This window comes from Rhinopithecus roxellana, chromosome 7 (assembly GCF_007565055.1).
Source record: "Rhinopithecus roxellana isolate Shanxi Qingling chromosome 7, ASM756505v1, whole genome shotgun sequence".
Lineage (NCBI taxonomy): Eukaryota > Metazoa > Chordata > Mammalia > Primates > Cercopithecidae > Rhinopithecus > Rhinopithecus roxellana.
In genome coordinates, this window is record NC_044555.1 from 60,502,306 (window position 1) to 60,646,484 (window position 144,179).

The 144,179-nt window shown below is 42.2% G+C and overlaps 4 protein-coding genes, 1 long non-coding RNA gene and 1 other non-coding gene across 14 annotated transcripts; 4 read left to right on the plus strand and 2 right to left on the minus strand.

Moving 5' to 3' along the window:
• The first annotated feature begins 6,322 nt into the window (after positions 1-6,322).
• Positions 6,323-15,475, plus strand: TRO (trophinin). 2 transcript variants are annotated; one of them, XM_030933607.1, is made up of 12 exons: positions 6,323-6,407; positions 6,706-7,896; positions 8,578-8,682; positions 8,797-8,860; positions 9,116-9,195; positions 9,719-9,810; positions 10,473-10,552; positions 10,646-10,688; positions 11,105-11,167; positions 11,726-11,840; positions 12,662-15,075; positions 15,248-15,475. In XM_030933607.1, exons 1-11 carry the CDS (start codon positions 6,363-6,365, stop codon positions 15,062-15,064), a joined length of 4,281 nt encoding a protein of 1,426 aa, XP_030789467.1. In that variant the 5' UTR covers positions 6,323-6,362; the 3' UTR covers positions 15,065-15,075; positions 15,248-15,475. The 2 variants fall into 2 exon arrangements, with proteins under 2 accessions (XP_030789467.1, XP_030789468.1); XM_030933608.1 differs by lacking the exon at positions 15,248-15,475 and having other exon boundaries at positions 12,662-12,769; positions 14,785-14,956.
• LOC115898912 lies at positions 11,363-11,491 on the plus strand. Its single transcript, XR_004058563.1, has one exon. It is a non-coding gene; the product is annotated as a small nucleolar RNA SNORA11 (small nucleolar RNA).
• PFKFB1 (6-phosphofructo-2-kinase/fructose-2,6-biphosphatase 1) lies at positions 12,122-86,976 on the minus strand. 6 transcript variants are annotated; one of them, XR_004058297.1, is made up of 15 exons: positions 82,379-82,733; positions 51,090-51,215; positions 48,724-48,889; positions 47,870-47,936; positions 46,910-46,984; positions 46,366-46,422; positions 44,147-44,268; positions 39,849-40,056; positions 36,981-37,127; positions 33,368-33,472; positions 21,981-22,110; positions 18,991-19,053; positions 17,867-17,931; positions 17,121-17,508; positions 12,122-12,211 (listed from the first exon to the last, which is right to left on the minus strand). XR_004058297.1 is itself a non-coding variant. In XM_030933612.1 (14 exons), exons 1-14 carry the CDS (start codon positions 86,919-86,921, stop codon positions 17,449-17,451), a joined length of 1,419 nt encoding a protein of 472 aa, XP_030789472.1. In that variant the 5' UTR covers positions 86,922-86,976; the 3' UTR covers positions 16,655-17,448. The 6 variants fall into 6 exon arrangements, 4 of the variants coding, with proteins under 4 accessions (XP_030789472.1, XP_030789471.1, XP_030789469.1 ...); XR_004058296.1 differs by lacking the exon at positions 12,122-12,211 and adding an exon at positions 15,467-15,626; XM_030933612.1 differs by lacking the exons at positions 12,122-12,211; positions 82,379-82,733 and adding an exon at positions 86,894-86,976 and having other exon boundaries at positions 16,655-17,508.
• On the plus strand, positions 84,991-87,061 carry LOC115898609. The gene is made up of 4 exons (XR_004058298.1): positions 84,991-85,246; positions 85,534-85,654; positions 86,461-86,596; positions 86,960-87,061. It is a non-coding gene; the product is annotated as an uncharacterized LOC115898609 (long non-coding RNA).
• A 1,473-nt stretch (positions 87,062-88,534) lies between these two features.
• Positions 88,535-96,094, plus strand: APEX2 (apurinic/apyrimidinic endodeoxyribonuclease 2). 3 transcript variants are annotated; one of them, XM_010356918.2, is made up of 6 exons: positions 88,535-89,068; positions 90,036-90,119; positions 90,739-90,919; positions 91,448-91,594; positions 92,143-92,212; positions 94,835-96,094. In XM_010356918.2, exons 1-6 carry the CDS (start codon positions 88,912-88,914, stop codon positions 95,750-95,752), a joined length of 1,557 nt encoding a protein of 518 aa, XP_010355220.1. In that variant the 5' UTR covers positions 88,535-88,911; the 3' UTR covers positions 95,753-96,094. The 3 variants fall into 3 exon arrangements, with proteins under 3 accessions (XP_010355220.1, XP_030789771.1, XP_030789770.1); XM_030933910.1 differs by having other exon boundaries at positions 89,020-89,137; positions 94,835-96,093; XM_030933911.1 differs by lacking the exon at positions 90,739-90,919 and having other exon boundaries at positions 88,864-89,068; positions 94,835-96,093.
• Positions 96,095-97,363: 1,269 nt separating this feature from the next.
• Positions 97,364-116,703, minus strand: ALAS2 (5'-aminolevulinate synthase 2). The gene is given in 11 exon segments (XM_010356917.2): positions 97,364-97,651; positions 101,788-101,950; positions 103,038-103,306; positions 103,867-104,031; positions 106,322-106,501; positions 109,156-109,340; positions 109,880-110,102; positions 113,531-113,653; positions 114,719-114,914; positions 116,646-116,666; positions 116,668-116,703. Coding segments are annotated over 11 exon segments (1,725 nt in total). The 3' UTR covers positions 97,364-97,487.
• Positions 116,704-144,179: the final 27,476 nt, after the last annotated feature.

A 144,179-nucleotide genomic window follows, 5' to 3' on the forward strand; every position in this document is an offset into this window, starting at 1 on the left:
TAGCTGCTTTAAAGTTATGTCTCATAATTCCAGCACTTGAGTCTCTTTTGTTTTGTCATATATTGATTTTCTTTTTCCTTGAGAATGGGGCACATTTTCTGGTTCTTTGACATGGAGTAATTTTCTGTCATATCCTGGACATTGCAAATGTTATTTTGTGTAGCCTCTGGGTTGTTATAATCTTCTGAAAAATGTTGATGCTTTTCTTTTAGCAGGAAATCCACCCAATTAGATTCTTGCCATCAGTTCTGTCTTGCCTTTTCTGGGTTATAGTTAAAATCTCAGTGTAGTTCTCAAAGCCAGTTTGGTGATATATACATATATATACACACATATGCATGTATGAGGCTGAGACTTAAGTAGGTGATTTAATTCTCTGCTCAGTTCCCTAAGCCTTTAAAATACTTGTTTGGTTAATTCTTGAACATGCATGGTTTAATGGTTGGGGTGAGAATTGTGTGGTTTCATACACATATATGGGAATGTTTTATCTATCTCTTTTCCTTCTGAGATTTCTTGTTCATACTACATCCTACCCAAGTTCTTTTTTGTGCTTCCTTTGACCAGAAAGATGGCAGAGAATCCCTCACAGTTTTAGTCATATGCTCTGCTCCAGTCTGTGAGTGGGATACACTCATGGCAAGGCTGAGAGGAAAAAAAATAACCCTGGACAACTTACCCTTATGCAGGTCGCTTCTCTATGTTTTAACTCTCTTCCACAATCTGTCTGGTTTTAGTTACTTTGCAGAGTGCTTAGGCAAGTTTTCTTTTCTTTAAAAAATTTTGACCAGAGTTTATAAGTATAATTAATGAATGTGGTGGTGCCTGTAGGGGGTTTATACTGCCATAGCAGAGTGGGAACTTCTAAGAGCACTGTATTTTAAATTTCACTCTATTTCTCACTTCTTTATTTAACATTATGTTGATAACTATCCATGTCGTTATATGCAGATTTAATTGATTCTCTTTTCCCATTGCATGAGATCATTGTATGAGATCAGACATAAGGAGAGGCTTGGAGAGAGCAGGCGCCTTCTGGATTCAAGAAGACGAGGTGAGCTGAGGTGCCTGGCTTTAGTGAAGACCCTGTGGGGGCTTCCCGGCTGCGGTTCCAACGTGCCTGACTCCACACGCCCCTAAGGTTTGAAGAAAACCTGTTGGGGGTACGGGATCTAACTGCATCAAAGTCGCCTTTAGCGGTGCCTGGACCCAGTTCGCATAGAAGAAAGTAGGAGGCAGAATCCCCTTTGGGCCACAGAAAGGAAAGATCTGGACTCGGTTCGGGCCGTGGAAGGGAGGGATGCAGACCTAGTTGGGACCGCAGAAAGGAAGGATCTTAAAGGTCATTATATATTATAATAATTATATATGTTCCGTTTGTCTATATCTCTGTTTTGGTACCAGTACCATGCTGTTTTGGTTACTGTAGCCTTGTAGTATAGTTTGAAGTCAGGTAGTGTGACGCCTCCAGCTTTGTCCTTTTGACTTAGGATTGTCTTGGCAATGCGGGCTCTTTTTTGGTTCCATATGAACTTTAAAGCAGTTTTTTTCCAATTCTGTGAAGAAACTCATTGGTAGCTTGATGGGGATGGCATTGAATCTATAAATAACCTTGGGCAGTATGGCCATTTTCACAGTCCTCAGAAATAATACCACACATCTACAGCCATCTGATATTTGACAAACCTGAGAGAAACAAGAAATGGGGAAAGGATTCCCTATTGAATAAATGGTGCTGGGAAAATTGGCTAGCCATAAGTAGAAAGCTGAAACTGGATCCTTTCCTTACCCCTTATACGAAGATTAATTCAAGATGGATTAGAGACTTAAATGTTAGACCTAATACCATAAAAACCCTAGAAGAAAATCTAGGTAGTACCATTCAGGACATAGGCATGGGCAAGGACTTCATGTCTAAAACACCAAAAGCAACGGCAGCAAAAGCCAAAATTGACAAATGGGATCTAATTAAACTAAAGAGCTTCTGCACAGCAAAAGAAACTACCATCAGAGTAACAGGCAACCTACAGAATGGGAGAACATTTTTGCAATCTACTCATCTGACAAAGGGCTAATATCCGGAATCTACAAAGAACTCAAACAAATATACAAGAAAAAAACAAACAACCCCATCAAAAAGTGGGCAAAGGATATGAACAGACATTTCTCAAAAGAAGACATTCATACAGCCAACAGACACATGAAAAGATGCTCATCATCACTCGCCATCAGAGAAATGCAAATCAAAACCACAATGAGATACCATCTCACACCAGTTAGAATGGCAATCATTAAAAAATCAGGAAACAACAGTTGTTGGAGAGGATGTGGAGAAATAGGAACACTTTTACACTGTTGGTGGGATTGTAAACTAGTTCAACCATTATGGAAAACAGTATGGCAATTCCTCAAGGATCTAGAACTAGATGTACCATATGACCCAGCCATCCCACTACTGGGTATATACCCAAAGGATTATAAATTATTCTACTACAAAGACACATGCACACGTATGTTTATTGCGGCACTATTCACAATAGCAAAGACTTGGAATCAACCCAAATGTCCATCTGTGACAGACTGGATTAAGAAAATGTGGCACATATACACCATGGAATACTATGCAGCCATAAAAAAGGATGAGTTTGTGTCCTTTGTAGGGACATGGATGCAGCTGGAAACCATCATTCTTAGCAAACTGTCACAAGAAGAGAAAAGCAAACACCGCGTGTTCTCACTCATAGGTGGGAACTGAACAATGAGATCACTTGGACTCAGGAAGGGGAACATCACACACTGGGGCCTATCATGGGGAGGGGGGAGGGGGGGAAGGATTGCATTGGGGAGTTATACACGATATAAATGATGAATTGATGGGTGCTGACGAGTTGATGGGTGCAACACACCAACATGGCACAAATATACATATGTAACAAACCTGCACGTTATGCACATGTACCCTAGAACTTAAAGTATAATTAAAAAAAAATAATAATTATATATGTATTATATATAAATATACAGACATATTTACATATATTATATTATGTATTATATTATATTATTTATAATATATTACACATCTTACACTATATAGAATATATATATCTCACACTATATAGAATATATATTATATATCTCATACTATATATAATATAGTATATATATTATATATCTCATACTATATATAATATAGTATATATTATATACATAATATACTATATATAGTATATACTATATATATTATACATAGTATAGTATATATTATATGTACTTATATATGTAATACACATAATATACTATAATATAATCTTTTGCTTTTCTGTGGTATTAATTGTAATGTCTCCTCTTTCATTTCTGATTTTGAGTCTTCTCTTGTTTTTTCTTAGTTGATCTAGCTAAAGGCTTGTCAATGTTACTTATCTTTTCATAAAACCAACTCTTGGTTTCACTGATTTTTTTTCCTATTGTTTCTCTAAACTCTATTTCATTTACTTCTGCTCTGATCTTTATTATTTCCTTTATTCTACTAATTTTGAGCTTATTTGTTCTTCTTTTTCCAGTTCCTTGAGGTGTGATGCTAGATTGTTTGGGATCTTTTTTCTTTTTGATGTATGTATTTATTGCTGTAAACTTCCTTCTTAGAAGTGCTTTTGCTGCATTACATAAATTTTAGTATGTTGTGTATAGATTTTCACTTGTCTCAAGATATTTTAAAATTTCCCTTTAATTTCTTCCTTGACATATTGGTTATTCTGGAGTATGTTGTTTAATTTCCATATATTTATGAAAGTTCCACAATTCTTATCATTAATGATTTCTAGTTCCATAACACTGTGCATGTATTACTTGATGTGATTTCAATATTCTTAAATTTGTTAAGACTTGTTTTTGGCCTAACTTATGATCTATCCTGGAGAATTTTCTATCTGTGCTTGATAATAATGTATAATCTATTGGATAAAATATTCTGTAGGTCCTTTTTGTCTAAAGTGTAGTTCAAGTTCAATGTTTCCCTATCGATTTTCTGTCTGGCTGATCTGTGAATTGTTGAAAATGGGGTCTCGAAGTCTCCTACCATTATTGTATTGCAGTCTACTTCTCCCTTCAGATCTATTAATATTTGTTTTATATATTTAGGTGCTTCTATGTTGGGTGCATATATTTATAATTCTTAGATATTCATGATGAATTGATCTCATTATCATTATATAATGACCTTTAAGATCTTTTATGATTTTTGACTTTAAGCCTATTTTATTTGACATAAGTATGGTTATCCTTGCTCTCTTTTGAATGACTGAATGAATAAATAAATGTCACGAATTGTTTTCTGCATGGGGAAACAGTGCACCATGTCACAAGAGACAGTCTAAGTACAAGTTGATATTTTTAAAGCATCAATATAGTCATTGTGAGATCAATAAAAACTTTTCATGGATTTTTATACATTACTGTTTTTATTCTGAATTGCATATGATGTACAGGCACCCTATCTTTTAGTGTTTAGAGCCTCTAAATGTTTTAATCTGGTAATACTTGAAAGACACAAATGAACATGACCTAGTCCCCTGCTCCAGAGCAGCTCTAGCAAAGAGAGACATAGACACAAGGTATAACAACACTATGTAAATAGTGTTGGGATAGAGGGTCTGTAGGAAGAGCTGGTGTGGGAGTTCCGAGAAGCACATTCCTCCTAGGGGAAACAGGAGAATCAAATAGGAACAGAGATAGAGTGGGGAACAGAGAAGTCAAATGGAGAAGAAGAGGGAGTGATAACTGAATAGGGGTCTTAAGCAGAAAAAGGGAGCTACATTGAGGAAAATGGAAAGCTGAAAGTAGGTATGAAGGGGAGGAGACTGACGGGCAGGAACGGAGACCCCCTCTGGAGGCGGAAAGAGGCAGGACCACTTCCGGCCAGGGAGGGGGATAGGCTCAGACATAAGGAGAGGCTTGGAGAGAGCAGACGCCTTCTGGATTCAAGAAGACGAGGTGAGCTGAGGTGCCTGGCTTTAGTGAAGACCCTGTGGGGGTTTCCCGGCTGCGGTTTCGACGTGCCTGACTCCACACGCCCCTAAGGTTTTAAGAAAACCTGTTGGGGGTTCGGGACCTAACCGCATCAAAGTCGCCTTTAGCGGTGCCTGGACCCAGTTCGCATAGAAGAAAGTAGGAGGCAGAATCCCCTTTGGGCCACAGAAAGGAAAGATCTGGACTCGGTTCGGGCCGTGGAAGGGAGGGATGCAGACCTAGTTGGGACCGCAGAAAGGAAGGATCGAGAAATTCTTCAGACGGTAGCAAGAGGGGAGGAGGATACGCACAGTTCCGGAGGGAGATAGGAGATGGCAGGACTCCGTTTAGGCTGGAGAAAGGGGGCAGGACCCTGTTTGGGCCACAGAATGGAGGGATCGGGACCCAGAGAAAGGAGTGGGCAGCATCCCTTTTGAGCAACGGAAAGGACCAGACTCAGACTGGAGAAAGAAGGGGATATGACCCGGTTGGTTCCAATTTGAAAGGGAAGAGACAGGACCTGGTAGGGTTTGAGAACAGGAATACACAGAAGGTTCACACAGTTGGATTTGGGGGTGGGGTATTCATGTTGCAGAAAGGGCGGAGTTGCACACTTGCGGACGTGGAAAGAGAAGGGAGTGGCGTTGGTTGGGGAAGGGGTGGTGCAGAGACGTACCGCAGAGCGGAGGGAGGGGGCTTATTAAAGGAAGGGAAGGTGCAGAGAAATGCTGCAGAGCGGAGGGAGGGGTGTGTATTGGAAAGGGGCGTTGTGTGGCAGTACAGCAGAGGAGAGATGGGTTGTGTTGGGGTAGGTGCGGTGCGGAGTGGTACTGCGGAGCGGGAGGGAGGGGGCTGGTGTTGGGGGAATGGTTGGATCGAGATGTGATGCAGTTAGAAGAGTGAGTCAGGGGTGGCGCCAAGATGTTCTGTTGCTCTGAGAGCGGGGGGCAGATGTGGGATTGAGCTGGTTAGAAACTGTCCGGTTTACCAAGGCGCATGCGCGCGGAGGGCCTTGAAGAACCGGTTCTTTTGGGAGAGCGGTGGGCCTAAGATAGGGGGTGAGGGTGCCTCTAGTCGGTGCGCGTGCGCACTATCGAGTTGCGGAGGGGGCGTGTAAAGGGGCGGGGTCGCAGAACTGACCCTCTTGGAGGCAAAACGAGCTGGGCCTTGGAAACCAGATGGCCTGGGTTTTTTAGGCATGAAAACCCAGGAGTTGATGGGATTAGGGCCCAAGGTTACATGAGACTCTCCTAAGTAAGGATAGGTGAGATGTCTGATGAATCTCCCCCTCCCTCTCATTTTCTAATTCAGGCCCATTCCCTTCAGACTCAGCTGTTACTCGGCCTCCCAGAAAGATGGATAGGAGAAATGACTACGGATATAGGGTGCCTCCATTTCAGGTGAGGCCTCTCTGCATTCTCTCTAGGCCATCTGCCCCGTCCTGAGTTCACTTACTGCTCTTCAGACCCCTTCCACCGTGTAGTTTCATAATTCCCTGCCTAACTCATCTCAGTCCTCCCTTACATGGTGAAGGGGAGGAGAGGAAAACCTGCCTGACTCTATTCCTTCCTTGCTCCCTACCGCTTCCCTCACCCCATTTCAATTAACCACTGCTCAGAGGAAGGGAAGGCCTTTGTGGAAAGGGGTGGGCTTTAGGGAGGCCATATGGCCCAGAGGATCATAATTCTAAGTGTGTAGGGCCCTCTGCCTCCCCCTGGGAGCCTGGGGCTTCCCTTCCCTCCAGATATACAGACTGAGACTACAGAAGAGGACAGTGTCTTGCTGATGCATACCCTGTTGGCGGCAACCAAGGACTCCCTGGCCATGGACCCACCAGTTGTCAACCGGCCTAAGAAAAGCAAGACCAAGAAGGCCCCTATAAAGGCTATTACTAAGGCTGCACCTGCTGCCCCTCCAGTCCCAACTGCCAGTGAGATTGCCACCAACAAGCCCAAAATAACTTTGCAGGCTTTAAACCTGCCAGTCATTACCCAGATCAGTCAGGCTTCACCTACCACTGAGGTAACCAATACTCAGGTTTCTTCAGTCACTGTTCAGCCTAAGAAAGCCAACAAGATGAAGAGAGTTACTGCCAAGGCAGCCCAAGGCTCCCAATCCCCAACTGGCCGTGAGGGTGGCGCTACACAGCTCAAGTCACCCTTGGAGGTCCTAAACCTACCAGTCATCTCACAGAATATTCACGCTCCAATTGCCAATGAGTCAGCCAGTTCCCAGACCTTGATAACCTCTATCAAGCCTAAGAAAGCTTCCAAGGCTAAGAAGGCTGCGAATAAGGCCATAGCTAGTGCCACCGAGGTCTCACTGGCTCCAACTGCCACCCATACAGCTACCACCCAAGGCCAAATTACCAATGAGACAGCCAGTATCCACACCACAGCAGCCTGCATCCGAACCAAGAAAGCCTCCAAAGCCAGGAAGACAATTGCTAAGGTCATAAATACTGACACTGAGCATATAGAGGCTGCAAATGTCACTGAGACAGCTACCAGGCAGATTGAGGCCTCAGTAGTAGCTATCAGGCCCAAAAAATCCAAGGGCAAGAAGGCTGCCAGTAGGGGCCCAAATTCTGTCTCTGAGATTTCTGAGGCCCTACTTGCCACTCAAATGGTCACAAACCAGGCCCTGGCAGCCACCCTGCGGGTCAAGAGAGGGTCTAGGGCTTGGAAGGCTTCCACTAAGGCTCGGGCAACTGAAAGCCAGACTCCAAATCCTGACCAAGGGACCCAGGCCAAGATGGCTTCTGCTCAGACCAACGTAAGTGCCCTTGAGACTCAGGTTGCTGCTGCTGTCCAGGCCCTGGCAGATGACTATCTGGCTCAGTTGAGTCTCGAGCCCACAACCAGGACCCGGGGCAAGAGAAACCGAAAGGTGAGATCTCTGACATTACCATCCTTAACTTTGTGCTTCTTTTCCATTTTTACCTGTCTAGTTTGTTCATTTCTTCTATAAAAGTTTTACTTTGAGCTAGTCCCTGTGTTCAGATAGGCTGTGGAAGATGCTGAGAAGAAGGTGACATAGTTTCTGCCCCCTAGTAGTTCACAGATTGGTGAGGAAATAAGACATCCGTACACTCAGCTACAACCTGTATGTAATTCTACTTGTATTTAAATAATAGTTACCATGTGCCAGGCTTTGTGTTGGGGACATTTACACAAGGTATGTCTGAATGTCTTGAAAGTAACTCTTACCAACAAGGGATCATAGGTCCCAGTTTTACACATAAGAAAACTGAGTCCCAGAGAAATGAAGTGACTTGTCCAAGAGATACCAGCCAGCATAATCGGTGGTAGCCAAGGAAGAGAAAGACCCTTAGGCTCTTATCTTGAGTTGTTCCTAGCCTGACAGAGGAATGAAACTCCTTCCTCGAAGACAGTGAAAGATAAGCTCAGGACTCAGGGTGGCCAATGGCAAGGTCAGGATCAGGTTCCACTACAGCAAGGCTGAGGGAGGGGGTTAGAGGGACTTTCTGTCTGGAGCAGGCAAGGTGAGGAGCCAGAGGCATCTCTTTCACCTGGTGACTCTGGACCTTCCTTCTTTCTGATGATGAAGTCCAAGCATCTGAATGGGGATGAGAGAAGTGGCAATAATTACAGGCGGATCCCATGGGGTCGGAGGCCTGCGCCACCGCGAGATGTGGCCATTTTACAAGAAAGGGTAAGAATCCAATGCTGTCTAGTCTCTTCTCTTCTTCACCTGCCCTCTGCTCTGCCACCTCCCGAGTTTTCTGCAAGCATGTTAAGATCTCTCCATCTATTCCTCCCCTCCCAGGCTAATAAGTTGGTGAAATACCTGTTGGTTAAGGACCAGACAAAGATCCCCATCAAGCGCTCAGGTAGTGTCCTACCAACTCTCCTCCTTGAGCTCTCCTCTCCACTCCCCTCTCCTCCCATAGTCTGGTAGTAGCACTTTATGGCCTCTTTGTTCTCTCATATCTCCACACCTGCCCTCCTCACACTCTGCCATGGCTGGCATCTCCCATTAACTCACTTCAGGTCTCTGGTTGCACTGACCCAACAGGACTGGCAAAAGGGCCGCTGCTCTGTGGCCCCTGCTAAGTTCAGCTACTCTCACCTCTCCTTTTCTACAGACATGCTGAGGGATGTCATCCAAGAATACGATGAATATTTCCCAGAAATCATTGAACGAGCAAGCTACGCTCTGGAGAAGGTGAAGGGGCAGTGCTGGCGGATGGGTGCAATGGGGAAGCTTTGAATTGAGCAAAGATATACATGTCTCTTTTGGAGAGAATCACAGAGACATGCTAATCCAGCCCCATTACTGTGTGATTGGGCAGACAGTGGCCTAGGGAGAGGTGTAGACTTGCCATGGGTCACACAGCATGTCAGTGATAAAAGCATGGCAAGGACACAAGCCACTCAACTTAGTCCCAGCTTCTATCCATGGTTTGACACATTCTGCATGTATTTCAGATCTCACCTCTCCCTTGTATCCCCATTCTCTGTCTCCCTAGATTCCTGCTCATCACAAAGATGATGTTGATGACAATAGTACATTTGTTGTGTGTTCACTGCGTGCCAGGCACTTAGCTGTGTGCTTTATGTGCATTATCTCACTGATTTCTTACACATGCAAACCCCCTAAGTACACTGGGAGTTTCAGGATGCCCAGAAAGTTCACTGATACCCAAGCTGAATTTTGTGATCTCACAGGCTATTCTTTTACTTGGCAGATGTTTCGAGTCAATCTGAAAGAAATTGATAAGCAAAGTAGCTTGTATATTCTCATCAGCACTCGGGAATCCTCTGCAGGCATACTGGGAACGTAAGCTGGGAAAGGGCTGGAGTGGGAAGGGAGCTTTTGCTTTTATCTGTGCTGCTACCCCTTCTTTGTCTTAATTCCCCCATCCTCTTAGGGAGTCAGGAAAAACAGAGTCTCAAAAGCCCTGCTCACAGGAGTGGCACCTGATTATGACTGATGGGTGTAGGAGCCTAGGGTGGGACATTCCTGCTGTCAGGTTTGCTGTCTCTGTAGAAGCTTCTCAGGAAAGCAGGCCTGTCGTTGCTTGCCTCTTCCGACTGAGTGCCTGGCCTGGCTTTGGCAGAGTGGTTCTCAAGGAGGGCTTCCTGGTGTGGGTGGATCAGGATGCATGAAGCGCAGGAGTGTCAGTGGGGCTGAAGGTTCTGGGAGAGAAAGAAGGGATTCACATGGACTGAGTGCTTGTGTTGTACCAGGTTGACAGCCATTCTTCCGTCTTCTTGGCAACCTGAGGAAGGGAGAATATGATTTTCCCATTTTACTGAATAATAGACCAAGGCTTGCAAGTCTAAGTGCCTTGCCCAGGGTGGCATAGAGCTGGAAGCAGAGACTGGGCAGAATTCTGTATCTGAGGCATCTGGGAGAGGCTAGCCTAGTAAGCTGACTGGTGTGTCTTTTGTGAATGGCTGCTGAACATAAACCTTCTTTCTGTCCTGTTATTCCCTTAGGACCAAGGACACACCCAAGCTGGGTCTCCTCATGGTGATTCTGAGTGTCATTTTTATGAATGGCAACAAGGCCAGTGAGGGTGAGTGGCTGGGCATGCAGCTGAATGGGCGGCCATGGTCTGGATTCCATGTGTTCAATTTCTGTCCCTGTCTCCTCTTGCCTCCCCTCGCAGCTGTCATCTGGGAGGTGCTGCGCAAGTTGGGGCTGCACCCTGGGTATGATTGGGCTTCTCAGCGCTTGCTGTCCGTGTTGTCCTTTGACAAGAGAGGACGGTCCTAGGATTGCATCAGTCTGGTGGTCTGGTGGAGCGGGTGGGGTGCTGGACTGGGTAGAGGGCCCAGGGTTCTGACCTGGGTGGATGATGGGCAAATGGTCCTGAACTCTCTGCTCGCTCTCTCCTCTATGTCCTCTGTCTGTTCTAAGCTGAGATGTTAGACAGACCTTCAGGGATTCCTGACAAAGAGGCATCTGGTCTTAACTGCTTGCTTCTAGTGGCCATGTGCTCACTACTTTTTTCGCTTCATTGAGACTGCCCTATGTGCTAGAGAGGTCTCTTCCATGTTGGGAAATGCCTCTGCCCTCATCTGGGCAGTTCTGATCTGTGTTCATGGGTTATTTTTCCCATTGTCAGGGTGAGGCATTCACTCTTTGGGGAAGTGAGGAAGCTCATCACAGACGAGTTTGTGAAGCAGAAGTAAGTGGTGTTTGGGGCTTTATCTGGCCCTGAAGTGTTCTGGGTATACTGATCTTATTCAGAAAGTGCTTAGTGCCTTTCTTACACTAGCTTTAGAGGGATGGGCATCTTGTGTTCTAGAACTGATACTGTCTAAAATTCCCACGGGCAGACCTTTCCAGGACTGGGCCAGACTCAACACAAGGCCCTTGCAGTGGGGTGCGCTCAGAGCAGAGGGCCTTAAGAATGGCTCCTCTGTTTACAACACACCCAACAGGAATTTGGGCTTACTCCTCACAGGTGGCATGATACTTTGGCCTTCCTGTGACATCATGCCCTATACATGTCTCCCCTGGAGAAGCCCAAGGGACTGCTTTGTACAGGGCCAGTGGGAAATGGCTCAGTATTGGAGGCCAAGACCATGAACCGTGTTTGGTAGTGAGTCTGGGGCTGGAGGGTCTTAGAAATCCTTCTCCAGGGGCTGTTTGTATTTCTTTGGAGGAGGTGGCCACCTGGTGTCTAGTGCTTAAGACAGCAGGCTTGCTTGGTTAGAAACAAGTTTCATTTCCTTTTTCCAAGGTACCTGGAGTACAAGAGGGTCCCTAACAGCAGACCACCTGAATATGAGTTCTTCTGGGGCTTGCGCTCCTACCATGAGACTAGCAAGATGAAAGTCCTCAAGTTTGCATGCAAGGTAATAGGAGAGCTGCCCGAGCTTGGCATATTAAGGCAATGGGATACCCTTGGCTGGGGCAGGCAATGCACAGGGATGGGCAGGTACAGAGCAGCCTGGAGCTCATATATAAACATGTGGAACCTCCTTTATGTCCTAGGGTGCTGCTAGATATCTAGTTTACATCATCTCATTGATTCTTCATACTTTGTATTAATCCGCATGGGCTGCCATAACAAAATACCATAGACTGGGTGGATTAAAAAACAAATTTATTTTCTCATAGTTCTTGAGGGTGAGAATCCCAGGTTAGGGTCCACTAGGGTCAGTTCCTGGTGAAGGCTCTCTTCTTGGCTTGCAGATGGCTGCCTTCTTGCTGTGTCCTCACATGGCTTTGTGTGTGAGAGAGAAGAGAGCAAGCTTTCTGATGTCACTTCTTATAAGGACACTAATCCTATTGATCAGGACCCCACCCTTATGGCCTCATTTAACCTTAATTACTTCCATAAAGGCCCTATCTCCAAATACAATCACACTGGGTGTTAGGGATTCAACGTACAAATTTGGGGACAGGCACAACACTTCAGTTCATAACATATATACTCTTTTATTTCCTGTAATTATAAATGAAGACACTTAGGCTAAGTGAGGTTAAGTAACTTGTCCAAGGTCATATAGCATGTAAATCGTCAGAGCTGAAACGATTTCAGAACTGACCCATGACAGAGCCCCAGTAACTAAGAATTTTTAAAAAGTATTGCTACTAGTTCAATACAAAGCCCATAGATTAATATATGATTACTAGGGTTAATTTCTTATTATGATTATCATCCCCATTTCAGGTGCAGAAAAAAGACCCCAAGGACTGGGCTGTGCAGTACCGCGAGGCAGTGGAGATGGAAGTCCAAGCTGCAGCTGTGGCTGTGGCTGAGGCTGAAGCCAGGGCTGAGGCAAGAGCCCAAATGGGGATTGGAGAGGAAGCTGTGGCTGGGCCCTGGAATTGGGATGACATGGATATCGACTGCCTAACAAGGGAAGAGTTTGGCGACGATGCTCAGGCCTGGAGCAGATTTTCATTTGAAATTGAGGCCAGAGCCCAAGAAAATGCAGATGCCAGCACCAACATCAACTTCAGCAGAGGAGCTGGTACCAGGGCTGGCTTCAGCGATGGTGCTAGTATTAGCTTCAATGGTGCACCCAGCTCCAGTGGTGGACCTGGCATTACCTTTGGTGGTGCACCCAGCTCCAGTGCCAGCTTCGGCAATACAGCCAGCATTAGCTTTGGTGGCACACTGAGCACTAGCTCCAGCTTCAGCAGTGCAGCCCGCATTAGCTTTGGTGGTGCACCCAGCACCAGCACTAGTTTCAGCAGTGAAGCCAGCATTAGCTTTGGTGGCACGCCTTGTACCAGTGCCAGCTTTAGTGGTGGAGTCAGCTCTAGTTTTAGTGGCCCACTCAACAGTGCCACTTTCAGTGGTGCAGCCAGCTCTGGCTTTGGAGGCACACTCAGCACCACGGCTGGCTTTAGTGGTGTACTCAGCACCAGCACCAGCTTTGGCAGTGCACCCACAACGAACACAGTCTTCAGTAGTGCGCTTAGCACCAGCACTGGCTTTGGAGGCACACTCAGCACCAGTGTCTGCTTTGGTGGCTCTCCCAGCTCCAGTGGTAGCTTTGGTGGTACACTCAGTACCAGTATCTGCTTTGGTGGCTCTCCCTGCACCAGCACTGGCTTTGGAGGCACACTCAGCACCAGTGTCTCCTTTGGTGGCTCTTCCAGCACCAGTGCCAATTGTGGTGGTACACTAAGTACCAGCATCTGCTTTGATGGCTCTCCCAGCACCGGTGCTGGCTTTGGTGGTGCTCTCAACACCAGTGCCAGCTTTGGCGGTGCGCTCAACACCAGTGCTGGTTTTGGTGGTGCTATGAGCACCAGCACCAACTTTGGTGGTACACTAAGCACCAGTGTCTGCTTTGGTGGCTCTCCTGGCACCAGTGTCAGCTTTGGCGGTGCACTCAACACCAGTGCTGGTTTTGGTGGTGCTGTCAGCACCAGCACTGACTTTGGTGGTACACTAAGCACCAGTGTCTGTTTTGGTGGCTCTCCCAGCACCAGTGCTGGCTTTGGTGGTGCACTCAACACCAATGCCAGCTTTGGCTGTGCCATCAGCACCAGTGCCGGCTTCAGTGGTGCTGTTGGCACCAGTGCTGGCTTCAGTGGTGTACCCAACACCAACCCTGGCTTTGGCGGTGCATTTAACACCAATGCTGGCTTCGGTGGGGCACTTAGTACCACTACTGAGTTCGGTGGTACTCCCAGCAACAGCATTGGCTTTGGTGCTGCTCCCAGCACCAGTGTCAGCTTTGGTGGTGCTCATAGCACCAGCCTCTGTTTTGGTGGAGCTCCCAGCACCAGCCTCTGCTTTGGCAGTGCATCTAATACTAACCTATGCTTTGGTGGCCCTCCTAGCACCAGTGCCTGCTTTAGTGGTGCTACCAGCCCTAGTTTTGGTGATGGACCCAGCACCAGTACCGGTTTCAGCTTTGGCAACGGGTTAAGCACCAGTGCTGGATTTGGTGGTGGACTGAACACCAGTGCTGGCTTTGGTGGTGGCCTAGGCACCAGTGCTGGCTTCAGTGGTGGTCTAAGCACCAGTTCTGGCTTTGATGGTGGGCTAGGTACCAGCGCTGGCTTCAGTGGAGGACCAGGCACCAGCACTGGCTTTGGTGGTGGACTGGGCACCAGCGCTGGCTTCAGTGGCGGACTGGGCACCGGTGCTGGCTTTGGTGGTGGACTGGTCACTAGTGATGGCTTTGGTGGTGGACTGGGCACCAATGCTAGTTTCAGCAGCACACTTGGCACCGGTGCTGGCTTTAGCGGTGGCCTCAGCACCAGCGATGGCTTTGGCAGTAGGCCTAATGCCAGCTTCGACAGAGGACTGAGTACCATCATTGGCTTTGGCAGTGGTTCCAACACCAGCACTGGCTTTACTGGCGAACCCAGCACCAGCACGGGCTTCAATAGTGGACCCAGTTCTATTGTTGGCTTTAGTGATGGACCAAGCACTGGTGTTGGCTTCTGCAGTGGACCAAGCATCAGTGGCTTCAGCGGTGGACCGAGCACAGGAGCTGGCTTCGGCGGTGGACCAAACACTGGTGCTGGCTTTGGTGGTGGACTGAGCACCAGTGCTGGCTTCAGCAGTGGAGCCACCAGTCTTGGTGCCTGTGGCTTCTCCTATGGCTAGTGAGGTTTCAGGTAACTGCAATATTTCCATAGCCAGGACCCACAGGGATGGGTATAAGAGCTGGGAGATGTTATAAGAAACACTAAGGCAGGAGAGCGGGGTGGAAAGGTGAGGGCAATGAAGGAATTATGAGAAGACAGTGCATTTGGTGCTAAAATGTGTTCCTATTTGTTTTGTTTTCAGATTTATTCCCCATGTTTACAGATACCGCTAATAAATTGCAGCAGTCCTTCCCATGGAGCCAAAGTACATCCTTGGAATCTTTGTCCACACAGCAGTCAAAGCAGCTACGGCCAATCAGCTGAGGGTGTCATGTGATGGAAAAATCTGTTTGCTGTTCCTGCTTTATTGTTTGCTTTCTGTGTGCTGTCATATTTTGGTATCAGAGTTACATTAAATTTGCAAAATGAATTGGAGTTTTTTCTGTCTTTTAATGTGCTTAGGTGGTTGTGGAGTGGCATCTTGGGTTCACAGAAGAGCTGGAGATCAGCATAGCTCTTTGGAGAAAATGGGGCTCCAGCTTTTGGCTCAAAGGCAAATATGACTTCATCAGGATAGAGGCCTGGGGAAAGCATGGCAGGCAAGAGGATAACAGCTTGAGGAAAGATATGAAGAGGGAAAGCCTGGAGCAGAAGGCAAAAGGAGAGGCTTCTGGACAGTAAGTACAGATTCATTTTGAATCACTGGTGTAAGAATGGAGGGAAGGGCAGAGGTCACTAGGGGTGGACATAAGAACAAAGGAGGGTTTAATTGGGATAGGAGAGGAAAACTTGGGCATATTGTATAGACTGTGGGGCAAAAGCTAATAGGGACAGGAGATCAATATGGAAGAGTCAGAAATTGACTGAAGTAGCCCATCCTTGAGAAGGTGGGATGGAATAGGGTACCAGAGAAAATGACCCTGACTTTGAACAGACTTAAGGGTGGCTGTAGATGCAGATAAATATAGATCTGCTTCAAGCAGGGATCGGCAACTTCTGTAGTAGACAACAACAACAAAAAACGGAGAGGTGGATTATACAGGGTTTAGGTCTTGCTGGGTGGTTGTGATGGAAGAACAAGGGAACAAAGGCAGCAAGTGTATGAGTCTGTCTCTTTACCACTGGGTCACTGGTACCTGGCTTATGGTAGCTGCATGGAGAGTGGCTGAAGAGATGGCCCATAGTATCCAACATAGTTAGGGAGAGAACACTAAGGATAGATTGGGGGACAATAGAGCATTCAAAGGACTCTGCTCTTGATGCTGTACAGCAACAAATATTGTTCATTCAAAAAATACTACAGGGCTGGGCACAGTGGCTCATGTCTGTAATCCCAGCACTTTGGGAGAGGCCAAGATGGGAGGATCACTTGAGCCCAGGAGTTCAAGACCAGCTTGGATAACATAGTGAGACCTCGTCTCTACAAAATAATTGAAAATTAGCCGGGTATGGTGCTGTGCACTTGTGGTCCCAGCTACTTGTGACAGAGGCTGGGGTGGGAGGATCGCATAAGCCCAGGAGTTCGGGGCTGCAGTGAGCTGAGATTGCACCGCTGCACTTCAGCCTGGGTGACAGAGTGAGACCCTGTCTCAAAAAAAAAAAAAAAAAAAAAAAAAAAAAAGAAGGAAATACTACATATATGCCTACTGTATGGAGGCATACTGTTAGGGATTCAGTGGATGATATAGAGTTGTAAGGACTGGGGTAGTGGGTGGGCAGTGGTCAGACAGTTGGATGCTTGCATTTAAGAAATCAGACCAGGGAGATGATACCAAAATCCATGGAGTAGGTAGTTGAAGGAGAGAAGATGAGTTGAGAGGGTCAGGGGACTGTGAGGCCAGAGTATTGGTTGGATCATTCACATAAACAGTGAAATCACTCAGGATGGCAGCAAGAGTTGGAGAAGAAAGGAGCACTTGGCTCAAGTGCCAGATTCTTCTCTGAGTGTAAGGATGAAAGTGTCATGCCCACAGCCACCTTGCTGGAACAAGGCCCACAGGAACTCACAGGCATCTATCTTCTCCCCCATCTTTGGAGGTGCTACTGTAGAACTTTTCCCTCCAGGAAGTCCTTACCTGTTCCATGCCCTCATAGCAGCAGAGCTGGGTCAGGATTAGGATCAGTACCTTGAGAAAAATTGGATAAGCCTCTCCATGACCTCCTCCTCTCCTCTTGTAGGCAGTAAGTCTTTATTCGTCAGACAATAGGAATTAAGAAAGAAAGTTTCATCCAGAGCTAGATAGCTCCTTAGTTGTGGCCAGTAAGTGAGGCTTGTTTGGGAGTTGCGGAGGACTTCTTCACTGGCAGTGGAGTACCTCAGTGAGGCCGAGGCAGAGTAGGAGAAGAGCAAGGATAGCATTTCCTAAAGGTGGAAGGCGATGAGGACACTTTCTTGGAAAGGGCTCAGTAGTGGGCAGGGACAGTATCCAGGGCTTCCTCAGGTTCCCGGGTGATGTCCACATTCTGAGGAGAGAGCGCAGGATCAATAGGAAGTAGACAGCAGTGCAGGGCCCCAACCTCCCCGCTGCCTCTTGTCCTCATTGCCAGGCTCCCCTCTTCCAGCCAGGCTCGGATCCTGACCCTTAGGTAGGCCTGGGGGAATCTCAGACTGAGGCCTTTTTGGCAGGAATTGCCCCAGCCCTGCATCTCCATGGTGCCTGGAGTCTGGGCTGTGGTTTCCACATTTCTGGGTGCTGGTTGCTCCCTCTGTTGGTGCAAAACACACAGGCTTCGTGGGGCTGGGGCATCCTTTCTGTGGATAAGTTGCTTTCACCATGTGCTGTGTCCACAGCCAGCTTGGGCCATGGAGTCCCCCACCTACCTCAGGCTTCTCCCGGTGTGTGTTCACGGCTTCCACATTCAGGTAGATGGACTCCACTTTGCAGCCTTGGAAAAGAACAATCCATCTGTCCATAAGCCCCCAAGGTAGGCACAGGTCTTCCCTGAGGTATCACCTCCCCCGCATCACCAGCCACACCCCCAGCTTCATACTGTGTACAGATCATGACTCGCCTGTACAGAGAATTTAGACAGCTGTGTGGGGAAGACACCAGGCCTAAGAGGCTGTCAACAGGGCATCCTGTCACCTCTGCCCCTAACAGTCTTAGTTCTCTGAGCTTCAGTTGCTCATTTGTAAATGGGGATGGAGATGAGAGATGAACTCTGGCAGCCCACAGCTCTCGAGGTCTGCAGGACATCAGTCTCATCTATGTAATATTGATGTAGCTCTGCGGATCCTCCAAGCTGTGTTAGGTGGTGAAGAGGTGGAAGAGTCCTGGGGCCACTGCCTTGGGCGATCAGTGCAAGGCAAAGTTTATCTGGAGGACAGTGTGGTTGTGGCAACACCGGGAGTATGGAAGGTCACGAGGGAGTTCTAGGGAACCTGAAGACGGAGGAGGGTGCATCATTGGGGCTTGGGGCTGACAGAGGGGGCCTAATGCCTGTGGAAGCTCCCTTAGCCTCATCCCTGTGGACTGTACCTTACTCCAGGCTTCAGTAGGTCATCTGCCCTATTCGTACCCCAGAATAGATTTGATTCTGTCCTTCCCCTGTTCATGAACCTTTCATAGCTAATGTATCAAGAAAGAGCCTAAATTGCCCAGGCTGGTCTTTGTGCTCTTTCTCTAATATGGCCCTAACCTACAATTTTCCTCTGGTCCCTTTGGGGAATCCCCCTTCCACAGTTTGGTGCTCTGTGCTGGGCGCTCTGGCAGAGACACAGAAAGTCAGCGCCATCCCCAGATTTAGAAGCCATCCTACTCTTTCCCTGTTATCCTACTACCATCAGTCCCACCCCACCACCCACCCAGGGAACCTCCTGCAGGACACCCACCCAGGAAACCTCCTGCAGGACTCTTCTGGGCAAATGGTAGGCAAATGGTAGGCACTAGGGCCATGCTCATAGCCTCTAAATGCCTGTCCTTGAATCAGGGTGGGAGTACTTACCATAAGCCACAGGAGTGAGTTTGAGCACTGTGTGCAGAGGGCACTTGAGATATGGAAGCTCATCTAGAAAGGAATAGGAAGCAGCCCTCAGAGGCAGGGTGCTGGCCAGGACACAGCCTCCCCAGGCCCCCAGGCTTGCTGGATGCTCCCCGTTCCATGTCCCCTTGCTGTGGTGGGGCCTCACCAGGGGCCCACTCCCCCCAACCCTGCAGGGGCAGTGTTCAGAGCAGCTGGGAAGAGATGAGGAGAGCAGGGAGGCAGGAATGCCCTGGAAAATGGTGGTGGACTGGACTGCGTGTCCTGCAGGAGGGTCAGGCCGGCCACCCTGGAGACGGCTACCACCTCACTCACAGGGCCAACAGGAGACCCAGGCAGGCTTCTCTCCCGCCCCAAGGCTGGGGCCTTCCACAGACCCCACACTACAAAGGCCCACAGTTCACGTCAGCAAGTGTTTTCTGAGGCCCTGCTGTGGCAGTGGACAGCACCCACAGCCTCCTCCCACCCTGGCCTGCTCCCTCTGATCACTCCTGCCCCAGGCCTGGCGATGGACGAGCATTTGTCCATCACTTGTATCCAGTTATTGACATTATGCATAAAGTTGTTCTGAATATTCATGTGCAATTTCTTGTCTGGGCCTATGATTCCATTTCTCAGGCAAGCCCGAGAGTTGGGGGCAGTAAGCCCATTTCATGGTCTCAGCCAACTGAGGCTCTGAGAGGGAAAATGCTCTCTGCAAGTCACACAGCCAGGAAACAGCAGAGCAAGGACTTGAACCTGGGACCCTGTGACACCAGAATTCATGCACTGGCCCCTGCTGTCAACTGCCCCGGCCATCCAGGGGCTCGCAGTGTCCTGGGGGTGATACACCCACCTGCTAGGCAATCTCTCCTGATACCCACTTTCTTGCCCACCTGCACATAACACTCCCCATTTCCCTTCATTTTGCAGGATCACCACCCCTCATGGCTTCCCCGAAAAGCAGGTTCCACCCTAGGTTTCTGAGGCCTGCCACTGCCCTCCCAGCCTCCTGAGACATTAGGTTGGCTGTTTTTCTTCCTGGGCATCCATCCATTTCCTTCCTGGGCTGCTCCTCCTTGTTTTTGTCATCATCAGGCCCTGGGCCAAGGGTGTTTTGCCCACTACCTCATGACACCCTTAAAGATAGACTGAGGTACTACTGTATACCCTCCTTGTACACTTTAGGAAACAGACTCAGAGAAGGGAAATGACTTGCCTGAGATCTCTGACCCAGCTCTGCCACTGCCTCCACTAGTGACCTTGGCCCAGCCTCTGCTCTCTCTGGTCCTCAGTGTTCCCATTTCACAGGACAGGATTGGACTAGATGTACTCTGAGGGTGCCCAAGCCCTGAGGCTCTGTGGGTCTGTATTCTCAGTCACATAATCTCTCTGGGCCTTGTTCCAGCATTCACCTGAGTAATGGGGTTGTGGGGGTGGTGAGAACATCTGTCCAGTGCTGCCCTGTCTGGCTCCCAGGACAGGTAGCCTGTGTGTAAAAAGCACTCCACACATATCTGAAAGGGGAAGTCCTCTGGCATGTACCTGGGATCAGTGTCTATCCCTGACACTCTGAGCCCCATGACCTTGTGCCAGTCACTTCACCTCTCTGGGTCTCCATTTCCTCATCTGGACAATGGGAGTTACAGCACCTGCCTCATGGTCTCAAAACATTGCCTCGAAAAGTAGAGATGTGAACACAGAGAAATCTACCAGTGCAAGGACCCGCACCGCACATCCTATCACCTATTTCCAGTGAGGAAACTGAGGACTGGGCAGAGGAAATTCCTTATTTAATGTCAAGTTCTCAAGTGCCCTGGGTTCCAATTCTGGATGACTCCATATTACAGTGTTCTTTATTTTCAAACCAGCATTGTAGAAAAGATCCAAGACTGTAAAACATTGTAGACATTGAATATAATTTTGCATTGTTCTGAGACACCTTAAAAATATCCTGGAAATGCTAACATTTCAGCATCCACATTGGAAATGGAATCTCATGCCTGAAAGTGATATAACAGTTTTTTTTGCCAGGCCAGCTGCCCCAGTTTGCAGTTCAGCCTATGTAGTCAGTGTGTAAATACTGTATAAACGCAATGCCTACATATTTTTTTAAAATAAACTATCATTTGCAAAACAATTTAAAATGAAAACATCACTATCTTGAGGAAATTGCCCCTATAGCAAGGACAGAAACTTATGATCAGGATCATGAAGCTATGAAAGGCCCCACTATCACCTGATGGTAGCATGCTTCAGAGAAATACTAGCTCATCTTTTCCAGATTGAGGCAGACTGTTAACATTGGCTTTGAAAATGTTAGCTAACGGCCGGGCGCGGTGGCTCAAGCCTGTAATCCCAGCACTTTGGGAGGCCGAGACGGGCGGATCACGAGGTCAGGAGATGGAGACCATCCCGGCTAACACGGTGAAACCCCGTCTCTACTAAAAACTACAAAAAACTAGCCGGGCGAGGTGGCGGGCGCCTGTAGTCCCAGCTACTCGGGAGGCTGAGGCAGGAGAATGGCGTGAACCCGGGAGGCGGAGCTTGCAGTGAGCTGAGATCCGGCCACTGCACTCCAGCCTGGGTGACAGAGCGAGACTCCATCTCAAAAAAAAAAAAAAAAAAAAAAAAAAAAAAAAAAAAAAAAAATTAGCTAAGAACAATACTATACTAATAATAGCAGTTAACATATAGCCCATACAGTGTGTCATGATCTGTTCTAAATTTTTTACTTGTGTTACTTAAAATTCATTGTTATTCTCTCCATTTTACACATGAGGACACTGAGGCCAGAGAGGTTAAAGTAATTTGTGAAAGGTAGTACAGCTAGTATGTAAAAGAGAAAGAATCTGAACCTAGGCATCCTTGTTCTAAATACTCTTCTCTTAACTACTAAGATACAGATATCTAATTGCTGGTGTCAGTGTCTCAAATACCATCAAACGTCCCCAAAACAGAGATAAGGGTAGTACCTGAACTTTTATCCAGGAAATAGGCCAGGAGGCACCGCATGACGGCCTGGTGGCAGATCACCAGTACATTCTCCTGTCGTTCTAGCTCCATTATCACTGGCTCCAGACGCTGAACCAGATCCTCATAGGACTAAACGTAAGAGAGATACTCAAGTGAGAAAGGGAGATGAGGCACATTTGCCCAGAGGGGAAGAACTCTAAACTAGGAATCAAGAACATTTGGTTCCAGTGCCAATTCAATTGTTGACCCAGCAGTATGACCTTAGGCAACTCACTTCCTTCTTAGGGTCTTAGTTTCACTATCTGCTAAATGGGGGCTATCAATATAGTGGACTAAATAAGTGTATCAATACAGTGGACTAAATAACAATAACAACAATAAAACTCCCCACTGCAAATTGTCTTCTTAAGTGCACTGCTGACCTGTCACAAAAATAAAGAAAATGTTATAAATATAGGGCCCCAAAATGAAGAAAAACTGAAAAAAAAAAAGTGATGTGGATGTAGAAGCCACAGCTGCCCTGGGGGCATTTGCCAATCATAGTAACTAAGAGTTTTGAGTTTTAAAAACCTTATAGAAGTAGAAGATAAGGCCTTGGGTGTGCACAAGGTGGGGAGTTGAGACTGATACTCTCACGTAAATCTGAGACCCTCAAAGGCCAAATCTTTACACTCTCAGCAAAAGTGCAAACTAGAAAAAGTTTCTTAACAAGCAAAAAGAAACAACAAGAAAATGTGTCTGTCTCTCCTTGGCTCTCAGAGGAAATAAGTGAAAATCCTCCTGTAAGAATTTATAACCACCAGACTTCCCTCAGGTGAGCTGGTGATTCAGAGCTACACTACCCATGTGATTTGAATAATATTATGCTGAGAGTTTAATAAAAAGTGATACCAAGTCGTTAGCTCCCAGGACTGCTTAGAAGAAGCAAACGGAAATCTGTCTGGATTCTCTCAACTCAGGCTGTGTGAGATTCCCATAGATAAATTCTTGCCAAGCTGGAGCTCATATAACACACAAGGAAATAAGCTACCATGAGTGAGAATAAGCAGAAACAAGAAGAGAACCCTAAAAACTTAAGATAAGGGATGTCACAATATAAAATAAATATGTTCAAAACTTTTAAAGAAATAAAAAGTGGAATAAAAAATGTAAGGAAGAAACAAGATGCCATCAAAAATGTGATGTAGATTTGAAAAAGAACTAAATAGAATTGCAGATATAAAAAAATAGTCATTAAAATTGAAAACTCAGTGGATGGGGTAAGGAGCATATTAGATACTACTTAAGAAATAGTGACTGGAAGATAAAGCTGAAGAAATTACTCAGGATGCAGCAAAAGATACAAAGAGATAGAAAATAGGAAGGAAAAGTTGGGAGACATGAAGAATAGAGGCAGGAGTAAAGTAACATACATCCAATTGTATTTCCAGAGGAAGATAATAGAATGTGAGAGATGAATTTTTAAAGATAAAATGTCTGAGAGTTTTTCAGACTTGATGAAAAATCCCAAGCCTCAGATTCAGGAAGTCTCACTAATCCCAAGCAATATATTAATAAATGAAAAGAAATTAACATCTAGACATATTAGAAGGAAACTTTAAAGCAACAATGATACAAAAACCTTAAAAGTAGCCAGAGAGAAAAGAAAACTAGACTGACAGCAGATTTCCTAGCCACAGTAGAAGCCAGAAGACAGTGAGGGTAATACTTTCAAAGTGCTGAGAGAAAACAACTGTCAGCCTAGAGTTTTTACCCAGCCAAGCATCACTAGGATTGAGGACCCCCTCCTACCAAGACATTTTTAAACAAAAAGAAGGGTGTGTTTACTCACTAAAAAAGCTTCTAAAGAAAGATGGAAGGCCGGGCACAGTGGCTCACGCCTGTAATCCTAGCACTTTGGGAGGCTGAGGTGGGTGGATCATGAGGTCAGGAGATCGAGAACATCCTGGCTAACACAGTGATACCCCGTCTCTACTAAAAATACAAAAAAATTAGCCAGGTGTGGTGGCAGGTGCCTGTAGTCGCAGCTACTTGGAAGGCAGAGGCAGGAGAATGGCGTGAACCTGGGAGGCGGAGCTTGCAGCGAGCCGAGATCGTGCCACTGCACTCCAGCCTGGGCGAAAGTGCAAGACTCTCATCTCAAAAAAAATATATAAAATAAAATAAATATAGTCATGCTGCTATAGAGACACATGCACACATATGTTTATTGTGGCACTATTCACATAGCAAAGACTTGGAATCAACCCAAATGTCCATCAGTGACAGACTGGATTAAGAAAATGTGGCACATATACATCATGGAATACTATGCAGCCATAAAAAAGGATGAGTTTGCGTCCTTTGTAGGGACATGGATGCAGCTGGAAACCATCATTCTCAGCAAACCATCGCAAGAACAGAAAACCAAATAACGCATGTTCTCACTCATAGGTGGGAATTGAATAATGAGATCACTTGGACACAGGAAGGAGAACATCACACACTGGGTCCTATTGTGGGGATGGGGGAAGGGGGAGGGATAGCATTAGGAGATATACCTAATGTAAATGACGAGTTAATGGATGCAGCACACCAACATGGCACATGTATACATATGTAACAAACCTGCATGTTGTGCACATGTACCCTGGAACTTAAAGTATAATAAAAAAAGGAAATTATTATGTCAAAGAGACATCTGCACTCCCATGTTTATTGCACTATTTATAATAGCCAAGACATGGAATCAACCTTAGGTGTCCAACAACAGAAGACTAGATAAAGCAAATTTGGTATATACACTCAATGGAATGTTACTGAGCCATAAAAGAGAAATGAAATCCTGTCGTTCTCAGCACCACGAATGGAACTGGAAGACATTATGTTAAGTGAAATAAGACAGGAACAGGAAGTTAAACACCACATGTTCTCATTCATATATGGAAGCTAAAAAAAAGTTGATCTCATAGAGGTAAAAAGTAGACCAGAGGATACTGGAGGCTGAGATGGGTAAGGGTTGGGGGGAGAAAAGAGATTTGTTAAAGGGTATACAATTAGAACTAGACAGGAAGAATATAATATGGTGTTCTATAGCACTGTAGGGTGACTATAGTTTATATTATAAGTTTCAAATAGTTAGAAGGAGGATATTGAATGTTCCCAACACAAAGAAATGATAAATGTTTGAGATCATGGATATGCTAATTACCCTGATGTGATTACTATACACTATATGTATCAAAACATCACTATGTACCTCCATAAACATGTAGGATTGTTATGTGTCAATTTTTTTAAGTAAATTAAATTAAAATTTTAAATGGGAGGGATATTAAACTAATAAATTAGAAAAATTACCAAAAAAAAGAAAGTGCAAGACTCCATCTCAAAAATAAAATAAAATAAAATAAATGAATAAATAAATAAAAATAAAAATAAAAAAGAAAGATGGAAAATGAACTCAGAGGGAAGATTTGAGGTGCAAGGGGCAAGAATGATCAGAGGAATTGGTAAACATGTGGTTAAATCTAAATAAACATTGACTGCATACAATAATAACAACAACAGTAATAATTCACTTGGGGGTTAAGACCAAGTTTGACCTAAAATACAAACAACATGTAAATTAGGAGACACAGTGGCCAGAGTTTTAAAGTTCTTCTGTTGTTTAGGTAGAGGGTGGAGATATTGATTTTAGATTTTGTTAATAATGAATATTAAAATGTTAAGGATTCGAGTTGGTTGCATAATAGCACTCAGCAAAGAATTATTATGAGTAATTTTGAAATACATTTTGACCTTATATCCTTATTGAGATATTGACTAAAAATTGAAAGAATCACGATGAAAAATGTTTTAAATGTTAAGGGTAATCTCTAAATGAATGGAAACAAATTATATAACTTAAATATGGATATAAAAACGTTATCAATCCTAAAGAGGGCAGGAAAAGAGAAAAAACTAAGCAGAGAACTCAAGACAAGATAATAGTAATAAACTAAAAAAGTTAGTAATTACAATGAAAGTGAATATACCAAACTTACCATTGAAAAGACATATATTTTCAGTTTGGATTAAAAACAACGAAACCCAACTGTAAGCTGTTTATAAGAGACACAAAACAAAGATACACAGGGAAGTTGAAAGTAAATGAATAGCTAAAAGTGAACTAGGTAAGCAGTCACCAGAAGTCACTGAATCTTGTACAGCTATATTAATGTCAGATAAAATACGTTTTTAGGCAAAAAGGATTATCGGGAAGAAAGAGGTTTGGTCCTATGTAATGATAAAATGTCCAATTCAGGGGGGCGGAGCAAGATGGCCGAATAGGAACAACTCCAGTCTCCAACTCCCAGCGCGAGCGACACAGAAGACCGGTGATTTCTGCATTTTCAACTGAGGTACTGGGGTCATCTCACTAGGGAGTGCCGGACAATCGGTGCTGGTCAGCTGCTGCAGCCTGACCAGCGAGAGCTGAAGCAGGGCGAGGCATCGCCTCACCTGGAAGCGCAAGGGGGAAGGGGATCCGTTTTCCTAGCCAGGGGAACTGAGACACACAACACCTGGAAAATCGGGTAACTCCCACCCCAATACTGCGCTGTAAGCATACAGGCATTCCAGGAGAATATATCCCACACCTGGCCGGGAGGGTCCCACGCCCACGAAGCCTCCCTCACTGCTAACACAGCAGTCTGCCGCGATCTATCCGCAAGGCAGCAGCGAGGCTGGGGGAGGGGCGCCCGCCATTGCTGAGGCTTAAGTAGGTAAACAAAGCCGCTGGGAAGCTCGAACTGGGTGGAGCTCACAGCAGCTCAAGGAAGCCTGCCTGTCTCTGTAGTCTCCACCTCTGGGGACAGCGCACAGCTGAAGACCAACAGGGGAAGTAGCGGGAGCCGGTGCAGACGCGAACGACTCTGTCTGACAGCTTTGGGGAGAGCCGCGGATCTCCCAACGCGGAGGTTGAGATCTGAGAACGGACAGACTGCCTGCTCAGGTGTGTCCCTGACCCCTGAGTAGCCTAGCTGGGAGAAATCCCCCACTAGGGGCAGTCTGACACCCCACACCTCACAGGGTGGAGTACACCCCTGAGAGGACACTTCCAAAGGAAGAATCAGACAGGTACACTCGCTGTTCAGCAATATTCTATCTTCGGCAACCTCTGCTGCTGATACCCAGGCAAACAGGGTCTGGAGTGGACCTCAAGCAATCTCCAACAGACCAACAGAGAGTCCTTCTGACTGTCAGAAGGAAAACTATCAAACAGGAAGGACACCTATACCAAAACCCCATCAGTTCGTCACCACCATCAAAGACCAGAGACAGATAAAACCACAAAGATGGGGAAGAAGCAGGGCAGAAAAGCTGGAAATTCAAAAAATAAGAGCGCATCTCCCCCTGCAAAGGAGCGCAGCCCATCACCAGCAACGGATCAAAGCTGGTCAGAGAATGACTTGGACGAGAGGAGAGAAGAAGGCTTCAGTCCATCAAACTTATCAGAGCTAAAGGAGGAATTACGTACCCAGCGCAAAGAAACTAAAAATCTTGAAAAAAGAGTGGAAGAATTGACAGCTAGACTCATTAATGCAGAGAAGATCATAAACGAAATGACAGAGATGAAAACCATGACACGAGAAATACGTGACAAATGCACAAGCTTCAGTAACCGACTCGATCAACTGGAAGAAAGAGTATCAGCGATTGAAGATCAAATGAATGAAATGAAGCGAGAAGAGAAACCAAAAGAAAAAAGAAGAAAAAGAAATGAGCAAAGCCTGCAAGAAGTATGGGATTACGTAAAAAGACCAAATCTACGTCTGATTGGGGTGCCTGAAAGTGAGGGGGAAAATGGAACCAAGTTGGAAAACACTCTTCAGGATATCATCCAGGAGAACTTCCCCAACCTAGTAGGGCAGGCCAACATTCAAATTCAGGAAATACAGAGAACGCCACAAAGATACTCCTCCAGAAGAGCAACTCCAAGACACATAATTGCCAGATTCACCAAAGTTGAAATGAAGGAAAAAATCTTAAGGGCAGCCAGAGAGAAAGGTCGGGTCACCCACAAAGGGAAGCCCATCAGACTAACAGCAGATCTCTCGGCAGAAACTCTACAAGCCAGAAGAGAGTGGGGGCCAATATTCAACGTTCTTAAAGAAAAGAATTTTCAACCCAGAATTTCATATCCAGCCAAACTAAGTTTCATAAGTGAAGGAGAAATAAAATCCTTTACAGATAAGCAAATGCTTAGAGATTTTGTCACCACCAGGCCTGCCTTACAAGAGACCCTGAAGGAAGCCCTAAACATGGAAAGGAACAACCGGTACCAGCCATCGCAAAAACTTGGCAAAATGTAAAGACCATCGAGGCTAGGAAGAAACTGCATCAACTAACGAGCAAAATAACCAGTTAATATCATAATGGCAGGATCAAGTTCACACATAACAATATTAACCTTAAATGTTAATGGACTAAATGCTCCAATTAAAAGACACAGACTGGCAAACTGGATAAAGAGTCAAGACCCATCAGTCTGCTGTATTCAGGAGACCCATCTCACATGCAGAGACATACATAGGCTCAAAATAAAGGGATGGAGGAAGATCTACCAAGCAAATGGAGAACAAAAAAAAGCAGGGGTTGCAATCCTAGTCTCTGATAAAACAGACTTTAAACCATCAAAGATCAAAAGAGACAAAGAAGGCCATTACATAATGGTAAAGGGATCAATTCAACAGGAAGAGCTAACTCTCCTAAATATATATGCACCCAATACAGGAGCACCCAGATTCATAAAGCAAGTCCTTAGAGACTTACAAAGAGACTTAGACTCCCATACAATAATAATGGGGGACTTCAACACTCCGCTGTCAACATTAGACAGATCAACGAGACAGAAAGTTAACAAGGATATCCAGGAATTGAACTCATCTCTGCACCAAGCGGACCTAATAGACATCTATAGAACTCTCCACCCCAAATCAACAGAATATACATTCTTCTCAGCACCACATCGCACTTATTCCAAAATTGACCACATAATTGGAAGTAAAGTACTCCTCAGCAAATGTAAAAGAACAGAAATTATAACAAACTGTCTCTCAGACCACAGTGCAATCAAACTAGAACTCAGGACTAAGAAACTCAATCAAAACCGCTCAACTACATGGAAACTGAACAACCTGCTCCTGAATGACTACTGGGTACATAATGAAATGAAAGCGGAAATAAAGATGTTCTTTGAAACCAATGAGAACAAAGATACAACATACCAGAATCTCTGGGACACATTTAAAGCAGTGTGTAGAGGGAAATGTATAGCACTAAATGCCCACAAGAGAAAGCAGGAAAGATCTAAAATTGACACTCTAACATCACAATTAAAAGAACTAGAGAGGCAAGAGCAATCACATTCAAAAGCTAGCAGAAGGCAAGAAATAACTAAGATCAGAGCAGAACTGAAGGAGATAGAGACACAAAAAACCCTCCAAAAAATCAATGAATCCAGGAGTTGGTTTTTTGAAAAGATCAACAAAATTGACAGACCGCTAGCAAGGCTAATAAAGAAAAAAAGAGAGAGGAATCAAATAGATGCAATAAAAAATGATAAAGGGGATATCACCACTGACCCCACAGAAATACAAACTACCATCAGAGAATACTATAAACGCCTCTACGCAAATCAACTAGAAAATCTAGAAGAAATGGATAATTTCCTGGACACTTACACTCTCCCAAGGCTAAACCAGGAAGAAGTTGAATCCCTGAATAGACCAATAGCAGGCTCTGAAATTGAGGCAACAATTAATAGCCTACCCACCAAAAAAAGTCCAGGACCAGATGGATTCACAGCTGAATTCTACCAGAGGTACAAGGAGGAGCTGGTACCATTCCTTCTGAAACTATTCCAATCAATAGAAAAAGAGGGAATCCTCCCTAACTCATTTTATGAGGCCAACATCATCCTGATACCAAAGCCTGGCAGAGACACAACAAAAAAAGAGAATTTTAGACCAATATCCCTGATGAACATTGATGCAAAAATCCTCAATAAAATACTGGCAAACCGGATTCAGCAGCACATCAAAAAGCTTATCCACCATGATCAAGTGGGCTTCATCCCTGGGATGCAAGGCTGGTTCAACATTCGCAAATCAATAAACGTAATCCAGCATATAAACAGAACCAAAGACAAGAACCACATGATTGTCTCAATAGATGCAGAAAAGGCTTTTGACAAAATTCAACAGCCCTTCATGCTAAAAACGCTCAATAAATTCGGTATTGATGGAACGTACCTCAAAATAATAAGAGCTATTTATGACAAACCCACAGCTAATATCATACTGAATGGGCAAAAACTGGAAAAATTCCCTTTGAAAAGTGGCACAAGACAGGGATGCCCTCTCTCACCACTCCTATTCAACATAGTGTTGGAAGTTCTGGCTAGGGCAATCAGGCAAGAGAAAGAAATCAAGGGTATCCAGTTAGGAAAAGAAGAAGTCAAATTGTCCCTGTTTGCAGATGACATGATTGTATATTTAAAAACCCCATCGTCTCAGCCCAAAATCTCCTTAAGCTGATAAGCAACTTCAGCAAAGTCTCAGGATACAAAATTAATGTGCAAAAATCACAAGCATTCTTATACACCAGCAACAGACAAGCAGAGAGCCAAATCAGGAATGAACTTCCATTCACAATTGCTTCAAAGAGAATAAAATACCTAGGAATCCAGCTTACAAGGGATGTAAAGGACCTCTTCAAGGAGAACTACAAACCACTGCTCAGTGAAATCAAAGAGGACACAAACAAATGGAAGAACATACCATGCTCATGGATAGGAAGAATCAATATCGTGAAAATGGCCATACTGCCCAAGGTTATTTATAGATTCAATGCCATCCCCATCAAGCTACCAATGACTTTCTTCACAGAATTGGAAAAAACTGCTTTAAAGTTCATATGGAACCAAAAAAGAGCCCGCATTGCCAAGACAATCCTAAGTCAAAAGGACAAAGCTGGAGGCGTCACGCTACCTGACTTCAAACTATACTACAAGGCTACAGTAACCAAAACAGCATGGTACTGGTACCAAAACAGAGCTATAGACCAATGGAACAGAACAGAGTCCTCAGAAATAATACCGCACATCTACAGCCATCTGATCTTTGACAAACCTGAGAGAAACAAGAAATGGGGAAAGGATTCCCTATTTAATAAATGGTGCTGGGAAAATTGGCTAGCCATAAGTAGAAAGCTGAAACTGGATCCTTTCCTTACCCCTTATACGAAGATTAATTCAAGATGGATTAGAGACTTAAATGTTAGACCTAATACCATAAAAACCCTAGAAGAAAATCTAGGTAGTAGCATTCAGGACATAGGCATGGGCAAGGACTTCATGTCTAAAACACCAAAAGCAACGGCAGCAAAAGCCAAAATTGACAAATGGGATCTAATTAAACTAAAGAGCTTTTGCACAGCAAAAGAAACTACCATCAGAGTGAACAGGCAACCTACAGAATGGGAGAAAATTTTTGCAACCTACTCATCTGACAAAGGGCTAATATCCAGAATCTACAAAGAACTCAAACAAATATATGAGAAAAAAACAAACAACCCCATCAAAAAGTGGGGAAAGGATATGAACAGACATTTCTCAAAAGAAGATATTCATACAGCCAACAGACACATGAAAAAATGCTCATCATCACTGGCCATCAGAGAAATGCAAATCAAAACCACAATGAGATACCATCTCACACCAGTTAGAATGGCAATCATTAAGAAGTCAGGAAACAACAGGTGTTGGAGAGGATGTGGAGAAATAGGAACACTTTTACACTGTTGGTGGCATTGTAAACTAGTTCAACCATTATGGAAAACAGTATGGCAATTCCTCAAGGATCTAGAACTAGATGTACCATATGACCCAGCCATCCCACTACTGGGTATATACCCAAAGGATTATAAATTATTCTACTACAAAGACACATGTACACGTATGTTTATTGCGGCACTATTCACAATAGCAAAGACTTGGAATCAACCCAAATGTCCATCTGTGACAGACTGGATTAAGAAAATGTGGCACATATACACCATGGAATACTATGCAGCCATAAAAAAGGATGAGTTCGTGTCCTTTGTAGGGACATGGATGCAGCTGGAAACCATCATTCTTAGCAAACTATCACAAGAAGAGAAAACCAAACACCGCATGTTCTCACTCATAGGTGGGAACTGAACAATGAGATCACTTGGACTCGGGAAGGGGAACATCACACACTGGGGTCTATCATGGGGAGGGGGGAGGGGGGAGGAGGGAGGGATTGCATTGGGGAGTTATACATGATATAAATGATGAATTGATGGGTGCTGACGAGTTGATGGGTGCAGCACACCAACATGGCATAAGTTTACATATGTAACAAACCTGCACGTTATGCACATGTACCCTAGAACTTAAAGTATAATAAAAAAAAAAAAAAAAAAAAAAAAAAAGAAATTAGGATTGTGGTTTCCTTGGGAGATGAAGGAAAGGGTAGTGACCAGGAAGAATAATAAAGATGAGGTTCTGATGTAAAAAAAAAAAAAAAAAAAAAAAAAAAAAAAAAAAAAAAAAAAAAAAAAAAAAAATTTCCAATTCATTGAGAAAATATAATTGCTTTAATATTGTATACCTCTAATAACACAGCCTCTAAATACCTAAATGAAAATGAGGGCAAATTAAGATGAATTTTATAATGTCATCTCTGAGGGTGAAGAGAAAAAATGTGAAAGTGTTGTATAACTGAATAGAATATCTGTTGTTTTATCTTCCCAGATGTCCTTCTTTTGTAATAACTGTTACCAGCAATTTATATTAAAGTGTGACTAATAAATGCTCTAAAATGTGGAACTGGCTAAGTGGAGGCTTGATCAAATGCAATGAGCATTCATCTCATATGGGGATAGGGAACTGATGGTCTGGTTCATGTAGTGGCAAATAAGTTGATTAAATTATTAGCCATTGTCCCTTGGGACAATGCCAACTGCCCAGAGAGGCTGGAGCTTTAGGCAACTTGGCAACAAAATATCAGGAAATCAGAGTATGTTGAACTATTTAAAGTATCTTCATGAAGGGATACCAGAGACAAGGTCCAGGATAAAGTGAGCACTTCTGAAGTAGAAAGACAATAAGCAAGAAAATTATGTAGCTTTTAAAAGAAAGGGATGGATCTGTTGCCTATAGCCAAGAATCTAAAACAACCAAGGGCCAGATAATCATGTGCCTTGTGGGATGGCAGCTGCTGCAAGATATGCTTACTCTGTTTCTAAAGCTGTCTAGACAACTGTGGAATCCTGGCAGTTGCATTGAAGACACTGGGGAGTAGTCCTAGGCATTAGGCCACCCCCCAAGCCTTACCTCTCCCTTGGGATAGCGGTAGCGATATTTATCTTGGTCTCGCAGTGCAAATTCTTCAGGGTAATGTTCCTGGATTTCTTCATAGGTCATCTCCTCACAGACACCCTGAGAAAAAGTATTTGGGGGCAAAAGTATTCACAAGATGAAATTCCACAGAGTCTTTGCCATAATTCTTCGATGACTGTGGAACAGTAGCACATGAGCACCTGGGTCTCTGTGAACACAGCTCTGGGTCTGTGCCTGTTATCTATAAGTGTGTATGTGTGTGTGTGTGTGTGTGTGTGTATAAGGTGTGCGGCTGTGTGGATGTGACAGTGAGTGTGTGTGGATAGATGTGTTCAGGCTGAGTGTATGATGTTTTTCTATGATTGTACAGATAGGTCTGCAGGTGTACATTATACATATAAGTATGTATTTTTATAAAAATATGGGCATAAGAATTTGTGGCTGTGCTTACAAGTCTGTGTGGAGCATGCTTATGATATGTACTTGTGGTATGTTTAAGGACTTATGCCTCATGTTTGTATATTTGTCTCAGCATATGTTGTGTGCTTGTGTGTGTGTGTGTGTGTACAGGGTGTCTAAGCATTGGAGAATGTGTCCATGTGGTCTTTCCATGCAGGTCTCAGTGTGTCTGTGGCATGTGTGTCTGTTAATGTATATGTCCTTCATTATGTCTCTGGTGTATATGTGAGAGTATCTGTGTGCCTGTGTCTGAAGACCTCTACTTTGGGAACTCTGGCAGATAAACAGGCATCCACAGACATCTCAGACAGGAAAAATTAATAAATTCCTAATGGTTTCAGAGTGGATTTGGGGGAGATACACTCTCCTCATTCAAAAAAGGAATTGAGTGCTCAGAAAATGAGTTCCTAAGGTGCTTATGAGAGATTCCAAGTCTACTGAGAAACTCCCAGAGGTGAGGTGACTACTGCTGGTGGTGGAAAGTTATGTTGGGTTTCTAAGGTTTCCTTTTGGGTATGTGGATTCCAATTAAATCTCCCTGTAGGGGGCCAGCGGCCTCTGGTTGTTGTCTACTGGGCCCATCTACCATGCCCCCATCAGGGGTGAGGAAGTGAACCCCTACCCCAACCCACAAACATCTCTGCAGTGTGAAACTTCTCCAACCCACACTGCCCATGGAAGAAAGTGCACCTTACTGGGTACATGAGGTCCTTCCAGATTGGCTTCAACTTTTTATTCTGAGGAGTACTAGGAGCCTGTTGCTTATAGAAATGGTCATTGACTCATTATTGAGTCAAATTGCTTAACCTCTCCAAATTTTACTTTCCTTGTCTGCAAAATGTGGAGAATTAGAACTACTCCATAGAAGTGTTTTGAATACTGGAAAAATGTAAGTAAAATATATTAGTACAGAATATGCAAAGGACATTTTAAAGACCCAATCATTAGAATCAAGTATTAATATTTTATTAATCATGGAAAATAAACCAGAAACTTAAATTCTTGCTTTATCATCATCCTAAATTCTTGCTTCTTCCTCACTCACCCCTCATAGCCAATTTCTGAGATTCCACCTCCTAAATCTCTCTCAAATCGATTCCTTTTTTCTTCCCTCTCCATTTGTACTACTACAACCTTAGCATTTCAACACATCCAATCAACCTCTTTGTTTATGAAGTTCCCTATCCCTGTCTCTCTGCCTGGAATGTCATTCTTGATCCTTTCTATTTGGTTCACTGTTACTCAAACCTGAGGCTTCAGCTATGTATCACTTCTTCCAGGTAGATCTTGGCTGAGTTAGGTGTCCTGCCCCAACTTCTATGTACCCATAGTCTTGCCTATCAGAGCCTGTATCACACATGCTGTTCTCTATTTCTCTGTTTATTCCTCTGTCTACCCTATTTAGCCTGAAAATTCAGTGAAGACAGGAATGAATTAGATCAATTTCCACCTCCAGCATCACTCCAAAACCTGAAACGAGGGATTCAATAAATGTTTACACCACATGTGGACCAGAAATAAGAAGCCACCAAACTTATGATGAAGAAATCTCATATTTGCTTGCATATATTTTATAGCAAATGTATGTGGTATACAGAACAATGCTGTATAGCCCTTTCCTAACTATGTGTATTTCTGTACCTCTATATGTATATACACATATGTATGAATGTACACACACATACATGTCTGTTTCTATAGAGGCATATCTAGCAGGCAAGTAAGTAAGTTAACCTACCCAAACACAAGTTATTTACACAAGTGGTGAAGCTTTTATGTTGATGCCTAACAATCATAACCTGTGCGCTGCTGCCCAGTGCCATTGTACCTACAGTGCAGGTGAACAATGGAGAGGAAACAGCTCCTTTCTCAAAGAGCTCATGGAAGAACCTGACCCTGAAGAGAGATTGCTATACCACCAAGGTTGGGTCCTTCATGTCTCCCTCTTCCGCATCCCTTACAGCCAGTGCACCATCAAGCCCTGCTGATTCCACCTTAATTTTTTTTTTTTTTTTGAGACAGGGCCTTGCTTGTCACTCAGGCTGGAGTGCAGTGGCATGATCACAGCTCACTGCAGCCTCAACCTCCCAGGCTCAAACAATCCTCCTATCTCAGCCACCTGAGTAGCTGAGGTCACAGGCATGCACCACCACACCCAGCCAATTTTCAAATTGTTTGTAGAGATGGGGTTTTACTATGTTGCTCAGGCTGGTCTCCAACTCCAGGGCTCAAGTGATCCTCCCACCTAGGCCTCCCAAAGTGCTGGGATTACAGGCATGAGCCACTGCACCTGACCTGATTCCACCTTTGAAACATTCCCAAAGTCCTTCTTCATTCCATCTCCAATGCCACTACTCTGGTCCAACATGCCCCCACCTCTTACCAGACTAATGCAGTCAACTTCTTACTGGTCTACATGTTCATTCTGGCCTTCTTCCCACCAAGTTTCCACACATGCCCAGAGTGGGCTTTCTTTAAAAATGTGCATCACAGTCAGACTACTCCTACTTGATGTGGACCCCATCAATGGCATCTCATTGTTGTTAGGGCAGCATTTGAATCCCTCAACATGAACTATAAAGCCTGGTGGCCTGGCTTCCTTTCAAGCCTCATCTCCCTTTTCTCCAGATCTCACTATTGCTGTCCCAGCCTCTGTGCTATTCTTTCCTTCAGTTCCCTGAACTTGCCATGCTCTCTTCTTATCTCTGGGTCTTCACATGAGCTATTTTCTGTCTCTGAATTAAATTTATTTCCCCATTCCCCAGACCATTTCGCCTCCTTCTTATGTCACCTCTAGTTCCTCCAGGAAGCTTTTCTTGTAAATCCCCCACCACCAAGTTGAGTCAGGAGCACCCTCACCCTCTGATCCTCCATAATCCCTTCTACTTCTCCTCTCATAGCCCTTTGTCACACTGAGATGTAATGTCCTATTTACTGTCTGTCTTTAGGATAAGGGCAGAGACTTTGTCTATTCTGGCCTTCACTGGATCCCCAAGACATAGAATAATGTCTGGCACATGGCTAATTGTCAAAAAAGTTTGTTGAATTAATTAGGCTCCCCATAGGGGCTGGAGCAGAGGCAACCCAAGGGATAATCCCAGACTCAAGTCACCCCCTCCACACAGGAGATTCACCCCATGCATCTCACCGCATCAATCTCATTCAGGGCCTTCCACTGCTCATAGGGGACACCCAGGGCCTCAGCTGTCTGGATGGTCCTCTTCATGTGACTGGTCCACACCTTCAGGGAGCTGATGCCCTGGGACTGAATGAAGTTGGCCAGGGCATAGGCATACTAGTGCGTGGGGATGCAGAGGAGGAGAGAAGGGGAAAAGGAGAGGTGAGAGAGAGCAGGGTGGCCATAAGAACAAGCTCAGATCTGCCACAAATTAAGTGGTGATGAACAAGCAGAGCAAAGAGTTTAAATGTTCCAAATTTATAAAAAGCCATACTCTTTCCCATGTGATGGCAGGCCAAAGGAATAGAAAATAGCATGAGTGAGAGAGAGAGAGAGAGAGAGAGAGAGAGAGAGAGAGAGAGAGAGAGAGAGAGAGAGTTCATGTGTGCATGCGCACTCATTGATGATTGCTCACCAAAGCCCCTACTTGGTTATTCATTCATTCAAACAGGCCCACCTCTAATATTTGTGGAGCCTGGGACAAGAGTACCAATGGAGGCACTCCATGCACAGTCTATCTCTCCATTTCTGGCTCCATCCTGCACTTCTATGTGCCTTTAGTATATGCTTGTGGATAACCAAGTAACACGACTGAGTTCTGTCCACATTTCCACCTCCACTAATCCCCATGCTCCACAAACAGCAACCCCTTGGTCGTGTTATATGGCCTGACCTCAGGTGGACAGACTCTGGGATAGGCCCACGTAGGCACTGAAAGCAGACTCTAGACAACAAAGGCAAAGAATTCTAGGGTTGGGGGTACCAGAGTATGGACTGGAAGTAGGGGTTGTGGGATTTGGGAGACATTACTTTTTGACACTGTGAACACTTACCGCTTAAGCAGGGTTCCTGGTACCCAGGTTCTAAGGACATTCACACATGTATTGAGTGTTCATGGCCCTGTGCTGGGTGCTGGGGTGTTCTTGTTCTCAAGACATGGCCAGTCCAGTGAGGGAAACACTGGCAGCACTGAGGGGAACCATAAAGGGCTGTGGGAGCCCAGAGGAGCTAGTGATTTCTTCCTCTGAGTATAGGTGTGTTGTTAACCGCTGATGGCATGTGTCAGGAACATCTGCATAGGTGCATAGGTCCAGGCACACATTTTTATATGCGGATATAGGCGTTTCATACATACATTTCATTATGGAAATGAGTCAGGAGTCAGCATGCTCTGGTGGAAGGAGCCCTTGACAGGGAGGTAGGAGCTGTAGGTTAAACTCCCTCAGCACCCTTACATGGTCCCTTGTGCTGTCGGACACATCCCTGCCCCTCCCTGGCCTCATATCCAAAGAGCACTGGCTCACCTGGCCTGCTGTCTAGGGGCCACACTTCAGATAGTGGATGGGGAGTACCCAGACCACAGCCTGGTACACAGTGGGTGCTGCACAAGTGAGAGCTACCTCAACAGGGAGGTGCTTTGTAAACTGGGCCTGGTGCTCTGTGAGAAGCGTGAAGGTGGCATCAGCTGTGTGCATGCACACACACACAGGTTTGTGTGCAGGGAGGCATGCCCTGTGGAGACAGCCACGTGTTCAACTGGGCTCCGAGCTGTGTGGGCAGGGCCAGGCTGGCTCCACCCAAGATGGCCCTGGCTGCAGGGGCTGCAATGGGCCGGGGTCACACCTCCAGCAGCCTCTGACTCTGCTCTGAGGAGTGGGACATGAGGGAGTCACAGGTTAGAGTCTAACTTGAGGGGAGGCTGTCAGTCTGGAGGTAACAGAAAGGGAGACACTAGGGCGTGGCCATCCAGGGTAGTCCCTTGCCTGGGGCACCCCCCCATCTCCAGTGGGGGAGCTGAGGGCAGGTCAGTAGGCCCCGCTTTCAGTCCTGGCTCTGTCTCATCCTGGCCACCTGCCCTGGGGCTGCTCTCTGCTTCCTCATCCATAAACTGGTGGTAGGAATACCCACCCCACAGACCTGTGGTGAAGATGAAATGAGCCACACATGCAGAAGCAGATGGCACCGTGACTGTGCATAGGTGTCCAATAAATGACAATCATGACAACAATTGTCCATCCTGCACTTCATTTCCCACCTGTTCCATCCCCAAGCAGTCCTGCCAGCAGGAACAATACCTGTGCTAACAAGCCCAGGTGCAGGACCAAATGCTGTGGAAATGGATCCCTGTATTTAGCCAGCAACCAGAACATGCAGGTCACTGTGCTGGGCTGGGGAGAAGATACTCAGGCCAGGAGAGCCACACATGGGCCAGAACTGGGAGAGCTGGAGCCCAGGGCATGGCAACCTGCCTGGGAGGGAGGAGAGGAAAGGGAGGGCTTTCTGGAGCAGGTGCTGGGCCTTGGAAGGGAGTGGGGAGGGCAGGAAGGACACTGTCATGGGTGGGGGGGACAGGGGCTACCAGTGTGACACCTGTGTTGGGGTGAGGTGGGGAAGGCAGAATTGGGGAGAAGAGTGGTTCAAGGATGGGTCTCTCAGGGCAGCTGTCTGTGCCACTGATGGTCACCCACTGACAGAGGAGACAGAAGAGGGTAGAGTAGGTGGGGGAGCTGCACCAGCAAAGGCACAACGTTGTGAGAAAGATGATGGAACCAGTCAGGAAGGGCAAAGGGAGTCACTGTCATGGAGCAGCTGGCTTTGGGCAGGCCTTGGGTGCCAAGGTCAAGCTCTTAGACCTGCAGAACAGGTGGCATAGGGAACCATTTGGCGGCTGGGAAGAGACTGAGTGGCTGATGGATGGAAGAGTAGGAGTGATGGAATCTGCTTCTACCCCATCCCTGGATCATCCCACCTCAGGACCCAGAATGTGGCCACCACTACACCTCCAGCCCACCTAGGACAGCCCAGCCAACCCATCTGGGTGTGTGTGGTCCACCCTACCTGCTTGCCACGAACTGAGAGGCCAGAGTCACCTCCGATGCGGCCTCTGAGGTTGAGATCACTCTCACCATGCCGGCATAGGTAGATGGAGCGAGGTGTGACGTGGATATTCATGAGGTAGTAGACTGTGCGGCTCTGGATGTGACCCTGCACTCGGTTCACCATGTAGCGTGTGCCCACGTCGAAGATCTTGATGTAGGACAGGTGGCTGGGCCAGACCCAAGCAGGAGCAAGGGAAGCTCAGGGGCTAATGGTGGTAGGGTTGACTCCGAAAGAAACCCTGAACCACACACCCTTTCAAACCTCTTCCACAACCCAGCTGTCACCTAATGTGATGCCATGCCTTGCCCTGTACCGAGTACCTGTCCTAGAGACTTGGTTATTGGCCACCCAAAGGAGCTCATTATATGCTATTTCCCCCTGTCTCCTTCCTTCAGCCTCAGCTTGAGCCAAACTGCCTTTTCACTCATACTATTACAGGCAGCTGGGTTCTCTCTTCTGGGGTTCACATCCATAACATAGTCAGAGAGTAGCAGTAATCCTTTGTATCCCTGGCTAACTCCAATGTCTTACTGGCAGCTCCTGACTTGTTCACTCCCCTACCCTTTCTGATCCTGAGTTGAGCTCTTCACCTCTCTCTCTCTCTCTCTCTCTCTCTCTTTTTTAGCCTTTGCTACATATTGTCCTTTATACTCAACACACAACTACCAGATTGCGTCTGTGTGCATATGTGTGTCTGTGCATGCGTGTGTCTCTCTCCTCACTTAGAAGGGGGGTTGGCCTGGGTTATTTTCCTATTTGCTATGCAGTCAACAAACATACTCCAAACATACTCCTGTGTTCTAGGCATTGTGCTTGGCATGGAGACCCAGTGTCTGTGCTTTGGGAGCTCTCTGGCCAGTCAGGAACAAATACTTGGAAACACATAATCAGTGCTCAACATTCATTCCATAAACAGTCACTCCCTCTAAGGTGTGCCAAATAGTGGGGCATGGGGATACAGAGGTGGTCCACAACATCATTGGGGAACTTGTGGTCCTTGTCCCAAGTTCCTTACTGTATCCTCAATTCTGTGCTTTGTCATGAACTAATACCTACACACTGAATGATATTCAAACTGTTCAACCACCTGTTTGTGTAGAAGCTGGAGGGTGGAGTGTAGGCACTGACTAATCAGAAGACTAGAAACATGGAGCAAGACTTCTGAGGCCTACGCTGTACCAGGCATTAATTCGTTTAGTTGTTGGCCTGTACAGAGTTTGGAGAAATCCCTGAGAAGAGGAGTGGAAGGCTGGGGCAATGGGGTGACACCAGCAGCCCTGGTTGCATGGTAACAAAACCAAGTGAATAGAAAGAGCTGCACTGCACTAACCTGAGGCAGGTAAGGTTGCCGACAGGTTTGGTTTCAGAAAGCCTTTCCCTAGATCTTCCTAGAGAAGTCCTTTATGGCTGCACCACACTCATCATGCCCACCTGTGCCCAATGGCTTCCACAGGGCACTTGTATTTGTTGAACATTTTCTGTGCATCTGGCAGGGAGTGGGAACTTTTAAGCGCATGAATCCTCATAATATTACTACAGAGCAGAGATTATCACCTCTGTTTTAAAGGTGAAGAAACTGAGGCATAGAGAAAGTGATTTTCCCAAGGCCACCTTCTCGGGAAGAAGAACCCCAGAATACTCCCCCCTCCAGTAATTTCTTCTAGAACCCTCAGAGCCTAGGGGTAGAAAATATCTGATGTAAACTTGTTGCCTGGCTACTGTCTGTTCCTAACACTAGGTCCGTTGAGGCTCTAGGAGCTTCCAAATTCCTCAGCTTAGTCTGATTTTCTGGTTTTGCCTTCTCAACTGGGCCCAGTTGGCCTCACTTTATGGTCCCATGCCCATACCCATATCTTCTCTGTTTCATTCTTGTCTTCATACCTTTGCTATTACACTCGGAATATTTTCTATATTTCTCTACTCTTGTTCAGATTTAACTAGGCACTTACAAAGTGCTATTCTCTTTGCCTGATTTCCAAAGTTGAGCTGCTATGCATTCATACCTCAAGAACCAGCATATTCACTCTTTAGGAAGCCTTTTTTGAGACCAGGATCATGTGAAGTCATTTAGAGGTATTCCACACCAAAAATAGTAGAGTAGCTAATGCCTCCTCCATCCAAATTTTTAATTTTATTTTAAAAATTTAAAAAATGTTTTAAATTTTTATTTAAAATAAAAATTATAAACTATAGAATATGGGGAGATTCTTTCAAGTTCTGGTTTTATATTTTTCCACTTTGACTACCTTGATGCTGTTTTTGAAATATCCAATATTATAAAAGCCTTTAAGCCAGCTGGGTGTGGTGGCTCATGCCTATAATCCCAGCACTTTGGGAGGCCAAGGCAGGCAGATCATTTGAGGTCAGGAGTTAGTGACCAGCTTGGCCAACATGGTGAAACCCTGTCTCTAATAAAAATATAAACATTAGCTGGGTGCAGTGGCAGGCACCTGTAATCCCAGCTACTCAGGAGGCTGAGACAGGAGAATTGCTTGAACCCAGGAGGCAGAGGTTGCAGTGAGCCAAGATCATGTAACTGCACCCCAGCCTGGGTGACAGAACAGGACTCTGTCTCAAAAATAAAATAAAATAAAATAAAATAAATAAACAAATAAATAAATATTTTTAAGATAGTTATTTTTCTTAGTTTGGTAGCCCCTATCTTGCTGGTACCCTATGTGTAGTCTGCTTATTGGGTAATCAAGCTCTTTTAGATCTTCTTCCTCCAAGTTGGACTGGGTCCCATGTTCCTACAGCCCACTTGGTTTACTGTCACCAGAGTTGTGACCAACTGTGTACTCATTGTCGTCTCCAACTAACCGGACATTCTGTCAAATCAGGGACAGCCCTTTCCTCTTTTGATTCCATGTTCAGGGCTGGGACCTGATGCATAGACTGTAAATGTCTGTTGATAGAAAAATGATGACATAAAGCTGACCTTCTAGATTTGTCTTCTTCTGCCCAAACTAATTCATCAAACAGCAACCTAGCAATCGCAGGGTCTGGGCCCACGGCTGGGGCTTTGTCAATGCCATTCTTTCACTTACACCCTCCACTCCGGCCTTCAGGCTCCTTTCACCATATGCTGCTGTTAGCCCATGTCATTCCTTTGTGATAATTTTCAAAAGCCGTACTTTCCTCAGGGTCACACAGCCCTACTTCAGCACACATCTTGGTGAGAGAAGCAAGTGTACCCTTGACCAGGGTGCCTGTACAATGAACAATCTGCACAACTGGGATATGGGTTCGAACAGATATTGTGCTACTGATTCGTTCATTGTGTAGCCCAAGGTAAGCCTTTGACTTGATCTGGGTCTCAGTTTCTCCATCTAAAGGGTGGGGAAATAACAGTGCTGATCTCTTGGTACTTCAATTGGACAAGGCCACTCTTTAGATTTCTTAGAGTCGTGATGACCATTTGAAGCCTCTTTATACTTCTCACTTGGGGTCTCTTCTCATCACAAGACATTTTCAAAGAGAGTAGGGTTCTGGGAACATTCTACATCTAAAACTCACATCTGCTCTCTCCTCTCTTTAGTTGGTATTATGACAGAGCATTTCTTTTTTTTTTTTTTTTTTTTTCCTTAATGGGTATTCTCATATGTCAAAGCACTATAGAAGCTACCTGAGGATAGAACCCACCTCTTTTGCCCCTATTTATACCCCCTACATATACCATAGCCCAAAGGGTCCAAATACTTGTTGATTGATGAGACATGGGAATGTTGTGAAAAGAGACATGACTAGGAGACAGAACATGTAATTAGAATCCTAGCTCTAACCCTTGTGATGGGAGCTTGGGAAAGTAATTTCAGTTCTCTAAGACTCAATTTCTTTTTCTTGAAATTTTATGATCATAAGACTTATCTCAGCCTCCTTTACAGGAGTCCTAAGGGATTAAATGTAAGAAAGAAGGTAAACATGTTTGGAAACTGAGGTGCCATTCATGTGTGAAGAACACTTTTGTAATAATAATCGCAACACCCACGAGAGGGGGGCATTTGTTCTGTTCAGGAGGGGGTCCTGAATTGTTCATATTGCTCAGGAAAACACTATTTTAATCATCTTAGGAACACCTTACACATCAAGGAATCAGAGCTGAAAGGATCCTTGAAGAAAAATCATCAAGTTCAGTTTCCTGATGTTACAGATAGAGAAGCTGAGGCTCAGAAAGGGGGGATATTCCCTCCAGGTTCTACAGGATATCAAAACTGGGCAAAAGATCTAGACTTTGACTTTGGGGTGCTGGCTCTTACCTGTCCAGTTCCTCATCCAAGGGTTGGTAGTTGACCTCATAGCACTCAATTCTCTTTAGAAAGTCTTCCAGAACCTTTTCACGGTCACAGTCTACATAATCAGGGCTGCCAAGTTTCACTTGCTGGGATCAGGAAGAACAGAGGTATCAAGGGAGACATTGGGAGACAGAGTCTCTGATGGTTTTCTTTGGAAGGTTCTTAGAGACCACTGAGTACAAGATGCCTCATTATAAAGATGAGGAAATTGAGACCTGGAGAACACATCTTGCCTAAGTTTACAAAAATCGGCCAATTGAAAAGAAGCTGATTGTGTGACTCCTCATTCCTAATCTCAAAGAAGGCCTGTTACATTATACTCAGTCGCAGAGCATACACTGCTTATAAAAGAAGAACATTTATAAGAGGACCAGAAATTGTGATGTGAGAAATGGCTGAAGAAGTGGAACTAGAGATCTTGTCCAGGGGTCATTATGGCTTACATGTATCAAGTGTTTACCGGGAGATTATGACGTGCTGTCTTTGGATTTCTAAAGACTGGCCTCTCCTAATTCACCAATACCCACTGTCTCCTCCCACAGTCCTCATCTCAGGTACTGGCACTATCACCTACCCCGTCATCTGCTCCTAAATGGAACCTGGGAGTCATCCTAGATATCTGTCTTTCTATCATCCCTCACCTCTTAGCAGGTACCAAATCCTCTCCACTCTATCATCTCCTCTAATTATCCATTCATTCTTGCTTGTGCTCACTATAGCTTTGTGCCCAATTACTTTGTCTATATTTTTACTTCTAATGTATTCACCATACTGGCAGCCAGAAGGGTGTTTCTAATATGAATATCTGGCCAAAGTATTCTCCTGCTTAAAGCCCTTATACATTTTGTCATAATTTTTAGAAAAAAGGTGTGAATTATTTTAGCAGGCGGCTCATGGCTTGTCATGATTGGGCCCCAAATTATTTCTTCAACCTTATCTCCCATGGCTCCCCTATTCCTCCACACATTTGGCTTTAACCAATTTAAGCTACTTATAGTTCTCCGGAGATGCCATACTTAGTATATGCTTATATCCTTATTTTCCATTCTTCACCCACCAAATTCCTATGTGTTCTTCAAGGTCATTGGAAACTGAAGTGTCATTCATGTGTGAAGAACACTTTTGTAATAACAATCACATATATCCTTATTCGTTTTAATTTTACCTCCATTAGGAAGGCTTCCCTGATTTCTGCCCTCATGCAAAGTTAGGCCCTCAGCACTGGCTTCCCAAAGCTTCTTCTGTTCCCTCATATCACCTCAGTTCTCAGAGTTCTGTATATATACTTGCCAGTCTTCCTCACTAGAATATATGCTCAAGGGAAGGACTCTCCACTATCCATATATATGTCTCTAATGCCCAGAATGGCCAAGCCCAGGTATATAGTCAATTTCTGTTGAATTGATAGATAGATAGATGGGAGGATGAAGAGGGAAGGGAGGAAATGAACATGCTGTATGTCCCAAAAAATTACCAATTAATAAAAATTACAAGGAGGCAGATTCCAGCTCGACTGGACCGCATTCGTTGAAAGCAATGGACCCCTTATCATTGCAGGTATAAAAAGAAAATCTAGATATACATTTAGGTAAGACTTCAAGTATCTGATGGAGGGTAGAAGAAAATTACCCTTAAGGTCTCTTCTGTTCTTGAGCTCCAGTAATTTGATGAAGTGGGGAACAACAAAACATGGTAAATGACCTAGTTCTAGACCACATGCCTAGAATCTAAGAGCAGTGGTAGTTCTGGTATGAATTTTGGGGTAGAATAAAAAATGTAGGCTTTTGAGGCAGACAGTCAAGCCTGAGGTCCAGTCCCACTTCTATCCCTTTCTGTCTGTATGAATCTTTGACAATTCATTTATCCTTTTGGAACCTCAGTTTCCTCTCTCTAACATGGAAATAATCTCTAATATGCAGTTTTGTTGTGAAAATTAATGACAGTCAAGTCTGGTGTCTGGAGCATATAAAGGGCACTATATATGTTGGCTTCATTAAAATTAATAGAGTCATTGTAGGCCAGGATGGTTAGGGAATGCTTCCTACGAAAACTAGGAGGAGAAGATCAGGGAGGAATACTTTCTTTAATCTCATGGAGTTACCTTAAGCATAATCTCGCCTCTGCCTTAGGCATGATCTAAGCCTAAGGCAGAGCAAAGTGGAAAAGTAACTGGTGGTCCTTACCCTGATGTTTTCTGCAATTACGCCAGGGTCATTACAAATGGACTCAATGAAAAACACCTATAAAAGAAACAGAAAAGAGACTTCCAGCAGCAAATTATGTTTGATAGGAGCTGAACATAGCTTTACTCCTTTTCAATGGTTCTAAATCATCTCCAGGGGCATCTCTGACAACATAATGCTCTCATACAGTGGTACTTTCAGGCTTCTGAGTTTCATGAGGCAGATTGGCTCTAAATTGAATGACCCCAGATTGTTGTTTTATATCTTTACTGGGTTTAGGTCTTATATAAGCTTTCTGTAGTGACTCTCTCTACTCTTTCCCCATAGCCAGCCTGTCTATAGTCATCTTCCATTGCCTAATTGGCACCCCTCCTTTCTTGTTCTGCTCTGCTGCTTCTGACTATATCCTGGAAAGTTAGAGAACCAAATGAAAATGTTGAGCTTATGGTTGTGGATTTGGCTGCTCTGAGTCCCCTGGTTTGCCTTTCTTTGGGGTTTGTGCTGGAGAAATAGGCTCTAAATAAGAGTTGGAGTGTTACCATACCTTGTAACCATGTTCTTTTGCAAACTGCAGGATCAGTGACCGTCGTTCTCTGGTAGTGTTGGTGGCATCAAAAACCTAGAGGCAGGTAACGAGATTGGATTACTCTGAATCTTGTGCTAACAGAACACCTACTCTTTGCCCATCCCTGTGTTAAGTGGAGGGCTTCCATATAGAGGTAAAACTTGAACAAGGTCTTGAAGGATAGGAAGGATTCATGATTGGCTTATGAGAATTTCACAAGCACATATTGGGCCCTTGCAGTCTGTCCAGAAATGTATGCTACCCTGTGAGTGTAATAAGGCAAGAGGAAATTGTGGGTGTTTATTAGGGTCATTTTATAAGTGAGGTAACTGAGGCGTAGAAGAACTTGCCTTGACCAAAGTCACCAAGAGTTGCTGACAGAGCAGAGCTAGAACTGGTTCTCTCAATTCCTAGCTGAAGTTTCTTCCTTCCTTATCACTTTAGAAGTCCTCAAGAACAGGAAACAATTCCCTAGCCTCAGTACCTGAGATTGGACCATTTGCATATTTGAGAATCTCCTCCCCTTTCAGAATTTGCAAATCCTAGCTAAACTATTGACTAGATATTTAGGTAAGTCTCTAGAACTCAAAACTGTTTGTACTGCAGTTTTAAATTCTAATATAGTCCTGCTGAATTATTGGGGGTGGACTGGTAGTGCACAGTGGTTAAGAGTGGGGATTCTGAAGCTACAAAACTTGGATTCCATTTCTGGCCCTGCCAGGTATACGCTGTACCACCTTGGGAAATTATTTAATGTCTCTGTGAACCATTCTTCTGGGCTCTGAAATGGGGCATAATAACAATACCTACCTCAAGGCGGGAGCATAAAATGAAATTATTAATATGTGCAAATACTCAGAACAACAGTAAATGTTCAGTACATATTAGCTAATTCCCTTCCCAGTAGATACCCAAGGAAAAAATAACAAATTTCTTTACCGCGACATGACCTTCTTCACGGCTGAGATAGTTGTGAACATCCTTCAGGGCTGCTAGGGCGCACTGCCTGAAATAGACCAGGAAAGAAAAAGAGACAACCCTTATCTCATTGTCTGCAGTATCTTCTGTATCATCTCTCATGTCTTAGACTAACTTATGTGCCCTGTGCTTTAGGCACCGTGCTAAGCACAGAGGGGTCAAACAGTTGAAACTGGCTGTATGTGCACAGCTTACACAGCTCAGGGGCAGGTATAAAGTGACACAATCAGGAAAAGCTGAGCAATGACAGAAGCCATAATATTAAGGCTTCCAACCCTTGAGCTAATGGAACTCAAGCTGAACTGTTTTATGAACCCAGGTAGAACACGTGGTCTGTGAAATAAAAGGCATTCCTGGCATGGGTAACACACAGGGATGACAGTGTGTTTATGCTTTCAGCAAAAATCTCTTTAGTGATTACTCACTGCTGGGTTCTATATTGAGGACATAAGGCCCAGGCTCTATTCTGCCTTTACTCAGAGTCTTGTAGTGTAGAGAGACCTTGAGGTTGAACTGATGAGACTACAGAAATTAGAGTAGGCCAAGCTATTGAGATTCTTGCCTCAAATGCTAAGCTGAGAAGCTTCTACTCTCTCCTGTCAGAAGTAGAAGATCAATAAAGGTTTTTGATAAGTGGATGGTTATGACCAGAAACTGGCTTTGGGCAGGATAATGGAAGGGCTGTTCCAACTACTGTTTGAGAGTCTAGAGGGCCTCCTTTCTGGTCCAGATTATTCTGCCCTACTCCCCCAGTATCTGAACAAGGGCCTTTCAGCCACGAGACAGCACAGGTTGCTAAAATATTGGGTACTTACTTCCTGATTTGCAGGGCCTCCATGTTGTCTGGAAGAAAGAATTCATAGTTCTTGTAGCTCACTGCCTCTCGTCGATACTGGCCTAAATTAAACACTGAAAGCAGGGAGCGCCAGTGAAGAGGTTGGGAAGATCCCAGTGGCCAAAAAATGTCCTTGCTGGGAGGGACTTCAGAGGTGGAAGAAGGTATAATTTGTAGCTATAAAATTGCTTTTAAAACTTCAAATTATGGCTACCAGTTTATTTATTCCTCACAACAACCCTGCAAAGTAGAGATCACTATTACCATTTTATAAATGAGGAAACTGAAAGTTCGGAGACAGGAAAAACTTGCACAATTATTTCCTATCTGTGGATATCTGAGATTCAAACCCAGGTCTATTTGGCAACATAGCTGGTGGTCTTTCCATTATTCTACTTTATCATAAACACCAATCCTTAAAATGCCCTACTCCGGTGGAAAGATGAAGAAATGGAGATCTAGGGAGTAAAATTAATCAACAAGGGTCAAACAGTGAGTGAGCTGGTGACAGATATAGACTAGACCTCCTGACTTCTAGTCCAAAGTTGTTTTATTTTTCTATATTATGATGAAGATTCTAAATCTAAATCTCTAGGCCATACTTTCCCACTTACAATGATGAAAAACTAGAGAGGAGGGAAGGAAAGGAGGAGAAAGAAGATAAGCAGCCAAAGAGTTAATATTTCATTCATTCACGTAACAAATACTTTTTGATTCCTACTCTGTGAAGCAGGATATGAGCTCTGGGTCTCAGGGATTAGCCCGATCTTCATGATGGGGCCCTTAAGGCACTCACAGTCCAACAGGTAAGACAGTGAGTAAACCAGAAATGGAAAGCTCCCACAGAGTTTGTTAAATGCTCTGACAAAGACAATATGAAGCCATGGAAGAGAGTGAGAGGGAAGGAAAGACTAATTGTACTTGGAATGATCTGAGAAGGTTTCACCATTTGAACAAGGCTTTTTAGGGTAGGCGCCTTTTACAGGCAGATATGGGCAGTGGGAGTCAGGAACAAAGGCATCCAGGTAGAGGAACAGCTTGAGCAAGAGTATGGCATTGGCAGAAGGAAGAGCACGTTTGGAGGATGGTGAGTCATCCACTATGGATTTAAACCTGCAGGCCAAGGGGACCTTTGTAGGTCACAGGCATGTTCAGCTTTGTGCTTTGAAATATGACTCTGGAGGCCTTTGAGAGAATTGAGTGGAGTGAAGAAGATAGAAAGCAGGAGAATCAGAAACCCTGAACCCATGATGGGGCCGTTAAGGCAGAAACCAATCTGCCAGTGTCCCATGTACCTCTACACTCAGCAAATTTTCCTGAGAGCTTGCAGTCCTCCATGAGAGCTGTTCCTTCTCTCCTTCCCTTCTGCCAATGTCTTACTCCTCCCACAAGACTCAGCTCAAACATATCCTATGTAGGAAGCTTTCCTTGCCTTCCAGTTGTCAAATCCCTTTGTGATTTCATGCAGCATCCTGCTCCTGTTCTAGAATTCCTAGATGATATGAGGTATTCTTATATATCCCAGCTAGACTTAGAACTCCTCAAGGATAGGGTGAGTCTCATCCAGTTTTGTATCCTCATCGCCTAGCAGGAGTTTGGGCACATGGAAAACCATTGGGAAACTCTTCACCAGTGAATTAGATAAAGAGAACATAGATGAATGGAAATAAGAAATGGGAAAAAGAAACAAATTGGAGAGAGAAAGGAAGAGGGGGAGAGATAGAAGGAAGCAGGGCAGAGAGACAGCATGTTGAGATTAACAAGAGAAAGAAGGAGACAAAAAGAATGGAGAAAAGGAGACTATAGGGCTAATGTGGGATTCTTTTCTCTTCCAATCAGTAGAACCATGCATTAGACTTGGCACAGTATCAGGCTTAGAATCAAATAGACCTGGATTCATATCCTGGTTCTGTCACTTACTGGCCATATGCCTTTAGACAAGGCACTTCACCCCTTGGGCCTCAATTTCCTCAACTATGAAATGGTGAAGAAGTGGTAATGCTAATAAAAGTAGTAATATTGGTATGGCAATAATAGTAATGGCAATAAAAATAGAATGTTACTCACAGGGTTGTTTCGAGGTCATGGAACTTCTTGAGAGAAGACATTTAATCTTAACACTAGTTTTCCTATGCTTAGCACCTAGAGTGGTGTTGGGTACAAAGTATGTGCTCAAGAAGTTATAAACTGTATAAGAATGTAGTAATAGTGATAGCAGTAGTCCTAATGCTGATAATAATAATGATGGGGCATTTCTGGTATTGAGGACTTTGGCCTTCTACCTAAGTAAGGTTTTCAGCCAGTGGCTTTTATGGGGTTGTTGAACAAAGACTTTCAGAGACATACCTTTAGTTGGTGTTCCTATCCAGTTGAGATATCGTGTGAGCTTCGTGGAGATATAAGTCTTGCCTCGAGCTGGTAAACCCACCATGATCACCATCGTGGGGGAATTGGTAAACTGGGGTATGGATGCTGAAAGACAAACAGACCCTCAAAAGCTTATCATCAGATTCATATGCTCTTCTGGTATTAGTTCAGAAATGTAGAGTTGTAAAGAACACGTCTCCCACCATTACAATAAGAACAAAAGCTGGGAAAGTGAAAATTAAGAACTTCTCTCAGACTCATCAGAAAACTGAGGTTGCAGTACCACAAACCTGTAGAAACAACCATCTTCAAGGGAGCCACAGGACCAGGCATTTGCTTACCTGGTGCAGATACCAGTGAACAACATACAAACTCATAAGAAGATTCAGCTAAAAATTATGATGAATTGCCAGAGGCTGGTTATGGGCTAGTGTGAGAATGTGAAGCCTGTAGGGGCTGCAGACATAGGCAGTTTTGCACCCCTTTGCAGAGTTTTCCTCCAGGAACTCCCCCAGAAGCTGACAAGAAAGACTGAGAAGAATCCCGAGAAAGATATTCTGTAGTTCTGGCTTGGGGAGAACAGTACAATAGCTGTTGCTGAAATTCTGCAGAGACTATTTTCCCTATATTCTCTATGGAGCAAAAGCCTTACTATTCGGGAACAGGCAACAAAAACTAGCTTGAAAGTACTGGGAGAAACTCACTGCAGCTGGCAGAGCAGACTGACCAACATCACTGAAACTCTGCCCATACCAATCTACCTTATCTTCCCAAAGGGAAAAAAGTCTTAGTCCTCAGAAGAAAGGGCAACAGAAACTGAGGTGCACTGGTGAAAACTCAGTACAGCTGGGGTAGAAAATTGAAAAAAAAAAAAAAAGGTCTAACCCAGGAGGGGCAGGAAAATGTGCTAGGCCCACCTGGGTTAGAACACAGGAGGAGAGGCAGGAACACTTGTGAAGGACACACCTCCAACACTCAGGGTAAGCCTGCCTAAGACTGAGACTTAATGAGAACAGCATAGAATGTCCCAGGTCCCCATTCCCCCACTACCAGGCTAAAAAGCGTCAGTAAAAATAACAGTGGAATACATCTAAACGAGATTTAAGGCATATATTATCTCCAGGGTGTAGCACAAAGGGAAGAATCAAGGCAAGGAATAAAAACAATGTCTGAAGAGAAAAGCAATCATTAGGACCAAAATAAGTTATGACACAGATGTTGGAAATATCAGACAAGCAATCTGTTTATTTACTTGGATTATTTTGCTTTCTTCTTTGTACATTACAGATTCAGGGGTTATATGTGCAGGTTTGTTACCTGGGTATATTGTGTAATGGTGGGGTTTGGGCTTCTAGTGACCCCATTACCCAAATAGCGAACACAGTACCCAATAGGTAGTTTTTCAACTCTTGCTCCCCCCTGCCCATTCCCCCTTTTGGAATTCCCTTTGTCTACTGTTTCCATCTTTATCAGATAGGAAACTTAAAATAGCTATGATTAGTATGTTAAAGGCTCTATTGGGAAAGTTTATCATGCAAGATCAGATAGGCAATTTCGGCAGTGGGGTGAAAAATATAAGAAAGAATCAAATATAAATGGGAGAGAAAAAAACACAGTAACAGATCTGAAGACTATCCTTGTTGTGCTCATCAATAGACTCTGCACAGCTGAGTCATCAGTGAACTTGAAGACAGGTCAATAGAGATCACACAAACTGAAATGCAAAGAGAGAAAAAGAGCAAAAAAAAAAAAAAAAGAAAACAGAGCAAAACATCCAAGAACTGTGGGACAATATCAAACAGTATAACATATATGTATTTGGAACACAAGAAGAGGAAGAAAGAATAAGGCAGAAGAAATATGTGAAGACAATAATGGCCAAAATTTTCCAAATTAATGACTGACACCAAACCACAGATTCAAGAAGCTCAGAGAACACCAACCAGGGTAAATACCAAAACCAAACCAAAACCCACACCCAGATATATCAAATTCAAATTACAGAAAATCAAGACAAAAATAAAATCTTGAAGACTGCCAGGAAGAAGGCGGTAGGTGGGGAACATCTTACCCACAGAAGAACAAAGAGAAGAATTATACCAGACTTCTTGTCAGAAATCACATAAGCAAAAAGACAGTGGAATGAAACCTTTAAAGTGTTGAAAGAAAAAAATGCCAATCCAGAATTCCAAGTTCTGCAAAAATGTCCTTCAAAAATTAAGATAAAATGCTTTTTCAGACAAAAACTGAGGAAACTCAGCATCAGCAGACCTGTCTTACAGGCTAAATATTAAAGGAAATTCTTCAGACAGAGGGATATGATACAGATCAGAAAACTGGGTGTACATAATTAAAGGAAAAGTGTTGCAAAAGTAATAAATGAAGACAAATATAACTATCATATTCTTAATTATTCTAAAATATAACTGATTGTTTAAAGCAATAATAGTACCAATGTATTGTATGTTTATAGCATTTGTAAAAAAATAATGGAATACAACAATGACACAAACAATGGAAGGAAGGAATTGGGGATAGTCTTGTACTACACATGAAGCAGTATAGTATTATTTAAAGGTGAACCAAATTATATAAAAATGTACATTACAAACTTTCTGGAAACCACTAAAAAGGTTTCCTTAAAAGATATCTAAATAATAGATAAATACATGAGACAAAATGGGATCATACAAAATAACCAAATAAAATAATGAAAGGCAGAAAAAAGACGGAAAAAGGAAATAAAAGCCAAATACAGTAAATAGAAAACATCAAGAACAAATATAATGAAAACAGAAAGATGGTAGATTTTAATCTAACTATATTGATAATCACTTTAAATGTGAATCAACTAAATATTCCAACTGAAGAAGAAAGTGGTCAGATTAGATTAAAAAGTAGGATCCAACTACATGCTGTTTACAAAACATATATAGTTGGGTCCAATTCTCAGACCTTTTATCTCTCACTAACTCAAATATAAAATTCGGATAGAATGCATGAACAACTATATGAAAATTGAAAGGTAAATCTAAGTAGGTAGATCAGAGAAGACACCAGAGTTTGAAGTACCAACTAAACAACTGCAAATTCAGCATTACTTTTCTCGCCGTTCAGTATCCTGAGCCTGAATTCAACATGGTATGCAATTCAAAACGAGCATTGTCTAGCAGACAGAGATGCAGGAGAAGTCTTGGAGTTTGGGCTCAAGGAATGTAACAGAGAACTAAAATTCAGAGAGAGTGGGGGAAATCCCTTGGGTTTTTATTTACTTCTTCTTTGGTTCCACAGTGGAGGCAGTAAAAGCAAAGGTGGCTCAGAAGCAATAGTGGCCCAGAATGGGAGCCTCCAGGAATCAAAACTGTGTGGGATAAGTTCCTTCCTCTAGGTGAAGCCACGATGTCAAGAAGACATCTTTATACTAGTTTTTCCTCTTCCTCTCCCTCTCCCTCTCTCGTTCTCACTCTCTACTCCTGCTACTTATTTCTGGAAATGCTACAACTACCACAGTGGGTAGTTTTTGAAGAGAAAACAGAAAATGAGAGCCCAGGGAACTGGAAAGTACTGAAAAGATAAAGGAAAGGGAAGAGTTTTGAAAAAGCAACAGTGTAAAGTTGATTTGAACCCCTGGGCTTACCTCTGACTTGTGACTGCTTTGATCTTCATTAGCATACCAAAGATTTGGAAACAACTAGAAAGGACACCTCCACCAAAGTCTCAGACTGACCACTAGATGGTACAAACACAGGACAGACCTATATGGTACTGCAAAAGGCTTGAAAACTGAATTGATGTTGGAACCAAAATATACAAAAGGCTAAAACAAAAATATAGACTTTCTCCACAGGATATAAACAAGATAGAGAATCTCAAGACAATACTCACAATGTCCAGGATGCAAACTACAATCAATCAGCATGCAAATAACCATAAACATTTCAATTAACATGGAAAAAGACAACAGACATGAATGATAAGACATTAAATTATCTTAAATTAGCTATTATAAAAATGTTTGAATGAACAATAACAAGCGATTTTGGAACACATATTTAAAACAGAAGCACTCAGTGAAGAAACAGAGGATATAAATAAGAATCACATGGATATTTTGAACTAAAAACATAATAGCTGAAATAAAAACTCAGGAATGAAAGAGTAGATAGAAATTTCATAGGTATTACAATGACAAGAGTATATAATAGCAATTCTAAACACATAAATTTGACAACATAGATGAAACAAATTTCTCAAAAAGCACAAACTGGCAAAACTTATCCAAAATGTAACAAATAATCTAAATAATCTAAATCCTTCTATAAATATTACTGAAATTGAATTTGCAATTAAAAATCTTCCCCCAAAATACCCAGGTCCAGACAGTCTCAATGGCAAATTTTACCATTCATTTAAAGAAGAAATAGCATCAATTCTATACAATCTCTCTATGAAGTTAGAAGACGAAAATACATATCAACTTACTCTGTGAGGCCAGCATTTCCCTGATATAAAAACCAGAAAAATAAGTGATATAAAAAAAGAAACTACAAATCAATATCCCTCATGAACATAAGAATCGTAAAAAAATGCAAATGAAATTTGGCTATATACAAAATAGATAATTAATATACCACAAGAAAGCATGGTTTATCCCAGGAATACAAGGCTGGTTCAACATATGAAAATCAATCAAAGCAATCCATTCTAAAGATGTAAAACTCCATGGTATGGTTTGAATGCATCCTCCAAAGTTCATGTGTTGGAACTTAATCTCCAGTGCAACAGCATTGAGAGGTGGGAACTTTAAGAGGTGATTAGGTCATGAGGGCTCTACCTCTAAGGCCTCTGCCCTCATGAATGAATTAATGGCATTATTGATGGAATGGTTTAGTTAACTCAGAAAATAGATCCTGATAAAAGGATAAGTTTGGCTCCCACACTCGCATGCACAGGCACGCACATAAGCACACTCTCTCTTGCCCTTTCACCTTCCACCATGGGATGATGCAGCAAGAAGGCCCTCACCAGATGTGGCCACGTGATCTTGGACTTCCCAGCCTCCAGAACTGTAAGAAATAAATCTCTATTCTTTATAAATTAGCCAGTCTGTGGTATTCTGTTTTAGCAGCACAAAATAGATTAAGATGCCCCAAATTATATCAGCAGATGAAAAAAAACTTTTTACAAAATACAATATCCATTCGTAATGAAACTCTCAGCAATTTGGAATAGAAGGGAGCTTCCTTACCCAGATAAAGAATATTTACAAAAAATCTACAGCTAATATCATACTTTATGTTGACAGACTAAATGCTTTCTCTCTAATATCAGGAACAAGGCAAGGATGTCCACTCTCACCACTCCTATTCAACATAGTACTGAAACTTCTAGTCAATATTATAAGGCAAGAAGGAAATATAAGGCATGCAAATTGTAAAGGAAGAAATAAATCTGTCCCTGTTCATCCACAATATGATTGGGTAGAAAATCCCAGGAAATCTATATTTTAATTTCTGTTTTATTTTTTGAGACACAGTCTTGCTCTGTCACCCAGGCTGGAGTGCAGTGCCATGATCATGGCTCACTGCAACCTCAGCTTCCCAGGTTCAAGGGCTTCTCATGCCTCAGCCTCCATAGTAGCTGGGATTACAGGCATGTGCCACCACACCTGGCTAATTTTTGTATTTTTAGTAGTGATGGGGTTTCACCATGTTGGCCAGGCTGGTCTCGAACTCTTGGCCTCAAGTGATCTGCCCACCTCAGCCTCCGAAAGTGCTGAGATTATAGGCATGAGCCACTGTGCCTGGCCCAAAATCTATTTTTAACTGATCTTTAACAAAGCATACAACAACATAAAGTAGAGAAATGATGCCCTATTCGATAAATGATGCTGGGATAATTGGCAAGCCACCATATAGAAGAATAAAACTGGACCCTCATCTCTCACTTTATACAAAAATCAACTCAAGATGGATCAAAGACTTATATCTCAGACTTGAAATCATAAAAATTTTACAAGATAACATTGGGAAAACTCTTCTAGACATAGGCTTAGGCAAAGAATTCATGACTAAGAACCCAAAAGCAAATGCAACAAAAACCCTCCTAGTACTAATAAGCGAGTTTATCAAGTTCACAGGGTACAATGTCAACACATAAAAGTCAATCATAATACTATATACAATCAATAAACAATTCAAAATCAAATTTTAAAAAATGTTTACAATAGTTCTAATAAGATAAAATCATTAGGTATGACACCAACAAAACATGTATAAAAGATCTGTATGCTGGAAATTACAAAATGCTGTTAAAAAAAATCACTAAATGCTTCTGTGCAGCAGAAGAAATAATCAGCAGCGTAAACAGACAACCAACAGAGTGGGAGAAAATATTCACAAACTATGCATTTGATAAAGGACTAACATCCAGAATATACAAGAAACTCAAACAACTCAGCAAGAAAAAAACAAATAATTCCATCGAAAAGTGGGCAAAGGACATGAATATAGAATTCTCAAAAGAAGATATATAAACAGCCAACAAACACATGAAAAAATGCTCAACATCACTAACTTTCAGGGAAATGAGAATTAAAGCCACAATGAGATACCACCTTACTCCTGCAAGAATGGCCATAATTTTAAAATAAAAGAAAAAATCTTGGAATGGATGTGGTGAAAAGAGAACACTTTTATAGTGCCGGTAGGAATGTAAACTAGTACAACCACTGTGGAAAACAGTATGGAGATTCCTTAAAGAACTAAAAGTAGAACTACCATTTGATCCAGCAATCCCACTACCAGGTATCTACCCAGAGGAAAGGAAGTCATTACATGAAAAAGACACATGCACACGCATGTTTATAGCAGCACACTTCACAATTGCAAATATATGGAACCAACCTAAATGCCCATCATCCAACGAGTGGATAAAGAAAATGTATCCATTTTCTTTATATCATTTTCTTTATATCATATTCCATGATATATATACCATGGAATGCTACTCAGCCATAAAACAGAATGAAATAATGGCCTTTGCAGCAACTTGGATGGACATAGAGGCCATTATTTTAAGTGAAGTCACTTAGGAATGAAAAATCAAATATCGTTATGTTCTCACTTATAAGTGGAGCTAAGTTATGAAGATGCAAAGGAGTAAGAATGTTATAGTGGACTCTGGGGACTTGGGGGAAAGGATGGAAGTGGGGTGAGTGATAAAAGACTACATATTGGAGCCAGTGTACACTGCTCAGGTGACAGATGCACCAAAATCTCGGAAACCATGACTAAAGAACTTACCCATGTAACCAAAAACCATCTGCACCCTAAAAACTATTGAAAATAAATAAATAAACAAAACAATGTTGGTGGAAAGAACTTTACTACATTATTTTGAGACTTATTATAAAGCCGCAATATTCAGGACAGTGTGGTATTGGAAAAAGGATAGCTATCTAGATCAGTGAGACAGAATAAACAGCCCAGAAATAGACCCACTCAAATTTTGGACAAGGTCAACTAATTTTGGACAAAGGTACAACAACAAATGGTGCTAGAACGACTGGAAGTCCATTGCAGAAAATGAACTTGAATACTTAAACCTTATGCAAAAAGTAATCCAAAGTGGATCATAGGTCTAAATATAAAATGTAAAATGATAAAACTTCTTAAAAAAAGACATGAGAGAGAATGTGTGAAATATTGGATATGCCAATTAGTTTTTAGTTACATTACAAAAAACATTATCCATACAAGAAAGAAAATAGATAAATTGAAACTATAATAATTTAAACATTTTTATTTATGAAAATTTTAAAAATAAAAATTGTTAAATATTTACATATTAAATTTTTTTATCTGTGAAAGACACAAAAGAATGAAAAGACATGGCACAGGTTGAAAGAATATGCTTGTACATTATATATGTGGTATATCCCAAATACATAAATAACACTTAAAACTGAACAATAAAAGATAAAATTTAATTTTAAAAAGTAGCAAAGCATCTGAACAAACATTTCACCAACCCAAACGTACAGATGGCAAAGAAGTATATTAAAAGATAATATCAATCATTAGGAAAATGAAAATTAAATGTGTAATGAGAAGCACTTCAAGATATAGCTATTAAAGTGGCTAGAATTAAATACACATATAAATTTACAAGACAATATGAAATGCTGGCAAGGATGTATTACAAAAGCAACTCTCACTCATTGCTAGTGGAAATGCAAAATGGTTCAGGCATTTTGGAAAACAGTTTGGCAGTTACTTTTAAAATTTAACATATACTTGACATATGACCCAGCATTTTCACTCACAGATACCTTTGGAAGGGAATTGAAAAATCAAGTTTACACAAAAATGTATATGAGAATATTTATAGAGCCTTACTAAAAATCACTAAAACCTGGAAACAACCAAGATGCTCTTCAGCTGGTGAATGGATAAACAAATTGTGGTACAATCATAGACTAGAATACCATTTGGCAATTAAGATAACTGTTGATATTCATACAGCTAGGATGAATCTTCAATGCATTATGCTAAGAGAAAGAAGCCATATCGAAAAGCTGACAAGTGATACTGTTCCATTTATATGACATCTTAGACAAGGCAAAATTATATGAACAGAGAACAGGTCAGTAGTTGCCAGGGGTTGGGGGACGTCTGAGGGGTTGACTATAATGGGCTGTACGAGAGAAATTTTAGGGTGATGGAATTGTTCTATATGGTACTATGGAAGAGGATATCTGACTTTATACATTTGTCAAAACTCACAAAACTGAATTTTATTGCATTCAAGGTTTTAGAAATCAACCGAAATGTCTGAGCAACTCAATATTGAATGCAGTTTGCAACAAATGGTTCTAACTGTATTACAAGTGTATATATCATAACCTCACTACATGCAGTGGAGAAAGAAAACCTGAAATGAATAACCATGAAAATAGTGTTTTGCCGAATATTTAAAGACTAACGACAGAAAGTAATTGTGTGTAGACACTGTACTCTGATTGGTACAATTGTTTCTCCCAGGGGTATGAGTTAACAATTCTGAAACTACCAGTGTAGTAGGGTTGAATAAATAAATAAACAAACAAACAAACAAATAAATAAATAAATAACTTGTAGATAATGAGAGTCAGGTATTTCACAGTCTAAGAAAGAAGCTCATAATAAACAAGGGAGAAGGTCTAGAACGATGCCTTATAGTGCAATTTAGGGTCAGAAATGGTATTAACTCATGCTTATTTTAACATATCTATAAATAGACACTAAAATACAGATGGGTTAGCATGCACACAAATATTTCTTAGCTCTGTCTGCTGAGAGGGCTAGAATTAATGACACCCTAAAAGTGACAAAAGCATCCAGATCTTGGTTTCCAAATACCAATTTTCAATTACAGGAACCATAGTTTATTGGAGAAGAGGCTGGTGTATCTTGTAAAAAAGCAACGAAGTGCTAGAAAAATAAGGAGGATAAGAGTATATCAAAGGGACACAGGAAGGGAAAAGACAGGGATGAGTAAGTGGAGCATAGAGGATTCTTAGGGCGGTGAAACTACTTTAATACTGCATGCATGTCATTATAAATTTGCTCAAGCCTATAGAATGTGCAACTCCAAGAGTGAATCCTAAACTATGGACTCCGGGTGATAGCAATGTGTCAATGTAGGTTCATCATTTGTAACAAATACCCCTGTGGCAGCGGATATTGATAATGGGAGAGGCTATGCATGCGGAGGGGAGGAAGGGAGTATATGGGAAATCTTGGTACCTTTTGCTCAATTTTGCTGCAAACCTAAAACTGCTGTAAAATATAAAGTCTATTAAAAACAGAACAGAACACGGGAGCCAATATGAAAGAGTTCCTAATGGGTGAAGCTGGGACAAGGTGACCAACAAAATAAATAAGCAGAGTATTATATTATAACCCAAATAAGTAAATATTTATGAGTACCTACTTACATACATACATTGTTCAATAAATAAGTAGGGGAGAAAGGAAAAATCTTTATAGAGGGATTCCAAAAAATAAATGTAGAATAAATAAGGAAACTAGAAAATCATCATTAGAACACTACTGTAATAATTGCTGCAGGTACGATCCACTGATTAATGCTAAAATTAGTGAGTGAAACTTTAAGGAGAATCTCAAGAGTTGCATAGGCTCAAATAATTTTACCCAAATTATTACAGTGTTTTAAATAAACTTCCACAAATTAGTTGATACTTCTCCTTCTAGGGGGTGGCATTTAATTTCTCTCCCCTTGAGTGTGGGCTGGACATAATGATTCACTTCCAAAGAATACAGTATGGAAAAGAAACATAGTAACCTGGCAGACTATAACTAATCTAAGAGTTCAAGGTCAATATCATCAGCAATAAGTCATGTTGATATCATCTTCCCTCTGATGTGATGTGATGAGAAAGACACCTCACCTCTATGGTATTCTCCTTAAAACCCACAGCCACAGTCTAAACATGAGAAAATATCAGAAAACCTCAAATTGAGGGTCATTTCACAAAACACTTGACCAAAATTGTCAAAGTTATGAAAAACAAGGAAAGACTGAAAAGCTGTCACAGATTGGATGATTCTAAGGAAATAAGACAAATAATCCCAATGTGGTATGCTGGATTGGATCCTGGAACATAAAAAGGACATTAGTGAAAAAACTGAAGAAGCCTGAATAAATTATGTAGTTTAGTTAATAGTAATTTACCCATGTTAATTTGTTAGTTTTGACAAATACACCATGTTTATGTAAAGTGATAACATTGGTGGAAGCTGAATGAAAGGTATACAGGAATTCTACAGTTGTTCTGTAAATCTAAAATTATTTCAAAATAAAAAGCTAAAAAATAAAAAAGCTTACTGCCAGGACAGACTTAGGTAGCGGCCATTCACTTCCTGAATGCTTTCCCTTCTTATTTAGTCACTTCACGTGGATAAAACTCTTATTTGTCCTATCACCTAATCTCGTTTTTAGAAAAGGATCTTATGACAGCTGGTCACATTTCCTCAAGCTCTTCTGTAAACTTTCAGGTAATTTTAAGTAGTACAGTATCCTACTCAAGTTGTATATGGTAGAATATAGAAGAGAGATTTCTATTTCTGGTGATATTTTGGGCTATATTTATAAAGAGTCCTTCCAAATACAAAACACCTAAAAATACTGAATTTAAAACAAATAAAGCATGGCTGAAGTGGTGTGAAAGCACCAGAAATCCTCAGAGGCCAGGAATGAGAAAATAATTACTGTTCTAAAGAGATAAATAACAACTAAAATCCATGTTTACCCTGGTAGCCTGGAGCAGTGTTTCACAAACATGAAATCAATTCAGTGGGTGCAATAGGCAGCAAATAATATCACCCTTAATGATCCACACCTCTTGTTATTCATGACATTGTGTAGTCACTTACTGTTGAGTGTTGGCTGAATCTAGTGACTTGCTTTTAACACATAAAATAAGGCAAAAGTGATGGGATATCACTCCTGAGATTTTATCACGAAAAGACTGGCCATCCATTTTGTTGGTCCTCTTTGGCTCTCTCATTGACTTCCTCTGTTGGAAGCCAGCTGTCATGGTGTGAGCTTCCCTAGGGAGAGACCCACACAGCAAGAAGTTGAGGATTGTCTCTGGTCAACAGTTAGTGAGAAACTAAGGACCTCATTCCGATATGCTACGAGGAACTGAATCTTGCCAACAACCTTGGGAGTAAGTTGGAAGTGGTAGTAGAACCTTGAGATGACCAAAGCTTCAGCCAATACCCTGACTGTAGCCTTATTAGAGATCCTGAACCAGAGGACCCAGCTGAGCTGTGCACTGATCTCTGACTCACAGAAACAGAGAAAATAGATGTTTGCTGTTTTAAGGCACTAAGTTTTGGGGTTAATTTATTATACAATAGTTGACAAAATAATACGGTGGATCATAAAAAGCATATTTTTTGATTTAATATATATATGTGTATATATATATATGAACACAATCACACAAATGTGTGTGTTTATTGAGTGGCAAAGTAAGAAACAATGTTTCTTCTCTGGGCCATTGTCAAAGGATTGACACATTTCTGGCTTAAAACTTGGGCTTTAAGAGATAGCACGTATAGAGGATAGTAAACAAAACTCTTTGGGCTCAAAGTAGGAAGTTGGATCTGAGAGCCTGCCTAAAGTCTGGAGCCGATAATGGTGACATAATCAGTGGGTAAAGAAGAAGCACCTGAGACTGTCTCAACCTTGGCTTTGTGGAGGGAAATAAAAGAGTGAATAGTTACTGAGATTTCCTAGCCCAATCCTGCATTTATGTGGGTTTGGGGCTGAGATGTACATTACCTGTGTAGAAGAAAAAAAAAAAAAAACCCAACACACACACACACACACACACACACACACACACACACACACGAGAAAAACCTGTATGAATAAGAATCCACAGAAACAAACCAAAGAATCAGAATTGCAAAAACTATAATTGGAATTATCTGATTTATACTGTGAAATAAGCATTGGTTGTATGTTTAAAGAAATGAAGAAGGTATAAAAAGTATGTCAACGAAATGTGAGACTATCAAAGAAAGACCACATGAATTTTTAAAAGAATCAAATACAGCTTCTAGAAATTAGAAATGAGAGTATTAAAATTAAAAACTCAATGTATGAGGGTTAAACAGCAAACTAAACAGAGGTGATGAGATAATTAATGAACTGGAAAATAAATCTGAAGAAACTACATAGAAAGTACTATAGGAATAACAAGATATGGAAATATAAAATAGAGATTAAAACACATGGCTAGAATGATAAAGTCTACCATGGGTTTAATTACAGTTCCAGAAATAAAAGAATTGATGAAAGATAACAGTCCTCAAGTTAGGGAAGCCCAACTTTAAACAAAAATAAAAACAAGCAACATTTAGAAAAATCATCATAAAATTTCAGAACACTAAAGCCAAATAGATCTTAAAAGCAATTAAAGATAAAAGACAGTTTACCTAACGAGTAACAATGAGATTCCCAGTTGACTTCTCAACAGCAATAATGAAAACCACAGATAGTGAAATAACATTACTGAAGTTCTATGAGAATATAACTTTTAACCCAGAATTGTATACTCAGAAATAAGTCTCTTCAAGAATGAGGATGCCATAAACACATTTTCATGTAAACAACTCTGAGAGAATTTACTACCGAAAGACCTTCAATAAGGGTTCTGTGGAATGTACCTCAGACAGAAGAAAAACAGTACCAAAAGAAAGGACTAAGAAACAAGAAGAAATGGTGAGCAAGTAAAATGGTAAACATGTGGGTCAAACTAAGCCAACATTGACTTGAGAAACAACAATAAAAATGTCTATTTCATGGGTTTATAAAACAACTAAGTAAGGAACTTCTAGTTTCAGTTCCAAGAGGTTGGGAGTTCTTGCTCTCATCTTTACAATAAGAAAAATTTGGTCACACTGAAAATCAATGACTTTTCTGGGACCCATTAGAGAACTGAGGCCATAGAGAAAACTACTACCTTGAAATCTGAAGAGTCAGGCACTTTCAGAGAGAGAGAAAGCATCTGAAATTTTCTTATCTCGTGTGGAAAGCACTGGATGCCGGAAGCTAGTTAATACTTAAATACTACAAACAACTTTACACTTGTAAATTTATCTATTTAGAATATATGGATCAATTCCTTGAAAACCACAGCCTCTCACAAGTCAGCCAAAAATAAAACAGACACTCGAATAGTCCTATAAACATTAAAATAATTTAGTTCAACATAAAATCTCCAGAAATAGAAATCTCCAGGCCCAAATGTGTTTACTTCAAAAGTCTATAACACTTTTAAAGAAGAATTAATGCAAATTGTAAACAATATTTTCAAGGAAATAAGAGGAGAAGGGAATATTTTCAACCAATTTTATGAGGCCAGAATTACCCTGATACCAAAAACCGACAAATGGAGTACCAAAAATCCAAAAACTCTATAGTTCACTCTCTCATAAACTTAGATGCAAAAATCTTCAACAAAATATTGGCAGACAGAATCCAACATTACATGAAAATAATTACAGTCAGTCCTCTGTATCTGTGGGTTCCATATCTGCAGATTCAACCAACTGCAGATAGAAAATACTTTAAAAAACAATAAAAATAACAAGAACACTACAAATAAAAAGCAATACAGTATAACAACCATTTACATAGCATTTACATTGTATTAGGTATCATAATTAATCTACAGATGATTTAAAGTATATGAGAGGATATGTGTAGGTTATATGCAAACACTAGGCCATTTTATAAAAGGGACTTAAGCATTCATGGATTTTGGTATCTGAAGGGGTTCCCAGAACCAATCCTCTGCAGATACTGAGGGATGACTGTATATGCAATGATGAAGTGGGATTTAGTACAGGTATGCAAGACTAGAATAAAATTCAAAAAATCTATTAATGTAATCCACCCTATCAACAAACTAAAGAAAAAAAATCAATACACACTGACAAAGCACATCATAAAACCCATTAATGATAAAAACTTTCAGCAAGTTAGGAATAGAGATGAATTACCTAAACTTGATAGGCAATCCTTTCTTTCAATAATTTTAATGAGTTTAAGCACTCAGCAATTCGTCAATTGGGAAGCACAATACACAAGTTCAGGGCTCAGCGGATCAAGGGAAAACTTTTATAAGGTGTTCTCAGAAGAGAGATGAAATAAATATTTGATTGCTTAAAGTAGAAAGTCCATAGTTAGAGGTTAGTTGGTGGTTTCTGAATAGTTAAGCTTAAGATTTTATATTTTTATTTTTTATTTTAAGTTCAGGGGTACATGTGCAAGTTTTTTACTGAGATAAATTAATGTCACAAGAGTTTGTTATACAGATTATTTTGTCACCCAGGTGTACCTACTACCTATTAACTAGCACCCATTAGTTATTCTTCCTGATCCTCTCCCTTCTCCCACTCTCCACCCTCAGGTAGGTCTCAAGTGTGTGTTGTTCCCCTCTATGTCCATGTGTTCTCATCATTTAGCTCCCACTTACAAGGGAGAACATGCAGTATTTGGTTTCCTGTTCCTGTTTTCGGTTGCTAAGGATAATGGCCTCCAGCTCCATCCATGTCCCTGCAAAGGACATAATCTCATTCTTTTTTATGGCTGCATAGTATTCCATGGTATATACATACTACATTTTCTTTATCCAGTCTGTCATTGATAGACATTTAGGTTGATTCCATGTCTTTGGTATTGTGATGTGATATGTCTGCATGTGTCTTTATAATAGAACGATTTATATTCCCTTGGGTATATACCTGGTAATGGGATTGCTGGGTTGAATGGTACTTCTGTTTTTAGCTCTTTGATGAATCACTACACTGCTTTCCACATGGTTGAGCTAATTTACATTCCCACCAGCAGTGTATAAACATTCACTTTCTTCTGCAATCTCGCCAGCATCTGTTATTTTTTGACTTTTTTATGATAGCCATTCTGACTGGTGTGAAATGGTATCTCACTGTGGCTTTGATTTGCATTTCCCTAATCATAAGTGATGCTGAGCATTTTTTCATATGCTTGTTGGCTGTATGTATGTCTTCTTTTGAAAAGCGCCTGTTCATGTCCTTTGCCCACTTTTTAATAGGGTTGTTTTTTTTTTTTTTCTTGTAAATTTGTTTAAGTTCAACTTGATAAGAAACTTCTACAAAGCAAACAAAATCTATCACCAACATTATACTTAAAAGTGAAAGACTAAATGCTTTCCCCCTAACATCAGGACTAATGTAAGGATTTCCACCTTCTCCACTCTTTTGACATAGTACGAGAAGTTCTAACCACTGCAATAAGGCAATAAAAGGAAATAAAAGGCATACAGTTTGGAAAATAATTTTTAAAAATTCCCTATTTGAAATGTCATGATTGTCTACATAGAAATATCCTCCTAAACTACAGAAATTCCTCGAACTAACAAGTGAGTTCATCAGGGCTGCAAGATACAAGATCAACACACAAAAACAATCTTGAGACCTTCATTTCTGGCATGAGAGTATGAGGAACTCTGAAGACCCTTTCTCTAATAAAACAAGCTCAGCTGGCAAAAATTACAACACTACAATCTTTTAAAATCTCTGGAAATTGTCTTAAATGGAATACAGCACATGAAGATATTTTTATTCACGAAAATCTACTGAAATTTGGTAAGAACACAGTCTTTGACACATGTGCCATGCTACTGTTCCCAACCTTACTACTGTCCCCTCACTACTGGCTCCAAGCTTAGCTTGATAGAAGCTCCACTTAAGGTGTGTGTAGCCAAGATGAAGCTCCTTTTCTTCTTGGAGAGAATGTCCCATCAGTACTTTGGCATCTTACTGGAAGGAGCAGAGAGCTAGCATTTAGCATTCCCTTCCACTCAAAATTGCAGAGGCCTGGCAAGTGTGGTTAAGAGGTTGGAGGTTCCCTTCCTCCTCCCAGTTTTTACTCATAGAATAGAGGCTATATCCCAGGTGCAATAGGCTAAGAATACTGGGGTCCTGATTACCCTCATTCCATCTTGCTCATAGGGTAGGTTCCACACCAGGACAGGCAAACTAAGACCAGAAGCTGCTGCCTCGCCCAGCACCCAGAACAGTGCTCAGACAGTATGCCCATGGAGAGAGGAAATTCGTAAGAGGAGAGAGCTCTGAAACTCTTCCCCCAAAACTAACTTTATTTTTAACATTGTATAAAGAAGCTCAAGCCCAAGGATGTTCTCAAAAACTACAAGTTCACTTAACTAAGAACAACATAGGCCAGCTCGTTTATCAGAGAGAACAAGAGAGAGAGGGACAGGTAAGAAGAGCCCTTCTGGGGTATGAAGAATCTTGAAAGACTTACTTCTCAAACTACTCCTGCAAGAGTTTAATTAGATAAAGCATGCTGGGCAATGCATGCTTCAGGACACTGTCAAACAAACAAACAAACAAAAAACAAAAACAAAATAGAGCGTTCAGCTAGTAATTAGTAGAGCCTAGAGTGTAATACCCCCATGTGGGCTGACAGCTTAATAGAGAGACTGGGAAAAAAGTCAAAGAAAGACCAAATTACCTGCAAGTCAAAAGCTATGCACTCCAAGAAGCAACACTTAAGAGTTCACACTGCAGGGAAACATACTTTAAAAATAGCCTAACCAAGTCACAAAGCAAAGAGTTATACAGAAATAAGGAAATGATACCAGAAGGTAATTCAAACTGACAGGAACAAATGAAAATAATAGAAAATAATGTATGTAATTTTCCCAGCTTCTTTAAAACATAAAATTATATAAAATAATAATTATAATGATGCATTGTTTAGTTTTTAGCATATACAGATATAATATATATGTATATAATATAGCTCAAAAAGGAAGGTGGAAGAGAAATATATAGGAGTGAAATTTTTATATCTCACTGGAATTAAATTAGTACAAATCTGAAGCACACCGATGTATGATGTATGTGAAAAGCCCTAGAACAACCACGAAGAAAATACCTCAAAAATGTATAACAAAAATGATCAAATGAATTAAAATGTTAAACTAGAACAATTAATTTAATGCAAAAGAAAGCAGTAAAGGAGGAATAGAGGGAAAAAGACATGAGCTCTAAGGAAAAATAAAACTGCATATTTAAACCAACTATACCAATAATGATTTTAAATCAGAACAGATTAATCAACCCAATCAAAAGGTAGAGAATATCTAACTGAATACAAACGAGGAAGATCCAACTGCATGCTGCCTACAGAAGACACATTTTAGATTGAAAGATACAAGGCAGGCCTGGTGGCTCACGCCTATAATCCGATCACTTTGGGAAACCAAAGTGGGAGGATCCCTTGAGCTCAGAAGTTTGAGACCAGCTTGGGCAACATAGTGAGACTCCATCTCTATTCTAAAAAAGAAAGAAGAAAAAAGAGAAGGAAGCAAATAGATTAAAAGTAAAAGAATGTAAGTAATACATCATGCAAACAGCAACCACAATAAATTTGGAGTGACCATACTAATATGAGACAAAATGGATATTAAAAAACATTACTAGAGATATATAGGCACATTTAATGACAAAAGGGTCAACCAATAATGAATATATCACAATTATAAACATATATGCCTAAACAACAGAGCTGCCAAATACATGATGCAAAACTGGCAGAATTGAAGGGAGAAATAGACAATCCACTGACAAGCTGGAAACTTCAAGACCACTCTTTCAATAATGGATAGAACAACTACATAGAAGATCAACAACAGGGAAATAGAGGACTTCAACACAAAGTAGTAATAACGAACATCTGTAAAACACTCCATCCCCAAACAGCAGACTATACATTTTTCCAAAGTGTACATCAAACATTCTCCAAGACAGACAATATTCTAGGCCATAAAACAAGCTTCAATAAATTTGGAAGAATGGAAATCATGTAAGGCATGTTCTCCATCATAATGGAGTAAAATTAGAAACTAATAACAGAGACAACTTTGGGAAATTCACAAATATGGGAACCTAAAGGAAACAGAAGAAAGGATATAATAAGGATTAGAGGTGAAAATAATAAAACAGAGAATAGGAAAATATTAGAAAAATATCACCAAAATCAAAAGTTGGTTATTTGAAAAAATTAATAAACTTGACAAACCTTTAGTGAGACTAACCAAGAAAAAAACGAGAAAACTCAAATTAATAAATTCAGGAAAAAAAGAGGAGACATTACTACTGACTTTATGAAAATAAAAAGAATTATAAGGGAATATTATGAACAATCATAAACTGTATGCCAACACAATAAATGCCTTGGGTGAAATAGACAAATTATTAGAATGATACAAACTCTCAAAACTGACTAAAAAAGAAATGAAATCTAAATAGATCTATAACAAGGGATTGAATAAGTAATGAAAAACCTTGCCACAAAGAAAAGTCCAGGATTAGATGGTTTCACTGGTGAATTCTAGCAAACATTTAAAGAATAATACAATTCTTCAAAAGCTCTTTCAAAAAGTAGAAGAGGAAGAAGCACTTCCCAACTCATTCCATGAGGCCAGTATTTCTGTGCTACCAAAGTTAGGCACATATATTAGAAGAAAAGAAAATTATAGACCAATAGCTGTTATGAATATGGATGTAAAAATCCCCATAAAATACTAGCAAACTGAACCCAGGAATGTATAAAAGGATTTATATGTATATATTAGATATATGTATATATTATAATACTTTATACATCACAATCAAGTTAGATTTATTATAGGAATGCAAGCTTGATTAACCTTTGAAAATCAATGCAATAGACCACATCAATAGAATTAAGGACAAAAACCATATGATCATCATAATAGGCACAGATAAAGCATTTGGGAAATTAAATATCCCTTCATGATAAAACCAACAACAAACTAAGACTAGAAGGAAAGGTCCTAAACCTAATAAAAGACACCAATGAAAAACCCACAGCGACTATCACACTTAATGATGAAAGACTGAATGTTTCCCCCACGCCCCCTGCCAAAATCAGTAACAAGAGAAGGATGTCTGTTTTCATCTCATCTTTTCAACATTCTAGTAGAGGTTATAACCAAGGTAATTAGGTAAGAAAAAGAAAATAAAAGGCATCCGGATTGGAAAGGAAGAGATGAAATTATTTCTATTTGTAGATAACATAATCTTGTATATAGAAAATCCCAAGGAATGCACTAAAAAACACTATTGGACCTAATAAATGAGTCCAGCAATGTTGCAGAATATAAGATCAATATACAAAAATCAATTACATTTATATAAAGTAGCCATGAGCAAACAAAATGAAATTAAGTAAAGCAATTCTATTTATAATAGCATCAAAACAGTAAAATGCTTAAAAGAATACTTTAAAAAATGTAAAACACTCTGAAAACTACAAAACAATGCTTAAAATAAAGACCTAAGTAAATGCAACAATATCTCATGTTCAGGGACCTAAAACTTACTATTGTTAAGATGGTAATATTCCCTAACTAATCTATAGATTAAATGCAGCCTCTGTCAAAGTGTCAGCTTCATTCTTTGCAGAAATTAATAAATTGATCTTAAAATTTATATGGAAATGCAGAGGACCTAGAATAGCCAAAACAATCTTGAAAACAATCTGAAAAAGAAAAAAATAGAAGACATGCTTCCCAATTTCAAGATTTACTAAAAACTACAGTAATCAAGAATGTGTGGTACTGGTACAAGGACAGAGATACATAAACACCAATGGATTAGAACTGAGAGCCCAGAAGTAAACCCTTCAACTTATTATAGTCACCTGATTTTCATCAAGGGTGCCAAGACAATTAAGTAGGGGAAAAAAGAGTCTACAAAAAATGCTGCTAGGACAACTGGATATCTACATGCAAAAGAATGAAGCTGGATACGCATCTCACACCACATGCAAATATTAACACAGAATAAATTTAAAAACTTAAATGTAAGAACTAAGACTATAAAACTCTTAGAAAAAAGCCTAGGCGGCAAGATGGCCGAATAAGAACAGCTCCAGTCTCCAACTCCCAGGGCGAGCGACACAGAAGACCGGTGATTTCTGCATCTTCAACTGAGGTAGTGGGGTCATCTCACTAGGGAGTGTCGGACAATCGGTGCTGGTCAACTACTGCAGCCTGACCAGCGAGAGCTGAAGCAGGACAGACTGCCTGCTCAAGTGGGTCCCTGAACCCTGAGTAGCCTCACTGGGAGACATACCCCACTAGGGGCAGTCTGACACCCCACACCTAACAGGGTGGAGTACACCCCTGAGAGGAAGCTTCCAAAGTAAGAATCAGACAGGTACACTCGCTGTTCAGCAATATTCTATCTTCCGCAACCTCTGCTGCTGATACCCAGGCAAACAGGGTCTGGAGTGGACCTCAACCAATCTCCAACAGACCTATAGCTGAGGGTCCTGACTGGCAGAAGGAAAACTATCAAACAGGAAGGACACCTATACCAAAACCCCATTAGTATGTCACCATCATCAAAGACCAGAGACAGATAAAACCACAAAGATGGGGAAAAAGCAGGGCAGAAAAGCGGGAAATTCAAAAAATAAGAGCGCATCTCCCCCTGCAAAGGAGCACAGCCCATCGCCAGCAACGGATCGAAGCTGGTCAGAGAATGACTTTGACGAGATGAGAGAAGAATGCTTCAGTCCATCAAACTTCTCAGAGCTAAAGGAGGAATTACGTACCCAGCGCAAAGAAACTAAAAATCTTGAAAAAAGAGTGGAAGAATTGACAGCTAGACTAATTAATGCAGAGAAGGTCATCAACGAAATGACAGAGATGAAAACCATGACACGAGAAATACGTGACAAATGCACAAGCTTCAGTAACCGACTCGATCAACTGTAAGAAAGAGTATCAGCGATTGAGGATCAAATGAATGAAATGAAGCGAGAAGAGAAACCAAAAGAAAAAAGAAGGAAAAGAAATGAACAAAGCCTACAAGAAGTATGGGATTATGTAAAAAGACCAAATCTACGTCTGATTGGGGTGCCTGAAAGTGAGGGGGAAAATGGAACCAAGTTGGAAAACACTCTTCAGGATATCATCCAGGAGAACTTCCCCAACCTAGTAGGGCAGGCCAACATTCAAATTCAGGAAATACAGAGAACACCACAAAGATACTCCTCCAGAAGAGCAACTCCAAGACACATAATTGCCAGATTCACCAAAGTTGAAATGAAGGAAAAAATCTGAAAGGCAGCCAGAGAGAAAGGTCGGGTTACCCACAAAGGGAAGCCCATCAGACTAACAGCAGATCTCTCGGCAGAAACTCTACAAGCCAGAAGAGAGTGGGGGCCAATATTCAACGTTCTTAAAGAAAAGAATTTTCAACCCAGAATTTCATATCCAGCCAAACTAAGTTTCATCAGTGAAGGAGAAACAAAATCCTTTACAGATAAGCAAATGCTTAGAGATTTTGTCACCACCAGGCCTGCCTTACAAGAGACCCTGAAGGAAGCCCTAAACATGGAAAGGAACAACCGGTACCAGCCATTGCAAAAACATGCCAAAATGTAAAGCCCATCGAGGCTAGGAAGAAACTGCATCAACTAACGAGCAAAATAACCAGTTAATATCATAATGGCAGGAACAAGTTCACACATAACAATATTAACCTTAAATGTTAATGGACTAAATGCTCCAATTAAAAGACACAGACTGGCAAACTGGATAAAGAGTCAAGACCCATCAGTCTGCTGTATTCAGGAGACCCATCTCACATGCAGAGACATACATAGGCTCAAAATAAAGGGATGGAGGAAGATCTACCAAGCAAATGGAGAACAAAAAAAAGCAGGGGTTGCAATCCTAGTCTCTGATAAAACAGACTTTAAACCATCAAAGATCAAAAGAGACAAAGAAGGCCATTACATAATGGTAAAGGGATCAATTCAACAGGAAGAGCTAACTATCCTAAATATATATGCACCCAATACAGGAGCAACCAGATTCATCAAGCAAGTCCTTAGAGACTTACAAAGAGACTTAGACTCCCACACAATAATAATGGGAGACTTCAACACTCCACTGTCAACATTAGACAGATCAACGAGACAGAAAGTTAACAAGCATATCCAGGAATTGAACTCATCTCTGCACCAAGCAGACCTAATAGACATCTATAGAACTCTCCACCCCAAATCAACAGAATATACATTCTTCTCAGCACCACATCGCACTTATTCCAAAATTGACCACATAATTGGAAGTAAAGCACTCCTCAGCAAATGTAAAAGAACAGAAATTATAACAAACTGTCTCTCAGACCACAGTGCAATCAAACTAGAACTCAGGACTAAGAAACTCAATCAAAACCGCTCAACTACATGGAAACTGAACAACCTGCTCCTGAATGACTACTGGGTACATAATGAAATGAAGGCAGAAATAAAGATGTTCTTTGAAACCAATGAGAACAAAGATACACCATACCAGAATCTCTGGGACACATTTAAAGCAGCGTGTAGAGAGAAATTTATAGCACTAAATGCCCACAAGAGAAAGCAGGAAAGATCTAAAATTGACACTCTAACATCACAATTAAAAGAACTAGAGAGGCAAGAGCAAACACATTCAAAAGCTAGCAGAAGGCAAGAAATAACTAAGATCAGAGCAGAACTGAAGGAGATAGAGACACAAAAAACCCTCCAAAAAATCAATGAATCCAGGAGTTGGTTTTTTGAAAAGATCAACAAAAATGACAGACCGCTAGCAAGACTAATAAAGAAGAAAACAGAGAGGAATCAAATAGATGCAATAAAAAATGATAAAGGGGATATCACCATCGACCCCACAGAAATACAAACTACCATCAGAGAATACTATAAACACCTCTACGCAAATCAACTAGAAAATCTAGAAGAAATGGATAATTTCCTGGACACTTACACTCTGCCAAGACTAAACCAGGAAGAAGTTGAATCCCTGAATAGACCAATAGCAGGCTCTGAAATTGAGGCAACAATTAATAGCCTACCCACCAAAAAAGTCCAGGACCAGATGGATTCACAGCTGAATTCTACCAGAGGTACAAGGAGGAGCTGGTACCATTCCTTCTGAAACTATTCCAATCAATAGAAAAAGAGGGAATCCTCCCTAACTCATTTGATGAGGCCAACATCATCCTGATACCAAAGCCTGGCAGAGACACAACAAAAAAAGAGAATTTTAGACCAATATCCCTGATGAACATCGATGCAAAAATCCTCAATAAAATACTGGCAAACCGGATTCAGCAGCACATCAAAAAACTTATCCACCATGATCAAGTGGGCTTCATCCCTGGGATGCAAGGCTGGTTCAACATTCGCAAATCAATAAACATAATCCAGCATATAAACAGAACCAAAGTCAAGAACCACATGATTATCTCAATAGATGCAGAAAAGGCTTTTGACAAAATTCAACAGCCCTTCATGCTAAAAACGCTCAATAAATTCGGTATTGATGGAACGTACCTCAAAATAATAAGAACTATTTATGACAAACCCACAGCTAATATCATACTGAATGGGCAAAAACTGGAAAAATTCCCTTTGAAAACTGGTACAAGACAGGGATGCCCTCTCTCACCACTCCTATTCAACATAGTGTTGGAAGTTCTGGCTAGGGCAATCAGGCAAGAGAAAGAAATCAAGGGTATTCAGTTAGGAAAAGAAGAAGTCAAATTGTCCCTGTTTGCAGATGACATGATTGTATATTTAGAAAACCCCATTGTCTCAGCCCAAAATCTCCTTAAGCTGATAAGCAACTTCAGCAAAGTCTCAGGATACAAAATTAATGTGCAAAAATCACAAGCATTCTTATACACCAGTAACAGACAAGCAGAGATCCAAGTCAGGAATGAACTTCCATTCACAATTGCTTCAAAGAGAATAAAATACCTAGGAATCCAACTTACAAGGGATGTCAAGGACCTCTTCAAGGAGAACTACAAACCACTGCTCAGTGAAATGAAGGAGGACACAAACAAATGGAAGAACATACCATGCTCATGGATAGGAAGAATCAATATCGTGAAAATGGACATACTGCCCAAGGTTATTTATAGATTCAATGCCATCCCCATCAAGCTACCAATGAGTTTCTTCACAGAATTGGAAAAAACTGCTTTAAAGTTCATATGGAACCAAAAAAGAGCCCGCATTGCCAAGACAATCCTAAGTCAAAAGGACAAAGCTGGAGGCGTCACGCTACCTGACTTCAAACTATACTACAAGGCTACAGTAACCAAAACAGCATGGTACTGGTACCAAAACAGAGCTATAGACCAATGGAACAGAACAGAGTCCTCAGAAATAATACCACACATCTACAGCCCTCTGATCTTTGACAAACCTGAGAGAAACAAGAAATGGGGAAAGGATTCCCTATTTAATAAATGGTGCTGGGAAAATTGGCTAGCCATAAGTAGAAAGTTGAAACTGGATCCTTTCCTTACCCCTTATACGAAGATTAATTCAAGATGGATTAGAGACTTAAATGTTAGACCTAATACCATAAAAACCCTAGAAGAAAATCTAGGTAGTACCATTCAGGACATAGGCATGGGCAAGGACTTCATGTCTAAAACACCAAACGCAACGGCAGCAAAAGCCAAAATTGACAAATGGGATCTAATTAAACTAAAGAGCTTCTGCACAGCAAAAGAAACTATCATCAGAGTGAACAGGCAACCTACAGAATGGGAGAAAATTTTTGCAATCTACTCATCTGACAAAGGGCTAATATCCCGAATCTACAAAGAACTCAAACAAATATACAAGAAAAAAACAAACAACCACACCAAAAAGTGGGCAAAGGATATGAACAGAGATTTCTCAAAAGAAGACATTCATACAGCCAACAGACACATGAAAAAATGCTCATCATCACTCGCCATCAGAGAAATGCAAATCAAAACCACAATGAGATACCATCTCACACCAGCTAGAATGGCAATCATTAAAAAATCAGGAAACAACAGTTGTTGGAGAGGATGTGGAGAAATAGGAACACTTTTACACTGTTGGTGGGATTGTAAACTAGTTCAACCATTATGGAAAACAGTATGGCAATTCCTCAAGGATCTAGAACTGGATGTACCATATGACCCAGCCATCCCACTACTGGGTATACACCCAAAGGATTATAAATTATTCTACTACAAAGACACATGCACACGTATGTTTATTGCAGCACTATTCACAATAGCAAAGACTTGGAATCAACCAAAATGTCCATCTGTGATAGACTGGATTAAGAAAACGTGGCACATATATACCATGGAATACTATGCAGCCATAAAAAAGGATGAGTTTGCGTCCTTTGTAGGGACATGGATGCAGCTGGAAACCATCATTCTTAGCAAACTATCACAAGAAGAGAAAGCCAAACACCGCATGTTCTCACTCATAGGTGGGAACTGAACAATGAGATCACTTGGACTCGGGAAGGGGAACATCACACACCGGGGCCTATCATGGGGAGGGGCGAGGGGGGCGGGATTGCACTCGGGAGTTATACATGATATAAATGATGAATTGATGGGTGCTGACGAGTTGATGGGTGCAGCACACCAACATGGCACAAATATACATATGTAACAAACCTGCACGTTATGCACATGTACCTTAGAACCTAAAGTACAAGAAGAAAAAAAAAAAAAAGAAAAAAAGAAAAAAGTTTAGGCATAAATCTTTGTGACTTCGCATGCTACAACATGGATTAACCTTTAAAACATCATGCCCAAAGAAACGAGCCAGATACAAAAGGCCACATACTGTATGACTCCCCTTTTATAAAATGTCCAGAATAGGCAAATCCTTAGAGACTGAAAGTAGATTAGTGCTTGCCAGGGGCTAAGGGGAGGGGTTCGTCTGGAGTGAGTCTAGAGTATGGAATTCCTTTTTGGCATAAAGAAAATGTTCTGGAATTAGTGGTGATGGTTATACAACTATGTGAATATACTCAAAAGCACTGCCTGTATACTTCAAAATGGTGAATTTTATGGTATGTGAATTATATCTCTATCAAAAACAATTTTTTTAAATGTAGGAAAACACATACCAGGCAAATATTAAGCTAAATAAAGCTAATAGGTATATTAGCTAGTAGGTATATTAATATGAGAAAAAAAGATTGATTATAGGGCAAAAACATCAATGATACCAAATTACCAGGTATTACCAGAGTTAATAATTTCCTTACATGGTGATAAAATATTCAATTCACAAGGAAGATATAGCAATTCTAAATCTGTTTGTAACTACGAACTTTCAAGATTGACAGAAATACAAGGAGACATTAACAAATTTTCCATATCAACAGGCAGCCAAAACCCCAGAAGAATATAGAACATTTGAGCCAGATTAACAAACACAACTTAATCGAGGTATATAGTACACCAAACACAACTGTAAAATGCACATTCTTTTCAAGTGCTCATGGAACATTTACCAAAATTTTCCATAAGTTGGTCCATAAAGCAAGTATCAACAGATTTCAAAGAACTGAAATAATACAAAGTTTATTCTCTGACTAGAATGGAATTAAAATGGAAATGCCAAGAGCACTGATCTATCAAAACAGAAGCTGGTCCAGGGGCTGGCACCAAGTACTGCAGACCTCCTGCTGTGGTAGGCATTAATCCTTTAGTTGCTAGAAGATAATCAGTAGGTCCTGGCTGTCCTGGGAAAGGATTTGAGGTGGCCAGGGTAACTGGGTAAGTGTCAGAGAGACTAAAAAAGCCTGGGACAGTGCCTATTTATAAAATGGACTAGAAATATTTTGAAAATTCATATGGCCATACGATTGTGAATCTGTGGAATATCAGCCCTGTTTAGTAGGCCAATTATAGCATTGGATACGTAAATTAGAAAAGAAGAAAGTCTGAAAATGAATGACCTGAGCAGCATGCAACCCTACTAGTTAAAAAAGAGCAACAGAATGAATCCAAAGAAAGTAGGAGAAACAGAATAATGACGAAAAACTAGTTAAATAGAAAATAAAGATAACAGAAAGGATCAAAGAGTCAAAAGTTGATTATTTTAGAAGAATTATAAAAGTGTCAAACTTATAGCAAGATTGATCGAGAAGAAAAGAAGGTGCAAATAAACAATATAACAAAAGAGAAGCTATAACTACAAATGGAACAGAGATTTAAAAAAGATACAAAAAACTTTACACAAAATAAATTTGAAAACTGATGGGAAGTAGAAAAATTCCTAGAAAACCATGACTTAGGAAAGCTTAAGAAAGCTGACTTTAGTGGAAATAGCAAACTGAAAGGATTCTATAACTGATAAAAGAGATTGTATCAGTTAAAATATTAAAGGAGACACCAGGTCCAAATGGTTTTACCTGGAAATGCTGCCAAGTAAAATATTTGAGGAATGGCTAGTTCTGCAGACAACCTCTGTCAGAGGACAGAATGAAAGGAAATAGTTCCTACCTGATTTTATGAGGTTACTATAATCTTGACACTCTTGGAAAAATTACAGGCCAATCTCTTTCCTGAGTAAAATGCTAAAATCCTAAACAAAATATTAGTGAAAGAAATTCAGAAGTTTTTATTTATCCCAGGACTGCAAGATTATTTCAACACAAGAAAATCTCTAATGTAATGTACCACATTAATGGGTTAAAATAGAAAATTAATGTCATTTCATTGAATACAGAAAACATGTTTAATAAAATTCAATATTCACTCATGTTTTAAAAATTGTACTGGCAAACTCAGAATACACAGGAACCTTTTTAACCTATTAAATGATATCTACCAAAAAAACTACAGCAAATTTACTCAATGGTGAAACTTAAAATCGGGATCAGCATAAGAATATACACTATTAACATTTCTTTTCAACATGTACTGCACATCTCGTGTGTGTGTATTAAAGGTGGGAGGTCTTAGCAGTGTAATAATATAAGAAAAAGATAAAAATAAGGATTGTGGGGAAAAATGAAAGCTATCATTTGCATACAAATTATCAAAACTCATAAGAAAGTTTAGCAGGTTTGCTAGTTACAAATTCATTACATGAAAAACAAGTACAGTTGTATACATTAGCAACATACTGCTATAAAATTTAATTTTCTAAAAAGGTACTATTTAACATAGCAACAAAAATAAGTCAAAAAATCTTACAATGGCATGCAAGCCTTTTATAGATTAAATTATAAAACTTCACTCAACATGAAAAAGTCTGAATATATGGAGTGATATACCATGTTTAGGGAAGACTCACCATCACAAAGATGGCAACTCTCCTCAAATTGATTTGATTTACAGATTGAATGTAATTTCCATCAAAATCCCAAAAGTTCTCTCTCTCTCTCTCTCTCTCTCTCTCTCGTGTGTGTGTGTGTGTGTGTGTGTGTGTGTGTGTGTAACTTGGAAAGCTGATTCCAAAATTTATGGAGAAGAGCACTGGGCCAAGAATAGCCAAGACACTCCATAAAAAGGACAAGATGGAGGGACTTGCTCTACCAGGATAAAGGTACAAGAATGCCCATTGGATTACTGTTCATAATCAAAAATTAGAAACTACTCAAATGCTCAACAATAGTAAGATGGATAAATAAACTGTGGGATATTCACAAGGGGAATAAACAAACTACAACTGCTTGCAACAATAACATGGGTGGTTCACATAAACATAATGTTGGATGAGAAAAGAATATGCACAGCTGTTCAAGTACTTTACATGTTAATGTATTTAATCTTCAGAATAACATTAAGTGACTGTGTGTCTTCTAGAGAGGATGCTCCAAGGAAAAGGTGATTCAGACCTTACAGGGACGAATAGACTGGCCTCCCTAGCAAGAGGTGAACCAGACATTGCCCAGACTTGGCAACCACTATCTAAGTTTTTTTGCATCTATGGTCTGATAAAATTTAGTCAAATATTAATGAGTGACTGTCTTGTGCACACAGAGCCCCATTTTTGGCTATGGTGAGTGGTAGAGTGGAAGTGGCACAGAGTGACCATTTACTGAGTGACAATTTACATCTACTATGTGCCAGGATCAGGGCCTGATGTTGAGGATATGATGGTAAATAAGACCACACACCCACTTTCTTGTTTAAATAACAAGAACAATAAGAATTAGGATAATTAACAATTACTGAGTGTGTACTATGTGCTGGACACTCTTCTAAGCATGTCATATGCTTCAGCTCATCTAATCTTCACAACTACACTGTTATTAACTTCCTTTTACAGGTGAGGAAACAGAGAAGCCCAGAGAGGTTAAAAGAGTTGTCCAAGGTCACAGACACAGGGGGAGACAGAGCTGAGACTCAAACCTAAGCAGTCTGGATCCAGAACCTCTGAATCAGTGAATTACTCCCAGTAACACTGGGTCATAGGCATTAATTCTGTTTTATAGCTGAGGGAAGTGATGCTCCAAACTAAAGTGAGCACGTATTTATTTTTCATCTTCTATTTGATAGAGACTATATTAGATGATTTATGTATATTATCTCTCCAACTTGAAAGACACAGTTCCCAGGACTATAAGCATTCTAGCTCTGGAGGACCCGTGTATGCAGAGAATGGCTTGCTTGTCAACTAAACAGCCCCTTGGAAAAGGCCAAGAGTGGCTGGCTGGGTGAGAGTACCTCTCAGTCTCCAGGCTCCTAGATCTCCAGTTGAGTGTGAGAGCTGGTGGAGATAAGAAAGAGAGAGAACAGAAGCCTAGTCTTTTTTGTCTCTCTTCCTCCACCCACACCCTACATCCTGTATATTATAACTATATTTAACATTCTATATGCTCCTGGATCCTCTAAGCAACTACTGCTACCCCCAATATCCCTAAGCCTGGGCTTCCTCTAGCATTAGCAGAGTGGAAACTTGGTTAGCTGGCCTTTGGGGTGTCTGAGTCCCACAGTCCACAGCTGCCTTATCTTAACCCACCTTATGGCCATTCAGGCCACAATCCCTGGGCTGGATGCACCTTGGTCCACCACTGTCGTCTGTTATCTATGGGAAATGGTATACTCCAGTTTCTTTTTAAATATGTCCAGGTTTTGTTTACTTTTCTTTTGCCCTTGATCTTTCTTAAATTTCCAAAGTGAGCACCACACCAGTGGGCTGGCCCTGAGAGACTGTCTCTCTCAAATTCCCAGAGCAGCAAGGAAGTCCATATGTCCCAGAAAGCCAACACTGGAGACAGGACATGAAGTGTTTCCCAACCTAGGCAGGTACAGACTCAGAAAAGGCCTGAGAAAGGAGAGGAGCAATACTGACCAGTGACATGGCACTGTTGTGTATGCAGCACCTGTCCCCTGAGAGATGATGCCAGGAGCCATCACCTTATTTCACCCAGGCACTATCAGTCATACAAGACCAAGTCCCAGACACTTCACAGAAGTCACCAAAATGAAACATACTAGGCTATCACTGAACAGTCCTGAACTAGAAATCTTAAATTCTAAACAAGAAGCATTCCAAACAAGCTCTGCCTAAGAAATGAAAAGTTCCTAAAGATCCCTCTGATTAAGATGGTCTTAACCTAATCCTCCTTCTCTGTCTTCATCTCTTTCTTTCCGGTTGTCTTCTCTCTCATTCTTTCCTCACCTTTTTGACACTAGCCTCTATTTCATTCAGTTGTTCATCTACTCCAACTTTCAGGTTGAGGTGGGAGTGTATGTTAAGGGAAGGTGCATCCTTTGCTTTTCTACACCCACTCTACCACCACCACCTTGAAACCCACGGAAGTAAACCCCACTTACAGCCCCTTCTCCGATGCAGCCTGCTGCTGCCGCTGCTGTGTGGAATCCAGATCTTCTGCAACCTGGTTTGGGTGAGCTCTCCCATCTCTGGAGACATCTTAGGAGTCGCAGCTAATGACATCACTGCCCACAAGGTACCCGGCCTCACTTCCTATCTTACTAGCTGTCTTTTCTCTCACTGTGGTCACAGCAGCAGGTGGACAGGGCTGGGAGAGGGGGTGCACTGGGTTTCTAAGCCCTCTCAAAGTCTGTCTTCAGTCCCCTCTCCTCTTTCCTCTGGTCCTAGCCTGCCTCTGCTCCTGTATGTATTCGGGGTATTGGGTGCAGAGAGCAAGAGGTTGGGCAGAGGTCAGGAGAGGCCTCTGAACTCCAAGGGCTGTGTACATAGGAGGTAAGTTGGAGCCCAACAAGGAAGGCAGCCAGCAACACATCCCAGGTCTGACCAGTCACTTCCCTCCAATGAAGACAAGACTAATAGAGTATGCAAATAAAAGACCAAAGATCATATGCTTACAGCCTGTGTGGGGTAGAGAGGCAAAGGTGATGGAGGTAGGTCTCAGCGGCTTTCCCAGCTTTGAAATTAAAAAATTGGCCTAAGTAGAATGTCAAGCTCCAACCCAGAAATCAAGATTTACATCAGAAATGCAAGGTTCCCAAGGACAAAAACACAAACACAAAGTCCCTACTGGGGAATGCAGTGTTTTGAGCTGGCAATTAGAGGCCCAAACTGGACATGGAAGGTCCATTACTTCTCTGCTTCCCCGACCCAAAATGGCCTTGCATCCCTTGTCTTCTCTGGATTCTGCTGCCTTCCTTGCCACAGGGCCTCTCCCACCTGAAATGTGCTGCCTGGGGCACTTTTGAAGAGATGGGCACTATCTGATCATCTTTCTACTCTCTCCAGCCAAGGGCTAAATAAATAGGAGTAAACTGACACCTTTGGAAGAGTGCAGCCATTGCCTGGGGCTGGAGGTGGGGGAATGGTAAGCTCTGCCCACACGACTGTCAGCCACCGTCAGATTCCCTAAGGAGAATGACATTGGCATCATGAACTGATAGAAAATTTCACTAAAGTTCCTCTATTCCTGACTCGGCCACTGATTAGGATGGAGATTTAAGAGGGTGGAGGCTGCAGCAGGGAGCAAAGAGCAATGGCCTCAAAGTAGGACAAGTCCATAGGCCAGAGCCATCCAGCCCAGATGAGTCACCCTCACCTGCCCCCTCTCTCCCTCCCCTGACCCGTTGTTTTGAGGCTTTTATGTGTAGAACTCATAGAACTGCACAGCTTGCCTGGAAGATGCATAAGTGTGCTCTTACTTCACTCTTCTGCAACCTTCCCACCCCCAGTGAACCTCCAATGATTGGCTACGAGGAAGCTCAACTTTCTTCCACTGAGCTGGGCTACACAAGGGCAATCTCTTGGGGACAGAAATTTCCAATCCCTGCCCTCAAATGTTCTCAGTTCCACTTTGCCTTTTAAGAAGTTCCCTAAAATACATTTGCAAGCCTTAGTCTACACAAGGGTCAGATTTCCTCCAGTTGTTGTGTATAAATCATACCAAATTTTTAATACATTCCAGAGCCCACCTATCTAAATGAATCAACTGAGACAGCAGATTATGATGGTTAAGAGCAATAGGCTCTAGAGCCATATTTCTTGAGTGGAATCCTACCTCTGCCCCTTGTTGGCTATGAGACAATGAGCAGAAGACTAAACTTTTCAGTGCTTCAGTTTTCTTATCTGGAACATGGGAATGATAGGAGTACCTACCCTCCTTAGGATTGTTGAAGATTCAATGTGTTAAAAAATGTAAAGCAACCTGGGAAATGTTAAAAATATATTATCTAACACTGTTACTCCCTGTGGGAGGTAAATGATAAGACACCTCTTTGACTAACCTGAAACTTCTACTGTAATGCTGGCCATACAGAAAACCCTCAGTTAAGGAAACTTACAATATTATGGCAAAGGTTTAACATTTATAATACGCAAAGAGCTCCTGCAAATCAATTAGAAGGATGAATTTGGTTTTACTCTTTTGATTTTGTATAAAGACTTGTGAGATCATTTCATCTCACCCTCTCAGGTAAGAAAATTGAGGTCTATAAATATTTTTCTAGAAATATCCTAAGGTCATGTAGCAAATCAGTGGCCAAGTCAGGAATAGAACACTAGGGACCTAATTTCTCCCAGGCCAGGGCTTTTCTTTAATTAATCAAACACACCTGATCTAAGAATGTGGTCTTACAGGTTGGCTCAGAACCTCTAGAGTCTCAGAACTAGACTTTGTAAGATATACAACTCTTTTAATTCTAATAAATTTCCTGTTATAAATCTGTTAATATTAATAATCTTAATTATAACCCTTTCCCTGTATGTTTTCCATTGCCCACAAAGCAACAACATATCCCTTATCTTATTTGATCCTTACAAACATCCGTGTTAGCCTTACAGGGAAACTGAAGTCTGGGGAGGGGAAGTGGCATGTTCAAGGTAATCTAGCTGGTCACATGAACGTCTCTTCTATGTTTACAATTTTGTCCCCATGACCCTGCCAACAGGCAGAAGGATAATTTTAGCAGCAGGAAATCAGATAGGAAGCTGGCAGGCTTTTGACAAAGTCTGAAAGGGTAAACCTGGGGTCCAGGCTCTAAAACCTAACTTAAAATTGCCTGGAATTAGCTTTGAGATTCCTCGCTGTACCAATTCTGATCCCAGAAGCAGGAGATCAAAACAAGCTTTACGGAAAGACCTCAGCTTGGTACTCAAGACTTCTCAATCAAGCTTCAGCCTACCTGTCCAGCCATGTCTCTCAGATCTCCATCCTTAAACTTCACTGGCTGACTCACTGGGCCCCAAAATACATGGTATGTTTTCCTGTTTCTTGGCCTTTGCTCCGCCTGAAATGCCATTTTTTCTCCTTCTATTCCCAACACAATCTGACCCACTTTTCAAGGTCCGGTTTGATGTTCACTTCCTTTGGGAAGTGACTCCTGTACCCTTGGGACAGGCCTTGTCTTTGGTTCTTATATTGCCCACCTACTCCTATCTGAGCAAGTATCCACCAGTATTTTCCTGGTCTGCTTCCCCACTAGACTGTGAACTCCTTGAGGATGGAGACTAGATCTCAGTGATCTGTAATTTGTGTTTCCAGTGTCCAATTCAGGTCTTGGCACAGAGGACAGAGGAGACACTTGCTTATTGTGTTTGTGCAGTCTACATCTCTCTGCCCCAGATGAGATGAACTTGTGGACAACTAATCCTAGTTCAACAAGGTAAATATTATAACAGAGAGCTGTGCAGGGAATTGGATGGGAGAACTAACTTGTCTGAGATAGGAGGTGGCATCTAGAAAGGTTTCTCTCCCTTGAATGGGACAGAAACAGATAAACACAAGAATTAAGTCCTCTCTGAAAAGGGCCAATGAACTCGTGGCAGAGAAAGGGTTCAGTCAGTACCAGATTCTCATTCAAGACCAAGCTCTGACCTGTAGCTCTTGGTCTAAAATTCTAAAATGGGGCTATCTCTAGGGAAGAAAAGATTACAATGTGATTTCCCAAGGCCCCCAGATCCTGACCCTGTACCCCTCCCAAAGTATAGGGCATGTGTATGGGGGGAGAATCCTATGTAAAGGAGCATATGACAGTGCTGATGGATAATAAAGTCATGAATGGGGTCTCCCTATTGGTAGCTCTCAGACTGTTTGGGTATGAATGCATTTGTGGAGAATGAAGGTGTGAGGGGAGATCGACCACACACTTACAAGCTAGGTGCATGTATATGAGTGTCAGGCCTTCTGTGACAGGAGTCTATGATCCCCTTCCTTCTCAGCCACTGTCCTGGCCCACCATCTCTCCACTATTTTCGGCCTCATGCCTGGGCCCCAAACCTCACTGAATCCTAGTCCTGGAAGCGGCTCTCCACAGACGGTAGTCGCACAGGGAGAAGAGCAGCTGGAGGGTTTTGGGTGGGATTGCTTGTGGAGCCTATATGAAAAAGCAAGATCACTACTTTTAGAGCGAGGAAGTCCCGAAATGTCTCCAAAGAGCTTTGGTTTCTGCCTTTCCACCCTTCTTGACAGTGACAGCCCTCTGAGGAACGTTGGCTAGAGACTTTGATTTCCATTTTACTGAGGAAGCTACTGATGCCCAGAGAAGCTAGAGAGTTTGTTCAAAGCGCCACAGCAAATCAACCCTACTTTACACATCAGTGGGGAGGTAAGAGCTATAATCTCAATCACTCAGTTCATTCAAAACCAGACCAGAACAAGTTAGAGAGACTTTCACAGGTGCTAGGGAATTGCCCTGGGGGCCAGGGTCCCACAAAGGCCAGAATGGATTTTTAAAAATATACAGATATATAAATAGGTTACATATAATCTTTTCCCCCACTTTCCCATGCCCTTTAATGCACACGTCAACCAACCATCTACGAAAAGAAAACTTTCCAGAGGGCCTGAAGAATGCATGTGGATTTGTGTAACTCCTGCCTACTTTCCCTTCTTTCTCACCTACCTTTTATTCTAGAGGTTTTTTCTTCCATCGCTAATTATCCAACACTCGGTTGTCTTGCATTTACAGACCCTAAGGCAGGTCCAGTGGGTGACATCAAAGAGGAAGCCTGGAGGTGTTCGTTGGTTCCCTGAGAAGGCTGAGGATGTACCCTTGTTAAGCGTGTGTGTGTGGGGGGGGTATGCGCTCTGTTGAAATATCAGCTGTTGTAGTTGCCAAAGAAGTTCCTGAGCCACCCGAAGCCTTTTCTCTTCAGTCCAACCATGTGTTCACCTTGCCCCAAAGGTCAGAACTAATATTAACAAGCCACTGCAGAATAGGGAAATTAAAACCAGCTATGGAGACAGGCAAGTTCTGGATTTCGCTGGGGCCGAGTTTCAGATTGGTCTTCAGTGTAAATGGGCATAATCTCTTACTGGAAAGCAATCTGACAATATGAAGCAAGAGCAATAAAAATGTTCATTTCCTTTGTCCTAGTTGTCACGTTCATGGGAGTCAATTCTGAGTCAATAACCCCCAAAGCATGAAAAAGCTTAGGACACACAAATTTTTATTTTAATCACAGAGCTATTTTCTGATAGCAACAACTGGTAAATTTAAGTCCTCCAGGAGGAAAAGCAGTTTACTGCGTCTTTGCTGTAACCATTGAGGACGATGGTTCTAACACTTAAATTCTGGGGAAAAAATAATTATGCTGCAATTCTGGGTGACGAACCTAAAGATGCATCGTTATGCTTTTCCCTGGACATTGGGCATATCCATTACTTCTATTTTTTGTGCTCTCAAAAACAAGCCATGAACCTGTTGATGCTCTTGCTATTTATTCTTCTTTGTTGATTCATTTACCTGACAAACATCTATTGCTTCCCAATATATACTGTGTCCAGTATTAGGGGATGGGCTAACAAGATGAACCAGACATGGTCATTGTTCTCAAGCTGCTGACAGTCTAGTGGCAGCAGAAATAGAAGTCAATGATAGCTGTGTATTATAAGTACTGTGACAGAATGGACCATAGGGTGCCGTGGGGCCCCAGAGGAAAAGACTTAACTGGGGTGGTGTGTGGTTAGTAAAAACACTCAGAAAAGTAATCCTTGAGCTAATTAAGATAGGGTTTGAATCCTGGCTCTACTACTTCAGTGTAAGAGAGACTGAACTGTGAGAATGAAGTGAATTCACTCGACATCTCTAACTTAGCCTCAATGCCCCAAACAGGGCTGTCCTGAGAATTAAATGCGATAACATATACAGAAGAGCCATGGATGCATCCGGAGACAGTGCTGCTCACGAGCTTACATTTCCTGGGCCTCGATTTCACTTATCTGAGAAACAGAACCAAGAGTAAGGATGTGTCCGGCTACATCCTTCGGAATGTTAAGAGCCAAGACAAATAAAAGCTACAGGGCAGGCTTGAGACAGCCTCCTCCTCCTCCCCTCTGCCCCAATAAAGCCAAAGGCCCTCCTCCTAAGTCTTATCTCAGTGGAGCGACTCTTACTGCTCCCTCCCCCAACCACCTTTGCCCCATTCAACGCGAGCACTTAGCACCAGCTACTCCTGGGGCGCAAGCGCTGCAGCCATCTGTGCACTTAGGTAGGCGGTCCGTCGCATTGAGGGCGGGGCTTTGGCTGCTGAGCAGTTCCGCTCAGGGTCGCCTAAAAAGTGGCAAAATCCCGTTTGTAAGTAACTGGACGCACCACGTGGACTTCTGAGTAGAGGAAAAACGCACTGAGACTCAGGTGTCCGAACGGAACGCGCGGGAGCCCAACTGGAAACTCCTTTCGCCATTCATTGCCCCTAGGCTTCCGCTCTGCTTCTTTCAGCGTCCACCCAGTTCTTCCTCCCGCCAATGAGAACTGAGGAAGTTGAAGCCCCCGCCCGACGTGCGTCAGACGCTTTTGTGGTACGCACGAGAACGCCTGCGCAAACGCGCGCGGAAGGCGGGCGTGGCCAACTTCTGAACAGCGAGCTACTCGCTCGCGCCTAGTTTGGCGCGGGCTGGGAGGTGTGCCAGCCTGTTAAGATGTTGCGCGTGGTGAGCTGGAACATCAATGGGATTCGGAGACCCGTGCAAGGGGTGGCAAATCAGGAACCCAGCAACTGTGCCGCCGTGGCCGTGGGGCGCATTTTGGACGAGCTGGATGCCGATATCGTCTGTCTCCAGGAAACCAAAGTGACCAGTGAGCGCTCTGGATTCCAGGATCCCTGCATACTTTTTCTTTCCCGCTAACTTTTGCCCCCTGTCCCATGTAATTTTACTTTCCCAGTTTCCTATTCTTAGAGTCCTGCCCTTAGACCCAGGTCTCTTCCCTCTTAAACTCCCATTTCCCACCCTAGCTAGATCCCCGGTTGCACTCCATTTCCTGTCTTCAGCAAACTAGCTCCTTCTCGAAACCCCATATCTAGTCAGATTCCCACTCATTCTCTGGCCGCAAACTCAGTCCCTTGAATTTCCTCCTTCCATACGCTGTCCATCTCCCCGCCACCAAGTCAAACCCCCGAATTCTTCATCCTTGCCCCAAGCTCAGATCCTCTAATTCCCACCCCACCTTTGACCCCAGCTCAGTCTTTCTAATTGCCTCCTTTTCACACCTCCAGCTCAGAACCCCGTACCCCTTATCTATCCCCATCTCTCCTCCCAGCTGAAAGTCCCTAATTCCCACCTCATTTCCCACCCCAAGCTTCGATGTCCTCTTATTTCTTCACCCTCCTGTCTCCCCTCAGAATCCCCTAATTCCTTTCCCCTCCATCCCCAGTTCAGATCCCCTAATTCCCTCTCTCTTACTTCTCACCCTTAGCTCAGATTCCCACTGTCCTCTCATATGTCCATCCCCACCCCCAGCTCCCTCCCATCGTCCAGACCCCCAGGCTTAGCTCCGATTCTTTCCATCTCCCATCTAATTCTCCACCTCCACTTCATAGTTTCTAACCACCCCCGCCAGCCTTCTAATTCTGATATCAATTTCCTCTCTGACATTTCCCATCTTTCTAGGTGGTCCTCTACTCATAGATACTTCATTCCTGTCACCCCCCAACTCCGGCTCTGATGTGTGCAAGGAATTAGCCTACAACTGTAATTCCAGGCCTTTGTGTTTCTCGGATGCTAGTTTTACCTCTGACTTAATCTTACATTTTTTTTCCCCCTAGGGGATGCACTGACAGAGCCCCTGGCTATCGTTGAGGGTTATAACTCCTATTTCAGCTTCAGCCGCAACCGTAGCGGCTATTCTGGTAAATGGGGCTTTCTGTGGACTTTAAATTAGTGATGGAGGCAGATGGGGAAAAGGGTTTCCAATATTTGATGAGAGGGTAATAAGAAATTTAGACATTTAGTTTACAGAGCTAAAGCTGCATAATAGTAAATTATGTGAAATATAATTTTTATGGATAGAATTATCCTGCTGGACCTCAGAAGTACAGTAGTAGTGTGGTGCTTAATTGTGTGAACTGTGGAGCCAGAAGCCCAGGGTTTGAATCGTGTCTCATTTCCTAGCTGTGCACCCTCTGGCAAGTTACATTACCTCTTAGTGCCTCAGGTTCCTCAGCTAGAAAATGAGGATAATGTTTACCTTCTAGGGCTGTTACGAGGATTAAATGAATTAATTCATGTGATAATAATAATTGCTAATACTTCTCAAGCACTCACCATGTATCAATATAAAACACTTAGAACATTCTGTGGCTTTTTTAGATGCAGGAACTGAGACTCCAGGGTTTGAATAAGGTTCCCCAAGAACCACACTTTATGAAGATGACTTAGGTGACCTGTGTGGGGGCAATTGGAGTGGGACTGGCTGTGCAACGGGCTATTGACTGCCAGGTCTGCTCAGAGTACCCTGTCTGTTCCCAGGTGTAGCCACCTTCTGTAAGGACAACGCTACCCCAGTGGCTGCTGAAGAAGGCCTGAGTGGCCTGTTTGCCACCCAGAATGGGAGTGTTGGTTGCTATGGAAACATGGATGAGTTTACCCAAGAGGAACTGCGGGCTCTGGATAGTGAGGGCCGGGCCCTCCTCACACAGCATAAGATCCGGTAATAGCTCATATCTCCCTGCTACTGAGCACTGCTGGTGCTACTCTTTGAGTGTGAAGATTCTAAGGCTTGCCCTATAAACATACATGCACCGTGGTGAAGTTTCCAAATTTGCCTTTCCTGATTAGTCCTGGCTGGGCTGCTCAGTGTGTGACCCTGGCAAATTTTTCCACCTCTGAGGCTTGAGTTTCCATCTCTACAGTGTGGGGCTGGCCTGGTGATCCAGCCCTTATTACCATAGACATCTCAAAAGCAACTTAGTGCTGAACTCACTGCCCCAGGTTTCTCTCTTTCTGGGTGTTCTCTTTGTGAATAGCAGCGCCATTACCTGGTGGTTATCCTTAGATGTCCCTCTCCCTGCCTTACCAGTAGTCAGTCCCCAGGTCCTTCATGTCAGCTCATTTGTGTCTCTTTAACCCCTTTCTTTTCCATCCCAGGCAGTCACCAAATGGAAGCCATATGGTATGGGGAAGGGACAGAAGGGGAGGTTTGAAACTGACCCCTTTTGAAGGTTTCTCTTTTCTCCAGCACATGGGAAGGGAAGGAGAGGATCTTGACCCTAATCAACGTGTACTGCCCCCATGCGGACCCTGGGAGGCCTGAGCGGCTAGTCTTTAAGATGCGCTTCTATCGTTTGCTGCAAATCCGAGCAGAAGCCCTCCTGGCGGCAGGCAGGTACTGCAAGCCTAGGCAGCAAGGCTTCCTTGAGTCGGTCCTGGGTGCCCAGCCCTGTGTTAAGCTCCATTGAAAGGAATATCGACCCTTTCCAAAGAACTCAGAGACAAAGGGATATTGTTTCTACCCCACAGAATAGTTTTAAGGGTGAAATGAGATGAGAATGGTAAACTTCCTGGAAGCAAAGGAAAGTCTTGTTCCAGGGAAGGACAGGAAAGTGAGGGTGGGTTAGAGCAATCAAGGGGAGGTGGTATTTGAGCTCACCTCCCCTTGATTGAAGGATAAGAAAAATGCCCATTAGGTACTGATCAGTGAGGCAGTCATGTCAAACATGGAACACTGTCACCTTTGGAGATCAGAATTGGGTTGGTCAGATATGAAAGGCAGCAAGGTTGTGGTAAGATTGGAGACGTAGGCTGCTATGAGTTGCTGTTGGCTAGGAAGCCTCAATATGGGGGGTGGCCTGTCTGAGCTCATGGGCCCAGGAAAAAGTATACGGGCCAGGACTGCTGTACCCCTTTCTAACAATCCCATATTGTGTTTTTCAGCCATGTGATCATTCTGGGTGACCTGAATACAGCCCACCGCCCCATTGACCACTGGGACGCAGTCAACCTGGTAAGGCTACCTCTAGGTGCCTGGCCCCACTTGACTGATTCTGTTTGTACAGCCAACCAATGCTGAGTTTTTGGCCCAGGGACAGCTTCCTTTATGGGAAAGTGGAGCTTGGTTTGCAATACTATTCTTATAGTACTGAGGATTGGTCGTTCATTCAATAGACAATACTGACTCTGCCACATACTGAGGACTCAGGAGTCAGACCCAACTCTTGGCTCCTAGGAGCTGTCCAGCATGGTGGTGGGCTACAGACACATGGCTGGCCAATTATAGGATGGTATTCTCAGAGCAGAGACACAGATGGCATCCCAGAAAGCTACGGGAGCTCAGAGATGGGAGTCCTAGGTGAGCTCAGACATCAGGACAGGCAGCTAAAAATGGCTGAATCTTAACAGACGAGTAGAACAGCTTTGAAGTAGCGAAGCATTTTAGCATGGACAAAGGTTTCAAGGTGAGAATTTGCATTGTGTGCTTGGGGAACCACAAGTCCCTTTCTTCTCAGTGACACGGGAAGGGAGGTGAGTGGCAGAAGGTGGGGCTGGAGAGTTGTTGTGGGTCAGATGTTTTCAAGGACTGTGAATTCCACATTGCCTTGGTCATTTCCTTAATACACTGTGTTTCTTGTTTATGAACTTTCAGTACCTCCTGGTTACCTCTGTGATACAGAGAAAACATGGAGACCTAGCATTCAGGGCTCTCCATGGACTGTGACCTGTCTCTATTTCCACCTTCAGTGTCCCTACACATTTTGTCCTCTCTAGACAGGTTGTCTCCTGTCGGCCTGTTGTAAAAGTTATTCTCATTCTGGCTTTTCTCACTGTGCCCTGAATTGGTGGACATGACCCCGTCTCTGTCTTTTTGTTATATGAGCCTCTTATCTCTAAGTCCCCCTAGGCCCATGGTTTTCAGCCCCTAACTGCATATTAGAACAAAAATATCAATATCTTAGCACTTCTGCAGACTAATGAACTCAGAACTCTCGGGTGTGGGGCCAGGGTAGTGGCACGTTCTAAAAGCCCCCAGTGTGACTTTATCGTGCAGCCAGGCTTGAGAACCACTGCCCTAGAATCTACAAGCCAGCTTTCATCTTGGCTTGCCTTATGTCTCATGATGGGGGATCAGTGATTTATGTTGGCACAGTCCCACTCAGCACTGGGCTTGGCTTAGAGAAGGACCATGGGAATATTCCTTGATTAATTTGCAGAAGAGCTACATAAATGTAGATATGGCTTCCAGCTGGGAAATGAGCAGAAGTGAGAGAATGGTGGTGGTGTTGTGGTGGGGAGCGGAGAGAATGCTACAAAGTGCTAGCCTTCAGTCCCTCCCTGCCTCATTCCTCTTATGCATTCATTCAGTGTGTTGTTTCAGATTCCTGTGATAGCATCATACACCTTTATGCCTTCTCTACTTAGTTCAGAGGTAGCCTAGATCTCTGATGTATACCTCCTTCATTTTCTCCTCCAGGGAAAGAGAACTAATAGTGCCAGCTAAGATGACTTACGGTCTTTCCAAAATAGCAGAACATTTCCACTTTCCACCAGGCTTGCTCTTTTAGTCTTGTCGTTTCTCTAAATGGCACTGTCATCCCCTTGGTTGCTTCAACTTAAAGCCTGGGAATTGTGCTAGTATTGTCTTTCTTTCTTACTCCACTTCCCACATTCAGTTAGTCTGCAAGTACTGTTGATTCTAGCTACAAATCATCTCATAATTTCATGTTTCTGTCTCCTCTGGCACCCACCCTAGCCCAAGTGACCATCATCTTGCTTGCACTGTGACTATGGCAGCCATTTCCTGCTGGTATTCTGGTCTCAAGTCTGGTCTTTCCTCAAGTCTTTTGGGTACACAGCACACTCCCTCCACAGGCCCAGCACAGAGACTATTCTTAAAGTTGGGAGCACCCTCCACCTAGGTTACTCTTGCTCAGCCCGCACACCTCCCTTCCAGATCACTTCTCGAAAGGAAGTCTCCTTGGTCCCCAGGAGTAGATCAGGTTCCTACTTTGTCCCTGGCATCATGCTTGGCACATAATAGGTATTCCATGAACATTCCTTGCATTGAATGAGTGGGTGGGTAGGTGGAGTGAATGGATGGACTGATGGATGATGGATTGGGGATCAGAGCCTAAGGAAGTATTCAGACCTGGATCCTTGCAGGTCCTCAGCTCAGAAGGTAGGAATGGTCATTGAGGGCTTTGACACACTAGATGAACCAAATAGTGCCAGAGGGTTTAAAGGAAGAAGCTGACAGTCTTCCTAACTCTTAACCCCAGCCCTACTTCCTAGAGGCAAACACTTTTTTAACTTCCTGTTTTCCGTCATTTTAAAAAGCAGTTCTGGGAATTGCTCTGATTAAACAAACTTTCAGATTTGCCATTGATGGACCAATGCAAGATAAATGCAAGCTCGTGCAGAGGGAAAAAGAAGCATGGTCTTTTAAATAAGTAAGGATGAAAATCAGAATCCCAGCTCTGCCAATTCTGGACTGTGTGACCTTCAGCAGTAGTCCTCTTGGGACAACCAAATTTTCTTATTTGCAAAATGCAGCAGTTAGTCTAAGTCCCTTCCAGTTCTAGGTATCTAGTTCTGTCTCTCTCTCTTCCAACCCCCTTTCCTCCTCACCTAGGAATGCTTTGAAGAGGATCCAGGGCGCAAGTGGATGGACAGCTTGCTCAGTAACTTGGGGTGCCAGTCTGCCTCTCATGTAGGGCCCTTCATTGATAGCTACCGCTGCTTCCAACCAAAGCAGGAGGGGGCCTTCACCTGCTGGTCAGCAGTGACCGGCGCCCGCCATCTCAACTATGGCTCCCGACTTGACTATGTGCTAGGGGACAGGACCCTGGTCATAGACACCTTTCAGGCCTCTTTTCTGCTTCCTGAGGTGATGGGCTCTGACCACTGCCCTGTGGGTGCAGTCTTGAGTGTGTCCTCTGTACCCGCAAAACAGTGCCCACCTCTGTGCACCCGCTTTCTCCCTGAGTTTGCAGGCACCCAGCTCAAGATCCTTCGCTTCCTAGTTCCTCTCGAACAAAGTCCTGTGTTGGAGCAGTCGGTGCTGCAGCACAACAATCAAACCCGGGTACAGACGTGCCAAAACAAAGCCCAAGTGCACTCAACCAGGCCTCGGCCTAGTCAGGCTGGCTCTGGCAGAGGCCAGAAAAACCTGAAGAGCTACTTTCAGCCCTCCCCTAACTGTCCCCAAGCCTCTCCTGACATAGAACTGCCTAGCCCACCACTGATGAGCACCCTCATGACCCCGAAGACTTCAGAAGAGGAAGCAGTGGTCAAAGTGGTGAAGGGGCGGGCCAAGGCTTCAGAAGCCAAAGATGAGAAGGAGGTACGGACCTCATTCTGGAAGTCTGTGCTGGCGGGGCCCTTGCGCACACCCCTCTGTGGGGGCCACAGGGAGCCATGTGTGATGCGTACTGTGAAGAAGCCAGGACCCAACCTGGGCCGCCGCTTCTACATGTGTGCCAGGCCCCGGGGTCCTCCCACTGATCCCTCCTCCCGGTGCAACTTCTTCCTCTGGAGCAGGCCCAGCTGAACCAATGGAGGCCTGGAGACGTCTGGCATAGTCACCCCTGCATGTGATCTGAGGCCAGCTCCCCTTCCCTGAGCTGCCTCCTGCTTCTCCCCGAAAGTCTCCTACCCTTCTCTTCCTCTTCTAAGCCCTGTCTTCCTCACTGACCTTCCTACCTAGCTCCTTGTTGGTGAGCTTTTTGCGCCTTAATCCTGTGACCCAGCCCGCTACACCACTTTCCAGCTTCCTGTCTGAAGTACACAGACACTGGCTGCCCCGGGAAGTTGTGTGATTTTAAATCACTTCTGTCTTTGCTGGAAAATGTATTTGTGCATCAATAAAGTCTGTGTATTTGTTTCAGGGTTGCACTTTGAGTGGACATTGTGGATGTACTCCATAAAGTTGAGTCAAAGAAGCTATCTCAATACTGGGTTTGCCAGCTGGCTGTAGCCCAATAATATAATTCCCAGGGAAAGGGGAGGAGGGAGGAGGGAATAGTGAGGAGTGAGGAGCAGTGCTCACCATAAAGGGTTCTCTGCTTAGTTGTAGGAGTTTACTGTACTGCTGCGGTTAAATCAGCAAGGGAGGTGGGCTATGTAGCCTTAAACCAGAGCTTTCCAACTAGTGTGCTGCACAGCTGCACCAGTGGGTTACAGAGTTGAAAGAAATAGGGTCCTCAGCTCTCAGCATTGCCAGGCAGGGCCTGAGATCACACAAGTCTCAGGGAAGATCACCTCCTTAGCAAGTAGTATCATTAGTGCCCCTAAGTGTGCCATGGAAATGTTTCCCGTATACTGTGACCTGGAAAGTGGAAGCATTGCTTTGAACACAGTGCTTGCTCTAGCCAAGCCTCTTCTCACCTGTGAAAATGGGACTGGTAGACTGGGCGCAGTGGCACACGCCTGTAATCCCAGCACTTTGGGAGGCCGAGGTGGGTGGATCACCTGAAGTCAGGAGTTCACAACCAGCCTAACATGGTGAAACCCTGTCTCTACTAAATACAAAAAAATTAGCTGGGTGTGGTGGCACGTGCCTGTAATCCAAGCTACTTAGGAGACTGAGACAGGAGAATAGCTTGTACCTGTGAGGCAGAGGTTGCAGTGAGCTGAGATCGTGCCGTTGCACTCCAGCCTGGGCAACGAGCAAAACGACGTCTCAAAAAAAAAAAAAAAAAAAAAATTGGACTGGTAAATCCTGTTCTGTGGGATGCCGTGGGAGGGAGAGAGGATAATGGATTGAGGAAGACATCCATATCCCCTTCTGGAAAATACCTCTGGTTTTGGGGAACCACTCCTTTCTAGGGAATTTGGTTAGGGCTGACTCATCTCCTGGCTTCAGGGGCTACCCTGGGCCCAGAATTCCAGGGCCCAGATTACCAGTGAAGAGTCAATCCCTGGATTTTTATTGAAACCATTGGAGAAGAGCTATTTCAAATAAATCTGCTTAGTATCCCGGCTCTGTGCAACTCACTGTGTAGTTTTTGGGCATTTCCTTCCTCTTTCTCATTCTGTTTCCCTGTTGGTAAAATGGAATGATGACCAACAAGTGACCTATGGTTTCCTCAGATCTGCCACTTGTATGAGGGAGTCAGGTAGAGTGCATTTGTCTGTTCCCTGTCCAATAAAAGGCTACACATGCTGCAGTTTGTGCTTTATTTTTAGGCTCAATTCAGCTAGAGGCACACAACAAAGCAGAAGACAGAGGAGGCCTGGACCCAAGTGAAGTGCAGGTGGGGTGTGAATCCTAGGCAGTTGGCTTCTCAGGCATAGGTGGTGACATACTGGGGCCCCATATTCCCGAAGTAGGTACGTTCCCACTCACTCATGAGCTCAAAGTGTACAGGACGGCGACAGAAATTGCAGGCAGCCACAGACACATCCTGGAGGGGCATCCCCACCTCAGTCCAAGCCAGCAGCAGCTTCTCTGAAGGTGGTAGGGGGAGGGGAGGGAAAGAATGGGTTAGACTAGATCTTCCAAATCTAGTACAGATGCACCAAGATACTGATGCCCCTCAACCCTTCAAGATACCTCAGGGCCAGAAGTAGCCTACTCTATTTGCTCCTGTGTGTGCCGTGAGTATTACCATTTGTATCTGGATGCTGGGATATAATAAAAGGTTGGGAAGCTCTCCTTTGACACAATTTGAAGCCATACTGTCCTGGCCTGGACCACTCCCTAAGTATAGGATGTGCTGTGGCCCAAGAATGACTATCTGCTTGGGAACTCCAAGCCCTATGAGGACAATGATAGTGACAGTAACCATACTGTGTCATTGGTGCTATGACCAGGAAACCTGGGGTAGCGGGTCCACCTGGGGATGTGAAAACCCAGAGATGGAAACCTGACCTAGCTGGAGGAAGTACCCCAGATATGTTCCGGGGCTCTGTTCTTGGCCTTTTCTGTGTTCATGCCCTTGCTGATCTTGTCTAGTCACATGACTTTAAAGACTACCTATATGCTGATGGCTCAGAAATTTTAATCTCCAGCTCACACCTCTCTACTGGTTTCCAATCTTGTATATCAATGGCTTTTCTCCATCTCCACCTAGATGTCTAGTATGCATTTCTAACTTATAAGTACAACTGAGCTACTCATGTCCCTACTTTCCACCAAGCTATTCTACTTTCAACTTTTCCCATCTCAGTGGATGGCAATTCCAGTTGCTCAGTCCAAAAATTTCGGAATTGTCCTTTATTTTTCTCTTTCTCTCTTACCCTATATCCCATCTATCAGCAAAGACCATTGGCTCTACCTTCAAAATCTGACCACTTCTTATTGCCTTCATTATGATCAAGTCTGAGCCACCATCATCTCTCACCTGGGATATTACTGTAGCCCACTCTTGGGTCTCCCTGCTTCCAGCCTTGCTCCCTTTTAGTGTATTCTCTACATAGAAGTTGGAGCAATTTTGTTAAAACCTGAGTCAGATATATCAGTCCTATGCTCAAATCCTTTCAAGGGTTCTCAGAGTAAAAGCCAAAATCCTTCTGATGACCTACCATACCCTATACAATCTGGTCCCACATTGCCTCTATGTACTCAATTTTTCTGTCTCCCACTTACTCATACCATTCCACCCATACACATCTTCTTACTGTTCCTCAAATATAAAAGGAATACTCCTATGTCTTTCCTGCTCAGGATGTTCCCTCTGCCCGGGATGTCATTCTCTTAGATATCTGCCTCACTAACTCCACCTCCTTCAAATCTTTGCTCAAGTTTCACCTCAGCATCTTCTACCCTTGCCACTCTAATACTACAACCCTTCTCTGAACTCGCCCCTGCCCCCTTATCCCATTCTCCTTATCCAGCTTTATTTTTCCCCATAGTACTTAGAACTAACGTGCTATTTAATTTGCTTATTTTTAGTAAATTTTTTTTACTATCCTCTTCCACTAGAATGTAAGCTCCGGAGGGTAGGAATTTTGTGTCTGATTTGTTTGCTACTGCATCCCCAGTGCCTAGAACAGTGTCTAGCACACAGTTGGTACTCAATAAATATTTGTTGAAAGAATTCCTAACTTAAGTCTAGAAGATGAAGGAAAGTAAGCTAGAGGAAAGTGTGAGGGAGGGCATTCCAATCAAAAGAGAGCAGCACGAGCAAAGTCCCAGAGGTAAGAGAGCAGAGAAAAATGAGGGAACGACAAGTCATTCAGTGTAGCTGAAAAAATAAAATGCATGTGGGGAGGAGGTGAGGGCATAGAGATCACCATGTGGAAGGCATTGAATGCTATGCTGAAGAGCTTCAACTCTGTCCTGTATGTCAATGTTTTCCAAATTTTGGACTATATATCGCTGTCAGTACAAATGTTTTAGCATGTGCCTCCAATCTCTGTATATTTGTTTATATATTATATATATATATATAAAATTGTCAGTCTGTATATTAAAGATCAGTATCAGTAATGCTTGATTTCCTATTTTTAAGATTAAGAAAACCAAAAAATTCTAATACATATTCTGCTCCTTCACCCTGTAATCATTTTGCATACCTCACCTTGGAGGCCACTGCTTTAGAGTCTAGAGGGAAACATGAAGGGGTTTAAGCAAGGGAGCAATATAGTCAGGTTTTTAGAAAAATCCCTCTGGTGGTCAGCATCGAGAAAGGATTTGAGAGGAGCAAGAGAGAAGCAGAGAAATTAGGAAAAAATCATGTTGACATGGATTAAAGAAGTGGCAAGGGAGAAAAGCAAATAGGTTTAAGAGAGATTATAGAGGACTTTTGCAGGATTTCAGGATGGATTGGCTGTGGAACTTAGGGACTGGTGGAGCCATTGTGGATGCCTCACATATATTCTTACAAAAGCCTAGCCTAAGTGGACATTCAGAGAACCAAGAATACTGAGCTCTATAATTGAAGCCCGGAGCAATAGAGAATACTGAACAAAAGGCCCAGGAGTCTGGGTCATCAGCTCAGAGAGGTGGTAGACCTAGCAGTTATGACCATGGAGGTAGAGAAAGACCTCCCAGTTGCAACTTAGAAGGTGTGTGACCTTGGATCAGCAACTATATATTTTTGTGCCTCAACTTCCACATGTACAAAATGGAAATGATAAGAGGATCTCTAACTCTTGAGGTTGCTGTGGGGATTAGATGAGTTAATATGTGTAAAGTGTTTAGAACAGTGCTTGGCACATGGTAAGTACTTAATGTTAGCCAGCATTATTTAATGTTTTTGAATGAATGAATGAATGAATGGCGCCTACCTAGCTTGTCTTCCTTGAATTCTCATACTGCCCATGCTTCAGACAAACAGAATGATTTTGTCAATACATACCCCCTGCTTTCCTATCTCTAGGTCATTGCTCATGGAATTCCTTTATTCTGGAATATTCTTACAACATATTCACATGTACTTCAACGTGCATCATAAAAACTTCCTTACTCACAAAGCCTCTCCAATTTCGTCCTTCTCACCCTCTCTAGCCATAATGTGCCCACTCCCTCTAGCTCCTAGAATACTGGAGCTCGTCATACTGGACCAGTACCATCTATATCTGGCTCCTCTGCTAGACCATCAACTGCCTACATGTCTTTCATCCAACAGGCCTAGAATGAGCACCTGCTCAATGTCAGGCCCTGCATTAAAAACTACCCAGGCCGGGCCTGGTGGCTCACGCCTGTAATCCCAGCACTTTGGGAGGCCTAGGCAGGTGGATTATGAGGTCAGGAGTTCAAGACCAGCCTGGCCAACATGGTGAAACCCCATCTCTACTAAAAATACAAAAATTAGCTGGGCATGGTGGCACATGCCTATAATCCCAGCTACTTGGGAGGCTGAGGCAGGAGAATTGCTTGAACCAGGACCCGGGAGGCAGAGGTAGCAGTGAGCCAAGATCATGTCACTGCACTCCAACCTGGGCTACAGAGCCAGACTCTGTCTCAAAAAAAAAAAAAAAAAAAAATACCCAAAAGAAATCCAGCAAACATTAGGTGAACTGACTAAACTGGCATTTTCAGGCTAAATCTCAAACTACTCAGCTCTACAAGCCTCTCAATTCAGTCCCTATCTCGTATTGCCTTTGTAGACTCATAGATTGATACTCCCCTGCCCCACTCCATTCCTATGACCCTACATTCCAATACCACCTGCTTATTGTTCTTGATATATCCCTGGCTGCTTCTCATTCTCCTCACCTTTCTTCATGCTCTTCCCTCTGCTAAGAATACTTCTTCCATGCCCTCTTTCTTTTAATACCACTCACTTTGCAAGACTTAGCTCAGGTGTTACCTCTACTAGGAAGCCTGTCTTGGATCCCTCAGGCTGAGTCAGGCCCCTCCTCTCTGCTCCAACAACTCTACCATGCACTGCCTTGTGGAACTTTGATCATCCCTTAATGTCATTGTTTGTGTCCACCATGGTATCCCCAACCAAACTGGAGCCCTACAAGTGTGGGGGATGCTTCTCATTTATTTGTGACCCTAGTATAGGTGCTGGCACACATTAGATGTTCCAGAAATATTTTGTAAACTGAATGGTCTCTGTCCTCTCAGCTTCTCTTCCAGATCCTGGGGCTGAGGGGAGGGAGGTCCTGTAGGCACCCATGTTGAGAACTTACCCACAAAATCTTCCATCATCTGAGGGCTGTGGTGGGGGGAGGGTGCCAGGCGCAGGAGCTCTTCACCCCGGGGGACAGTTGGGTAGTTGATGGCCTGCACGTAGATGCCATGCTTGGAGAGCAGGAGATCACAGAGCTTGCTGTTGAGTGCTGCATTGCCCACCTGGACTCAGGAGAAAGGCTTATCAGTACCTGCCACCCTGGCTCCACCATCCATTAAGCAGGTGGAGGGAACTAGATCAGGGAATATCACTGAATTTTGGGATAGATTTTTTTTTTTTCATTAGGGGCTTAGTGGCAGCTCCAGAATTTCTATCAAGGAGGAACTCAGAGCTAGCAATTTGGTTTGAAAAGGATAGAGCAGTGGTGGTACCAGGAGCCCTATTTGGAAGCTGTTTGCAGAGCAAGCACACTGATTTTACTTAGCTAATATCCTAGGTTAGGATGGTTCTGGGTGAGAAGATGCCTCCCCCAAGCCAATTCCAGAACCCCCCAAGCCAATTATGGGGTGCTGTCACTAAATTAATTCATAAAATGAGTGTTTAAAGGAAATACTAGGTTAGTCTAAAGAGCAGCGACTATTTCTCATCCACCAAATTATCACAAATAAGTGTCCTTTCCCTGCCCTGGCTTACTGACTCACACAAATACATGTCAGTTAAGAAAGAAGTAGCAGTTCATTTTTAAAGGCAGTAAACGCTCATATTGAGGATCCAAAGTAGCAGGTAATACTATGGCTTTTGATTTTATTTTTCTGCCCTCAATTCTCAATAAGAAGTACATTTTACACCATGATCATAAACGCACACATACACATACATGTATGTATGCACATACACAAAACGAATACAAATTTTTCACAAATTGATAGCCTTAGTATGTGTGATGTACTCCAACATTTTCTATTCTATTTCTTTTCTTTTTTTAATGCTAATGATAACCCACTAAGCTGATTTTGTGACCCATTAATTGTCTTGATTCAGTTTGAAAAACTCTGAATTATAGGCTGTGAACACTCGCTATTGTTAGGGTTAGGATAATCTAATAAGTATGAGGTAATGGCTGATGCAAGGAAAAGACTAGTTGATCCAAAATGGCTGATAATTTTTCAAAAAGGGAAACAAAGCTGGCAATAAGGGGAATGGTTAGCAGGAAAGCAAGTAATTGAAGACAGAAACAGGTTTGTTGGGAGTGGGGAGGCTCCCAGAAGAAATAGGTGGAGAGGGCAATGGGCAGGGTGGGGCTCTCACCTGGATGGGGATGATGTGGCTGGGGCAGGGGATGACAGGAAGGCCCCTGTCCATGAGTAGCTGGCGCATGTGCTTGACATTGCGCTGGTGGGCTCGCCTCAGGGCTTGGCCCTCCTCTCCCTTAAGCAGCCGCACAGATTCTAGAGCTCCAGAGAGCACCATGGGGGGCAGAGAAGTGGTAAAGATGAAGCCTGCAGCATAGGAGCGCACCGTGTCCACCAAGTCACGGGTGCTGGCGATGTAGCCACCCACACAGCCAAAGGCCTTGCCTGGAGACAGAAAGTAAGAAGATATACACAGATCCCGTAATCAGTCCCAGCGGAACAGGATCATGTGCCAGATAACCCAAGGGGGTGCACCGAAGTTGGGGCTCCAGGCTCTCTTCCCAGGCCTCTGCTCATCTGTCCATGACAAGGCAGTCAGAGCTGATAATTCTGCTGCTTTGAGATAGGACTTTCAAGTCTCACCATATGCAATGACTAGATAGGTAGGAGCTGGGTGGGGACCTTTAGCTGGATAGGGTCAGGAGTGGAGCTAAGATGAAGCTTGGGGCTAGGGTGGGGGAGGGGTTTAGAAACACAGCTCTTCACATACTCAAGTTGAATCTAACTATTTGGCATAGTTCAAGGTCTTTTCAAAAAACTCTCCTAGACTTTCTTATCAACTCTGCAGTGGGATGCGAGTGGAGAGAGGAAGTCCAGGAGGGCAGCGGCCTGGGGCTGTGAATTCTGTCCAAACAACCCCTATAGCTTTGGGGAGGAGGGAGAAGAGAATTTTGTAGGGGCCTCATCTCTGGAGGGTATATAAGAAGGCCAAAACATTCACTTACCAAGAGTTCCAGAGATGATGTCAATCTTATGCATAATTCCATCACGCTCCCCAATCCCAGCGCCCCGGGACCCGTACAGTCCTACAGCATGGACCTCATCCACGAAGGTCAGGGCCCCATACTGGTGGGACACATCACACAACTCCTCGAGGGGACAGATGGCACCTGAGCAAAGCCAAGGGTTAGAGGTAGGACATCATAACCCTTCCCCAGCTCCATCTCCAGTGTGGAATTTGCCATCCATGCCTACTGTGGGTTGGAAAAGAGTGTTGTAGAGAGGAAGGAGGATGTGCGCCTTCATTTAGAACTATTCCAAACCTCTGTTTATGGGTTGATTGCCTGTATCTCATCCCTGCCTTCTCTCTCTCTCTCTCTCTCTCTCTCTCTCTCTCTCTCTCTCTCTCTCTCTCTCTCTCTCTCTCTCTCTGTATGTGTGTGTGTGTGTGTGTGTGTATGCGTGTGCGTGTGCATGCGTGTGTGTTCCCCAGCCTGGGATCAAGGTTTGACTCTTTGTCTTTCTATTTTTACTTCATTCTGACAATGTCTATTTTCCTGTTTCTGCCATGTTCAGCCTCTCTCTGCCTCTTTTGTTTCTTTTCCTGCAATCTGTGTGTATCCCTCTGTACTCCCTGGAAACTGCTGAGGTACAAGGAGTTGTAATACAGAAAAAACATCTTCAGGTGGAAATAGGGGTTCTAAGCCAGGATTTAAAAATGTGAGCAATTGGTAGGACAACCTGAGGGGAGTCAACTACAGAAGGTAGAACCTGAGACAAATGACAGTGTGATGGTTCAAGCATCATTTCAATGGGAGAGATTCAGCCTAAGGATCAACAGTTTGGGCAGAGTTTGCACCCCAAAAATAGGTAAATAAAGAACAATTTATTTGCAAATGTAACGAGGTAGAATGGTACCAACATAGTTTCCACTAGAGAAATAATGAATTTGAATAGTCTCAGTGGTAGAAATATACAAAAGGAATAGGATAGTTTTACTTTATTGCTAGTGTTAGAAATGTGGGAGTGGGCATAATAGTAAGTTCCTTACATATATTAACTCATTTAATTTGCATACCTATTTAATTATTATCACTTACATTTTGCAAATAAGCAACTGAGAACTGAGATGCAGAGCAATTAAGAAACTTGCCCAAGCCAGTAAAGGGTCAGACTAGGATCTGAACATGGATAGTCTAGTTTTAGAGCCTGTGTGTATAGTCATTACATGCCACTTAAGATAGCTAAATCAGGGAATACTATGGACTCTTTTGTTTCAGTTGGAAAAGGGACAAACTGAAATGAGTTGATCTCTTCCCTTAAATAAATCCATAAGGGGATAACTAAAACACATGATTTCTACACAACAGGGCCAGTAATAGAAAGCTTTGGACATTGTTTCAATTGAGCAAAGAAAGGAAGTAGGAGTGTGAAGATCATTTATTTCTACTAAAACATAATAGCTAGAATGGTTTCTATCATCTCTAATTCTTACAACCAGATATTTTACCTTTGGGAAAATTGAGGCTTAGACAGTTAAAGAGTTACCCATGGTCATAGCCAGTAATTGTCAAAGGTGTGATTTGAACCCAGGTCTCTCTGACTTGAAAACCTGTTTTGACTCCAGTGCTTCATACTGGACCTTGAAAAAAAATCCTGGGCAATGGTTTTTGAAATTTCCTTCATAAAAACCAAACACTGGGATTATTGATTTACATATCATTTCTAACAAGAGAAGTGTTACTTGAGGAATTGGAGTTATATGTGTTAGGGTGCAAATACTTTAGCGCCAATTTGCTGAGCCACTCAAGATGAATTGGATGCCAACTCTGAACTTTAGTTTCTTTACCTATAAGATGAAAGTAATACCTGTCTCCATTCTTTGGCATTTACTAGCTGTTTGACCTTGGACAAATTACTCTTTTTTTTTTTTTTTTTTTGAGACAGAATCTCGCTTTGTCGCCCAGGCTGGAGTGCAGTGGCCGGATCTCAGCTCACTGCAAGCTCCACCTCCCGGGTTTACGCCATTCTCCTGCCTCAGCCTCCCGAGTAGCTGGGACTACAGGCGCCCGCCACCTCGCCCGGCTAGTTTTTTTTGTATTTTTTTAGTAGAGACGGTGTTTCACTGTGTTAGCCAGGATGGTCTCGATCTCCTGACCTCGTGATCCACCTGTCTCGGCCTCCCAAAGTGCTGGGATTACAGGCTTGAGCCACCACGCCTGGTCTGGACAAATTACTCTTATGTCTCAGTTTCCTCATGTAAAAAATCAAAATAATAATAACACCTATCTCATAGAATTATTCAGAAAATTAAGTGAATACATGTAAAATACTAATAATTTTGCATGGCACATAATAAACACTCTATAAATATTAGCTGTTATAATGTTATCATCATCATCATCATCATGATTTTTGTGAGACCAACACTAGTAAACCTACACTCACACATATACGTACCATCCATGGAGTGGACAGTCTCAAAGGCCACAATTTTGGGTATCTTAGGGTTGGACTTCTCTAGAAGTTTCTTTAGGTGGTCAGGGTCATTGTGCCTGAAGACAAACTTGGCTGCTCCACTGTTACGGATACCTTGGATCATGGAAGCATGGTTGCCTGCGTCTGAATAAATCTCGCACCCTGAGGAAGCAGATACATAATCCTTAAGCTTCTGTCCCAGTACTCCCACTTCAACCTTCAGGTTTGACCTGGCAAAGAAAAGGGCCAACCCTTTCTTCCCTTTGAAGACCTTGCTCTGCTTCTTCCTTCTCTGGGAACCTTTGTGACACTTCTTTCTCCCTTAGAAGGTCTTCACTGTTCCCAAATTCTAGCCGCTACATCCTTCCCTCCAGTCATTTGTAACCCTGGTCTAGCCTCTGACTGCCTTAGGATGGAAGAACATTTAATTTCCCAAGAAGCTTCAGAGTTCTTTGAGGACAGGACCTATTTTCCTTCTCCCCAACATATAGGATCAAGACTTGGAAAAGGGATTACCCCAGGGAATGCTTGTTGGCTTGGACTGATGCTAGATTCTTCCTAGTCTAGATGAAATTCCATCTGTTCCAGGTAGCATCCATCTGCTTGTGGTTACAGGGATGGATATTTATCAGGCTTTTACTGTTGGAATCATAAGCTCATGGCATGTCAGAGCGGGCAGGTCTGTTAGTGATCATGGGATTTATCTGCTTTACTATACAAGTGAGAAAGCTAAGGTCCGGAAAGATTTGAAGAATGCAGGGCTTTTTACTGGGCAATCCTGGTGGGGCAGGTGGGCATGTGAAATTGGTAGAGGGAGTTGATTCCTGGACCTCCCCAACCCCTGCCACTAACTGCACTGCCATCAAGGAACTGTGGCCTTTTTATAAGAGTAAGGGATAACTTCCACCTGAGAAAATGAGTTATGGCTTTCTGGAGAACATGGCTTGAAAGACAAGCAGACTGGGAGTTGCATGGGAGCAAAAACGTCTTATTATCTCTCTGTCTCTGGTGTACAGTATAAGACTAAGCACATAGTAGATGCTAAGTAAACATTAAATGAATGGATAAATAAACTGATGACTGATTTATAAGTAAGCGAATGAGTATATGAATGAATGTATTACTGAATGAAATAGTGAGAGGAGGGATGCAAAAAGGTGAGACTGAAGAGATATATAGAAGCCAGATTATCGAGAACTTTAGAAGCTGTGATAAGAAATTTGGATTTGGCCCTAGGGGAATGGGGGTCCACCTAAGGGTTTTGACCAGGGTGGAGGTGGTGGGCAACAAATATAGTTTTGCATTAAAAAAAATTCTGACTGTTGTAAAGAATAGATTATCAGAGGGCAAAGGTAAAATTTTCTTTAAAAAATGATGTTGGATCAGACTAGGATGCTGGCAGTAGAGATGGAAAGAAGTTGAATTCTAATGGTTGAGGAGGGGATGGACAAAAAAATCTTAAAGATGTTGAGTTTAGTTAGGGCTTATGCGTGAACTCAGAAAAAGTTTCTGAGAAGTGGTGGTAATATTTTTGCTGTGCTGAAAAATCAGCAGGAGGTGAGGAATTAGTTAGAGCAGAGACTTCTCTCAAGCAGTTTGCCTGTTATAGGGAGGAAAGAGGGCAGTAGCTAGAGAGTGATGAGGGGTTGAGGCAATGTTTTTTTATAAGATGCAAGAGACCTGAAAACATGTTTAAAGAGAGGGAGAGGCTGAAAATACAGGAGAGGAGGAGAGAGCCAATAGGTCAAGATTCCTAAGGTGGTAGAGAGGAATGGGGCACAGAGCAACAGTGGAAGGATTAGTCACAAGAAAAAGGATACTTCTTCCACTATAACAGAAGAGAAGGCGTGAGGAGAGGACATGTGAAGATGCTTATGAGTTTGTAGGTGTTATGTGGCTGGGAGTCAAGGACGTTGCTGTCTGGTGTCTTCTATTTTGAATGTAGTAGAACATGAAGTCATCTGCTGAGGGAGATGGGGAGGAGGGGTGCAGGAAGGCTGAGGATAATGGTGGTTTGGCAAAACTGCACCATAAACTTGGAGAACTGACCAGGGAAATGGGATTGCCAGAGAGCATGGAGAACCCAGTAGAGGTTAAGACTATGAATTTTTAGTGACTCCTTTCTGAGCAACTGTATGAGCCCAGAATTGATACAGTGAAGATGGAGAGTTGTATTCATTCTGGATTGGGCCATGGCAGAAGGACAACAAGGCCTATGAGGTGAGGACATTATAGACTAGAAAGTAGGAGACTGGGAATATGGGAACCAGTGTACAAGTGAAGGGATTGGCTTTAGGCAGAAGGAGAGATATGTCTTCCATTGTAAAAGGAAAGAATGAAGCAAGGCTACATGAACAATTAGATAAGTTTGTAGGTTTGGTGGCAATAAATAAGGATTCTCTGTCTAGGGCTTCTGTTTTTATTGTGAAGTAAGATGTGAGGTTATTTGCTAAGTGTGAATGAGAAGGTAGTCAGAGGTTTTAGAAGAGGAGAAAAAGTTTGAAAAAGCTCCTGTGGAGACATAAAATAACTATTTATGTGTGTTAAGAGCCCAGTTGAGTTGGGAGGTGATGAATTTATAGTGTTTCCCTTCTGTGAGGTTGGGTAATATTCCCCAGTAGTGGTCCTCTCTAGGTGCAGAAGGGGAGAAAGCAGAGGGATATAATTATCCACTGTTGAGTATATGCAAGGTGGATAAGAAGGAAGAACGATGGGAGTGGGAACTCCAAATACAGGGAAGGAGTGATGGAACCAGTGAAACTGGATGCTGTATTGCAGGATAGCAGCCCTAAACAAAGCTCAGGCCTCAGGCTTACCGGGCAGGATCTTGGCCAAGGTGAAGAGAGTAGAGTCATTGGCCACAAAGCAGGAGGAGAAGAGCAGGGCTGAGTCCTTCTGGTGCAGCTCAGCCAGCTCCTGCTCAAGCTCCACATGAAACTTACTGGTGCCTGAGATGTTGCGGGTGCCACCAGCTCCAGCACCATGATGCTGCAGGGTCTCCCTGGCCAGGAGAAAGGGAGAAAAAAAAACGTGTCAGGCATCGAGGAACTGGGTAGGTTTCCCTTCCTTGATGGGAGTCAATGTTGAATTAGTGATCCTATATACACTGTGTCCTGTGAGACAAAGTAGAGGGAAGGATGGGGAGGATAGGGAGACATGTGCCTTCCTTCTAGGACTGGAGGTACTCAGGGAGAGAGGGAGAAGCTAGGTTGAGCTTCAGTTGTTTGGAAGACCTAGAGGAGGTCACACTCCATCTCTGGCAATACTAATTCTGCAGCTAGATTAAAAACTCAGGCAGAGTGGGCCTTGCCTGGTCTCCCGTCCTTCCCCTCCATAGCATTGGACACCCAAGAGTTTGGGAAACATGGTGTGTTGACTTAGTTCATATCCAAGGAATAGATATGGTGGAGGACCTTGGACAGAAAAGTGGTGGTAGAACCCAGGTTTCCACTGCCAGCTCTGCCTTTTTTTTTTTTTTTCCCTATGTGTGGTTTTTCATCTCCTCTGGCCATTGCTGATGGCTGAGAGCCTACTACTCACTGTGTGGCTTGCAAGACCTGAGGGTGTCGGCTCATGCCCAGGTAATCATTACTACACCAGATGGACACATCCTTTGAGGCCACAGATGCCTCAGAGAAATGTTGGGCAAAGGGATATGCATCAGCCCAGCGGTTCACAGTCTTGAACACACGGTAGGTGTGATCCTGTTTCTTCTCCGTGATCTTGTCCCTGAAAAACTGGTCATAACTGAAGACATAGTTTCCTGCAGGAGCAGATATGAGGATGAAAAGAATTCATTTTAAGTCTCTTCCTGGCTAGTCTGTATTTTACCCATGTTGCTGATTTTGAGTTCTCCAACTCTTTTTCCACATATTCATTTATGTGCTCAGTCATTGACTTATTGGACCACATTAACTCTCTACTATTCATTCAGCCATCCTTTTGCTTACTCATTCACTCCTTCACTCAGTAGTTCATTCACACATTCATTTAGACTTTCTTATGGCCTCATCTCTCTTCCTGGGTTGGTGTGGCAGCCTCCTTACTAGAATCACTACTTTCAGTCTCAGTGGAAGGAGTATCAACAGATCTTGTTTCTAGCAGTCTCTTTGCCACTTCCTAGCTGTGTGGCCTTGAACAAGTCATGAATCTTCTTTCTTACTTTAAATTTCTTTATTTGTAGAATGAGGCTAATAATACTTTCCTTGGAGAATTGTGAGCATCTGACAACCAACAACATGTAATATATTCAAACTAATAAATGGCACATGGTAATAGTAGTATTATTACTGCTATAGTATTAGTAGTCATAATAATACCAATAAAGATAGCTAATATTCAATTATATTATTATAGCTAACATTTAATGAATGCCTAATACATGTAAGTTCTTTCCTAGGAACTTTATAAATATTTAATTTATTCCTTACAACAATGCTCCAAGGACATTTCTATTAGTATCTCCATTTTACAGATGAGGGAACTGGGGCATTAAGTGTTAGGTAACTTGACGAGGGTCATGCAGCAAGTAGTGTTCATCAAGTAAGTAACTCAGAGCCCACTTCTTTAACCATTACCACTACAAGATGGGGTAACATTATTTCTAGGATAAATTGAAATAATGTTTGCCAAAGGGCTTGTTAAACTCTAGAACTCTTTACATGAGACAGAAATCATGTTGCAGACAGCAATTTATATGGCTGCTTGAGGTGCAAATTGGCAACATTCTTGCTGCAGAGATGTTTGGAAATAAGTATCAAAAGTTTTTAAAATGCACATACTGACATATCTAGAGAAATATTTGCAGCATAATTGACAGACAAATGATTGATACTCAGAATTTATTATATAATCTCTGAAAAATTAACATGAAAAATTTCAACCCAGTAGAAAAATGGGCATAGAATAAATGTAGAAAAAGATTATTAATCAGGAAAAATAAAACTGGGAAAACAAAATTTCACCTATCAATTGATAAAGATTTAAAGTTTGATAATATCAAGTGCTGGTAAGGGTATGAGACTATGGATACCCTCCTTGTTAACTGGTACAGCCATGTTGGAGGGCTAATTGGCAATATCTATTAATATAAAAAATGTACACACCCTTACATCCCAATAATTTCCACCTCTGATTGTCTATCCTGGAGAAACACTTGCCTGTGTGCACAAGGAGATACATTCAAGGATGTTTATTGCACTACTGTTTGTAATAGAAAAAACTGGAAGCAACCGAATAGAGGAGTAGCCAAATAATCTCTATTATATCTATGCTACAAAATATTTGGAAGCATTGAAAAGTAGGGTAGATACATATGTGTTCAAATGGAAGCATGTCTACAGTATATTGTTGAGTGAAATAAAAGGCACAGAGCAAAATATATAGCAAGATATTATTAGGTAAAAATAAAAATTGGAAAAGGTAATACTCTACATTTTCTTTGAGTACATTTGTATATATGTAAAACCAACCTTCAATCTAAACTGAGAGAATACAAAAAATTGGAAACAACAACTTAAATTGTAGATGCTTGATTAACTGAATGATATTGAATCCATACTATACCCATGACATATTTTTAAGTGAACAAAACAGCATAACAAACTCCAGGTAAAATAAGATCACACTTCTAACAAAAGCGTGGGTGTGGTGAAGAGAGCAGAGGGTGTGTGTGTGTGTGTTTGCGTGTGTGTGTGTGTGTAGCCATAGAAAAATATCTGGGAGAAAATATAGCAAAAACTTAGTGGTGGAACTCTGCATGACTTAAATTTCCCTCCTTATACTTTCCTGTATATGTTGAAAAATATTTTACCATGAATCATATTCCTTTTATATTAGAAAATAATGCAAATGTCATTATGAAAATGAATATAAACACATATAAGAATGGGGAAAAGGTGCTCTATGAAGGGTGAGAGTTTTTGAGGGAAGCATGGAGAAGAAATAATGAGAGTAAGCCTAATATTTAATGAAGCCTCATTAGAAACACTTCCATAAATGTAATTTTATTTTCTTCTCATGGTAACCTATTGAGGTAGGTACTAAATGCCACGGAAGGAAAGTGTCTTACTTGCCAAAACACCTAGATCCAGCAAGTGTCAGCATTAAATTTTAAACTCAAATTTCCTTTGGTTCCAAGGCCCTTCTGTGCTGTTTCCCCTACTATGACAGAGGCCCTTTCAGAATGCCTTCCCTATTCTGATCCCCTTTATTTCCACCTCAGCAAACTCACCAGGCATATTGTTCTGAATCAGGTGTGTGACTTTCCCAGAGATCTGCTTCTGCTCCTGGGGACTGGAAAATGACTTCCTTAGGCTGGCTGAGACCAGGGAGCTAGGCAGATCTGAGATGGAATGTGAGATTCATTGGCCATGAAGAGAATGGGGGAAAAAGAAAGCACGTGTTGTCCTCTTTAAGCTCAACGCAACATGAAAATTCAAGTTTATAAGGTAAGGACGCCTTCCGCAGCGAGAAGAAATCTTCTCCAAGGTGAGCTTCTATTTATCTCCCTGAATGGAGACTATTACATTGTTAGGAAACCTTCTATAAGGTGAATCATACTTCTCTCCACTAGGATTTTCCCTTGGGTGAGGTAACTGGGGCAGCCACCCTGGGTCCTGCATTTAGAAAGTAGATGCAGGATAATGTACCTTATTCTTCTTTTCTAAACATCATTAAATTTCAATTTTGAAGTTTTTGTCCTTAATGATATTCCAAAGGGGCCTATGAAAGATGCCAACAGTGTGGCCATACCTCAAGGGTGATTATCTTGGGTGGTCTGCACTAATTAAGCTGACCTGGGGATCTGCACCCTAGTTAAAGGAGGTACCTACTCCCAGCTCTTTCTCTTTCATGCAAATCCATATTCTCATAGAGTGGTCTTGCTGAAATGTGGGACCCCAGCCTGTTGGGATCAATTTAGCCACCTGAAAAAGAAGAGTCAAAATTCTAGAGGGCTCATCTTAGAATAATGACTAAAAGTTTCAGGAGCCTGTACATGTGCGTTTGTCAGGAATTGTGTGCTTCAGCATACAGCCTAAACTGTTGCCTACCGTGGCTCCCCTGGAAAGAATGGACTTCTTATCATGGGATGTGTACTGGCTGCTTTTGTATTAGCCTAGCTCAGGACTGTGATGTAGTGGGTTCAAGCATTAGGAGTAAAGGTTGCATAAGGTGGAACTTGACTCCAACCTGTCTTGAAAGCCTTCACATCCTCCTGCACTTCTGGGGCTGCCTTCTGCACAATCTTGCTCTTCCCATCCTGGAGTTCCGACAGCATGAAGGGACAGTGGCCCTTGGCCCAAGATGGAGAATCTATGCAAAGGTAAGAGAGTAATTTGGGGTGCATTTCTAGTCATAAGTTCAGCTCAACAATAATTACTTAGATCTAATGTACCCCAAAGCTCTATCTCAGGCTATCATAGAGACACAGAGATAGATGAGTCTGGTCCCTGTGCTAGGGGAGCTCCTAAGCTGGTGAGAATGGCATACACTGAAGACACATTGTGAACAGTGCTGGGATAGAGGAAGTAAAGGGGCTACTGAAGTCGAGAAGAGGGAGGGGAAATGAGCCAGAATTGGAATTAGACAGCTTGGAGGTCTAAGCAGGCTTTGCAGAGGAGATGATTAGTGTCAAAGCTTAGTGTCAAATGAGAAGTATGAGATTCTCCAGTATGGGGTCTAGGAGAGGGTAATCTGACAGGAGCAAAGGCACAAACTCTTGACACAGTAATTGATTTAGGCAATTTTAAGTAGTTTCAGCATGTCTGGAGTATAGTGTGTGAGGGACACGACAGTGATAATTTTTCTTTTCTTTTCCCTCTCCTCTCCTCTCCTCTCCTCTCCTCTCCTCTCCTCTCCCCTCCTTTTTTTTTTTTTTTTTTTTTTTTTTTTTTTTTTTTTTTTTTTTTTTATGACAGATTCTCGCTCTGTGGCCCAGGCTGGAGTACAGTGGTGCGATCTTGGCTCACTGCAACCTCCGCCTCCTGGGTTCAAGCAATTCTCTGCCTCAGCCTCCCAAGCAGCTGGGATTACAGGCACCCACCACCACGCCCGGCTAATTTTTTTATTTTTAGTAGATACGGGGTTTCACCATCTTGGCTAGAGTGGTCTTGAACTCCTGACCTCGTGATCCACCCACCTCGGCCTCCCAAAGTGCTGGGATTACAGGCGTGAGCCACTGCGCCTGGCCGAGAATGAGACCCTTTCTAGAGGACCTGGCAGAAGACAGATCCTGGGTATATTTTGGGGCCAGTTCATGCTATCTTGACACTTTTCACATGAACCCTCCTAATTATTAGGCAAAGATGGCCAGTATGACTTGGAACTTTTACCCCAGGACAGTAACATTCTCCCCTTTTGCTAGCAGCCTCTTCTTACCTCCTCCAGCCTTTGTTGCCTTAAGGTGGATTTGAGAACAGTTTGGTCCTTGGGTAGCCAGGATGGGACAGTGTCCAACACCAAACAGGAACTGATGAGTCTTAACCACCTTGCCTAGGAGGCTTGTGGGGCCCCGGGCAAGCACTGGGCAGCACTGTAGCAGCATGGCTGCAGTCACCATCTTGAGCCCGAAGTCCTGCAGAAGATATGGAAGAGATGAGATTCCATCATGAGGGCCTGGCCAAAAGCCAGGTCTTTGATCCTCATCTTCAGCTTCCCACCCAAAACTTGCTGCCTCTGAGATGCTCTTATTGCCCTTCCAGGGAAAGAACTTCTTTCCCAATGTTAACATGTACCAATAAAACATCATAGAGGAAGAAATAAGAAACTGACTACTGGGCAAAGAGGTGAAGGAAAGAGTGCTAACTGGAGGTCAGAAAGCCTGGATTCTGACTCACTCTGGCACTGACTACCTCTGTGATGATGAGGATCACTGAAATGTGTTTTTGTGTGGCAGGATGAGAACTGCCAACCCACTAACCCTTTGATCAATACTTAAGGCCAAGAATCTTTCTAAGAATGTTGGTCTTAGCCAAGTGAAGATTCAGCCTGCTAATGCAAACATATGTCATTGAGCAGAGCTCCTGAGGCTTGGCCCAGGGTGTTTCCTAAGCAGGATCAGCCGGAGAGGGAGAAGGAGCTTGAGGTCAAATGTATCAGTTTAAGGAAATCAAGGGAACAGGAAGGAAGGGTAGGCCCTAGGTCCTACAGACTATGTGCCACCAGCCTGGTATTATGCTGTCTTTGAATTTGCTCCTGTCTCTTGGATAAGCACAGATCTAGGAAGAGGTGAAAGCAAGTCCCAGTGGGGCTGGAAAACAAGGCACAAAGACATAGTCTATGGGTTAGTGAAACAGGCAGAGGCCAAGACAGAGAAGAGAAAGGGGGCAGAGAGATCAGAAAAAGAGAAAGCAAATGACACATAGGCACTCAATAAATATTTGTTGAATTTTGGGGTAAATTGATGAATGAACAGAGTCTGAAATTGAGGAAGAAGAAGGGACTAGGAGAAAAACTAGAAGAAAAGAAAATGTAGGAAAGATAAAAAGAGGAAAGTAGAGAGAGAACAAAGATGTGGTGGTGGTGGTAGAGTTAAAAGAACAGAAATTGAGGGAGAAAAAGAGATCAAAGGTAGAGGGAAAGGGAACAGGGTGGAGATGAAAACAGATTGAGAGAAAGAGAAAATGAAAAAAGAAAAAGGAGGTGGGGATAGCGCACACAGGGATAAAGGCAGAGACAGACAGACCAAGGGACACGAAAGGGACATGAGGAGAGATCAATGAGTCTAGAGGATTATACAAAGATTCATAGAAGTGAGAGCAGGAGTGGAGAGAATCCATCAGGGGTAGAGAGTCAGTCAGACACAAAGATAAAAAAATGCTTCCAGAAATTGCAAAAGGCTAAGTGAGTTTGGAGAAGAGAATCGTGGCCCTAATTGAGGGAGATGAGAGAGAGAGACCAAAGGACAGAGAGAAGAGAGTAGAGAAAAATGACAAGATCAAAGGATAGAGACAGAGAGGTGACTAAAGTGGGGGGATGAGGGTTAAGAGGAGTGAGAGCTGAGAGACACCAAGAGAAAGACAGCTAGAGAGAGCAAGAAGGAGAGATAGATGTAAAGAAAAAGGGCAAATTGGAAAGACAGAGTCAAAAAGTGAGACAAGATAAGGGACAGTACAATGGGAGAGACATGGGAGAATGTGGGAAGACTAAAGCCCTGACACTGTGAAGAAAGTTACTGAGTAGAATCTACTAGCACTCTCAGCCTTATGTTGTGAGGGACAGTTCAGCTCATGGCCCTGTCCTCATATGGCAACCTCCTTCATCTCCCTCCCTTCCTGATCTCATAGAATAAGCACCCTCCCCCTACCTCACAAAACAACGTCTTTTTTCTTGTTCCATCCCAGAACAACCTCTCCCCTTCTCATGGGCTGTCACAGCAGCCTGGGTTGGTATGTGGGGCGAAGGCATGTGGGCCCTGAAATTGGAAACGACAGAAGGGTTGTTGGAGGGACTAAATGAAACAATCCAAGTTAAGCCTTTAGGGTAGTGTTTGGCACATAGTAAATCTTCAATAAATGTTAGCTTTTCTTATTAAAATTCCAGCTCTCCAATTTCATTGTTGGATGTTCTTATACAAATTACTTCCCCTCTCTGGATCTTGGCCTTCATCAGCTGTCAAATATGAGGTAATTATGGCCACTTCACATGGTAGGTAAGGAATTGGATCCAGTGCGCACCTCATATCTGGAGATATGTGTTTTCCTTCCCCTGCCTGCTTGTGAAAGCTAAAGCACTTGGGGCTGAGCCTGTAGACCACAGATAAAGCTGCCAGAGTTTATCGCCATTGGGGTCTGACTGCTCCCCAAGCTGAGACCAGGGCGTGGGAGAGAAGAGGGTCCCCTTTCTGGAATCACGTCTGAGCATCTGGCTAGAGCTGGCCCTGGCTATTGGTGGTAAGAAGTGGATAGCCCAGAAGTGCAGGCAAGGCAGATGACAAGGCTCCAGGCTCCTGTAAACTCCCCCAACATCAATCCTGGCAACAATAATGCCAACAACATTGGGGTATGTAGTGGGAAGGAAAGCCCCCAATATTGGAGGCAAAGTCCAGTCCTGCCTTGGGATGGTGGAGAAGGCCTACCTCCTGTATATAAAAACAGAAGAAATTAAACACACATCATTACTAGGGGGCTTCTGGCCATGATATGCTCAGGGTCCTGGGAAAATATAGACCATTTCTTGGCATTCGTTGAATTCTCAAGTTCTTTCAAACTTCTGTTCTCATTTCTCTTGTTCTATTATTCCTTTCCTGAAATTTGCTCTGCCTCACTCTGCCTGGCCATCATTATACCCACGACCTTGTAGTCTAGTTACCATGGGCTCTGTTTCTATTCCATCTCATTACCCACCAAGAGACTAGAGTGAGTAAAATTGAATCAAGGAAGCATTTTAGTCAATTTAGGGTATAAAGAGCATAGGCTCTAGAGCCAAACTACTTGAGTTTGAATCCTGGCTCCACCATTCACTAGCTTTGGGACCTTAGAAAAGTCACTTCCCTGCTATACATCTTATATCTGGAAAATATTGGTAATAACAAAGACAATCTGCATCACAGGAATGTTGCGAAGATTCAGTAAGATAATCCATATAAAGCATTTAGCAGAGTAACTATCCCAGAGTAAAAAGTGAAAAAGTGTTAGTTATTATATTTAATTGATAGACTTTATTATTTTTATTTTCTCCATTTCCCATGTAGAAGAAATGAAGGTACGCCAAGGGAAGTCACATGAATATACCAGGCTGGGTTTGGGAAGCTAGAGACTGATTCTTGTCCCAATCCTGTACAATTTATTGTGTGAACTTGGGCTCTGTAATTCCCCTCTCTGGGCTTTGGTTTCTCCACTGACATTGGGCTAGATAATTTCATAGATCCCACCTAGTTCTGATAGTCAAACACTCACAGAGCCCTCTGTGCCAGGCCCTGTTCTCATGTCAACCCTGTGATGATAGGGAAACTGAATCCCAAAAAGATTAAGTAACTTGTCTAGATCAGAAAGCTAGTACATAGGAGAAGCAGGATTTGAACCTAGGCAATCTGTTTCCAGAGATTCCTAACTTAACCATTATGGATCTGTGATTCAAATGTTACTACCTTTTTTTCTTGACTGAGGGCCTGACTCTAGACATTTATCTCCTCTGCTGCACTAACATAGGCCTCTTTCCAGGTCATATGCCATTTGTCACCAATGCCTTACCAAAGGAACAGATCTGTAACTACAGTGGAATTTCAGGTACTGTTGGATATTCATTTACTCTACCATTTAATAACTTATGCACCTACCATGTGGTAATGCTTGCCAGGCATCTTCTTAAAACAATACTTTTAACCAAAGAGATGATGGTGAAATTTCAGACCAAATAACAGATCATTACTGAAAGGTTTTTCCTATGACTTTAAAATCCTCTCTCGTGTCAGCACCCAATCTGTATTCCCAGAGCTCAAAAGGTCCAACTGCAACTCTACCCCAGCAGAGAGCCAGAAAACACTCATTGCAGCATTCCTTGTCCCCCACACCCCCACCCCTTTTGTGGCCTGCTTTGCAAAAGTCAATTAGGTCTGGAGGAGAAGTGGTAATTTCTCTTCAGGAGTTGGAAACATCAGGCCTTACTTCTCTTCTTAGTACCACTTTCCCACCACAGAAGAATCATATAGAACTTTAGATAACTGGAATCAGAGAATCAGAAATTCTTAGAAACAGGAAAATTTAGAAGATCACAGCATCAAAACTAGAAAGGGTGGTGGAAATTACAGGCTAAGCCTTTTTTTCAGAGGGTGAATGACTTGTCTAGGGTCTCACAGCGAATTAGGATGAGAATAGAAATCTGTTTACTTTTTGTATAGTGACACTACATTCCTCTTCCACTGTCTTCACTTATTTCTGCTAATTATTCATCTCTCAATTCCCCCAAATCTCTCCTTACCCAATTCATCATTCCCATCACCCCCATATCCTCTTAGTTTCCCTCCCTAGCTCTTCTCCGCATCCCTAGGCTCCCCATGGGCTCTGACCCACTGAGCTCTGCTGTCAGTCCAGCAGGTAGAGGGAGTCAAAGGGAGAGAGGAATGGGGAATTGCAGAAAGAAATATGAAGCCATCGTTCTTGATAGAGAGGAAGAGGAGACAGAAATGCAGAGACAGAAATACAGAGCCAAGGAAAGAGACAAAAAGGGGGAAGAGAAAGAAATTTAGAGAAAAAGATAGAACTCAGAGGAGGGAAAAATAAGAGAAAGCAAGAGTGTCAGAGAATGATGAAATGAAATGAATAATCTTGAAAACTAACAAAGGAAAGTAATGAAGGGAAAAAGAGAGAAGAAAGCTGAAAATGAGGAAAGACAGAAAGAGACATGGGAGATAAAAAGAAAATGAAAAAGAGACAGATTCTGAGAAACAAACAAAGGAAAAAGTCAGATCTACTCAGACCAGAGAGTCAGTGTGTACAGCCCTGAGAGACCAGCTGGCAGACCAGAGAGAGGGTGCCAGGCTGAAAGCAGCTCTTACCTGTTGCCCTGCACTGAGGACGAACGAACGACGGGTGGGTACTGTGGGTTAGGACCTGGCATTTATCCCTTCTCCTCTGACTCAGCCCCACCCACCCTGCCTTCTGCTGGCCTGGCCCTGCATTGGCCCCAAAGGTATCTCAGTCCCTTCCTTGCTAGAGATAAAACCCAAAGTAGCCCCTCCCTCTAGTGTACCCCCTCCCCCAGCTCTGGCTCTTCCCTATTTTCTTTTCTCTCCAGGACAGCAAAATTAGCTCATTTGGGCTTTGGAATCAGACCATCCACCTAGAGCTGGGGTACCTTGATCTATCTCTGAATATAGATCTCCTCAGCTATAAAAGGAGGGCAATAGAACCCAGAAGTGACTGTAGCACAAGTTGGGAGGGCTCTGGAGTCAGACCTAGAATACAGTGTTGTGCTTATGAGCTCTAACAGTCAGCTTCCGCAGACTAGATCCCCGGTTGTGGTAACAATTTGGTAATATCATGTACATAGCACAGTGCCTGGTCCAAATAAAATAACAGCTACTTTTGACTGAGTGCTTACAATGCACCAGACCCTTCATTAAGTGCTTTACATGAATTAATTTAGCCATGTAAGGACCCTAAAAGATAGGTACTATTAACCCTGTGTTACAGATGAAAAAACTGAGGCTCAGAGAGGTGAGGTAACTTGCTGATAATTACCCAACTAGAAAGTACAGAGCCCGCCTATGAACCTAGGCAATCTAGTTACAGAACCCACACTCTTCTCTTCCTCTCATAATATACAATTTAAAATGTGAAGTTCTCTGTCTTATCTTTTCTATCACCTTCTCCTCCCTTTTTCATTTTCTCTCCCTTTTGTCACTCTCTTTTTCCCCTTCTCTTATCAATCCTAAGGCAGCAGGACCATGTTATAACCAGACAATTTCATCTTTAGAGCAGATTGTCATCATTAATATTATATTTACATAAATAAGACCATTGTCTACATATTGATCTGCAATTTCCTTTTTTTCATTCAACCATGTGCCAATATACCATGGAGGTTACAAAATCTGAATGCACTATAAAGTATTTAAACATTCCCTTATTGATAGAAATTTAGGTTATTCCCAAGGATTTTCCCCCCTCCATTGTGATTAATGTTGCAATAAACATCTTTTGGTGTTTGTGAGAGCGTTTTTTTAGAGGGTGACATCCTAAAATAAAAGAATTCCTGGGTCTAAAGGTAATAGACATTTAAGATTTTTGATACTGCCAATTTGCCCTATATATGTGTTATACACCCCTCTCCACCCAGTGGTGTATAAGAGTAAATGTGTATCTGTTTTCTCACAAACTCACCAATACCATTTGTTATTTTCAATTTTTAAAATATTTGTTAATCTTATAGGCACTAAAAATGGTATATCAGTGTTGCTTTGATTTGCTTTTCTTTCATTGTTAATGAGAATGGGTGTTTTTTTCATATGTTTCTTTATCATTTGTTTATTTCTCTTCTGAGTGGTCTACTTTTTGCCCATTTTGGGGGTGGGTTGGCAGTAAAATATAGTAGACTAAAAGCATGCACTCTGGAGTCAGACTCACCCAAGTCACCAAGTCACCAAAACACCTTAGCTATTTGGTTCACTTATCTCCAGATCTCTCATATGTAAAATGGGACAGTCGTAGAACCTATCCTATTGGATTATTGTGAGGATGAGATGTAGCTATTATTATTGCTGTTTATAGTTTTATTTTTGAGTTGTAGAAGAACTTTGAATAATATGGATATTAGCTCCTTTTCTGTGATATTTGCTGCTCCATCTGGATTAATTTATTAATTCAACAAATGTTTATTGAGTGCCTATAGCATGTCAGGTGTGGTGCTAGGTACTGGAGATGCAGTGGCATATAAATTCGAGAGTATGGGTATAGCATGGTGTATTTAACCATTTTTAAAATTAAAGATTAATTCCAGTTCTTCTGGAAGGTATTTCAAATGCAGCTGCAATAACCTTGACCTTCAACTCTTTAGCTGGCTAACCATTTGTCACTTTGAAAATTGAGCTCAAATGTCATCACTTCTGGGAGGCCTTTTTAAACCCCCACACTGGATCTTGTTCCCTCTTCTGGGCTCCCACATCTTCTCTCTCAGAATTTATCACACTGTACTCCTGGCACCTTGTCTTATGTCTTTCTTCCACATCAGACCTTGAGCAACTCGCTGATAGGAATCTGGAACCATTGACCAGAGGGGCTGTCAGAAATGCCTGTTGCATTCAGATGTATTTCCTCTGTTCTTTCTACTCTGTTCCACCTGTACCCAGAAAAGGCACTGGATGAATAAAATCTACTGAAGTTAACAAACCTCTGAGGTGACGTAGAGAAGAACTCGAAGTGCCCTATTGGAGGAAAGTGGCTGGGACTTCCCAGGTCATTCGGAAGGATACTTAGGTGGTGCCTCTACTATTCCTGGTCCAGCTGAGCCTGTGAGTGTGGGTGGCTGTGGTTGTGCCTGATATCTCCTCTCCTTTAGAGGAAAGTGTCTCATTTTCTCTTTGGGTGGTGGTTGTGTGATTCTCATCTTTTTATGAGGCAATGTAGTCTGGAGGGGGAAGTAAATTTCAGCCCCATGTACTCACATAGCCTGTCCTTAGGAAACACTTCCCTGGCCCTTCTTTACGTAGTCCCCTCTCTCTGCATTGATTTGTTCTGTGTCTTTGTTGACTTCCTACCTGTGTGGGAGTTCCTCTGGAATCAGAGTCTAGGTCTGATTCATATCTGCAACCCCAGTGTCAACCTGACAATAAGTAGATATTCAGACAATGTTTGATTGAATAGACTTCAGTGACTTAGGAGTTTCAACTTTTTACTTTGCAGTTGCACTGCAGTAAACATCATGGTACTTAAAGTTGTCTCTGGATTTTAGGTTATTTTCTTAGCATAGATTTTCCAAAAGCTTATTTATAAACCATAAAATTCACCCATTTTAAATGTGTAATTCAGTGATTATTAGTATATTTACAGAATTGTGCAACCATCACCACAAATATTAGTATTGATTTTTAGAAATGGAATTATTTGACCAAATGATATGGATCTTTTAAAGATTTTTTCTTACATTTTATCCAGTATCTCTGTAAAAGGTTGTCCCGGTTAATGATAGGCTCAACCACTTGTGATGAGTGGGAATTAAGGAAGACATACAGGCTTTGTTGGGTTACTTCCTGAAGGGTTGGTCTCACTATCAGCATCTCTCTCCTTCATTAGCTATACCCCTTACCCAGATTCTGGAATGAAACTCAGAGAGTAGCATGATAGCTATGTCCCAGACATGCTGTGGTTTCTTCTTCATGTAAGATTGGTCTGTAGTTTCTATTTTAATTTAAATAACAAATCTGTTCTTGTAATTTTGGGTAATACCAGCCAATATAATTATTTGCCCTAACACCATTTGGTGATGGTAGCTGGGTTGTTCTTAGACAGCTTTTCCAATGGTTTCCATGATAATTTGTCTATACGTTTTTTTAAAAAAGCTTCTTTCCGTATCAATTTTAGTAATCAATATTTTTCAAAATATCATAGAGTAATACAGAGAATTCTTTTATAATTTTTGATTAGGTATAAAATTCCAAAATCCAGTTTTTTACCCCTCAGAGTGTTATAAATATTATTTCATTGTTTAATAACACTTATAATTACAGCTAAAATGTTCAATGTCAGGCTCATATTTTTCCTTTTGTAAGTAATCTATATGCTTAGTGGGAGTAGCTTCCTATTAGGAGAATTAAAAAATGTCCTGGTATATTAGTCAGGGTTCTCTAGAGGGACAGAACTAGTAGGAGACACACACACACACACACATATGTGAGTTTATATATAACTCTCATATATGTGTGTATATATATGTGTATGTGTGTATGTGTGTGTGTATATATATATACATATATATATATATATATATATATATATACTATATATATATGGGAGTTATTAAGTAGTATTAATTCACATGATCACAAGGTCCTACGATAGGCTGTCTGCAAGCCGAGGAGCAAGGAAGCCAGTCTGAGTCCCAAAGCTGAAGAACTTGGAGTTCAATGTTCAAGGGCAGGAAGCATGCAGAACGGGAGAAGAATATAGGCTGGGAGGCTAAGCCAGTCTAGCCTTTTCATGTTTTTCTGCCTGCTTTATATTTGCTGGCAGCCAATTTAGATGATGCCCACCCAGATTAAGGGTGGGTTTGCCTTTCCCAGCCCACTGACTCAAATGTTAATCTCCTTTGGGCAACACCCTCACAGATACACCCAGGATCAATACTTTGTATCTTTCAATCCAATCAAATTGACACTCAATATTAACCATCACACCTGGCATATGTCTTAATATAGCTAATAACTATTTATAGTTTTTGTTTTTTGGTAAAGAAGAATGTGTTTTCTTTCTCAATCCCCTATTCAGCAGGCAGAGACAGCAATATGAGCAAAAGGAAAAAAGTTTAAAAGTCCCTAATGTGTTTCAGGAAATACTACAGAGAGCAGGTGATATTTTAAATGATTTACAAAGCATGAGTTTATTGGGTAAAGCAGAGGGAGAGGGGCAATCCAGGCAGAGGGTACAATATCAACAAAATCAGGGAGGTCTTAAGATGTTTACTGCATTTCAGGAACAGTGAGTTTTCTAGATGTTGAGGGAGAAGGAAGAGTCTGGAATTACTTGCTCAGTCACTTTATGGAAGATGAGATCTCATCCTGGTACTTGGTTCTTCTAAGTGTTACCTCAAGAGTGAACAGGGATTAAGAACATCAGCCCTAGAGCCAGATTAACTGGGTTCTGCCATTTATTGACTGTGTGAACTTTGGGAGGTTACTTCACCTGTCTGAATTTCAGTCTCCTTCTCTGTAATATGAGGATATTGATAATATCTACTTCATAGTGTTTTCATGACATGTAAAAGAGTGACTCTCTGCAAAACTTGTAATGCCTGACACATGGGAAGAAGCTAGCAAATATTCTGTTCATTTAATTTCAATTCTGTTTATGAATTCCTTTTCTGTGTCTCCAAGGCCATTGTTGCAGTTCAGGCTTCATCATCTGCATCCTCCCCACTGGATGTTGGCATGATCTTTCTATCCCAGAAATATGGCCATGTCACTCTGCTGTTTAGACTCCTTCAATGGCTCCTCAGCGTTGCCAGGAAAAATAACAAAGTCTTTTACAGGATCTATAAAGTTGGTCATGAACTGTCTTCTGCTTATGTCTTGTGTCTTACCTGTTGACACTTTTCTGTAAGCCTCTTTTAGTTCACCTATGCTTACTTTCTTCCTGGTCTTTACATTCTTTTCTCTGGCTAGAATTATCTTCTCCAATCCCTCTCTTTTTTCCCTCATATAATCCATAGGTTCACACAATCCATCTTTGTTGTTGTTGTTTTGGTCTAGCTTATTAACTCCTGCTTGTCCTTTAAGACTCAATTCAGGGCCAGGCGTGGTGGCTCATGCCTGTAATCCCAGCACTTTGAGAGGCTGAGGCAGGCGGATCACCTGAGGTAAGGAGTTTGAGACCAGCCTGGCCAACATGGTGAAACTCCGTCTCTACTAAAAATATAAAATTTAGCTGGCCATGGTGGCAGGTGCCTGTAATCCCAGCTACTTGGGAGGCTGAGGTAGGAGAATTGCTTGAACCTGGGAAGCGGAGGTTGCAGCGAGCAACCTCCACTGCGCTCCAGCCCAGGCGACAGTGCAATACTCCATCTCAAAAAAAAAAAAAAAAAAAAAGATTCAATTCAGGTATCACCTATTCCAGGAATCTTCCTTAACTTGCTCTGTTGTGATAGTGGTAGATGTTTCTCCTCCATGCCTCTATGATTCCCTGTTTATGTGCCTGTTTCTCCTACAAGACCTTGAGCCCTTCAAGGACAGACTTCTTATGTTATTTGACTTTCTTTGTATCCCCAGTAACCTAAAATAGACTGTGAAACATAGCAGGCATTCAACAAATACTTGTTGAAGGAATATATATTGAAAGGAACATGTAGTGTTTTTCTGTTTCTTGTTTTCAAACAGTGGGGGTACTGGTTAGCTAGCTGTGACTTAGCACAATTTACAGGGTTTTCTGGAGGTGGCACTGCTTAGATGTCTCAGATTTGGGCCTCTATCTTCAGCCTCCATACATGTGTTCCTGTATCTGAGGATTTCCATCCCCTTATGTTCCTGGGAACCTATTTCTGAGTTCTCAGAAGGTCCTGTCTAAATTTTTCCTGCAAATTTTCCTGATGAGTTTTAAGAGGGCTCAGCATGCCAAAGTCAATTACTACATATACCTATTTATTTTTTCAGATGATAAGACTGACATCAAGAATTCTATTCCAAAGCAAGACATGTTAGTCATAGAAGAATTTCTAGAGATGTTACAAGCAGAGTCATTCCCTAGGCCCCCAACTCTGGAACAACTTCTGAGTATTAAGGCAAGTTAGAGTGCTAGGTGGGACATAGCGTGATATGTGTTTCCTTCCAAGAAAACTGTTTTAGTTCTGTCACTGAACAGCCAGTTCTTCCTGGGGGAGAGTTCCTGAAATAATATCCACGAGAAGAGCTTAAGCCTTATGACCCAAAGGAGAGCAGCTATAGGCCAGAGAGTCTGGAGTAGAAATTTACAAAATTTTATCATTATACTGAACTCTGAATTTTTTAGGTAGTCAGATAATTAGTCTTAAGGAAATACATTAAAAGTATAACTAGTGTTTAAAAGATTTTAGATAGAATTCAATTCTTATTCTCCACCAGGGAAATCACAGTAGGGAAAAGTCCTATAAATGCAGTGAATATGCAAGGATAATCATCAGGAGCTCTAAACATAAAAGAATCAATAGTAGAGACAAGTCCTAGGGGTATAGTGTCTATGGGAAAAACCTTTACCTGGAGCTCAAACTGTGTAAACTTCAAGATTTTTCACAGTAGAGAGAAGCCCTTTGAGTGTCATCTATGCATCAAGGCCTTAACTTAGGCCTCAGGCCTGATTATGCATCAGCAATCTATAGCAGAGAAAATGTTTATGAATGTCATGCATATGGCAAGCCTTAACCAGAAGGACAACCTTATTAATCACCAGAAAATTCATGACAGAAGTCATTGTAGTAGATACTATGAGTATTGATTCCTGCCAGTTCAAGCCTCGTGTCTTGCTGGACTAATCTCTTCACTGGTCTGTTTACCTGCAATTCTTACTCCTTGTTACACCAGAATTTTCTTTTTAAAAATTATTTTAATAGGTTTTTGGGGAATAGGTGAAGTTTTACTACATGGATAAGTTCCTTAGTGGTGATTTCTGAAATTATGGTACATGCATCACCAAAACAGTGTACACTGTACCCAATGTGTAGTCTTTTATCCCTCATCCCATCCACTCTTCCCCCCAAGTCCCCAAAGTCCATTGTATCATTCTTATGCCTTTGCATCCTCACAGCTTAACTCCCAATTATAAGAGAGAATATACAATATTTGGTTTTCCATTCCTGAGTTACTTCACTTAGAATAACGGTTGCTGTGAATGCCATTATCTCACTCCTTTTTATGGCTGAGTAGTATTCCATGGTGTGTATATATCACATTTTCTTTTTTTTTTTTAAACTTTTTTTTTTATTATTATACTTTAAGTTCTGGGGTACATGTGCACAACGTGCAGGTTTGTTACATATGTATACTTGTGCCATGTTGGTGTGCTGCACCCATCAACTCATCAGCACCCATCAACTCGTCATTTATATCAGTTACAACTCCCAATGCCATCCCTCCCCCTCCCCGCTTCCCATAATAGGCCCCGATGTGTGATGTTCCCCTTCCTGAGTCCAAGTGATCTCATTGTTCAGTTCCCACCAATGAGTGAGAACATGCGGTGTTTGGTTTTCTGTTCTTGCGATAGTTTGCTGAGAATGATGGTTTCCAGCTGCATCCATGTCCCTACAAAGGACACAAACTCATCCTTTTTTATGGCTGCATAGTATTCCATGGTGTGTATGCAAGTTTGCTGTAGAAACAAAGTTATATTTGATGCTCTTCTTTTTAGCCTCTCTCAGAAAAATATTTAATTGAACCCAGAGAGTGGGCCTGGGGAGAAAAGGAAGCTGGCTTAATGCAAAAATCCTGAAGGTTTTGGTAAAATGTGTAAATGTAGTACACAGATGATTACTGAAGTTCAGGAAGCAGTAACATAGTCATTAACAGTGAGGGTTCTGGATACAGGTCTGGGTCCAAATCATAGATCTACCGTTTTCTGGACATGTGACCTTAAAATAATTGTATTTTCTTGCTCAACTCTGTATGCTTTCTCTATGAAAGTAGAATAATAACCTAATAAATAGTAGTGACAATTATAAGAGATTCCATTTAAAATACTTAGTAAAATGCCTTGTATATAGTAAGTGATCAGTAAATGTTAGCTATCATTATTGTCATTGTTTATGTTACCAGTGACCACCAACTCCCAGACCAGTGCTCCTGCCTTCATTATAGTAACACAGGCACTGGGAGGATCATTGCAGGGAGGGCCCATTATTAAAAAAGGGAAGGAGGGGGGGCAGAGCAAGATGGCCGAATAGGAACAGCTCCAGTCTCCAACTCCCAGCGCGAGCGACACAGAAGACCGGTGATTTCTGCATTTTCAACTGAGGTACTGGGGTCATCTCACTAGGGAGTGCTGGACAATTGGTGCTGGTCAGCTGCTGCAGCCTGACCAGCGAGAGCTGAAGCAGGGCGAGGCATCGCCTCACCTGGAATTGCAAGGGGGAAGGGGATCCGTTTTCCTAGCCAGGGGAACTGAGACACACAACACCTGGAAAATCGGGTAACTCCCACCCCAATACTGCACTGTAAGCATACAGGCACACCAGGAGAATATATCCCACACCTGGCCGGGAGGGTCCCACGCCCACAAAGCCTCCCTCACTGCTAACACAGCAGTCTACGGCGATCTATCCGCAAGGCAGCAGCGAGGCTGGGGGAGGGGCGCCCGCCATTGCTGAGGCTTAAGTAGGTAAACAAAGCCCCTGGGAAGCTCGAACTGGGTGGAGCTCACAGCAGCTCAAGGAAGCCTGCCTGTCTCTGTAGTCTCCACCTCTGGGGACAGCGCACAGCTGAAGACCAACAGGGGAAGTAGTGGGAGCCGGTGCAGACGCGAACGACTCTGTCTGACAGCATTGGGGAGAGCCTTGGGGAGAGCCGTGGATCTCCCAACGCGGAGGTTGAGATCTGAGAACGGACAGACTGCCTGCTCAGGTGTGTCCCTGACCCCTGAGTAGCCTAGCTGGGAGAAATCCCCCACTAGGGGCAGTCTGACACCCCACACCTCACAGGGTGGAGTACACCCCTGAGAGGAAACTTCCAAAGGAAGACTCAGACAGGTACACTCGCTGTTCAGCAATATTCTATCTTCGGCAACCTCTGCTGCTGATACCCAGGCAAACAGGGTCTGGAGTGGACCTCAAGCAATCTCCAACAGACCAACAGACAGTCCTTCTGACTGTCAGAAGGAAAACTATCAAACAGGAAGGACACCTATACCAAAACCCCATCAGTACGTCACCACCATCAAAGACCAGAGACAGATAAAACCACAAAGATGGGGAAGAAGCAGGGCAGAAAAGCTGGAAATTCAAAAAATAAGAGTGCATCTCCCCCTGCAAAGGAGCGCAGCCCATCGCCAGCAACGGATCAAAGCTGGTCAGAGAATGACTTGGACGAGAGGAGAGAAGAAGGCTTCAGTCCATCAAACTTATCAGAGCTAAAGGAGGAATTACGTACCCAGCGCAAAGAAACTAAAAATCTTGAAAAAAGAGTGGAAGAATTGACAGCTAGACTAATTAATGCAGAGAAGATCATAAACGAAATGACAGAGATGAAAACCATGACACGAGAAATACGTGACAAATGCACAAGCTTCAGTAACCGACTCGATCAACTGGAAGAAAGAGTATCAGCGATTGAAGATCAAATGAATGAAATGAAGCGAGAAGAGAAACCAAAAGAAAAAAGAAGAAAAAGAAATGAGCAAAGCCTGCAAGAAGTATGGGATTACGTAAAAAGACCAAATCTACGCCTGATTGGGGTGCCTGAAAGTGAGGGGGAAAATGGAACCAAGTTGGAAAACACTCTACAGGATATCATCCAGGAGAGCTTCCCCAACCTAGTAGGGCAGGCCAACATTCAAATTCAGGAAATACAGAGAACGCCACAAAGATACTCCTCCAGAAGAGCAACTCCAAGACACATAATTGCCAGATTCACCAAAGTTGAAATGAAGGAAAAAATCTTAAGGGTAGCCAGAGAGAAAGGTCGGGTTACCCACAAAGGGAAGCCCATCAGACTAACAGCAGATCTCTCGGCAGAAACTCTACAAGCCAGAAGAGAGTGGGGGCCAATATTCAACGTTCTTAAAGAAAAGAAATTTCAACCCAGAATTTCATATCCAGCCAAACTAAGTTTCATCAGTGAAGGAGAAATAAAATCCTTTACAGATAAGCAAATGCTTAGAGATTTTTGTCACCACCAGGCCTGCCTTACAAGAGACCCTGAAGGAAGCCCTAAACATGGAAAGGAACAACCGGTACCAGCCATCGCAAAAACATGCCAAAATGTAAAGACCATCGAGGCTAGGAAGAAACTGCATCAACTAACGAGCAAAATAACCAGTTAATATCATAATGGCAGGATCAAGTTCACACATAACAATATTAACCTTAAATGTTAATGGACTAAATGCTCCAATTAAAAGACACAGACTGGCAAACTGGATAAAGAGTCAAGACCCATCAGTCTGCTGTATTCAGGAGACCCATCTCACATGCAGAGACATACATAGGCTCAAAATAAAGGGATGGAGGAAGATCTACCAAGCAAATGGAGAACACAAAAAAGCAGGGGTTGCAATCCTTGTCTCTGATAAAACAGAATTTAAACCATCAAAGATCAAAAGAGACAAAGAAGGCCATTACATAATGGTAAAGGGATCAATTCAACAGGAAGAGCTAACTCTCCTAAATATATATGCACCCAATACAGGAGCACCCAGATTCATCAAGCAAGTCCTTAGAGACTTACAAAGAGACTTAGACTCCCATTCAATAATAATGGGAGACTTCAACACTCCGCTGTCAACATTAGACAGATCAACGAGACAGAAAGTTAACAAGGATATCCAGGAATTGAACTCATCTCTGCACCAAGCGGACCTAATAGACATCTATAGAACTCTCCACCCCAAATCAACAGAATATACATTCTTCTCAGCACCACATCGCACTTATTCCAAAATTGACCACATAATTGGAAGTAAAGCACTCCTCAGCAAATGTAAAAGAACAGAAATTATAACAAACTGTCTCTCAGACCACAGTGCAATCAAACTAGAACTCAGGACTAAGAAACTCAATCAAAACCGCTCAACTACATGGAAACTGAACAACCTGGTCCTGAAGGACTACTGGGTACATAACGAAATGAAAGTGGAAATAAAGATGTTCTTTGAAACCAATGAGAACAAAGATACACCATACCAGAATCTCTGGGACACATTTAAAGCAGCGTGTAGAGGGAAATTTATAGCACTAAATGCCCACAAGAGAAAGCAGGAAAGATCTAAAATTGACACTCTAACATCACAATTAAAAGAACTAGAGAGGCAAGAGCAAACACATTCAAAAGCTAGCAGAAGGCAAGAAATAACTAAGATCAGAGCAGAACTGAAGGAGATAGAGACACAAAAAACCCTCCAAAAAATCAATGAATCCAGGAGTTGGTTTTTTGAAAAGATCAACAAAATTGACAGACCGCTAGCAAGGCTAATAAAGAAGAAAAGAGAGAGGAATCAAACAGATGCAATAAAAAATGATAAAGGGGATATCACCACTGACCCCACAGAAATACAAACTACCATCAGAGAATACTATAAACGCCTCTACGCAAATCAACTAGAAAATCTAGAAGAAATGGATAGTTTCCTGGACACTTACACTCTCCGAAGGCTAAACCAGGAAGAAGTTGAATCCCTGAATAGACCAATAGCAGGCTCTGAAATTGAGGCAACAATTAATAGCCTACCCACCAAAAAAAGTCCAGGACCAGATGGATTCACAGCTGAATTCTACCAGAGGTACAAGGAGGAGCTGGTACCATTCCTTCTGAAACTATTCCAATCAATAGAAAAAGAGGGAATCCTCCCTAACTCATTTTATGAGGCCAACTTCATCCTGATACCAAAGCCTGGCAGAGACACAACAAAAAAAGAGAATTTTAGACCAATATCCCTGATGAACATCAATGCAAAAATTCTCAATAAAATACTGGCAAACCGGATTCAGCAGCACATCCAAAAGCTTATCCACCATGATCAAGTGGGCTTCATCCCTGGGATGCAAGGCTGGTTCAACATTCGCAAATCAATAAACGTAATCCAGCATATAAACAGAACCAAAGACAAGAACCACATGATTGTCTCAATAGATGCAGAAAAGGCTTTTGACAAAATTCAACAGCCCTTCATGCTAAAAACGCTCAATAAATTCGGTATTGATGGAACGTACCTCAAAATAATAAGAGCTATTTATGACAAACCCACAGCTAATATCATACTGAATGGGCAAAAACTGGAAAAATTCCCTTTGAAAACTGTCAAAAGACAGGGATGCCCTCTCTCACCATTCCTATTCAACATAGTGTTGGAAGTTCTGGCTAGGGCAATCAGGCAAGAGAAAGAAATCAAGGGTATCCAGTTAGGAAAAGAAGAAGTCAAATTGTCCCTGTTTGCAGATGACATGATTGTATATTTAGAAAACCCCATCGTCTCAGCCCAAAATCTCCTAAAGCTGATAAGCAACTTCAGCAAAGTCTCAGGATACAAAATTAATGTGCAAAAATCACAAGCATTCTTATACACCAGTAACAGACAAGCAGAGAGCCAAATCAGGAATGAACTTCCATTCACAATTGCTTCAAAGAGAATAAAATACCTAGGAATCCAGCTTACAAGGGATGTAAAGGACCTCTTCAAGGAGAACTACAAACCACTGCTCAGTGAAATAAAAGAGGACACAAACACATGGAAGAACATACCATGCTCATGGATAGGAAGAATCAATATCGTGAAAATGGCCATACTGCCCAAGGTTATTTATAGATTCAATGCCATCCCCATCAAGCTACCAATGTGTTTCTTCACAGAATTGGAAAAAACTGCTTTAAAGTTCATATGGAACCAAAAAAGAGCCCGCATTGCCAAGACAATCCTAAGTCAAAAGGACAAAGCTGGAGGCATCACGCTCCCTGACTTCAAACTATACTACAAGGCTACAGTAACCAAAACAGCATGGTACTGGTACCAAAACAGAGATATAGACCAATGGAACAGAACAGAGTCCTCAGAAATAATACCGCACATCTACAGCCATCTGATCTTTGACAAACCTGAGAGAAACAAGAAATGGGGAAAGAATTCCCTATTTAATAAATGGTGCTGGGAAAATTGGCTAGCCATAAGTAGAAAGCAGAAACTGGATCCTTTCCTTAACCCTTATACGAAGATTAATTCAAGATGGATTAGAGACTTAAATGTTAGACCTAATACCATAAAAACCCTAGAAGAAAATCTAGGTAGTACCATTCAGGACATAGGCATGGGCAAGGACTTCATGTCTAAAACACCAAAAGCAACGGCAGCAAAAGCAAAAATTGACAAATGGGATCTAATTAAACTAAAGAGCTTTTGCACAGCAAAAGAAACTACCATCAGAGTGAACAGGCAACCTACAGAATGGGAGAAAATTTTTGCAACCTACTCATCTGACAAAGGGCTAATATCCAGAATCTACAAAGAACTCAAACAAATATACGAGAAAAAAACAAACAACCCCATCAAAAAGTGGGCAAAGGATATGAACAGACATTTCTCAAAAGAAGACATCATACAGCCAACAGACACATGAAAAAATGCTCATCATCACTCGCCATCAGAGAAATGCAAATCAAAACCACAATGAGATACCATCTCACACCAGTTAGAATGGCAATCATTAAGAAGTCAGGAAACAACAGGTGTTGGAGAGGATGTGGAGAAATAGGAACACTTTTACACTGTTGGTGGGATTGTAAACTAGTTCAACCATTATGGAAAACAGTATGGCAATTCCTCAAGGATCTAGAACTAGATGTACCATATGACCCAGCCATCCCACTACTGGGTATATACCCAAAGGATTAGAAATTATTTTACTACAAAGACACATGTACACGTATGTTTATTGCGGCACTATTCACAATAGCAAAGACTTGGAATCAACCCAAATGTTCATCAGTGACAGACTGGATTAAGAAAATGTGGCACATATACACCATGGAATACTATGCAGCCATAAAAAAGGATGAGTTTGCGTCCTTTGTAGGGACATGGATGCAGCTGGAAACCATCATTCTTAGCAAACTATCACAAGAACAGAAAACCAAACACCGCATGTTCTCACTCATTGGTGGGAACTGAACAATGAGATCACTTGGACTCGGGAAGGGGAACATCACGCACTGGGGCCTATCATGGGGAGGGGAGAGGGGGGAGGAGGGAGGGATTGCACTGGGGAGTTATACATGATATAAATGATGAATTGATGGGTGCTGACGAGTTGATGGGTGCAGCACACCAACATGGCATAAGTATACATATGTAACAAACCTGCACGTTATGCACATGTACCCTAGAACTTAAAGTATAATAATAAAAAAAAAAAAAAAAAAAAAAAGGGAAGGAGGAAGAGAGTGTCACAAGCTGATGAGGTTGGTCTAGCAATTCTCATGGCTCCCCTGCCATGTTTTCCTTCCATTTCCTTTTTTTGTTGTGGTAACACAAAATTTAAAATTTTAATCATTTTCAAATGTACAGTTCAGTGTCATTAAGTACATTCACAATGCTGTGCAATCATAACTACTATCCATTTCCAGAACTTTTTTGTCATCTCAAACAGAAACTCTTTGCGCATTAAATGACAATGCACCATTCCTTCCTCCCTCAGTCATTGGTAATCTCTATTTGATGGTCTGTGTCTTTGAATTTGCCTATTATAGGTACTTAAAGTAAGTGGAATTATACAATATTTATCATTTTGTGTTTGACTTATCTTTTCTTTTTTTATTATATTTTAAGTTCCAAGGTACATGTGCACAACGTTCAGGTTTGTTACATATGTATATACATGTGCCATGTTGGTGTGCTGCACTCATTAACTCATAATTTACATTAGGTATATCTTCTGTTGCTATCACTGCCCCCTACCCCCCTCACCCCACGACAGGCCCCAGTGTGTGATGTTCCCCTTCCTGTGTCCAAGTGTTCTCATTGTTCAATTGCCACCTATGAGTGAGAACATGCGGTGTTTGGTTTTTTGTCTTTGGGATAGTTTGCTGAGAATGATGGTTTCCAGCTTCATCCGTGTCCCTACAAAGGACATGAACTCGTTCTTTTATATGGCTGCATAGTATTCCATGCTGTATATGTGCCACATTTTCTTAATCCAGTCTGTCATTGATGGACATTTGTGTTGGTTCCAAGTCTTTGCTAATGTGAATAGTGCTGCAATAAACATACGTGTGCATGTGTCTTTATAGCAGCATGATTTATAATCCTTTGGGTATATCCCCAGTAATGGGATGGCTGGGTCAAATGGTATTTCTAGTTCTAGATCCTTGTGGAATCGCCACAGTCTTCCACAATGGTTGAACTAGTTTACAGTCCCACCAACAGTGTAAAATTGTTCCTATTTCTCCACATCCTCTCCAGCACCTGTTGTTTCCTGACTTTTTAATGATTGCCATTCTAACGGGCATGAGGAGGTATCTCATTGTGGTTTTGATTTGCATTTCTCTGATGGCCAGTGATGATGAGCATTTTTTCATGTGTCTGTTGGCTGCATAAATGTCTTCTTTTGAGAAATGTCTGTTCATATCCTTTGCCCACTTTTTGATGGGGTTGTTTGTTTTTCTCTTGTACGTTTGTTTGGGTTCTTTGTAGATTCTGGATATTAGCCCTTTGTCAGATGAGTAGATTGCAAAAATTTTCTCCCATTCTGTAGGTTACCTGTTCACTCTCATGGTAATTTATTTTGCAGTGCAGAAACTCTTTAGTTTAATTAGATCCCATTTGACAATTTTGGCTTTTGTTGCCATTGCTTTTGGTGTTTTAGACATGAAGTCCTTGCCCATGCCTATGTCCTGAATGGTATTGCCTAGGTTTTCTTCTAGGGTTTTTATGGTTTTGGGTCTAATATTTAAGTCTTTAATCCATCTTGAATTAATTTTTGTATAAAGTGTAAGGAGGGGATCCAGTTTCAGCTTTCTACATATGGCTAGCCAGTTTTCCCAGCACCATTTATTAAATAGGGAATCCTTTCCCCATTTCTTGTTTTTGTCAGATTTGTCAAAGATCAGATGATTATAGATGTGTGGTATTATTTCTGAGGGCTCTATTCTGTTCCATTGGTCTATAGCTCTGTTTTGGTACCAGTACCATGCTGTTTTTGTTACTGTAGCTTTGTAGTATAGTTTGAAGTCCAGTAGCGTGATGCCTCCAGCTTTGTTCTTTTGGCTTAAGATTGTCTTGGCAATGCAGGCTGTTTTTTGGTTCCATATGAACTTTAAAGTTGTTTTTTCCAATTCTGTGAGGAAACTCATTGGTAGCTTGATGGGGATGGCATTGAATCTATAAATTACCTTGGGCAACATGGCCATTTTCATGACATTGATTCTTCCTATCCATGAGCATGGAATGTTTTTCCATTTCTTTGTGTCCTCTTTTATTTCGTTGAGCAGTGGTTTGTAGTTCTCTTTGAAGAGGTCCTTCACATCCCTTGTAAGCTGGATGCCTACGTATTTTATTCTCTTTGAAGCAATTGTGAATGGGAGTTCACTCACGATTTGGCTCTCTGTTTATCTGTTATTGATGTATAAGAATGCTTGTGATTTTTGCACATTGATTTTGTATCCTGAGACTTTGCTGAAGTTGCTTATCAGCTTAAGGAGATTTTGGGCTGAGACGATGGGGTTTTCTAAATATACAATCATGTCATCTGCAAACGGGGACGATTTGACTTCCTCTTTTCCTACTTGAATACCCTTTATTTCTTTCTCCTGCCTGATTGCCCTAGCCAGAACTTCCAACACTATGTTGAATAGGAGTGGTGAGAGAGGGCATCCCTGTCTTGTGCCAGTTTTCAAAGGGAGTGCTTCCAGTTTTTGCCCATTCACTATGATATTGGCTGTGGGTTTGTCATAAATAGCTCTTATTATTTTGAGATATGTCCCATCAATACCTAATTTATTGAGAGTTTTTAGCATGAAGGGCTGTTGAATTTTGTCAAAGGACTTTTCTGCATCTATTGAGATAATCATGTGGTTTTTGTCTTTGGTTCTGTTTATATGCTGGATTACATTTCTTGATTTGCGTATGTTGAACCAGCCTTGCATCCCAGGGATGAAGCCCACTTGATCATGGTGGATAAACTTTTTGATGTGCTGCTGAATTTGTTTTGCTAGTATTTTTTTGAGGATTTTTTGCATCGATGTTCATCAGGGATATTGGTCTAAAATTCTCTTTTTTTGTTGTGTCTCTTACTTATTATAATGTGTTCAAGGTTCAAGGTTCATTCATGTTGTAGAAAAGAATTTCTTTTTTTAGGTTGAATAATATTCCATTGCATGTATATACCACATTTTGTTTATCTATTCCATTGTGAATAATGCTTCTGTGAATATTAGTGTACAAACATCTGAGTCCCTGCTTGTATTTATTCAGTGTGTGTACCCAGTAGTGGAACTCATGTATCATATGGTAATTCTATTTAACTTTTACTGGAAGAAAGGCCATTCTTGTTGTAAAGTGGCAAGAATTTGGCTCAATTGTTTCTGTGTCCTAGTGTTTTATGGAAGGCAGAACTGAAGAGTGATTAACTAGAATATTTGTTGGAAGAAATATATGAGCAAAGTATTCATGATGCCACATGGCCTCTCTTAAATGTTTACAGTAAAATGCAAGAAGAGAGAAAGAAGAAGCCAAGTGATAGTCATCAAGACAATGAAAGAGTGACCCCAAAGGCATTTCAGAGATCTCTGAGGTTGCTACTCCTATCACAGGGCCAGAGTGCTAGGGCTTTGAGTGCAGAACGGTTTCAAGGGAGAAGCCCATGATGCACTTGGGACCTCAGGACTTACCTCAAGTGTCTGCTCCCTGCATTCCAGTGCAGTACTCCTTGGATGCCCCAGCTGTGGTTCAAGAGGACCCAGGTATGGCTCTGGCCACTGCTGTGGAGGTCATTGGTGGCATCCATATGATGCTAATTCTGCCGGCATGGAGAGTGCATGAGCTGTAGAGGCGTGGTTACATCTACTTAGATTTCAGCAGATGCCTATGAGAGTCTCAAGGTCCAGGCCATGAACTGTGAAGTTGGGGTCATTACAGAGAGCCCTCACTAGAGTGATGCTTAATGGAGCCATGGGAGCAGGCCTGTTGCAGAGACCCTAGACCTATAGAGCCACCAGTGTGTAGTACCAGCCTGGGAGAGCCACAAGTATCGAACTCCAACTTGTGAGAACTGTAGCATGAGCTGCACCCAGCAGAGCCAAGGGGGAAGGGTCCCCTGGAGCCTTGGGGACTTAACCCCTACCACAGTGTGTCTAGAAGGCAGGACATAATGTCAAAGAAGATTACTCTCAAGCTTTAAGATTTAATTTTGAATGCCTTGTTGGGTTTTTTTCTTACATGGGACCAGTTATCCCTTTTTGCCTTTGGGAATGGAAATGTCTGTCCTGTGCCTGTCCTATTATTCTATTTTGGAAGCACATAACTAGTTTGATTTCACAAGTTCACTGCTGGAAGGGAATGTACCTCAGAATGAATTGTACCTGGAGCATCATATGATATTTAAATTGATATTTAAATTAGACTTTGAACCTAGAGTTTAAAGTTGATGCTGGAATGAGATATGACTTTGGGAGCTATTGGGATGGAATGAATGTATTTTGTATGTAAGGACATACATTTTGGAGCCCAAGGGTGGAATGCTATTATTTAAATGTGTCTCCTTCAAAATTCAACTTTTTCCAATGTGATAGTAATATTAAGAGATGGGGCCTCCAACATGGCACAAGTATACATATGTAACAAACCTGCACGTTATGCACATGTACCCTAGAACTTAAAGTATAAAAAAAAAAAAAAAAAAAAAAAGATGGGGCCTTGAAGAGGTACTTCGGCTACGAGGGCTCCTCCCTTGTAAATGGGATTAAGGCCCTTATAAAAGAGGCTTTACACAACACTCCATCCTTTGCCCTCTATCTTCTACCTTGTGAGGACACAGTGTTTGTGTCCTCCCCTCCAAAGGATCCAGCCCTTACTGAACAACTGCACCTGCCAGTGCTTTGATCTTGGTGTTCCCAGCCTCCAGAACTGTAGGAAATAAATTTCTGTTCTTATAAATCACCCAGTCTGGTATTTTGTTGTAGCAGCAAAACAGACTAAGAAAGAAAAGAATCTGCTCCTTTTCAATTTTTTGGAAGAATTTCGGAAAGATCGTGGTTAATCATCTTTAAATGCTTGGTGGAATTCTACACCTGTGAAACCATCTGGTCCTATCCTTTTCTTTGCTGAGAGGTTTGGATTACTTCATAAATCTCCTTACTTGTTATTGTTCTCTGCAGATTTTCTGTTTCCTCATGATTTAGTCTTAGTAGGCTGCATGTTTTTAGAAATTTATTTATTTCTTTTATATTATCCAAGTTTTGACACATGATTGTTCATAGTAGTCTTTTATGATCCTTTGTATTTTGTGGTATCAGTTGAATGTATTTTATTTACATTTTTATTTATTTGAGTCCTCTCTTTTCTTGGTTAATCTAGTTAAGGGCTTGTCAAATTTGTTTATCTTTTCAATAAATGGTATTCTTCACAAAATGAAAAGATTGTAAGCCCCTTTTCAGAAAAAAATATAATCATATATATGTACATAATCAGAAATATGAATTTTATTTTTTTAAATGTGGAAGGTAGCCTCTAATCAGAAAAATTCTTACTGACCAGATTTTGAAAATTAAGATATCACAAGACAAATGCATTTTCTTTTACTAAGCTTAGCATTCTCAAAGTCCCTATATGGAAAATTGTTTATCACTTAAAAAACAGTTATTATGAAAAGTCTTGACAATTTAACAATCATATTATTTTTAACTTTTTCTAGGTTTATCAGAACATAATGTCATGGTTTTGTTTTCACTTTTAAATTAGTAGGTAAACTCAATATTTTTGATAATTTATTGATCATTTGTATTGTCTCCACTATTGGTTGGTGATTTATACTATCTGCACAGTTTTCTTTTGAGATGTTTTTTGCTTATTGATTTTTAGTAGTCATTTTAAAACTTCACAATTTTTATCTTTTGTACTTCTACAATGTGGCAAATATTTTTGAGGTTGTTGTTTGCATTTTACATATGTTTATGTTTTTTAAAATCTCTATTGAATAGCAAAGACATGGAATCAACCCAAATGCCCATCAGTGATAGACTGGATAAAGAAAATGTCATACATATATACCATGGAATTCTATGCAGCCATAAAAAGGAATGAGATCATGTCCTTTGCAGGAACATAAATGAAGCTGGAAGCCATTATCCTCAGCAAACTAACACAGGAACAAAAAGACCAAACACCACATGTTCTCACTCATAAGTGGGAGCTGAACAATGAGAACACATGAACACAGGGAGGGGAACAACACACACTGGGGCCTGTCAAGGGGGCGAGGGGAGGGAGAGCATCAGGATAAATAGCTAATGCATGCAGGGCTTAATACCTAGGTGATGGGTTAACAGGTGCAGCAAACCACCATGGCACACATTTACCTATGTGACAAACCTACACGTCCTGCACATGTATCCTGGAACTTAAAATACAAATTTAAAAAACTCTGTTGAAATGTAATATACAGATAGGTGTATATGTCATACATGTACAGGTCAATATATATTTTCATAATTTCAGTATACTTCTATAATCAGCATGCAGAAGAAATAACAACATGGTCACCATCCCAGGATTTCCTCCCGTGTCCATTTTAAATTATTACCCTGTGCCTATCCTGACATATTTTTTCCACATTCCAATACATTTATTCTGCAAAAATAATACATTTATTTCTTTTTTTTTACAGTAAAATTTTATACTGCAAACCTCATATACTTACTTGAAAGATGTTCCAAGGATAAACAGAAAAAGATTAATAAAATCCAAATTGACTAAATGTGTTCTCACAATATAGGCTGGCATAAAAATAAATTTATGTATTATCGGCCAGGTGTGGTGGCTCATGCCTGTAATCCCAGCACTTTGGGAGGCCGAGGCAGGTGGATCACAAGGTCAGGAGATCAATACCATCCTGGCTAACACGGTGAAACCCCGTCCCTACTAAAAATACAAAAATTAGCCGGGTGTAGTGGCATGCACCTGTAGTCCCAGCTACTCGGGAAGCTGAGGCAGGAGAATTGCTTGAACCGGGGAGGCAGAGGTTGCAGTGAGCCAAGATCACATCACTGCACTCCAGCCTGGGTGACAGAGTGAGACTCCATCACAAAAAAAAAAAAAAAAAAAAAAAAAAAAAAAAAAAACCAAAAAACAAAAACAAAAAAACCCAAAAACCAAAAAACAAGACAAAACAACAACAACAACAACAACAACAACAACAAAAATTATCTATTATCACAGTAGCAACAATAATGCACACATAATAGTGACTTATGGATCAATGTTAACTATTCTAATTCTACTTTCCAAAGAAAACAGCAGTTCATTTTAAAAGTCTATTTACCAGTAGCTCAAGCCTGTAATCCCAGCACTTTGGGAGGCCGAGACGGGCGGATCACAAGGTCAGGAGATCGAGACCATCCTGGCTAACACTGTGAAACCCCGTCTCTACTAAAAAAAAAATACAAAAAAAACGAGCCGGGCGACGTGGCAGGCGCCTGTAGTCCCAGCTACTCCGGAGGCTGAGGCAGGAGAATGGCGTAAACCCGGGAGGCGGAGCTTGCAGTGAGCTGAGATCCGGCCACTGCACTCCAGCCTGGGCGACAGAGCGAGACTCCGTCTCAAAAAAAAAAAAAAAAAAAAAAGTCTATTTACATGTCAATGTTTTTGTCTGGTTTTCCAGAGGGCTGCTGCTAATTCCAGCTTTAAAATGTAAAGTATCCTCTTTGAGTGATTTGCTCAAATTGTGTTGGCATTGGGAAAAAATAAATCATTGCTGTTATTTTGGAATAACAGAGAAAGACTCACTAACTTCACGTATAGAAACTGAGTCTGTGTTGTACATAACAACATGAGTTTGGGTAGTAAAGCTCTCCGCTAGCTATTTCTAATACTGAATAGACATTTTACAACATAAACTTTACACATGGCCTCAAAACTTTATTCCTGGGTTGTTTTCTATTTCCCACAATCCTTCATTAAATCCTTTCTATTTGTTTGACTTTCTAAATTGTCTTTGTATTTCATATATGGGAAAAGGTCTTTGGAAACTAGAAATGCAGTCATGGGTACAAAAAACAAACAAAGAAACAAAAACAAACAAACAAAAACTTCGACTTTACCTTAAGATAATTTAGGAAAAGTTCATTGTTTTTAATCTGTGGATATAAGTGACATTGGCTGATGTGGAGTGGACTGCAGGATTCCAGTACCAGTGTATTAACATGGACAGCTGGGCCTCTAAAAGAGACAGCAGGTGTGGGATGAGTATGAGTAGAGACACCTCGATCATTTGGCAGTCGAGAGGAAGTTGGGGGGCATATCCTTAGCTCTTCAAGCTCTTTCCTCAAAATTTACCCACAAGTCCCCTCCTTTCAATTACTCTATTTTCCACAGAGAAGATATTAGTAGCAATATCCTTCTTCTGCATTTTCCCTGAGGCCCTGTGGTCCTGAGGTTGGGAGAGTGGTGGGAGAGAAAGGATAAGAGAGGAATGGGAGAGAACATGGAAGCCCTGAAGTCCAGGTCAGTAGAAGAGGTAGGAGTCTTTTAGGCCAAAGAAAAGAGGACCCAAATATTTCCTTGAACTTTGTAGCAGCTAAGGATTAACTACAGAAATGGAGAATCTTGAGGCAAGCCAGATACTTGCAGAGAGCCCATATGAGGGACAAATTTGGGGCCTACTAGCTTTGAGGCTTATCTTAGAGAGTTGAATTTCTAGAAAGCCCCTTATGATGGGATAAGGGCCACAGAGTGGGCAATTGTGGGAGGGTTCCTGGTGGAGGCTGGGGATTGGAGTGGTGGCCTGGGGGTGATTTAAAGTAAGAACACAATGTTGGACTGAAGGAGATGGGGAAGGGTTCCAGCAAGAAAGCCTACCTTCAGAGTGCAATGTGGAGGCAGTGGCTGCAGTGCCCAAGAGCCTGGGTTTTGGAATACCTGCCACTATGGATTCTAGAGGTAGTGCCAGATTTCTTCCCTGTAGTAGTGAATTTCTTCCCTGCCCTCATTTATTTCAATAGGGTGGAGGCAGGAGAGCAAGAAAAGATGGAGCCTTTTGCCTATGAGTAATAATAAGACCAATATATTCTAGAAACAGAGAGAGGCAGGATGAGGTACAAAGAAAGATACCTGTTCTGCTGAAGATTCTTAGTCTCTGGATCTCTTGTCAAGATAACCTTATATTTATTCGCATATGGATGAGTTGACTAGTTAGTACCAAATTGATGCAGAGAGGAAGGAAGGCAAAGGGGTAGGAGCATACATAGGTGGGATTAATCTTACTCAACTTCACCAACAGACTGTTCATTTCTGGTGGGGGATGGCTGTAGTGGTAGAGAAATAGACTGTGGTGGGAAAGGGGAGAGAGGATAAGGAATAACATTTTCTAGCCTTCCCTCCCCCATTTTGTGTTTTTCCTTTTCTCTCCTCTCATGACCAGAAGTCTAGACAGGAAGCAGAGGTCGGTTACCAGGGAAACTGAAGCTGAGTATGCTTGATTCACGAACTTGTGAGATAAAAGCAAAATTGCTACTCAAAATGCAAGACTGTATGGAGGATGGGTATTAACCAAACAAGCAAAGATTTATTCATCCTTATAATTATTTTACTTACACATATAAATCCACAAAGATGAATAGCTTTTCCTAAATGTTTAGTTGAGAATCAGTCTATGGAATGGCCTTGAATCCTGCCCCTGCCACCTTCCATTGTCTCCACTGGCCCCATGCTGCCAGTCTCCTGACATGCCTCATGTCTGAGTATGATGGAGTCCTAATGATAGTGCCTCTGTACATGGCTCTGTCAGTTACAGGGAAAGAAACTAAGGGAAAAAGGGC

Bases quoted from the DNA above. Each gene is read 5' to 3' on its own strand.
- APEX2 (XM_010356918.2), top strand. From the start codon at position 88,912: ATGTTGCGCGTGGTGAGCTGGAACATCAATGGGATTCGGAGACCCGTG. The intron at 90,120-90,738 runs GTAAATGGGGCT...GTCTGTTCCCAG, and splicing joins CAACCGTAGCGGCTATTCTG to GTGTAGCCACCTTCTGTAAG. The intron at 90,920-91,447 runs GTAATAGCTCAT...TCTTTTCTCCAG, and splicing joins CTCACACAGCATAAGATCCG to CACATGGGAAGGGAAGGAGA.
- TRO (XM_030933607.1), top strand. From the start codon at position 6,363: ATGGATAGGAGAAATGACTACGGATATAGGGTGCCTCCATTTCAG. The intron at 7,897-8,577 runs GTGAGATCTCTG...CTGATGATGAAG, and splicing joins GGGGCAAGAGAAACCGAAAG to TCCAAGCATCTGAATGGGGA. The intron at 11,168-11,725 runs GTAAGTGGTGTT...CCTTTTTCCAAG, and splicing joins GACGAGTTTGTGAAGCAGAA to GTACCTGGAGTACAAGAGGG.
- PFKFB1 (XM_030933609.1), bottom strand. From the start codon at position 82,499: ATGTCATTAGCTGCGACTCCTAAGATGTCTCCAGAGATGGGAGAGCTC. The intron at 40,057-44,146 runs GTAAGAGCCAGC...GGTCTGGCCCAG, and splicing joins TTGGATGAGGAACTGGACAG to CCACCTGTCCTACATCAAGA. The intron at 19,054-21,980 runs GTACTACCCTTA...ATTCCTTTCTAG, and splicing joins TTTCCTGGATAAAAGTTCAG to ATGAGCTTCCATATCTCAAG.